The sequence below is a fragment of the Anopheles moucheti genome, chromosome 3, assembly GCF_943734755.1.
Source record: "Anopheles moucheti chromosome 3, idAnoMoucSN_F20_07, whole genome shotgun sequence".
Taxonomy (NCBI): Eukaryota; Metazoa; Arthropoda; class Insecta; order Diptera; family Culicidae; genus Anopheles; species Anopheles moucheti.
Genome location: NC_069141.1, coordinates 55987503 through 56130122, shown reverse-complemented (window position 1 = coordinate 56130122; position 142620 = coordinate 55987503). Strand labels below are relative to the sequence as shown.

At 44.2% G+C, this 142620-nt stretch overlaps 11 protein-coding genes across 18 annotated transcripts; 6 read left to right on the top strand and 5 right to left on the bottom strand.

Annotated features, from left to right (window-relative positions):
* The first annotated feature begins 63886 nt into the window (after nucleotides 1-63886).
* Nucleotides 63887-81011, top strand: LOC128301008 (uncharacterized). Its single transcript, XM_053037294.1, has 7 exons — nucleotides 63887-64487; nucleotides 73018-73213; nucleotides 77287-77431; nucleotides 77505-77618; nucleotides 77702-78153; nucleotides 78230-78402; nucleotides 78727-81011. The coding sequence occupies exons 1-7, from the start codon at nucleotides 64353-64355 to the stop codon at nucleotides 80536-80538; spliced, it is 3027 nt and encodes a 1008-aa protein (XP_052893254.1). The 5' UTR covers nucleotides 63887-64352; the 3' UTR covers nucleotides 80539-81011.
* Nucleotides 81012-81090: 79 nt separating this feature from the next.
* On the bottom strand, nucleotides 81091-86230 carry LOC128305763 (dosage compensation regulator). 2 transcript variants are annotated; one of them, XM_053043358.1, is made up of 5 exons: nucleotides 85564-86230; nucleotides 84822-84995; nucleotides 83224-84755; nucleotides 82663-83159; nucleotides 81091-82595 (listed from the first exon to the last, which is right to left on the bottom strand). In XM_053043358.1, exons 1-5 carry the CDS (start codon nucleotides 86142-86144, stop codon nucleotides 81492-81494), a joined length of 3888 nt encoding a protein of 1295 aa, XP_052899318.1. In that variant the 5' UTR covers nucleotides 86145-86230; the 3' UTR covers nucleotides 81091-81491. The 2 variants fall into 2 exon arrangements, with proteins under 2 accessions (XP_052899318.1, XP_052899319.1); XM_053043359.1 differs by lacking the exon at nucleotides 85564-86230 and adding an exon at nucleotides 85114-85122.
* Nucleotides 86231-86758: 528 nt separating this feature from the next.
* LOC128304553 (uncharacterized protein KIAA1143 homolog) lies at nucleotides 86759-87433 on the top strand. The gene is made up of 3 exons (XM_053041745.1): nucleotides 86759-86950; nucleotides 87025-87145; nucleotides 87206-87433. The coding sequence occupies exons 1-3, from the start codon at nucleotides 86846-86848 to the stop codon at nucleotides 87385-87387; spliced, it is 408 nt and encodes a 135-aa protein (XP_052897705.1). The 5' UTR covers nucleotides 86759-86845; the 3' UTR covers nucleotides 87388-87433.
* Nucleotides 87434-88394: 961 nt separating this feature from the next.
* Nucleotides 88395-112738, top strand: LOC128300795 (uncharacterized). 6 transcript variants are annotated; one of them, XM_053036987.1, is made up of 9 exons: nucleotides 88395-88514; nucleotides 90550-90635; nucleotides 105944-109124; nucleotides 109192-109734; nucleotides 110396-110455; nucleotides 110990-111271; nucleotides 111349-111528; nucleotides 111620-112004; nucleotides 112170-112738. In XM_053036987.1, the coding sequence occupies exons 3-9, from the start codon at nucleotides 106083-106085 to the stop codon at nucleotides 112172-112174; spliced, it is 4497 nt and encodes a 1498-aa protein (XP_052892947.1). In that variant the 5' UTR covers nucleotides 88395-88514; nucleotides 90550-90635; nucleotides 105944-106082; the 3' UTR covers nucleotides 112175-112738. The 6 variants fall into 6 exon arrangements, with proteins under 6 accessions (XP_052892947.1, XP_052892948.1, XP_052892950.1 ...); XM_053036988.1 differs by having other exon boundaries at nucleotides 90521-90635; XM_053036990.1 differs by having other exon boundaries at nucleotides 88423-88514; nucleotides 90516-90635; nucleotides 109192-109656.
* Nucleotides 112739-114699: 1961 nt separating this feature from the next.
* Nucleotides 114700-115796, bottom strand: LOC128304294 (uncharacterized). Its single transcript, XM_053041457.1, has 3 exons — nucleotides 115434-115796; nucleotides 115253-115342; nucleotides 114700-115174 (listed from the first exon to the last, which is right to left on the bottom strand). The coding sequence occupies exons 1-3, from the start codon at nucleotides 115670-115672 to the stop codon at nucleotides 114754-114756; spliced, it is 750 nt and encodes a 249-aa protein (XP_052897417.1). The 5' UTR covers nucleotides 115673-115796; the 3' UTR covers nucleotides 114700-114753.
* A 1228-nt stretch (nucleotides 115797-117024) lies between these two features.
* Nucleotides 117025-117720, top strand: LOC128304517 (uncharacterized). The gene is made up of 2 exons (XM_053041710.1): nucleotides 117025-117060; nucleotides 117130-117720. Exons 1-2 carry the CDS (start codon nucleotides 117031-117033, stop codon nucleotides 117718-117720), a joined length of 621 nt encoding a protein of 206 aa, XP_052897670.1. The 5' UTR covers nucleotides 117025-117030.
* A 63-nt stretch (nucleotides 117721-117783) lies between these two features.
* LOC128300195 (U6 snRNA-associated Sm-like protein LSm5) lies at nucleotides 117784-118848 on the bottom strand. The gene is made up of 3 exons (XM_053036178.1): nucleotides 118318-118848; nucleotides 118024-118220; nucleotides 117784-117927 (listed from the first exon to the last, which is right to left on the bottom strand). Exons 1-3 carry the CDS (start codon nucleotides 118361-118363, stop codon nucleotides 117886-117888), a joined length of 285 nt encoding a protein of 94 aa, XP_052892138.1. The 5' UTR covers nucleotides 118364-118848; the 3' UTR covers nucleotides 117784-117885.
* A 5-nt stretch (nucleotides 118849-118853) lies between these two features.
* LOC128300193 (uncharacterized) lies at nucleotides 118854-129281 on the top strand. The gene is made up of 6 exons (XM_053036176.1): nucleotides 118854-119292; nucleotides 119466-120279; nucleotides 125282-125632; nucleotides 125716-126024; nucleotides 126089-126748; nucleotides 127100-129281. The coding sequence occupies exons 2-6, from the start codon at nucleotides 120202-120204 to the stop codon at nucleotides 128054-128056; spliced, it is 2355 nt and encodes a 784-aa protein (XP_052892136.1). The 5' UTR covers nucleotides 118854-119292; nucleotides 119466-120201; the 3' UTR covers nucleotides 128057-129281.
* Nucleotides 129282-129858: 577 nt separating this feature from the next.
* On the bottom strand, nucleotides 129859-132298 carry LOC128300194 (uncharacterized). The gene is made up of 2 exons (XM_053036177.1): nucleotides 132003-132298; nucleotides 129859-131807 (listed from the first exon to the last, which is right to left on the bottom strand). Exon 2 carries the CDS (start codon nucleotides 131498-131500, stop codon nucleotides 130460-130462), a length of 1041 nt encoding a protein of 346 aa, XP_052892137.1. The 5' UTR covers nucleotides 131501-131807; nucleotides 132003-132298; the 3' UTR covers nucleotides 129859-130459.
* Nucleotides 132299-134310: 2012 nt separating this feature from the next.
* On the bottom strand, nucleotides 134311-135831 carry LOC128301893 (eukaryotic translation initiation factor 3 subunit I). The gene is made up of 3 exons (XM_053038561.1): nucleotides 135695-135831; nucleotides 135273-135499; nucleotides 134311-135203 (listed from the first exon to the last, which is right to left on the bottom strand). Exons 1-3 carry the CDS (start codon nucleotides 135695-135697, stop codon nucleotides 134450-134452), a joined length of 984 nt encoding a protein of 327 aa, XP_052894521.1. The 5' UTR covers nucleotides 135698-135831; the 3' UTR covers nucleotides 134311-134449.
* A 401-nt stretch (nucleotides 135832-136232) lies between these two features.
* Nucleotides 136233-142341, top strand: LOC128300848 (ankyrin-3). Of its 2 annotated transcripts, XM_053037067.1 has the most exons (9): nucleotides 136233-137553; nucleotides 138315-138478; nucleotides 138553-138668; nucleotides 138738-139100; nucleotides 139179-139332; nucleotides 140270-140448; nucleotides 140520-140623; nucleotides 140696-141079; nucleotides 141305-142341. In XM_053037067.1, the coding sequence occupies exons 1-9, from the start codon at nucleotides 137377-137379 to the stop codon at nucleotides 141689-141691; spliced, it is 2028 nt and encodes a 675-aa protein (XP_052893027.1). In that variant the 5' UTR covers nucleotides 136233-137376; the 3' UTR covers nucleotides 141692-142341. The 2 variants fall into 2 exon arrangements, with proteins under 2 accessions (XP_052893027.1, XP_052893026.1); XM_053037066.1 differs by having other exon boundaries at nucleotides 140696-142341.
* The last annotated feature ends 279 nt before the right edge of the window (nucleotides 142342-142620 follow it).

Here is a 142620-nt window from a genome sequence, read left to right as displayed (position 1 = left end):
CGTTCTTCCCTTTTGTGTTGCGGGGAAAAATGTCAAACCATCAAAAGCCGCCTGTCACACGGCACCCGGCGCTAGGTTTTGTGCGAAAACTTATTGCACCATTGTTTTGCCGAATGCAGGCGAAATTAAGCATCCCTGGGGATGGGGTTTTTTCGTGCACCACCGTCAGAAATCTCAGACCCTTCGGTCCCGAACTTCCCATCGACAGCCGCCCAACGGAAAGTGGGTTAATGGTGGCTGAGCTTTGGAATTCCATCCTCTGCTCCAGACGCTTTTCTTCGGCGACCATTGGAAGGTTAACCACTTTGCCAACTGCCGCCAACAATTAACCACCGCCGCGTTCGTGCGCATGGCCGATAAATCAACCGACCTTGCCCTGTTCTGTTGGGTAGTTTGTTTTTTTAAGAAAAAGTGCCCCCTTTAAAGCGTCAACTCACTCGATTGCTACCGACTGATAGCGTGCGCCGTGGTCGCGCATGGTCTACATGATCGAGAAGACGAGAGCACCACGAACACATTTTCTTCACCTTCTCCAACCACCAGAACCGAGTCCACCGAAAAACCAAACAACGAAAAAATGGAAAGGATAGACCCGGTGCTTTTAGATGGCAATAGCATCGCCACCTGTCCACGCGATAAAATCGATTATCTTTCAATGTCATTTCGAGCCAGAGGGACGGAAAAGTTCACACCGCATAAAGGGCTTAACCTTTCGCTTTCGGTTCACTATTGTCACCACCCAGCTTTGCCGTCTTCTAGTGTGCGAACATGTGTGTGTGTGGTTTCAAAAACCTGCTTCGGTTCCTAAGACGCGTTCAGCTCTTTTGATTTTGCACCGCCTTTAAATTACCCCTTAAGCGCACTGACGCACTGAACCTTATCGAATTGCTGGACCCCAAATGCAGTGGAACGGCGGAACAATTAATCAAAGAACTAAAGCGCCGAATAGCCTTAGCACATGCAGAACTGGCGTTGACATTCACGCGGTGTATGCGGCCCGCGGGAAGATTTGCATATAAATGATTGCTTTTGTGCTTAACTGCGCGGGTTCGTCTCTTGCCGTCCCTCCCCCCGTTGTAAATTCCGGCGCGACCGAACAAAGGTGTTAATGGGCAAAATGAGCTGCACGTTTTGATGCTCCACGCCGTAATCACCTACCAGTTAACTCCACCACGTAAATATTGTCCCTAAAGGTCGTTTATTCGCCAATCCGCCTGATCCGCACGGCACAGATGACGAATAAAAACGACACATTTTGTTTGCATAATGTATGCTCCCGAGCACGCTTGTTCTGGACGAGACGCGTAAAACCCACTTGTTTCATTCACAGTTCTTTTTGCCTTCTACCATCAGAAACCACAACCAGTTGGTGGATGAGGATGACAGTTTTTTTTATTACCATCAATTTGTCTGTCACTTCCGTGCCATAGTGAAAGGTTACTCCGGGTGATGCCACCTCCCTCCCCTCAGGGAAACTCTTAACCACCTCAAACGCACATCTGAAGGAGCACCCGTGGCGCGTACCGAAATACATCCATTTGCATCGAATCGAATGCTCGGCTCGGCCGTGTTGCACCTTATTAACATACTCATTACTCTCCGCGGGGCCGCGATGTGATTAGACGCAATAACTTATGAATGATGCAGTCTCGGTTGCACTTTGCATGCAGAAAGTTGCAGTTCAGTGCAGTTGCTGTGCACGTGTCACTCCCCGGGCCAAGCCATCCGTCCAAGCCACATCTATTGGTCCGATATGCAAATCACCTTTCTTGGCATGATCAATCGGTGACTTCGTTTGAGGTGGAAATAGTGTAATAATAGGTCGTGCCGACAAGTGGAAATCCCCCAGCGATGGAGTGGCGCCTTAAATTATTGAGCGGCGGGACGCTCTGTGCTGTGTCACCAAAGGGCTACATTGGACGTGCGTCATAATTGACGAGGTGCTTTGTAAACGACAAATATGGTGCAAATCATATGAAGTCCAAAGTTCAATAACGTTTTTGAAGATTTTTATCTTAAAAGAAGTAGATTTCTCTAACATTTCATGGCCTTTTATCTGGAACTTGTCTATTAACTATTCCTATTGATCTATAGATTGAAGATTACAGCATATCCCGCAATTATTTGACAGCTTCCTATCAATTTTTGAATCCGTTCCCAGGTTTTTTTATTGGGGCGGTCTGGTGATGTATAGGTATCGGCGCATTATTTATTAATTAATTTATCAATTCAATCAATTTATTTAAAGTAGCATTCTATTTGGGAAACCGTCAAAAAACCTCGGAACGAATTCAAAAATATATGGGAAACCGTCAAAAAACCTCGAGACGAATTCAAAAATATGTGGGACGCAGTCAAAAAATCTCGGGACGGATTCATAAATTGATGGGACGCTGTCAAAAAATCTCTGGACGAATAAAAAAATACCTGGGACGCAATTAAAGAACCTTGAGAAACTGTCAAAAAATTGTGGAATAACCTGTATACAACATTCATATATTGTAGCTTTTAGCATTCGGATCAACTCAATCAATCCAATTTCCAAAAAATAAATCGGTCACAATCTCAAAACCTATTCAAAATAACAAAAAAAAACTCGTAAAAACAAATTGTACTCCCAAAATTAACTTTACCGTTTAAAAGTCACTCGTTGCCCTCGGCGAAGAAAAAAAATGAGGGAAACCTATCAACCGACATGTCACGTCTAGTGTACGGAAGGCAAGATGAAAAGCAAAACGTAATCGTCCCTTCCGGATGATTTTTCATGGTAAGCTGGCGGGCATATTGCTTTGCTGATGCTGCCGCCGTACGCACTTCACGCCGAATTAGACATGCAGTGGGCGTATGACTCATATTTTCTCTGCCAGGACATTTTTATCGTGGCGGGGTTTGCGTTTTCGGGGAGGAGAACCAGAACCAGTATACCATTTCCCTACCGGTTTATTTCGTCAATCTGGGGCACATGAACGCCTTCATAACCGATTTAAAAGGGAAACGGTGTACTTGTAGGAAATCATGCCTAGAACATATTAAAGACTTCTGGCACTTTGCGCGTATTCTTGATATTGTATCGATTTTTACTGAGTTGTGCTTACGCTATGCTTCGCCTAAACAGAAATTTAAGAAATATTAAATATTACAACACTTTGCTCAGTTACCAAGCCATTCTCACAGTAATTCAACAAATTATTCAACATTGAAGCGCCCTAATGTTTCAACCATCCAAATCTGTCCATCTACATCCGGAACGTGGTCGGTGTGTTTGTCACTCGGTACGTACCGCTTATTTTATGGCCGATAATTGAATAATAAACAATTCCATTCTGGCTAGTTGACTAATTGCAAACGGCTATACCATGCTCTGCCACCTTCCAAGGAAGAATAAATTTGGTACCAAAGCGGTGGCTTTGCATATTAACGAGCAACCGAATCTTGTAACCAAACATGCTTCCTTCTACTGCGGAATGGTATAATGCAATCATCCCCACAAGGAGAACATCGATAAAGACGGCATGTCACACAGTAGTATGCTAATTCACACCTCGTGTCGCTAAGCTACCCTTAATCGGCGCATTCATTCATGAATCATCATCAAAGTCAGATTGGTCGTTTTCAGCCCAACAACATATTGTACATTGTGTCGAGTTAGGTTTGGGACTCCTCATCATCCACTAACACACCGATCCGATCTGATCCATTATGTATCTCGTTCCGAAAGCATAATTGCATTATCTTCTTCCTGTGTTCACGCACTTCCATCGAGGCTCCACGGTTATGCAGCTTTATCCATTTGCACAATTCGCAATTGTTGACGTCTAATGTGTAACCGTTCGCCATTGAATAACCGTGTGTGGCATTAAATGGATCGGACTGCTCCAGTTCTCATACGCCCGAGCGTGCACATTACAAACGTTAGCTGAGCATGCATGAAAAGTTAAGCCGTAAACACACAACTCTTTTTCCGCAAGAAACAACCACAAGAATACGCCGAATAGTGAATGCCGTTTTCCACTCGATCGGACGGTACACGTTTTCGTTCCATCTGTGAAAGGGGGTTCAGCTTAAAGCACCCTTACAACCCCGGAACCATGCAGTTCACCACGCAGTGAGAGTGAGATATGCTAATGAGAAAAGTATATCACTTCACATTTTCCTTCCTCGAGACGTACCATCGGCACAATAGCGCCCCGTTGGGGAGATTATTCTATTGAGATGCATTCCCTGCCATTCTCCAAAAAAGGCGCGTATGTAGAGCGGAAAACTTTGCATCTTAGCCCTGCGGGGACACGGGGTTTCCGCTCCCAATTTGCTTGATTGTTAGCTGCGGGTGAAGCGAAAAAAAACGACCACCAGAATGTTAGCGTTCAAGTCGATTTCTGGCTTATGAATGGTGCAGTGTGACAAACAGTAAGGTGAGAAAGTAGAGCAATAGCATGCATATTTATGCCACAGTCTGCAGGTCGAAACCTTTCGCGATGGGAGGATACTTTGAAATTAAGCAGCAAAAAAGTTTCTTTGCATCCGAATCGAATGGAACTGGATCAGTCATGAATTTTAAAATTGATTTTTTTTATCGGGTTGGGATTCACGAATCTCAATTATTCTTTAAACTAAATGAATGAATCTGCACTTACACTCTAAACATTCATGGTAGATTCCCTTACAGATGCAAGAAGCTCCCCGATGCATCATTTTAAGATCATATTTTGATGTCTTTTTTAGACATTGTTTTATACATATTTAGTTCTTCTGAAATTGTTGTTTGTGCTTCTGAAATAGGATGTTTGACGCTCATGAAATAAGAATGAGTATAAGTATACAGGTTAAATAAGTCAAAATAATTTCATTGAACGGAGCAACTTGAAGAATTGATTTTGTTAACTCAATTTGATTCTCAATAATATTTTTCGTTTTTACTACTTAAATATGTTTAGTGGTTAATGCGTTAACCCGTCAAACTTATCGTTAACATTAGCACTAGCAACAACTACCCAAACAATCTTCATGAACATTATACATTTCACACTTTGTGATCGTGAATAGAAACAAGCTTATTCTTAAACCGGGCTTAGTTTTCGACGATGCACCTAAAATCAACGCTGTTTCTTTGAATTCTGTGTTCGGAGTGTTACAGTATGTTAATTTGTTAATTTTATTTATTCAATGAGCCTTATATGGCCCATTTGAAGCTTGGGTATAAATGTACAAAGTTGTCGTTTCGCGCATTTCATTGAAAGCTTAATATATTCTCTAGATTCTGTAAAATAGTTCTATTATTTAATGTCAACCAATGTTCTAACATGATGCGGGATGTTGTTCACTAGCTCCTATTTGTTTGACACAATGTTTCGAATATAAAATCGTTTATTATCGTGCACTTCGATGACTTGCTTTGTTTACTGTTACGATAGCTTTTTTCATCGAAAAAAGGTAATTGGGGTAATCATTCACATAATGTTATTTTTTTAATAGGGCCATCAAATGATACACGCCGATCTTCTCCGGCAGACCAAGCGAAGGACTGGTTCTCAGTTTTTTGCCTTAGCATTACCGTCCTAGACAATAGAATTTCTACTCGGATGATTCAGAGTATTTGAATTTGACACGCCTGCCAAACCTTCCCGCTAGTTGCTTCTTATCCAATGATTGAGGAGCCTATACAGACGGAAGGGAGCAAAGTTCCAAAAACCATCTGTTCATAAACTTGTCCCAGTTGTTATTCTTTCAACCGTTTTACTTGAATTAATTGATTTCTTGCTACTCTGATTCGGCTTTTTATACAAAATCTTTCAGAAATTATTGGTTCCTTTGATTCTAAACATTTGTGTGCCATAAAATGCTAAGCTACGGTTACTTCAGTTTCTATCATCCAATACGCAACAACAACAACAACGTCAACTGCAATGCAAATTGTCATCTTTAAGTGGAATCTTTAAAGATTTATAATGGGCTCATTTTAAAAATGCCTCCTGGCGAAAGGTTCATATTATTTTTCTCAAATGATTCAGTAAGTAAGGAACATTATTAGTTTCCATAGTCGATTAAACAAGAAAAAACTTATGTAATAGTCTTCGTAAAACATGTTTGATAAAATGTTTTAGCATTCTTCAAATTAATTAATTAAATATTTGCCAATAAATGAGTCAAAGTACATGTTATAGTTTCATGAATTAAAAATCGAAAAACATCAACGCAAAACTCTTCGATCAGGGGTTTATCAACTCATGGGAAAGAATTGCATTTTAAACCCCCATTCGCAAAGCACAACTTTCAATAAGTTATATCTTAAGCCGCTCGCAACCGACGATAACGTTTGCCAATAATTTTCTCCCAGCAAGACATGTTTACGATGATTTTCCTTCCCGTACCACCGCCGCCTAGCGTGCATTATCGCCTGCGTGTACGTTATCCTTCCATCGGTCAGCAAGCCATCGGTACGACCATCGGTGACCTTCTCCATGCCGGCCGACCCGAACCTTACGTTTAGCGAGATTTATCGATCATTCGTTTGGCCAGTTCGGTGCGGCAGCTTCATCTCCGGCTCGCCGACAATAATGCCCCGCACGGGGCATTGCGTCGCTGTGACACGCATCAAAAAAGCATCATGGCGGCAATATTTCAAAAGATAGTGAGAGTCCCACCGCACCGATGGGATAATTGCGCCAGGCGCGAACCCCGCACCATTCGAGCGCTTCGTGCGATGAAAGAAAATCTCGCTCGCGCGGAAGAAAAGCCTCGCATCGCAAGCGGTTGCGCACATTTCGCGTCTCCTAAAGCCTATGATGATCAAGCAGAAGAAGCGCAAGACTCGCGGCTGTATGCGGTTGCGCACAGACACGAATCCATTCCACTTTCTTTCCCGTTTTAGTTTTCTTCCTCACCGACGCCTCACGTAATTGGTAAGAAAACATTGCATTTTATGTCTCAACCCCGGTGCGTCAGCATGAGAAACTGTCATCCGTAGTATGTTTTCTACCATTTTCCATTGCTTCGTGTCGTCCCCTATTTCGCATTTGCGGCCACATCACGCATCCACAGTGCATTGATGTGCAGTTCTGCAGCCTTTTACCGACTGCACCGTTTCGTTATCGCGACGCACAACCCGGGAATCTCCCTTTTCTTCCCTTCAGCGGGTTTAGTTCGCTCGGCTGACAACTTGCGGCTTGCTGGCGGAAAAGTCATGACTATCATAAAAGTCTCCCTCACTTATCACTCCCATTTACACCGTGGAGCCACCGTCTTACCGCAGGCGAACCTGGGACGAATTCATTTGGGGTCGGTTTGCAAAAAAACATGGCTCGCGTGGTAATTTGTTGACTGTCCTGGCCATGCACCAGAACGCATTTGCCTGCAGAAGCTCGCGGCTCCCAAGTGTCGTTGACTTGGTTTCGCCTCAGATGCGGAAGAAATTGCTCCATGTTCCGGCTGGAGCCTATAATACTGACTACCATCATCTCGTCCAATAGCCTCCAATAACTCAAGATTCTCCCGAATGCTTTTAGCGTGCATTTTATTTAATCAACCCACCCACAAACACCACACCAGAGAGATAACACACACCCACGAAACGTTTTTACCGAAAAACAAACCGCCCCGGGAAGCCATTTGTATTATGAAATTAATTGACTGGCCAGCTTGTACACAATTTTCTCCCCCATTTACCGCGAGCCAATAAATTTAAGACCTTTTTCCACTTGTCACTTTCTATTTGCTAATGATGGCGACGCACTTAGTCATCGGGACCTCCCACCGAAACCGGTAAGGGGCGGCCCCACAGATAAAACTAAACCGGAAAATTTCGATACCTTTTATTGGGTCTTATTAGCGCGGAGGCGCTTCGCCTTTATACGGTGTCTGCTTAAAACTGCGCTTTTCTTACCTTCCGCTTCAAAACACGGTAACGCCGGCCGCGCGTTGCACAGGTGCACAACCCTTTTTAAGGAAGGTGGTGGTGGTGGTGGTGAAAGCATTTGCTCAGCTCCCAACGCGATGAACCCACCGTAAATCTTGAAGCGCACGCACAACCCGCCACCCGAAAATACAAATGAGACGGAGCGCGTTGCTTTTGGGAGAAGATTTATCGCGTGCCGCTTTTACGCTGGGTGGCCTTCCCCGGGTAATGCGCCAAATTGGGAACGGAAGTTGTTTGGAAAAAGATTTTTTGGTTCTGCGGTTCGGTTTGCGGGGATTGGGATAACGATCTGTGTGCTTAAGCAATCACCACTTACCCACTGGCGGCTCGAGTATCACACACGCCGTAAGACAATTGTCCGTACGATCTGTTTGCATAATAATGAGCAAACGCGTAGGACGAGGGTTTACCGGATCTCTGCTCCAATTGAACCAATTGATCATGATCATACCTTGGGATCACCATGAACCGATTATTACACTCCCGAAAATATAAACCTCGGGTTACGAGCTGTCGTTCACCGTCACTCATCGTGCCTTCATTGCTCTGCCCAAACGCTCCAAAAGCCACAAAAATGAGGTTACAAAAATGACAGAGTTTCGAAATAAGTTTTTAATCCTATAGTTCACGCTTTGTGAAGGTTCCTTTTTGCCTTCTACAGAACACCGTCAACCAGAAACGCATGACAAAATACAATGTCAGCGTGTGTGTGTGTGTTCGATCGTGCAAAATTAACGCACATCAACCAATCCCTCCCTGCGTCAACGTTGTACCATTGTTTTGCTACCGAAAAAGTGGCCTCTATGCTGTCCGTTGCTACAACACTTCGTAAGACCTTGCTATCTGCGAGCGGTCACACAAGCACACACGTTACCATAATCATAAGCGAGCGCACCCAATCGGTCGATTGAAAGCCGTTTGGAGTGAAGTTTACGTTCAATCACGCTCTTGAAGTCTGAGCCTAAAAACCATGGCGTCGATTTACCTTAAAGCCGGCTCTGTCACTCACTGCTGTGGCCAGGGAAACCGAATGCAAGCGTAGATCATACGTATTAAGATGAAGTTATTTGTTCAATAACCCGTTAGTTGTCTAACGAGATACGATGCGAAATAAACCGTCTCTTTATATTTGTTGTGAAATCTTGTTCACAAAGAATTGAATGGTATATAGAATGGTTCCATGAATGGTGAAAGAGCTTGACAGTATTTTTGAAGGTAATTCAATGGTCGTATTTCTTCATTTTCATTTTTTTATCTCCAAACTTTGAGCCAATTGAAACGTTCAGTGTGGAAGAATAAATGAGGTTGATTTATGTATTATTTATTATTGTTTATGTAATTTCTGCTCTAATATTCTCCCGAATATTAAATTTATTAAATCTAGATGATTAGACCGGGAATAAATAGACTAGTCTGCTCACCAGACATTATAGATGCATACGATCAAATGATTTGAAGACAGCTAATCAAACTATTTATCTTTATCCTATTATGTCTCTGTTTTGTTTCTAAAAAACTGGATCCAGTATTCGTAGTATTAAGTAGCAACTTAACTTCATCTGAAATGATACACAAGGCTGAAGACTGTACCGTGATCTTGTACCTCGGCGTTCGATTCGTGAGTCGTGTACTCGTGGAGCCAGAAGGTCATATAACGCGTATTCGATTCTAATTCAGACCCTTTCGCTGTATTAAACTATTTACTATCCAACAATATCAATTACTTTTTCTTCTTGTTTGCGACACTCTTGGCCAGATATTAAGGGATTTTCCTGAATATAGTTTTTCTTTGCAGCTCGGATGAGATTTAGATTTACACAACATCTTCAAATAGATGATTTGTCTAAGAAAAGAAGAATATGGTCGCTTTTGCGTACAGAATTAGTCACTCCAAACTACCGTAAGCATTGAACCACCACAATAGTTTCGAGAACTCAACCAGAATTCTTCTGATTGTTAAAAATTTGTAGAAATAATAGAATCTCAGAATTTCCTAAACAATTCACCTTTGGATCTCGTTAGTTACAGGATATCCCACAATTTGTTGACAGTCTTCTAAGGTTTTTCGATTGCGTCCCAGGTATTTTTAAATCCGTCCCACAATTTTTTAACTGACTTGACTTTTTTTACGGTTTCCAATATATTTTTGAATTCTACTTAAAATAAATCGTCTTTCGCTTAACCACAGTAACCTGCATTTGTATTGAACCACAGATAAGGGAGAGAAGGTCACAGGTTCAGATGCATTCATGGAAAACCGTTGGCCTCCGTATGTCATCTTTGAGGCGAAAAAAGCTTAATGAAAATCGACCGCTGCGGATGAGCTGCTAAGTTAGCGTGCTAATAATCCGCAGAGATTTTACCGTCAAGTTCATCACCAATGCTTGATTCACCTTCAACATCTTTCTTTCTTATGTATCGGCACAACAACCTCAAGAGGCCTAGGCCTGTCATTTCTGGCTTTCTTTGTCTCTATTCTTCCGTAGCCGGATAGTCTGTCCTGTGTACAGAAAATTGATCTGGATAGGATTTTGGACTGGTCCTGTCGAGTGAAGACCGGCGCCAATACCTTTACATCTCCAAAAAACCTCGGAACAAATTCAAAAATATATGGGAAACCTTCCAAAAACCTCAGAACGAATTCAAAAATTGATGGGACGCAGTCAAAAAGTTGTGGGACGGATTCAAAAATATATGAGACGCAGTCAAAAAATCTCGGGACAGATTCAAAAATTGATTGGAAACTGTCAAAGAATTGCGGGATACCCTGTAAATCCGAAGTTAAAGTTACTACATCGATCGATTTCAACTAATACTCAGGTCTGCCACTATCAGATCCTCCACCTAACCGCTACTCCGTCTTCGTCGTATTGTTCCCTAAATCCATTCCTCGAAGCAGCATGGGTACTTTGTCACAGATTTTTCATATTAAATCATTATACCAGCATCGATTATTCGATTATTGAAGACCTTGTCACTTACATGTAAACATGCATAACTAATTAACCCTTGCGTTTCCTTTGACAAAAATGACACCATCATCTTTTTTTCTACACAAACTTCAATACAACTGGAAAGATTCGTCAAACTTTTCTCCATCGACAAACGAATCACGATGGTGAATGTTTGGTGCCTCCGGACACACTCGATCCCACGTTTGATCGAATCTATCCTAACTTTCATCACAATCGCCACGATTATCCCGCACCAAATCCTTTTACTTCGCGCTTGCCAAACACGTCACCTTGATTGCAAACCAACGACCGGGACACCCTTCTCGATAATTAATTGTATTAAGCCCGCCAATGAAAGGGAAACGCGCAACCCATCCTTCCCGACAGGTGATTAGCGGTGGAATCTCACATTTCTCCCATTCAACACGTTGCATAACAAAACCCTTTTGCTTTCAACCATCTCCGATCCGGTGGCACGTTTGCGTTGTTTGCGAAATTTCTTAATTTTGCTCCAACTTTCGATTAGTGTGCAAAATCGACGGCAGCGCCCGTAAAGCCTTAATCGGTCCAGGCTCGGTTCGGAACAGGGCGCCGCCTTAATAAACCGTGCGCTCACCCGTAACGCCGCCGAGTTCCGTGCGGCATCTTTTTGCGTCACATCACTTCATCTTCGACACTACTGCCAAACAAAGTTGCCACCGTGAATCTTCGCCATTGCACAACCCACCCTCTCCCGCGTGGTGGGTTGGAGCTGTTTGTGCGTGTCCCAGCTAAGTGGTTTTAGATTTATTGCCCACCGAAACAAAACACAAACCTGCCAGACAACAACGGCCGACCCCGCCCACACCTGTTCCGACCGGGTCGACCTTTTCTCTTCACTTTCCACCACGCAGTTTTGTCACGCGTCGCCCTTTTCCCGCGATGCTCCACACATGGTGCGCGCATGTGCGCACGGCTACTGCAAAACGCCTGTCCGCGCACGGGCACGCTGGGTTAAAGCCCAGATCAAGTTGCGCTCTTGGAAGTGGAATGCATTTACGTTCACATTCCGTACGGCTTACATTTTGGAGCATTTTCGAGCACTTGCCAGCCCGGCTTCGGGTAGGATGGCACCGGGGCGGTAAAGTGCACTTACCCAACCCAATCACCGACTGACCCCCGACGGACGGTTCCGTAGTGCCGGTGTCGAGTTTTTCCTTTCGCCGGTCACATCTTCAGCCCAAGCACGCCATTCGAATCGTTTTACCTCCACCTCCAACGGTCCAACCGCTCCCCGCCACGTTCGCCCTCTCCTGCAGCTACCTTCTCTTTTCGATTCGCCAACCCTCCAGCGGGCGGCGGGTTAAATTGTAGCATCACAATTCCATAATGCTCGTGGCATGGGACGGAATCGGAGACGGAAGACACCACCAACCACCAACACCACAACAACAAACGAACGCCCGGTGACGACGGTGACGCGTTGTGAAGAAAGCTGGGAAGAAAGCTGTAAATCGATCATAATCTTCCTCATAATCATCATTACGAAAGCAGCGAGATCTTTGCGTGTTTGTCGGCGAGTGGGCCTTCCACGGGGGCCTTCGGATTTTTCCTCCTTTCGCTCCAGATCGCGTCCCTCGCGTCCCTCTTTGCTTCCTATGACCAACATACCGTGCCGGGACTGAGAACAATCGCAACCAAACTGGCGAATCTCACGGGGTGCTTGAGCTTTGCAACGAGGGATGATAGAAAAAGTATGAAGTAGATAGACTCCACTTTCGGTATCTTTTGTACGGGGTGGTTTCTTAGCTGATGAGCATGTGTGCTATGAATATGCTGTTGATTGTGGCATGTTTTTTGCTAACCAAACCTATCCGAACATTTGCAATTCGTTATGGCACATTTGTGGGTTTTTTTTGTGGCAGTACTGTGAGGTATATCAAAAAGTTTCTGGCCTTAATATTGTAAAGATTGGTAACTGCGATTAATAACGCTCATCTATCGTTAACACGTATGGCGCAACAGAGGAATTCATGTCATGATTGATTATCACTAATACAAGTCTCTGGCACTAACAGCCACAATAAATTCCGAAGAATAATAAACATTCTTAACTTCGCAATATTTGAAATACTTAACGAAAAGTATGTAATACTTAAATAGTACAGAGTAAATAGTTTAAAAAGGGGGAAAAATATTAATCAATAAATTTTTTTTAAAAAACGACCAAAAACACCACAGATGAATAGAAGAGATAATTCATAAATTATGCGACCAAAACGTCAAACATTGTTATTTTTTGTTTGGAATACAATGCTTTCCTATACTATTTTAAACATACTGTTTTGTTGTATCATTCTTAATTCACAAAACAGAGCTAGTTCTATTAATTCTGTAACAAAAATGCAAAAGAAATTTGTATTCGAACTGCACAACTGCGTCACCCATATTTTGGGTGACGCGAATCCCTGGAAGCATTCTACATCCTCCAAATTTGGGTGACGTGGTACGAAACAATTTCAATATATCTATATTTCATATATCAATCTATAGATCTATATATTTATAAATTAATATTTCATTTCAAAGGCACTACCATCCCACCCTCAACATTGTGAAAATTCCATCAATTTTTATCCAATAAATCGTTTGAACCACCTGACTGAAGAATGGTTAGGCCTCTTATTAGTTCTTATTTCTGTTTTTTCTAGTTCGCTACTCTTGTTCTCACAGCTTCAAAGCTCGCGGTAATCAATATTCATCAGCCAATCATTCAGATCCTTAAGTGAACCATAAATACGCAGTTTTTGCTGGCTTTTAAATCTACCGAGCAAACCAACGAATCACGCTGCTTCACTAACTCGTCTGAGGAAATCACCAAACGAGCTAACTGGCAAACAAAAACACTCATCATCTGTGGGGAGCTTTTTTTCCACTTGCCCATTTCTCCGCGGTTTTGCTGCTGTACGCGATCAATCGATCTTTCCGGAGTGTGCAGGAAGGTTAAAAAAAACACACTCGCGCGCACAGCACGTAACAGCACGATGAGCGCCGATTTGAATTGCTTGATGAGCCGATTCGATTACGCACCGTAATGTACGCATCGTACTGCTGCGTAGAGATATCGCTACCACCATACGAGCAGGTATGCCCATTTTCGAAGACGGTTTTATTACACGGCACCCATATGTGTGTTGTGATTTTTTAGCCACAAATTGTGCTACCCAACCGACCGGTGGGTAGCTGTGGTGAAATTGTAATGAAATTGGGATTTTTAACGGGTACCAGCCTAGGGGATGTCCAACCAAAATCACAAACCTGATGAGGATATCGGGTAGTACATGATTGGAGGCGGTACTAATTTAGACATCAGTTTTTGCGTGGCAGTGAAATTTCGCTTAGCTCGAAACCACCCAAATTGGACGGCCTTTCATCGCGGGTCTCGATTTGTCCAAAACCATTTCCGCCTTTGATCGATGCTTAATCCAGCCAGAGTGGGTGATTTTATTGCATCGTTCGATTTTTTATAAGCCTTTGCTAATCTCTCGACCTCGATCAATTCTCCACACCAGAAACTTCTTTTTGCGTGCGAAAAATTGTGTGCGCGAATTTGTTCCGGTACAAGCGTTTCCCAAATATAGAGCGTCCTTGTGCAGGTGATTGCATCTCCAGGCTGCGTTACATTTGCATACGCTGATCCCATTGGCCCAAGCCCACGCGTTCTTTGCACACTTCGAAAAGGTGGCAATTTAATAAATTCGATCGACCTTTACCCGGGCACGATCGCACTTTTAGAGTGTAAATTTATACACACGCTGCGGAGTGGTGCGTTTACTCAGCACGAACTGCGAGCTTATTCCACCATTACCTCAGCTAAGGGGATTATAATTGATCTTTAATTAGATTTCACAGCTTTTCCCGCCTTTCTTCGGGCGGCGGCACGGTACGCCATTCGATGCAGGTTCCCTGGTTCTCCAAACCTGGCCTGGTGACGGTGTGTGAAAGGTGTGAGTGGAAACCCAAAACATTGAACGCGTACGCTGCGCTAGCCTCGAACTAAATGCAAGCAAAACGGAGGGAAAAGAAGAATAAGATCGCTTCCTGTCACGCCATGACGAACGCGTAGTAATTTTGGGGCGATTCAGGTCGTCGTGCTGCTCCATTGACCCTCTTATTAGCTGCACTTAATATTGCTTAAGCAGGATGGTTACTATTAATTTTAAATAATCCGGCTAAACAGATGGCCTTGCGGCATATTTTTCTTTCTTGCGACACAAGACAACGCACGACAAGAAAGAGAATGGGGCATCTTTACATTTTAAGATTCTTCTATACGCGGCCGAACTGATGATCGCGATCATTGAAAATCTTCTTTTTAAAAACAGTGCAACACATCTTTTTTAGGAGCTTTTACACAAAAACCTGCGAAAGATGCTATAAAACTTGTGTTTTTTTTATAGCAAAACACTTTTCAAGGAGTGTTAGGCGAGTGCCTACGTAGACTTCTCTTTCACAAGGGCAAATCTAATAAAATTTATTAAATTAATGAATTTCGTACCGATGCTTCCTGGATTGCAGCAGTAGAAAGCAGTTTTCCGCGCTCAACTTTACCCTTTTTCGCTCGAATGTCAAAAATAATAATCGCCTTTCTTTGGCTGTTTTTTTTCTTTCGCTGACCCACTCCGACTAATGTCGCCATGTTAAACAAATCGTCTTATTATACGAAAAATTCAATTTTCCCACACCGTTTCCCATTGGGGCAATGTTGCATGGGTCCGACCCACAAGCTCGGGGTGCCTAATGCCCGTTGCGCGGGCGCGTTCTTTCAATTGAATATTATTCAAAGCTCAAAGACTACACCAAAATTGATATCACGACTGGTGCGCCCGGCCACAACAACCTTCCTTTAACGTCGATTGAAGTTCCCGATCATCTGCCCGATCTTCCCACCTTGTGGGATGCGCTTGTTTTGTTGACCCCAGCCGCTTAAGGTTTAAACCGCTGGAAAAACGCCAATTCTGTCGCACGCTCAAAGTAAAACCCCCCGTTTTCTATCCCCCGAGGCCAGCAAACTTCGGGCAAGGTTTGCACCGCACCGCGTACACCGGGAACGAAAAGGAAAAGGGGAAAAACCACCCGAACATGACGATATGTTACCACCTGGAGTTCGCAAACACTTCCGAGTTTTCTTGCCGGTCGCGTCGTGAGACGGGCCTGACAGGCGGGCCTTACCGTTTCGGGTCGACCGTGTCATATTTCGATATGCCCTCGGGGCGCACTGAAGCAGCGCCTTCTGCCTGTCATCAAGAAAATGGCTTAAGCACGGACCGTGGAAGCCCGATAGCGCTTAGATGGTTGTTTGCTGATTGCACAAACTGTGGCGAAAACATGACCATATCTAGCCTGTCATCATCTATCACTGTGATCTTTGGGATCTTTCTCATGCTCTCCGCTGAATGCGGAATGAGATAAATCGTTCCAGAAACTAGTTAAAATTCAAATAAAACACTAATGCTCTACCATAAAAGAAACCCTAGCCATAACTGAGCTTGAGGAGCTTCAAACTCTTAGGAGACACCGTCGTCCAAATTCACATTCGTGCTCATCTCCGAGCTGTACGAAATTTGTATTATTATTACACACACTCACTCCCGCTCATGTGTATGCAATTTATGAGTTCGCAAACATGACATGAGTGACATTTTTTTACAAAACATAAGCCCTCATCATGACTCAACACGCATCGCGCAGTGCTAATAATCATCATCATCGTGTTCGGTGCAGGCCCCATTTCAGACCAATTTCTGTTGCGTGCCTTCAAAGACCGACCTGCTCGGTAACTGCTGCCAATAGCATCAACGCCCGTGAGTCACGTGCTTCAATCACGCCAGGAACTCCCATCGCAAGTCATCGGTTCACCGGTTTGCAATGTCCGTCAATTGAGCGTAGAAAGTAACGCATCGAAGGTGGTCGACCCATCATCTCCATACGCGCATCTGCGCCGTCCCTGTGCCAAGACACAGTCGGATGATGTCTTCGGCTGCGGCTTCTGTAGCGATCGTACAAACGAACTAGCTGGCGCGTAAATTGCTCAAGTCCCAAGATCGCCATCGCCGCCACCCCCAAACCCAGGGACGGTAGCGACTCGTCGTAATGGTACTTGATTCCGCGTGGCCTTATTGGGGGACTCCGAAGCAAACAACGAGACGATCCAGAAGACACACACCCGGACATGGGAGGAACCCGCTAAGATCCAGCTCCGACCAGGGGGCCAGGGGGGTTCGGCTACCTTATGCTGCTCAGCACCCAGGTACCTAACGAAAAAAAGAAACATCCACACGGTGCTTACTGCCGACGGCACAGCGTGAAAGACTTTCCACGTTCAATCGTATGGACAATTTCACCTTCGGACATTGGACACTCGAGAGGATCATATATACCAGCGCACAAGCGGGGGCAAAAAAGTCGCGGCGTTTGCGTTTCTTCACGTGAGTGCCGCGGGGCAAAGTAATCGCGTGGCCAACTTCCTGCAGTCGTTTGTTTTTAATGGCCCTGTTTTCGGTCGTTGAATACTCACCCAAAGCAAAGGGAGGCGCATTATCTTCAACAAGAAATCATTGTTGTCCACAAATCGCCCTTCTAAGTGCCGGTATTGTCTAAGTACCATTTGCCTAGCCCTGGTGTTTTAATGTTGTACAGTCAATCCAGTGCCTAAATATCGTGTCCCTATTTGAGTTTACCACACTGTTCTCAATTACCCTTGTTGCAGATCAATGTAGAGCGAAGATCCTAAGCACCGGCAACAGTTTGCTTAATATTCCACATCTATTCGAACGAGATCGGTTTGCTGGCGGTGCACATTTCTATCGAACCATCTTGTTCGATCTTGGTTCACTCATTGGCTGCACGAGTCGTGCGACATTCCTTACGAAATTATGGCGCACTCACCGCATTTCTCCGTGCTGGTCACGATATGCGCCCGGTGAAGGCGCATAATTAAATCATGTACGAATATTAAACCGTCGAATTTATTGATCTCACTAGCGGTGGTACAAAACAGGCGCTCTTTGATAGCCTCTGGGTGTAAGTTGCCAGGGCAAACATGAGTGTTCCGTAATGAATTTTAAACTGACAGACAAACGGTACCACTGAAACTCCCCACTCCCAGTCCATCGGACCTTTCTGGAAAGCGTAAGGATCGGTTACAACCGCTCCAAGGAACCAGCCCCGAGAAGCGGCTTTTCCGATACTCACAAATGTAGGGAAAAAGGGCCATTACCCTGCACACACAATAAACCACAATGCGGTGATACACCTCCCCCAAGCGTGTGTCCCGTACGCTGGTTCACGATCGTCACCGGAACTATTTTTGGGACGGACCCTGCAATAAGAGGACACCCCTCGAGCATGTCACGCTACGCTTTCGAGCTGGGCGCCCTCTTCGCCTTAACTGTGGCCGCGTCTGTCACACACAAACACACACACGTTTATATATTGGTAACTCTTTCTTTTCCATAGAAGGATCGATTCGATTTCGCCCCGCCGAACGGTGCAAAGTCGTGACAACTTTGTTTATCGGTAATCGAACGAAGTGATGTGCGATGGGCGCAGGGTGCAGAATGGGATGAAATTACAATTTTCATCGCGGCTGGTCCATTCCGAAAGTACCACCCCCAATCGTAGGACATTTAGAAACTCGAACCACTCTTGTTTCAGTGCCATTTTTTTTTTCTTGCGCCATTTTCCCTCTACCGAAGATGAATCGCGATGGTAGACATTTGTTGAACGCATTGAACGCGCAGCTTTTACCGACAAACACGCACTACGGGAATAGTACGGTCCCTTTTTTTTATTTTCTCTTTTTGGTCTAATTTCTTCTGTTCAACTTTTTGTGCGAATTCCCACCTTCCTTTCTAGCGCGGCGAAGACACACACCAACACGCATTGCTTTCCAATAAAAGTTTGAAGTTTTCATTAATCTAAGGTACCCGTGTGCGCATCGAATTCTGGACAACCGGAACCTAATGCGGCAGTACCGTTTGGGGACGAGAACGACTGCTGCTACCAGCAACCTCATGGACATCCGTAGAGCTGTTGTTGGCCAGCTTTTCGTTTGGATGGGTGAATTAATTTAAAAACAGATCTCATGTTTTGCTACGGTCACGGTACGATGAGATGGCGTATAATGGCGAAACATGTAGATTCACGATCATACCGTTGGGTGTTAAAAGGATTTTTTAGCACACTTTACAATACCGCAACAAATAAACAATCGTACGTCGCTCATGAATGGATGTAGCTTTTTTACTTCATGTAATTACTTTAACAAATAAAATCTGCATTAAATCAGATTAGATTTCAAGCTCAAACACACCATTTCTTTGTGAAAACCCCATTTCTTCGGTATGCCTGACATTGATACGTATACATAGTCGCCTTGTCTTTCTAAACTGTCTTTAAAGTTTACAGATTCGATAATTTATTTAAATCTAAAACTCTACATCCTAACATTCTATTAGTGTTGGAACACCCTCTGAAAAATACTTAAATATATAACACATCACATTACATTAACACTAGTACTATCGGATCAGTTATTTGAACGGAATGGTTCATTTTAATTATATTAATTTTATGAGGTCAAATAATTATTCAGTAGTTAATTCTTGATATTTACAAATCTATTCTGTCGAAAGAACAAAAAAAAATAAATATTAAGGTATAGTTTAATGTTTTTTTGTTAATAAAATTATAATTAAAAATAGTTTAATAAATCTAAATTCTAAATTCTAAATTCTAAAGGACTAGGCAAATCTAAATATTACAAGTTAAGCTAAAGTTTTATAATGTTTAACAATACTATGTTTCCAAAACATACATGCTCTTCTCGACAACCGTAAATGTTTCCTAATTTAGTAACGACTTTATATAAGCCAACAACTTTAGTCACTGAGAAAATCACAATAGACCGGTTACGACTAGTTTTATCAAAACAATCATTTAACTAAAACGTAACAAACAAACCCTAAACAGTATCGCTGAAAGCTATAATTCGCCACTTTCCTAATACTCTCAGCTACACCAAAAGTACCCGTCCACCTTTCTAATACGCCCTCTGTAACCGCTACGTTGACGTTTCGCCTTCGGTGCTACATTTCGCTTCCGCTAACGAGACCCACCGTGATCTGGATGCTAACCTAATATCGATTGTGGGAGTAATCAACAAGGTGGTTAATGATCATACTTATCGCCCACCCGGGAACGGCAACTGAGACATCGCTGACGCAAGGCTTCCAGAAAATTGTGGACCTCCGGTAGCGATCACTGGCAGTGTACCTTCGTCGTCAATCCCTGCGCGATAGTGAGCCAAGCCAGGGGAAAGAAAACGGGACCCTTTCCTGGAACGATCGTACCAAACCAATATTATCTCGATTTAGCATAGCTTTATTAGTGAACCGCGCTGCATGAGGGATGCAATTTCGGTCCATATTCTTAACCTGTCACTATATTTATTTGAACACTTTGTCGTGCTTATCGCGGAAATTGGGCAACCATTACCAGCCCTCCATAAAGCGAAAGCCCACTTATCGCTCGTAACTCGGAGCACCCTTGGCGTGAGTTTATAACCTGCATCGGCAATCCCCCAAAACAAAGCCCCCTTGCTTTTTGGAAGCTGTCTCCCACTGGGACGTGAACCGCGAAGCGGCTGAAAAGACTACCTCATCTGTATCACTATAATTTTCCCTTCCCGTCGTGCTTGTAGAAGGGCTTTCCATTGGACCTGCCAACATCCCACGTGTACCGTCGGCTCGGTACTGCGAAAGAAATGAGATGAAAGTGAAGGTTTTCGGTATCGTTTTTCCCCATCGCCCGGCTATGCCACTTCATCCCATTTTTCCCAACGTACCATAATTTCCACGCACCGAGCGGGCATCACACCCACGGTCAGTTCTTTAGAGAACTTCCACTTCCACCTCGGTAATTTCGCTTGTTTGATCCGCACGTCCGTAAATGAATTAATCAGTAAATGTGATTTTGGAAGTGTTTACATCACATCGCGAGACAAACCGTTTCACAAGCGCGGACCGCTCCACACGCACACGCTTCACCGCAGGCCAGGCAAAAGTAAAAGAAGACATAAAAAAAGTTTATTGTTTCCTATTGTTTTCTTCCATTTTCGGTTGCTTTTTCCACACGCACAAAGGGTATCTCCACCATGTATGTGTACGGTTGTTGGCCATTGCTGTAACTGTTCTTTGGGTTCAGTAGTTGCTTTACTACCGGGAGCTTCCCGGGTGCAACTTACCCGATTTACAACGGAACCCATTTTGCGTGACACCATGTTCGCAGCAGTTTCGCTAAATTGTTTCGCTTTCATTCATGCGTTCTCTTGTGTTTGTTGTTGCTATGGTATTTGACATTTTGTTTCGTAATAAAATTGTATGATATTTGTTTTCGTTTGCTACCGACATCTTGTTTATTCACATTTGTTTTAAGTGATTTGTTTTTAACTTTTTTATTCCCTTTCTGTTGATTTTGTAATGAAATCTAATTTTTCCTTCGTATTTATTTGTTTTGCAGGAGGAAACACTTGAAAGATCATCATAAATAGTTTACAAAACAAACGACACAATTGCTGCAATAGATCGTTTAAGGTAAGATAAATTTGATTTAGTTAGTTATGATTTCATCACAGTATTATTTATATTTATTTAGCATTCTTTACTGTAAATATAAACTGCGATTACAAACAATTTAAATTAAACTTTTAATAATCATAATAATTTTTTAACGAAAAGTATTTCTTGCTGATTTCAATTCAATTATTTATTCTTACAAATTAATTAATACTAAAGCTAGAGATGAAGAGATCGAGATCAAACGTTACACTAGCTTTGAAGTCTTCTATAGTCCCGATCTGCATTTTAAACATAAAGTCTTATAATGATAACATTTTGCGATATTGTAATTAATTAATTATGCAAATACCTGTGGAATATTTTTTGTCAGTTCAATTTTATTGTAATTAATCTCACACTAGAAGCGTTAACGCTGAAATCACGAGGCCATCCATCAGCCAGTCCCAACGTGCGTCAATCGGACCAAATGTTAGACGGACCTTAATGTGTCACACTCGAAGATCCGACTACCCTCCCATACAAACCCTCGCGTGTTATTTCTCGTTACGCCATCTAACGCATTGAATTTCCAGCGTGCCAGTATCGGATTGCATACGTAGTGCGCGTACCCGCGAACCAAAAACCGTGAGAGAGCATTCGACTTCAAGAAGTCACGTTTAGAAAACCGATTGCGGCTGCGAATGGCTGTTCGCGGGGCTCGTAATTCTACACCGTAGCCCTTTACTACCGATGGGAAGGTTCGGCTGCGGACGCTGGTGCGCTGGGGTGCGTTGGTTAGAAGGCACTGACAGGAGAGAGAAGAAAAAAAACTTCACGGGTGACTCCAATCCGATTCCAATGGTGCGCAGGACGGAGGAAGGAGATAGAGACCGCGGGATAAAATACCCCACAGCCGGATGTAACGATATCTCAATCTTGGTTCAATCTTGCCAAACCGCACACACAAACGCAAAGCGATCGAGATGAAGAAAAAAAAACTCAGTCGGCACCGATCGATCCGACATTCTGGGACAGCTGGGCGGGAAGTAATTTGTCATGCAATCAATTAATCGTTCGTTTGGGTCATTGGGGGGGCCTTCCACATTTTTTTTCTCCGTTTCCCCGATTTTCACCATAGACGACGACGATCGCTCCAAAGAAGCTAAATTTTCCACTAATCGTCTGAACGTATTGGACGTAGCGTTGTCTTCCTCGCCTTTTCCGCCGGTGTCAAGCTCCTCCGGCGCCGGAAATGCAAACGAACGCTAACGAACAAAGCCGCCCGCTGAACAACGGTGCAGCCCACAGGAAGGAAGAAGATTCACGCAAGATTAGCGAACGCCGATACCCAAATCGAGCGAAACCCACCCGGGCTAAACTGGCGCTCAAAATGAGGGCCCATCATCACCGAACGAACGGACGGAAGTGAGCGAAGGATGTTTTTTCTTCTCTTCCATTTTAATTTTTCCCCAACCACCTTCGGACCCACGGCCTGCCAGACGAACGCCCTGTTCAGCCCACGAAATTATCACAAAGCGAAAACAAGCCCGATCAACAGTTCGATACCACCTCCCCCCCTTGATCGTTCCGAAAAAGGGTTCCCGCTCGGTAGGCAAGCTGCAATTCGAATAAAATTGTACCAATCAATCGAGTTCGAGCCGCCTGGCGCTCGGGCACGATTGCGATCGGGGCTTATGCAACGATCTTCCGGGCCCTTTTTGGAAGATTCCACCAATCGATACATTAATCAGAACCGATAAAATTTGATGCCAATCGTTAGGAAGATGGACCCGGGATCGGTGTCCAAAAATTATACAACCGCGATGAAGAAGCAGCGATGGAGGAAACGGAGAAACAGATCCGCCGAACAGATTGGTTTGCTAGTTGTGTACACGAGTGTTTAGATCATGTTGTGATTTCCCAATTTTTGACGCTCGTTGTTTTCTCGCTCTTCAATGAGCGACCATGATTGATGAATAACTGACTAGCGTCTGAGCTGTTCGTCCAACCCGCGCTTGTACCGGATGGATTGGAGTGATTTTTGACTCATTGTTTCGGATCTAAATCGATCACATGGAGTGGCATTGTTTTTAGTCCATGTTGTGTAACATACAAATGATGGCAAGTTTTAAACTCTAACAAATGTATAAACAAATAAGATATTATATTTTATTAAGATCAATTGGACAAAATTAACTCGGCACAAAATGTTACTATCATTTGCAAGAAGTGCACAATAGAAACAAATTTATTTATTAAATTCAGGTGCACCCTGTAAGCCTGTGGTAGAGCGCATAATTATATATCGAAAATTTTTCATTTACTGATTGGGACAATGATTTTGAATGTATTTGCAATGTTCTAAAAAATATCAACATTTCCAAGAAACGATTACAAAAGATCGTTAAAAATCCCAGAAAAATAAATTAAGTACACATGACCGTCACCCATATTTGGGGTGACGCGAGCCACTGAGAACTTTCTCGTCATCCGTTTTTGGGTGCACCTGCGCGGTGCATAATGTGTCAAAAGAGATGTAGTAAAATTAGAAAAAATCATTTATAAATTTCCTACTTTTTCCGATTGATCTGTACTTTGGAATTCAATAATGTTGGCATTTATCTGTACTGATACACACGTTTTACACTTACCCAACCTTATTGGAACATTTTGAGCAATTTGTTGCACGGGCTGAAAAATCTGTACGGACCGCAATCTTGTAGGGACATCTTGTATATTGTACAGGAAACGCTATCAACACCAGCACAGCTCATTCATGTTTTGACACGCCAACTACAACGAAGGCAAGCGAAAAACCGCACCGTAAAGGAAATCGATGCGTGTTTCGTATGGCGCGCGTTAACGAAACGCTCTCGTTCCCTTCTCGAACGGAAAGTTCACGCACCCCGAAGGAAATGATGATCGACCCGAGATCGATCCGGTGGGCCCATCCATCTCCGTGCCATAACTTTCGATTTTGTTTCATTCAACCATAAACCCTCAAATCACCTCATCTCCCATATTGCTGGCCCTACGCGCGGTGTCGCCACATTGTGGTGTGGCCGCATCATAAAACGACACCGAGTGCGTTTGGTGGCGCATGCTTAATTACGTCCGTCCGCCCGTTATGCTACACCCCGTGCCGGTGCCGTTTTGGGTGTTTGGTCTCGGAAGTTTGGCCTGCGTGGTCTGAACCCTTCGGCCCGACAGTACCGAAAATAAACACGGGGCACGGGGAACTCTCACTTTCACGAAACCTGCCAGCGAAATGGGAGACCCTTAGGGAACAAATAGGAAGTAACAAACGCACGGCGGGTGGGACAGCGGTGCAGAATGTAGCGAGAGAAAAAGAGTGAGAAAATTGAAAACACAAACCCGTGCAAGATCGTGATATCGGTTTTTCGGTGAGGCTTCCCCCGTTGATCTTGTGGGCCCGTGCCGACCCGTGCCGATGATGGCCAGTGTTAACGTGTCCACGAGCGATCCAGCTGGAGGTGCTCGTTTGTGCTAAACACAAATCGTATAATTTATGATCTTACTGCCAGTTGGTCGAATAGTTTTGATAGCGAACGAAAGGCTTCCCGCAAACCGATACTAAAATCAAAGGCCAAAACACACCATAACACCAGCAAACGCTGGACGAAGGTACGGTTCGGATTGGATCGGTAACTCCTGCAGGCGAACTTTCTCAATAGTATCATGGAGCTGTAAACTTCATCTCGAAGAAGTGAGACTTTATTTGATAATATGGGCTGGATGTTTTTGGTATCAGCTCTTCCAGCCTTTCCAAACTTGTTGTAATGGAGCGCGCAAATGCGACCTGAAACCGATATCAGACTTCATGCACACTGACATCTGACAAATCTTGCGGTATTTTTTTTTTATAAAATAGTGATGAATTACATAAACCTTGGCGAGTAATTAATTTTCAAATATTTCAACACTCATGACAACCCGGACAGACAACTTCACGAAATTCACCCCTACATGGTATCGAGTATCATTTTGAATCAACTCAAAATTTGAGTGTTCGAGTTCCCCGTCGGAAATTGCTCTTGAACTTTAAGGTTATCAAAATAAACTCATTTTCCTTTTTTTTCCACCGGAGGTTGGCTATTTTTATCGTTTGGAATGTTTTTTTCTGCCTCCCCCTACATAGTTTGATTGTTTGTGTCGCGAACATGTGTCGTGCTCGATGCATCTTACAATCCATTAGGAATGTCCCCTTCTTCTAAAATTACCATTCTCTCACAGCTCTAAGACTCAACGGAAAGTTCATCTTCCTGGTGGTTTGTGTTTGGTTATTCGAAATAAATGAATTTCCAAACAACAATTGCTTCCATCGCACTGTGTGTGTGTGGTACAGCAAACAGAACACACTCGAGAACGGTTGATGAATCATAAATTTGGCCCCAGGCTGCCGAGAGACTCTGCTACCCACCCTAGCTGAAAGGGAACGGAAATAAGTTGAGGAAAAAAATGTGCAGTTGCACAAATGTCTCGCCGAAGTAACGCTCGGGCTGAAGCAACAGACGATGATGCTCATGTCGCAGAGGATTCCTTTCCAGAATGAAGCAATGGCGGGAAGAATGCATCTATCTTCCGGGCAACGATAGGCACCGTGTTTGCGTCAGCAATTTATGGGTGCATGCTTGAAGCGAATGCAAACAAGAATCGAGCAACGCCGTCCAGCTTAGCGACGTTCCATTTCGAATGCCTTTTCTCAACGTTCTGATGTACACTCGAGTTCTTCTGAGCGATTGCGAGACAATGATGAGAGCGAGTTCTAAATGCTTCAGTCAATATTTTAGACGATTTTACCTGCAATCATTATGGCATAAAGATCATATTGCATTATATTGTTGGCAGAGTGAAATTAAAAATCACAATCATGTAATATTCTAATTTATATTTTATCTATATTATATTTATATTTTACTATATCATGTATTTTAGCGTGTATAGCGATCTCCCAGATGAATTATCCATTATTTTTGGAAAGAAATTGTTTTCCTTTTTTTAAACAATTGGAAAAATGTAATTGTTACAATTAATTTTGAACATTACGATTCATAATACTTTTTGATTTAGATTTTTTAGAATGTTGCTACAGCGGCAACCGACTCTTGTCTCTTCCATATCCTTCCATACTCTTCCATATCCTTCCATACTCTTCCATATCGTCTATATTATCCCCGTCATCACTCTCTTCATAAATTGCATCAACCTCAGTTACAAGATTGTTACTGATTCCGCATTAAAAGGACTCGACGATAATCGCTTCGCTGACACCTCTCCAAGCAGCAAGGACTCATTGTCATATGTCATATGTGTTTTTTTTTTGTTATTCCAAAAGGAATCAGATTCTAATCAGCCCCTTGTATGCACTTACTCCATTCTTCTCTTATCAAACCCTGCAGCTGACTGATAAGACCTGCATAAATGACTTCCAGAAAGTTCTTGCTTTGAGCAGCAAATTATTTAACTTCTGCTAGCAGATGACCTCTAAATGCATGCAATACAAGTATTGCTATTTTTTACATAAGAACTCCAGGTCTCTTGATCTAAACATTTTGAAACCACAGGTTCATCCCAGCCTTATCCATCCATCCCTTTTCTTGAACATAACGACCATTAATTCATTAAACTAGAACGGAAAAGCTACTACCCGTGTATAACGACCCCCTTAATTTGACTCTGGTCATTTTTGACCTGAAAAGGGGTCGTTATACACGCTAAAATATGGTACTTTTTATTACATCCCCTGGCATTAATGTCAATTTACATAATATTGCTTTTTTGATTTCATGAGAATAGAACGGAAAATCTGTGATAATTTCTTTAAGGCATATCTAACATGCAAATAACATACTTGCTATTCGATCGTCTTTCCATTACTCACATGTCCAAGAATATACAAATCCCAAGCATTAGGTCAAGAAACAATTCAGACACATGCAGATGCAGGTTTCAATGTGCCTTGAGCAGTTCTTTGTTTTAACGACCACCAATGAGTCACAATTCTTCCGTTCTTCAGTCATGTCGGTGAGGCACATGTGTGCCTATGCTATTTATAAACCAAGTAAACAGACTTTAAGCTCATCCTACTCAGCATGCAGGTGTCCGCCAAACAATCATTACCATATAGATGAGTTTCTTGCAAGCAATTGCCGACAATCTTCAAGAGTCTGAAACACGAAACTGTCGCCATCCGCTGCTCCGACCATCTAACCAGAAATCCAACGCACTTCGCCACAGAAATGATATTTGCATAGCTCTTGTCCAACTCGTGAGAGGTCTAGTCGCACATAGCTTTGACGGTGCGGATCAGTCACACGTGTGATATTCGCGCTCCAAGGGACGGCAACAATTTGCAACTTGCGCACAAACAAACAATGCCCTTTCCAATCCGACCACACTGAAGGCCGGCGGCGGAAACGGCAAAAGTTCTTCGTCACGCCACGATCACTTCGCGCGACGGAAGCCCCAGCCCAGTTCGGTGGTGATGATCTTTTGGGAGACTGGCGGTAAAAATCGCTTTCCTTCCCGGGTTTCCGTTTCAAGCCCTAGCGGCCCTTCGTTCACTCCATCCCTGCAGTTCGGGGAACGCGAAAGAGTTATGATTCGATGCGAGTGGCTTTATCGCGCATATGCTTCCGTCGTTCGAGCAGGGCCCACGGTGGGGAAAACGAGACTCGGATGTGTAAAAGTAAAAGGATGGTACGGAACAACGGAAGGGTGTGGCTGGTCGGAAAACGGTCAAATGTAAATTAGCTACACATGTGTGTGTGTGTGTCTGTGAAAAGATGCGTGTATTCGTGCGGCTTTTCCTCCTCTGTTTGCGATTCATGCTAAAAAAAGCCCGCCCCAAGATACTCTGACCTAAAGAAGACGAAGGAAAGCGACTAACCCCAGGCATGGGAGTTCGCAACAAACAACAACAGAAAGGAAGACACACACTATTTCAGGCCTTATGTTCCGCACGGCTCAAATGCATCCGCGGGTCGGTCGAACGCTATCGAGAAAATTGGGTTAGAGTGTCAGTGGATCAATTTTCTGTTTTGTCGCGCGATTTGCATTTAACGCATTCACAGCGCGAACGATGACGAAAATGGCAACAACGAAAACAGATGTCATCCGGTTCGATTTTAACGGGTGCTTACCTTTTTTTTTTTGGGTGGTAATCTGAATGAACAACTTTCAAAAATTGTGGTGCTTTTTTGGCTTATCTTATTAATGCCTTCTGTCATATCTCAGCTCGGCGAAAAGCTACACTCGCGCTCGTAGACGAAGATATGAAATGAAAATTAATTTACTGTTCAGCTCTACTTTTTCGGTTATTTTTATAACAAAAACGTGATCATAACGGTGTACATTAATTTAGCATTGCCACGAAGGTTTGCGTAACTTGTTGCGATTTTTAAGCGATTATTTAACGCTGCATATCACGCTAAACTGGATCGACAGCTTCGTAAATTTCAATGTACCTTTTTGAGGGTGTATATTTTGATATCACACTTTCTTATTAACACATGTTTGACGAACGAAATCGAGCACTATTACAGAAAACAACAATAACATATGTAACTCGAATCAACTCCGTATCGTGAATCGTTGCGGAGTTCCCACTCTGTTGCTGCATAATCGATCCATGCAACCCGAACCTTGTTCAGAATCCGAACCACCAGCCAGTAAATAATACGCACCGTTTCGGCGATCACCACCGATCACCCAATCATTTACCCAGCTGCTGCAGTATATCGTCCGATCGACCCAGTGCTGTCAGCTGTCAGCTCTTACGGCTAAGATCTTTCAAGATTTTATCGTCCTCGAGTGCTCCCCGAGCGTGAACCTAATCGTGCACCAATACTTCACGCACTCAGGAGGATTCTGCTGCTGCACGCGATCCCGATTACACAACACGATCCTGCCATGTGTAGTTGCACTGCGGACATACCCGACCCGGGCGAATCGTTGATTGGAACGTAAACCCCCCGCATGGAGTTGAGTGCGTCGGGAGCACGAACAGGGCTTGCATATCGTTCGATCGCCACGACCATGACACCACCCGGTCGGCGCTGAATGTCGTCGAGTAGCCTCCGTCGGTGTGAACTTTCGTCGCAACGCAAAAACAACCGTTGCGTTAATCTGGAACCCGAAGCGGAACAGGGGCACCTAATCCCCGTCAGGCTGGAAGTGATTTATTGTCTCCAACAGGCGTGTAAACTACACTCAATTAATCTTGCTTCCCCTAAAATAAAACGGTACCTGATCGCCCGCCGTATCCTTGGAGTGTTGTTGATGCTGCGAGTCCCTCTACAATCAATATCTGTAAACAGCGAGAATTGGAGCAGAACAAGTCAGAAAGGTTGACGTATTGCTTCTCCAATAGCGGTAAGCTAAGCCGCGCGGTTTTATTTCTAGATGTCTCGATCGAGAATTCGCTGTAACTTTATGCTAATAGCCATCGTCCTTTCATGGCTATCGTGGAATTCACTTCCTCGTGTGCCATTTTATTACCGCTGTCCCTCTAGCAAATACAATCGTCATTTGATTTTTGAAAGTTTGTGAATCACGCCACTAGACATGATGAATTGAAGCAACATGAAGTTGCCGAAAGCCTTGCCCCGATAGCAAAGTGGCCTCCGATGTCGGAGGCATCTCCATCCCTAATGAAGATAAATAGTCTACCACCAGCGTCTACCTAGCGCGATTGTTGTCCGCCAGCACTTTTACACCCATAAATCATCGAGTCCAACAACGGTGGTATCGCTCGCGCGCTCGATTTCTTTTCTCCGCCGGTGGTTATACTTTTTGCATACAATTCCTCATTGCAGGTTGGTGAATTTTATCTGAAATTGAATCGCTTGTTGCGAAACAAAAAAAAACACCACGGCAGGAAGATTCAGCAATAGTGGTTTGACTTTCTCCGTCACTTCCTTGAGCGGGCTTAACCACTTCAAACGCTCCAGCAGGACGTTCATTCAGGCGGGTTCAGGCGATCCTTTAATGTGGTAATTAAGTTAAGTTCCCGACACTACACCGTGGCGCCGCGATAAAGATCCCACCCCATTCATTGTTGGCACACACACACAACCGATTTTGTGCACTCGCGGGCAATAAATCTTTCAGGTGATCTTCCGCAGTCAAACGCGATCCGACACTCGGCCAAAGAACCCGTAAATTATACGCGCGCGCGCGCGTTCCCGCACGCGCAATAGGCTCCTAGAGCATCCATCCTCTCATTAGGCCAACTTCGGTGTTAATTCCCATTGACCCCGGCAGCAGCCAGAAGATGCATGCCTTTCACCCCGGGCCAAACCCCGGGAGCCGCCAAAAACGCCGACATCAAACATCCCAGGGGGGGAGGTCAAATGCTGGATCATCTCGGGCACCTCCAAAACGATGGCGATGGCCAATAGTGCCGGCAATCGATATCCCGGCCCGTCATCAAAACCCCAATCCAAACCTCCGCAAACGGTGATGGGCGCATCTGCCCACCGGAATGGAGCAACCCGTTCGGTTTCGAAAGTGAGATCGTGTATGTTTGATGAAATCGAAACCACCTCGCGGTTGTCGCCTGGAAAGGTGGCCCCGTCTTCCGTGTAGCAGCAGACGAAACGCTGCCCTAATCAATTGGGTAAACACTCGTTCCAAGGGTCGACTGGGACGACTGCACCGGATTGTGTTGGTGCTCTCTCATCAAGGTGCATGCGCGGGTGCCGATGGAGTACACCGTACCACAAGTAAGAAGTACCATCTGCATAACAATCGCATGTACCGAAACATTTCCCCCGGGCCAACGGGATGCTCTGCCGTTGTTGTCGAGGTTGTTTAATTGAAAGCAATGCTAATGAGTGGTTTGCCACGGTTTGCCGGCGTCCCCGTGGGACCTTAAGGCCACCCTTCGGTATGCCACCACCGAAGCGAAGGCACATTCCCTTTTTATGCCCACGGTACATCAAGCCCAGTCCAGTTGGCACGATCACGAGCCGGCTTGTTTGACCTCCGGGCTAGCTAAAATACCTGGCGGGCGACTCACACGAGTGTTTGCGGATCGTGTTTTCACGAGCAGTGTTGTCGATCCGATATGCTGATCGTATGCTGATGCGGATGCCTTTTACCACCGTTGCTCACCGGATTACGGAACAGATGAGCCGTGACCGACCGGTAAGGCATGGGATTTGTACAATGTATGATCTGCTTTTAATGTCTGCTGCCGAATCCAAAACGAACCATTAACGAGCTAATATGCTGCAACGTAATTAAATCATAACGGAATAGGGGTGGAAAATTTGAATATTATAGTTTCGATGAAACTACAAAAAAAACAGGATACAAATCATTATTCCATGAAGGGTATTAAATTGTACTTATTTTATAATTGCAAAAAAAAACGAACCAAAACAGATTAGATTAAAGAAAAAATAAAGCAACCATTTTTGGATAAGGAATTTCTAATGCTGAATTAATTACGTATTTCATCAACATTTACTAGCTTTTGATTGAATTTGAAATTTATGCTATAAACTTTTATCTTCTACGAATTGTACGAATACGGCATGGTTAATATCTCTATAAATTTCCAAAAAGGCCTCAAAATTATTAACCAACTCATCAAATGGCTCTACATTGTTTGATTAGCTGTTAATGATAGTTACGCACTCCCAAAAATCCACATCCCTATGCTGGTCGTTTTCCAAAAGATGCCATTTAAAATTTCAAACTTTGAAGTCAACTTCGTTAGTTTGTTGGCTTTACCCGCCGACGGATCGTGGGATGCGCTTGATGAGCTATAAAAACCCCCTAAACTGGATACCCCCCGATGGGTTTTGTGCTATCGTCTTCATCTTCTGGTAAGGAATCTCTGCCCCAAAAAGCAATCAAATCAAACTCCCAATGATTAACGTTTATCGGGTCATCATTTTTTCGGTTCGAACAGTAAACCAAATAGAAGCGCTTCTCGGGGTGCTTCTGGGTCAAACATAAACTATCCTGCACCTACCGAAAAAAGTGACCGTTTAAAATGGCAACTTAATTTATTGTGACAGTGCCGACTGTTTATTAGAGAGCAGGGTAGTAAATGTTCGTTAGTGCTGGCGTGCTAGGGAAATTAAACATTTAAACAAATTAAGCAAGATTGAATGCTTTGTCAAGTGAGTTTGGTGTTTAACCTACACACCGGAGCCATTTCTCTACGGCTCCGGTGCACACGTAGTAGAACGATTCCCAACTCATTAGTCTCCCGTCTGTTACATCCCACCAACCCAAAACAACGGATGCTAAGAGCCAGTATTCCGTTAAACTCTGGCGTTTACTTGAGATGTTATGCGTATGTGCCCTCATTCCCGGGTTTCCCCCGGTACACATCCCATCGATCACCGCGTCAACGATCCCACGGGCGCTGAATGGAATGAAAGTTACGCAACGGCAGTATTCCTTCATCGTGACCGACGGCAGATGGCGTTGTGTACCAATTTCGGGAAAAAGGGTCATTGGCACAGGCCCCGCAAAGATTGTTCTCCGTTTAATTCGGCATCGACCGACAGACCGTGTCTCGTACGTGTAATAATCTGTCAGAATGCGAAAAGCGCAAGCGACTGACCCAATGCTCCACGGGGGGGGGGGGGCGCATGGAAACTTTTATCAACGCTGAAACCGGGCCACGGCTACACCTGGCAGCAGAAACAGTTATTTTTACTTTTTTTATTCCACTCTGCCGGCCGACCCGCTCCCCGGCGGACGTTCCCAGCTCGGTGGCTTAACCATTAGTTCCGGAAATATTTAGGTGCGCTGGCACCCCAGGGAACGGCTGGCAAGATTGACGTCAACAGACGTACAAATTCACCTACATGGGCCAAGTCGGAATACAGTTTTGGTTTTTTTTGTTCTCCCTCGTTTAGTACATTAAAATAATTATTATTCTTTTATATTGCCGGTGCCCTTTTTCTCCTTAATTCTAAGCGCTTTCTCTCATGGAGGCCGTGGAGAAAAAAAACGTTGACATACTTATTTTTATTATTCTAGTTTTATCAGAGCACTTACAGATTTCGCATGCCGCAATTATTTAGCCAGCAAGGTGGCGAGTGCATCTGCAATAGATCAACCTTTTATCGCATGTGTCAGACCGCCACCGTATGACAAAAACGGAAGACGTGTCCTCATTAGAAGATGGATGGCTGCAGCCACCGATACGGTGAGCGGTGATCTTCACCGCACGACGTTTTCAATTAACAAATCCATCATCCTCCACATTTTTGTTGCATTTTTTTATTCACTCCAAGCTCGGCAACAATTCTTCGCAGCTGTACTAACCTTTCTTTTTTGTTTGCAATTTTTCACCACAAAATCCCTTTGCCCGATTGCTCCATCCGTCGGCGGAAACCCACCCAACCGAAACGCATCTCCACGTGGGAATGAGAACTTTTAATCAAAACAAAAGCATTTAATCGTTCCACGAAAGCGTCGTGTTCCGCAGCTGGAACACCTCTGATGTCTCGAGACCAGGCACCAAGATGGGACACGCATGTCATCGTTTTCTTGCGCTCGGTGCTACGATGGGAGTTTTACCTTTTTCGCCTGCCGCTTCCGCGGTTCGGTACGCGCGATCAACGCGCCAGAACTCACCGGAAGAGAAGCATGACACGCCACGCCACGAACTCTGAGCTGCTGTTGCCGCGCATGGTGATGATGATGCGTTACGGTTGTCGCGCCCTTTTCTGCCCATTTTTGCACTGCAGCCCAGGATGCGATTACGTACGAAATCATACGTTGTGTGGCGTTGCGGCTGGCGATGGGGAATTATGAGCTAAATTAGAGGGTTTCGGCAACGGCAGCCGAGCGTTCCGTGCCTGAGCGGACGGAGCACAACAAAATAATAACGGAAATCGACATGTGCTCACGGATCGACCGCACGACCGCACGTGAGTGTGACAACCATTTTTGGGATGGTCATTTGTTTGCTGTGTCAACGGTGGACAACGATTCTTTGCGCTTTGATTCGTTTCTGTTGGCATTATCGTGACAGTCGTGGCGTGTCGCTGGGGCGAGAAAATTGAGCTTTTGGGGCAGCATGATTGATGATTTCATTAGCCGCGTTGTGCCGTGGATAAATCGTTTCTCGAAAATGTCCATTATTATTGACGCAATCGGACGTGTGCGATGGGAAACATGTTGGATGGTAATTTAATCCAACCAACCGCAAACTTACCCCGCCGAACTGGACGCGTATCATCGGATCGGCAAAACACATAATGCGAAATTTGGACAACTTTATTTAATCCGACATCTAAACTGACGGACACCCTGTGTTTATGTTATGTGTGCGTTGCGTAGAGCTTTGCTGGGACGTAGAAGAGTTACGACGTTTCTCGTTCAATAAATTTTTTATCCAAATTTGCTTCAAACTGAAATATACATTTCAAAATAAATCAAGATATGTCTCAAAAGCATCTTAGGAATACAACAATTAATTTCCTAGTCTCAACAAGAAAATTTGATTGTCAGAGTTAGATATTATTGAACAATTTTAATAAGTTTCAAGCATTTGTTCCCACATTTTTTAGTGTTGCGACAAGCAACAGCGTTCTTTCAATAACGTAAAACACTAATGCACAAACATAATAAAAACGCACAAACAGGACTTTCTTTAGTACACTTTATTTGTGGAGCTAAAAAATCACGTCCTCGTTCACCGGGTTAGCTTTATATATTGCCTTCTCCAGGTCGTTGATCCTGTCAGTTCGGGCGTGCTCGGCTCGATGCGGTTGCGATCGTTGTGGTGACCTCTACAGCCAAACGGTTGAAACCAGCTGTCGCATTCTAATCGACCGTTGAATAATATTCAACACTTAGTTTTAAGAATTTATTTAATAACTATTTATTAAAACTTATTACAAAGCTTTCATAAATCGATTTTTTTAAAGTAACTTTGCCAAGTTAAATAAAGATCCAAGTTTTGAACACCACACCAAAACAAAACCAAGCTCCAGACAATTTTTTATTCCCCCGACTAAAAAAGAACTATCTTGGTAAGAGTATTCGCATTCGACAGAGCATCGATTGAAACAATTGATACTCAAATGGTCCCATGTCTGAGCTATAAGACATCAGAGGTTGATTTTCCTATTCCCTGTTCGCCAAATAGTTTTTAATTGAGGCAAAATCATGTAAAGACTCCTTAACAAACCTGAATGAATCCTTGAGGATTCATGAGTTTCCAAGGATTTACGAATCTCTGAGGAATGTTTGAGGATTCATCAATCTCTGAGGATATTCAAATATTATTCCTATTTAGCGACATTACAATCACAAGATGCTACAGTCTCTCAATTATGTCTTTCTTTGCTTTATTTGCCCGTAGCTGGATGGTAGTAGATCCCTGCATACGAGGAATTGGTCTTGTTGGGATTTAGTCCTGTCCGATGTGACCGGCATAGTCGAAATATAAAACACATCTAAAAGTAAAATAAATAGTTACACAAAAAATAATGTTGTTAACATCATTCCATTTCCAAAACAGTTTCCAAGCAAAGCCCCAACAAAATAAACCGGATAAAAACACGATATGTGTTCATGTTGGAACAAATTTTCATTATGCTTTGACTACAGTATCATTTCACAAAATTGGCCTAAAAAACAACCACACTACTAGCTACAATTAGATCTGCCTCTCAGTGCACTTGTACGCGAATGCATTAACTGCAACCGATACGGCACACGTGCTGCAAATGCGCTGCAGCATCAGCAACAAAAACCCCCCAACATCATTTTCCTGTCGTGTTTTTCTCCCTCTCGGTTCCACTCCCTGCTATTCCCACTTTCTGCAACTCTCCCACAACCGACCGAGAGCAGTATCGTGAACGCGATCTTAATAGGATCATTATTTTATTAGCTAACGTTTTTAGCATAAAAACGGACCCGTGCCAAAAAAACCGCATACACCACGGCAGTGACGGTCACTATGCTGGTGCTGCGGCTGTCCGGTGCGAGATGTTACATCATTACTCACTCACAGCCGGTCCCGCAGAGAACTGTCGGCGGACCGGGCCAGTATGTGCATTGTGCCGCCGGAGCAGTGCTGTTGCAAGTGTAGCTCGCCTCCCGGGTGCTGATGAATGGATCCGTAAAGATCGGTCGGATAACGGGGCCCCGTGTGGGAGCATGCAAAAACAAATTCTACAACGCGCACCACATTACCGCCGCGATGCCCGAAGTGTGTGTGTGTTTATTTCATTTGATTTTAAATTTGCTTAGTTTGCCGAAAAACGGCTCGCTTATCCGGCGGGAAAATTTTAACCCCCGCCCCCATGTATTTCCCATTCTTCGCAATTGTGGTAACGTAATAAATAGGAAAACATAGATCGCATCGAGCTGTTAGTTTTTTTACCCTCCAGACACGGGGTGCTGGATGCTAATTCAACCAAATTTGACCCCATACCGGCGCGTTACATTACGCGACCGAGTGCTCGGAAAGCATCAGCCATCTGGACAAGGCTCTTCGTTGCATGCCAACGTGCTTAGACGTAGCATCTTAACCGTCCATATCTCAATCAGTGTGTTATGATGCGGCAGGCTTTTCCACCATAACACGAGATGCATGCTGTGGCTTAAATTGTTGTTCTGCTGATGTGGTCATACTCGTGGATTTGGTGAAAAAAAAAAATCAAGACAAATTGTATTCTCTTTGTTTTGTTCCGTCGGGTGCTGGTGCACTTTTCTCACCATCCTGAACAATGGTTCTTCGTATTATTTCCATTTGTCGCGCTAACGGTGACCTGCAGCTACAAAATTCGATTGAGCTTTCGTTCACTTCGCTTATGGGGTAGGTTTTGGAAACGAAAAGCACGTAATGACGGGATCCGTTAACGGCAAGAATGAAAAATAACTTCGTTTTAATAGACATGTTTAATAGGCGGAGGCCTTCGGCAATTGTTTCGTTGACGTTATTTTTTATGCTGTCTCCACTGTTCAAAACAAACATCGATCTAAGTTATGTTACTGTGTGTTTTGATAAAGGTACAGCGAAGAGACGGAGCAGAGTTGTCAAAATGTGTGTCCACTAATTAGTACACAGATTTGTGTGCGAGCCAGAACGATCACATCAATTATTAACACTTTGCTCTGTGTATCTTTTTTGGGGAAAAACAACATAAACTTATTAAATTTGTGTGAAGAATTTTCCAGTCTTTTGACAATTTTAGTTGTTCAATTTGGATCTTTAGTTGCTTAAGACGTTTCAGTTGTCGAGCTTGGTTTAGTTCGTTGAGTTTAGTTTAGGATTTTTCCTTCAAATATAAAATGTTTCTATTAAATAATTTAACGATGGTGCAGGATTTTACAATAACTATTTTTAAAAATTTATTATAACTATTTCACAGTACAATAATCCGCGATTGCAGTAGGATTAAAATTTGAATAAAATTTCTTAAAAAATTAAGATTGACAAAAATAAATTTTAAATTGAATTAACTTAATGAATAAGAAAAATGTTTCAATTCCCGATAATAATTGGCAAGCGAAAATAATTCATAAATTGACACTGTTTGATAGTATGAATTAAATGATAATGGAATCTTTATTCCATCTTTTATCTTTTATCTTTTATCTTTTATCTTTTATCGTTTATCTTTTTAAACATATCTTAATGTTTATGTGTCATTTCTTAATGATATTGTAACATATCTTATCCTTAGATATTATCCTTTTAAACGTGTTTTTTTTTAATGTATTATTATTTAATATTATTATTGTTATTATTATTATTATTATTATTATTATTATTATTATTATTATTATTATTATTATTATTATCATGTACTTTTACATTAAAAAATGCACATACTTCTTTTCCCATCAACTTAATAACAGTTTCTTTTCGTTTCATTTACAGACCAACACAACTTTGGATGTAAGTACAGAACCATGTGTGATGATTATAGCAACCATACCGGTGTGCCAATTTTAACGATTTTTTCGTTACAAGAAACAATGAGATGCTTTTTTATAATATAAATCATCTTTCCATCTTACTCATTAACTCCACCTCTGTTGACCTCAACACGCCGGGTGGACTTAATTTGCATCTGTTGACGTATGTCTAGGTCCCCCAAATTAGAGTCAATAAAAAGTAGCACCCCAGTTATTGTCGATGGCACGCTGATTAACATTGATATTTCCAACAGTGTGCAAGATAATGCTGACGACAGCGTGTATAGTGTTGTACGACATCACTCTATACACAAAAAAAATCCAGCTCAAAACCATTCATTAAAACCTCTTTTTTTCATCAAACACCACTTCAATCCTACTGCACGGAGCGATAACATCACCTCCCGCATCATACACAGCAGTGCATCAATTCGTCTCACATCGATTATCGTTCGTCTGCGAACGGCAAAAAAACAGCCCCGGTCTTTAATGAACTCACGCACATCGTACCACCCCATCGCACATCGATTGAAAAGATCAAACTTAACCAAACGCCGTACCGTGATCTTCGCCTTCACGCAAAATTATGCAACTTGTGCCACACAGCCCCGATATCGAGGATGCCACAGCTTCGAAACGTAAATTGTTTAACACGAACGCATCCAATCAACTGCCCGCGCTGCGGGAGAGTCGCGTGTGATGGCTGTTTCTTTCTCAAATTCATGCTTCGATGGTTTAGGCCCTTTCGGAGGATGGGTTTTCTCACCGATTCGGCAAGAACTTTGGTGCCGCCTCGGGTCTAAAATGTCAAACCGAAGCCCAAATGACACTCTTTACCGGTGGAGAAGGTTAAACTTGCTGGAAGATGGTAATTTCGCGTACGTATCTTTGGCAACCATATCCTCAGTGTCCATTTGTCTGAGATCTTTTTCTTTTGCTGCCGCCAACGAACGGTTGGCTTCCCCGCACATTATGGTAATTGTCTTTGCGTGTTTTTTGTTGGTAAATGAGAGAATCCAAAGAGCTACAATAAGACGATCCTGTTTGATGCTAAGATATTCGCGCACTATGGAACAATTGCTATGAAGCAAATGTTCTATCAGAAATTTATGATCAAAACAATCAAAATTCCGTTTAATTATTAGCTTTAATTTTTCAATTTCGTCGTTGTTTAAATTTGGTTACCCACCTAATTCCACCCGAGAAGGAGGTTCGCTCAACCAATACCAAACCTAATCCCATAGTGTCTGCAACACGCCCTTTTATCGCATCACTCATCAGTTTTACGACACCGGCGCGGTTGCCACTTTGATGTGAGCAATAAAATTAACACCCTTCGCAGCTTGGATGAGCCGGCACTGCGAAATCACCTCCAAAAAAGCCGGATAAGCGACGAACGGTGCTGCCCGATCATTGACACCCGATGAACCTTTACAAGTTTCCCAACCGTTTTGCACCGATCGAACGCAGATCGAAGAGAGGACGGTTACAACAACGGCACACAATGTCCATTGTGCAGTGACGGCCGTATATCCGTTTCGTGGAAATCGGACATTGGTTCGGTCACGATTTGCTGCCCCGGTATCGGTGGTGGAAAATCTTTCAACCAGCAAAAGGGGTACCCCTTTTTCAGGGTATGCACATATCTACCTCCATTCCATCCAAGGTTGTGCTTAAAAAGGCTGGCTGAGGCGCAATAATGCAATCAGCATCACTTAAAACACGCCAAAACTAGGTTCTCGCCATGGAAGCAAATTAAATATTGCACTTAAAACATGAAATATTCACTACCATATTTCCATTTCCACGGCTCTGCCGGCTAAAAGTGTTGAAAGCGACACGTGCAGCAGCTAGTTCCTGCGGCGAACCTGGACTAGACACGCTAATTATAAACGCTGATCAGTTGATTAAAATTTATGTCAGCCGGGTGTTGAAAATGGGCATCAGGATGCAGGTCGTACCGACCGGGTGCACGAACTGCATCTCGCTGTCCGGCGGGAGATTAAATTCTGGTCGGATTCTCTAACCAGCTCGGCGTTTCAGGGACTTCCTTCGGTTTGTCTTCCTCATTGGTGTTTGATTGCAGCTTTCCATGATCAAGCTGTACCGTTGTTACTTTCATTTGTGAGCCGCCTATTTTATACCTTAAGCTTCCGATGTTTGCAAGAAAAAAAGGAAAAACGAGGCCAACAACACAGAAAAACACTTCCAGCTGATCTCTGCACCGAGATTGCATGTCCAAGCGACGAACCCCGAACAAGCGCAGTGTGGCTACTGCTCAAGTGGCGCTCTTTCAATCCGGCTCCTAAACCGCCAAACTTCCTCACAGCTCATGTCCACACCTTCCACACCCGAGCGCCACGAAAGAAGCGAAAAAACTGATTTATTTTTATGATTTATTTAAACACACCATCGGAGCATTATTTATTGTTTGACAACTGCGCAACGAGCTTCCGACGCGGGAATGGCGAGGATGCGAACATTCGTAGGGGTGAAGCTAACGATAAAGCTCACCATGGACAGCTTTGTGCAGTCCGAGGTGCAGTTGCATAGAGGTGAAAAATGTCCGACACGTGCAATCAGAGGGTATTGTGGCAAGTGAGATTAAGCGACGAACCCACACCCCCTTCACACAGTGGACGGATAGATCTTGTCTGCCGCATGATAGGATAAAGCGAACGAAAGCGATCTTCGCAGCGATGTCCGCATCTTCGGGAAAGAAAGTGAAATAAATTGCGATTGTCAAAAGATGTCACTCGAGTCATAAATCGCAAGCATGATAGCAAAATAATTCCTGGTGGCGTGTGAGAATTTTCTCGCATTCTTTCAACGTACAGATGGCGGAAAAAAATACAACGCATCTCCCTGACTGCTATCCAATTAACGAAATGAAACACGAAATCAAAAGGTTAAAGATCTCATTGCTCAGTTCTTGTGGTGGTTGTGGGCTTCTCACAATTAGCTTATCTATCATTTTATTTTCCACCAGGATAATGATCTTCTTTAACGTACGAGGTGAATTAAATCATCGTACCACTTATTCCACCCAGCCCAGCTTCTCGGGGTTTTGCCCATTACGCTCTTGAAGATCTCGAAACATGTATGTCAATTACTCGCCATAACAGCACAGCAGTTCAGCAGTTCAGCGGGTGCTTTGTTTAGCGACCAACCAACCGACCATTTAAATGCTCATTAAACATACCTTGAGCCGGAATTGTTCTTCACTCCTACGATCAGTTTGGTCTCCCCCGGTTCAATGCCAGCCTCCCCAGCGCTCGGGTGCTGTCATCCCGATTGCATTTCCCGCGCTTAATGTACCGTGAAATTGCATAACTGCATATCTTCTTATGACGTTGCGAGTTGCGCACCACAACCTGTCATAAATCATACGCTCAATTTAACCAACTCCGCCGCGTCCATGAGTGAGAACGTTCGGTGACAGACGATCGAGTGTATGCCAAATGGAAAACTGAAAAAGAGCGAAGCAAATCTACCTAACCTGCACATCACCTGTGTGGCGAGCGAGGTCGGGCGACATTAAAGAAAATTAACTTCCAGCTCACTTACGGCGGCATTTCATTGCTGAGAAAAACAACAGGACAGTTCAACAGCACACCGTCACACGGCAAACAGCCACCGCAATGGGGACCCACGTTGAACGATACCGAGCGTAACCTACTTTACTTCTTCACCTGCGCGGATCCTTCGCCTGTCAGCGCTTACAGAAAAAAAACAGGGAACCCTTCACGTATTCATCCGAAAACGCAACCCACTCAGCGTTGCGCTGAGAGCCCGTGTCGTGGTGAGTTATGATTGCAAATTCCACACACTGTGGCCCCCCCCCCCCAAGTCACAAGGGGGACCAAGTGGACAGAAGGGGTCGGTAAAAAAATACATATTTGTTCGATTGTCAGATCACAAACTGGCTCGTTTCCCACGTACGCCACGTAACACCGGTGTCTGAGTGTGCAGGTGGTGGAATTATTTCGATCAATAGAAGATACCGTAAAAAAAATGGATCGCAATTTGCATACCGACGACAGTTCACAAGCCCTCGGAATAGTTTCCTCGCATGAAGCGTACAATTTAATTTTTAAATATTTCATGTGTCATTTAAGAAATTGCAGCATTCCACACAAACCGCAAAGTGCCGACAGCGAGAGAGAGCGAAGAACTTGTACATATCAAACGACCGCTACCGTAGCTACCCTTAATGATGGATGATGAATGGTCGACCGGGTCTCCGATAGCCGGTGTGAAAACAGTTCGCTCTCTAGGTCACGTCTGGTTCGGGGCCCATTCGAGTGACTAACGCACAATGCCTATCATTTTGATTGCATCGAGGACAGCCACCGAACAAATGGTTGAGCAAGATTGTGTCTACTTTTTATCAATGCATTAAAAATCGCGCTGAAAGTCAGTTGCGATACCAATTGTCCTCCTTAACTACAGGGAAAATAATGAAAGCTTTCCTGATGAAATTTCCTAAATTAAGTCACCTTATTTGCTAACCATAGTTTGCGTGGAAACTGATTACTCGGAAGCTTCCATTTGTGGGACATTGATGTGTGGAAATATACCCCTCGAAAGTGTACATTCAAATGGTAACCGATCCATTATATATTTTCTTAGCCCTTTTAAAGCTTTAGCTCACTAAAGTAAATCCAAAATTGGTTTGCATGGCTTCACATGATTCTGTACCCGCAAAACAGCCATTACAGGTGACATAAAATTCGGAATACTCCACCCTGAAAATCTGTGCCCACCAGTCTTGTCATTTTGGCCGCTGTGCTCAATTTATTATGCTTGCTTGCGCCCTACACGCTCACCCACGGGTTGAGCATAATCTCCCGGGCGACCTTCTGATACCTACCGAAGTTAAATAAATCTATCTCCACCAAACGAGAGCAAATATCTTAAATCTTCTACCCTGCCCCCCCAAAAATAATAAAAAAAAACCTGTAACGAACCTCCTCTAAACACGAAAGACTTCTACGCCCGAGCAAGCGAGAAACCCGAGAAGTTGGTGTACAGCTTGCTGGACGAACGGTCCCCATTTTTCTGGACCACTTTTTGCACTCTCCATCACGGTTTGCGATCGTTCTTACCGTTCTGTCCCATCGATCTGTCCCACCTGCTACGATTGGGACAGCCGCGGCGCTGGTTGTGCAAGAATTTCGCATTCCTTATGCGAATTTACCGAACCGGTGGCCTTTACCGTCCCGGTGACATGTATCCCACATATTAAACGATGCCCAAAAACATTTGCACTCCGCCGATCGATCGATCGATCGGCAAGTGGCAGCAACGATCAGTCTGTGATCCCGAGGTAGGGATCAATAATTCGAATGTTTGGTGCATGTTACCAGGGGGATGGCGTTAACAGCTTCGTTCCACGCAATGTGCACCTACGTGTCACGGTAGTGGACCACCTCTATGCGATACTTACAGCGGCGCACAGGGTAGGGCTGGGTTGCAAAATAAGTTGCTCCGATGTGTGTAATTGAGTTGAAACATATTCGACTTCGCAGTTCACATTTCAATAGACTTTTATTTAACCGTTGCACAGCGGGAGCGCTAATGGGCATGACCTGTTTCTGAGATGTAATGCATTTATCTCAAATTTTGCTCACAAATTGCTAATGTACGTCATTAAACATTCATAGATGAAGGTGTGAAAGATGCAATTAAAATTTTAGTTATATTGTAATTAATTATCATCATTAAAGCATACGAGCTAACCTTCCAATTTCGACACGAATCTGATCAATCAGTAAAAACAATTATAATGTTTTAACTAAGATATTCCATCACAGATAATTAGAGCCCTATTTATAATAAAGGTATAACTAACAATTCAAAGATATTCAATCCACGATTCATGATTAGAAGCACTTTATTAACGCTATTGAGTATTAATCGGCAAAACGATTATTTGCCTTTCTTCCCTTATCGACTTCGACTGGTAATTTGAACGTGTTTTCTTTAACCAACCGACTCAACACACAGCAATTGAACGCCAATCTATCCCAAAACGGTGTAAAGTTAATGGTTTAGCGTACGGCAAGCAACAATCACATCAATCATCGATCGATCGGCGCACCAACCAACCATCTTCGCACGTGTGCAAATCTCATTCCGAAACGCCGTATCGTTTCGATTAGCATTTGGATTCGCCTCTGTTTCGCCCGGCTTTCCTTCCACCCAGCCCCGTAAAGACCACCTGCTTGGAATGGTATCAAATTTGCAGTTTCCTTTTCCATCCGCCCCGACACGATGGCGCCTTCCCACTGCTCACCCGTCATCCCGTTTTTGGCATGATTGTAGCTGCTTGATGCATTTTCCCATGCATCAAACACACATACACAGTTTCAACCATCGGAAGCGAAACGTTTGTCATGCATGCAATGTCGCACATGAAGCTGCAGGAGATGTGCAACGTGCACGCGGAAACGTGAGCGATTACAAAACAGGCACGGACCACGTAGCCGCCCGTTCTTTGAGCCGAAGCTTTGTCGATTCAATGGTGAAGCTTCTGTTGCACACCGGGTTGGAAGCATATGTGTGTTTTCCTGCTGATTGACAGCGACAAGCCGCCCGGATGATGGGCGTACCGTGTGCGTGTTTGTGATGTGTGCGAGCTCGCGCCCTTCAGCGCGATGCACAGGTGATGCGGAAAATGTAGGTTTCGCTGCATCACCCGATGCCTAATATAAACGGCACAAGGTTAGTGTGAATTGGAAACGGAAATTACTCACACGTTGGATTTTCGTTTATGGGAAAGGTATGGGAAGTGAATGGATAAGGATGATCGGAATTAGTAAACTTACGCAATATTTACTAATGACTTTTTTGTCGTTTCCCAAGCGCCTAACAATGAGTCGGAATTCTCCCAACTCACGCCCATCCGCAGCGAATGTATTATGCATTTACAATTTAACTAACAAGGTACACTTAGCGAATATTTTCCTAAGCAGCTCTAGTTCAATAACACCAACACTCAAATTGCAAATAGTGTATTTTGTTAAATTAACTGCCACGAAACTAGTTTGAACTAGAAACACCCAAAAGAATAAAAAAAAACCAGCATCAATTTATTATCCCATCCTCTATTTACTTCTATTCAATGGCTCATTCTTCGTGCCGCTTTTTGCATCAACTTTAGTTGCATTCTACGCTTCTTCTATCTTCTTCTAGCTGCTCTACTACCCTTTCAGGTGAAAAACATTCCATCCTCATAGAAGGTCCCGTCCCGCCAATAAGCCCTTTAGTACCCTTGTGTTAAGGTATCGAATAAAACCACAAATTACCCACAGCTTTTAGCACGAACACTCCAACCAACCAACCAACCACCAGCTAGGGCACTAGGTCAACTCCAACGGCGTCGGGCAACAGTCAACTACCATCAGCTTTCCGACAAACAAAACTGTAGCCACCATAGTGCTGCTCAAGCGTTATCAGTGCTGGCAGACCGCAACCACGGATGCTTTACTAAAGGGAACTGTGTCTGTGTGTGCTTTTCTTCTCGAACGATTCATAAATTATTATGTTTATTGCACCACGATCGAAGCTGCTACATTGGAAGGGTTAAGTAAAAGCGCTAATCATAACCTAGATAAAGTGATCCCGGCTAAATTGTTGCTTCTTGTATGGCTTTGTTTTAACATTCAGAATTTAGACTCGGCCAACGTCCCACGGTGTGTTTGTATTATTATTTTAAAGCTTTATTTCAATATTTTGTTTTTACGTTCTATTTTTTTAATATGCGTTTTACATCTTTTTTTGATCTCAAAAATGAGTTTGCTCTTTACTTTTTTTAGCTTCTTGCTTATCATAATGATTTTTACGTACAGAAAAAAATTACTTCTGACCGAAGGCTTTTAGAGAAGAAAGAGATCATCTTGTTTATTTCCAAAAAAAACCACGCTTATGGGATTGTAAATATATTAAACACTTATTTTTTAAGTTTGTCTTCAGAGCGCTATAATAAAAGTTTAACTGACCGGCGTTACGGAATCTTTTAAAGATTTTTCCAAAAATGGTGGACATTTTAAGAGGCAAAAGCCATTTTGAACGAAATTTCGCAATAGTTTGACTATAAGACATGCAGAGATCAATCAGTACTTATCGGATATTTAAAAAAAGTGTTTATAATCATTGACGAATATGTCAAGTCTTACGGTTCACAGGTTCGAGAAATCCTGTGGGCTATACCAGTGGTCGGTAAAGTACGGCTCATATGCCCCTCTTTCTTTAATTATTGCTCTTCGTCGAGGATGATCCAATGGTTGTCAAAATTTTACCACAAATTGTAGAGGCATTGAAACCACATTAGAGATTAATGGAACATCCAAATTAATTCTCGATATTGTCGTTCTGGATCGTCGTAAGTTTCGTCACAATGGAATAAATAATAATCTAGTTATTCCTACTCAATGCTTAGAAAGATGATAGCAGAAGCTTACAATGATTTAATATTGGTAGCCTTAGAGTGCAAACTATAAGAAAATAGTAACTATAACGCATCAACTCTGTTCCGATGCTACTACCAATAGCAAATTGTTGAATTGGAATTGAAACATTTAAAAAAGACTTGATCATATGTTTTCCTACAAAGGGTAGTAAATAACAGTACACAACACACTTACTGCCATCCCTTACAGGTAAAATAGTAATAAATTGTGTCTGCAATAAAACTTCAATCCCTTTTTTGGTCGGCTGCAATGAAATTCACTCTTCATGCGCTTTCATTTCATACATGCATGCTTGCGCATAATTTCTTCCTCCGTCCGGCGTATCCAGTTTGATCTTCCCGCGTTGACGATCGCGTTGGGTCCAGTCGCTTTGCCTGACACGTTACTAACGGAGCAAACACACACACAGGAATGCATTCGTGCCCGGGAATAGCGTTGGGAGACAGCAAATACCCTCGGGGGTGCATTTGCTAACGCAGCACGGCCACACATGCTTCTCACGAACTGGATGCGCATAATCGTGTGAAACGCAACTTGTATGTTGTTCACTCTCGCTACGCCGTTGTGATGGCGCGCCAGCAATACCAACAGGAATCCCGGAAAGTCACCCCCTAAACGAGCACCATCGTATTATCGCTGCTTCATCTGTCTTCGTTTGTGGATGATGGGTCGCGATTTATTTTAAGCTAAGCCCTCCGGCCGCCGTGGATCGATAAAGACCACAGGCAATCACGATGCGGCTTCCAGCGTGTTTGAGCGTATCGTTGCATGATTTATTCATAGTTTATGGTTTTAATTGCGTAAATTCTTAATTAATACACTAAAGCATAGCTTCTAGGTACACCCCAAGTCCAAAAAGTAATTCCACTCATGTTCATACCCCTTGTATTCATTCCCCTTTTGTCGCATAACCTAACCTTGTTTAAATCCTTTACAAATCTCCATAAACGAAGCAATCAATGGAATCTAACAAATTTACGTAAAAACGATCTGATTGCATCGGGAAAGCCCGCTCGTCAACGCCCGATTATCGTGCCGAGGCCACCCAGCAAAATGATACGCGTTTATTACAACGGCGAGAGAAGAAAAGCGACATCACAACAACAACAGCAATACAACACCGGCACAACAACACTTTCTAACAGAATCGACCAGGGCAAGGCCGCTAAGTACAATTCAATCACAAAAGCGTTCACTACATTTTCGGTACCTACGTAAAAGGGATCGAAGTTACAACGGGGAGGGGACATAACATAATTCCGCGTCATCATTTGCTCGTTGTGCAACCGAACGATGAACCGGCATGATTGGAACACCGCCAAGGTGAGGCTCCAAAAAGAAGTGTGAGTGTATCGTAAATGTCTATTCGGGATAAAGAAAGTTCCCAACATTTGTCACACCTTCATCATAGTGCGCTGCCGCGTTCGGTGCGGGCAACAGCTGTGAGCAGTAAATCAACGCACTGATCGAACACCACGTAGCCGAGGGTCACATTAATCTATTTTCTTCGAAGCGATGCAAACGAAGCAGAAGCCGACCGGGAAAAAAGGTACCACAAATAAACACCAACCAGTACCACCACTGTCGGCTGCGGGTCAGCGTTATGCCGTGTCGTCAGAAAAAAAAACCTTGGCGACGGAAGTGGGCTGCCAAATCAAAACTTAACTACGACACACACCAAACACAAGCGGGCCCGGAAAGAAGGCGGAAAAACATCGCGTTGACGGCCCCCACAATGTGGTCGCGTTTAAATTTGAATACAAAACAAATTATAAACGAATTATGTGTGCCCACTACGCGACATGAGGGGGACATGTTTGGGGGCTGTTTGCTGTTGCTCCCTGTATTTACCCTCTGGCGGTATAACGATGGTGGACCGCTTTCGCTCGGTGCTTCGAGTGACTTTATTTATGATCCATCATTTTCACATGTGCCAGGCTCGTGTGTGGAACACGGATTTCGCGGATGTCTTTGGAGTTTTTGTGTCCATTCGCAGGCGGAGACGGATTTGGATGGCCGGAAGCTGCGCCAAGATCGTTCAACCAGATTGGCCATTTTGAGAACGGATTCAATGGGATTCGTAATCTGAAATGTCTTCTGCATGTGTTTTTTTAAATTAACGATTTGCTTTCGTAATGAGAAGGAGTCCTTTTTGGTAGTCGGTGGCACCGCATCTGGAGGGATGGAATTAATGTTTTCTTAATTTAATATCACAGGAAACAAGATCTCCCTGCACGTTAACGAGCTTTTAAGCTACGAAAGGAAATTACGTGTGAACATATTCTTGGAACAACTGCTTCAGCACAATCCATTAAAAATGCCCATGGAATATGTTTTTCTTCACTATGACATATCACAATTTGATATGACTTTGAATTTAAAATTTCGTAAGATACTTTAATGCACCAACATGTAATGTAATTACAATCCAAAAGGTAAAGTCATCCTATTCATGTCAAAAACCCGATTTATTAAAAATTCATATATGTTTCCCTCCAAATAACAATAGGCACATCGGTACCCAGACTTTGTCGAACACTAATTAGTCAACTCACTTGAAATTATTATGATGTATTCTAGTACTTATGGTAAAATACTAATACAGTTTTTCTTCCCGAGTTATGCGTGCCAGAGCAATTCGCGTAATCCGAATTTTCGCGTAACTCGAATTCCTTTAGTATTCATTATGATTAGTATTCACAGATCGATTTCTGCTTTTTCCGGTACAAAGCGCATTAATTATTGATATTTTTACGTTTATTTAGACAATTAGTATAAATTGTTACCAAAATTTATGTTTGAAATATAAAAATGTAACGTAGTTTTGGAAAAAAAAATTACGTCTAACATTTAAAAAATTCAATTCCACATACCAAATTACACGAACTGTCAAAATTTTGAAATTCGCGTGTCTCGTAACTCGAGTGTCGCGTAACTCGGGAAATGGGTGCGGCGGCCATTTTTTTTATTCAAGTAGAACAGCCTGTCTCATTTTGGGCCGTATTGCCTAAAACTAAAGGTAACTTTATCTAGTATACAATTCACTTTAGTTTGAAGACATTTCCTTCTTCAAGCACTGAAAAGTCCCCTTACCTCGGGTGTACTTGGTTATTCCGCCATTTTGTCATGAATTGAAAATGCCGAAACCACGCTTGTATTATATTTAAGTAAGTACTTTCAGAGTACTTTCGTAGTTTTAAATTCTAATGGTTTTTAAAGACCTTTATTTGGAGGATCGGTTTTTTTATGGTACTCAGATCAGAATCTAAAGCAAACAGTATATTTTGTATCTTGGAAAATTGCATTTTTCCCTTCAAAGTTAGAACTTTTAAGCTTTTTTTAATGGTGATTACTTTATAAACAATTTATTAGAGCTGGATTAGGTTATAATACTTATTTGAGTTGATACTATACAATAGATATACAAAACTCACCCTTTATAAATGCAATTTTCTTAAAAAGTCATGTAAAAAGAATATTACACATCAAACAAAAATAATGGTTCAACAGTTTTTGCTACTTCAGCAAAGAATTTGTGTACAATCTGATTAAACTCGACGCGAGATCTACACGACTTAGAACCTGACACTCCGACGAGGATTTTACAGCTCTTTCCCAATCAAATTTATGGCTTGTTGCAAAACGTTTTATCCCTCTCCCATACCATTTCCAATATACTTGTCTGGCAAAAAATGTGAACAAAAAAAAACCCATCACTAACAAACTTTCCATTCACGGCTAATTTATCCTAAAGCAAAACATACTCCCCACAACGAACGCTTTCCAATACAGCTAGCAAACGATTAATGCTATCTATCTGTGATGATTGTGCAAAATAAAGAGAAAAAAAAAGGCACAATCCCAAAATAATTCCGATCCTCCTCACGAAGCAATCAGTCAAACGGGTCGTTTGGGAAAAGCGAGAAGAATCGATATTGGAAAATTACCTCTCATTTACTTTGTTTTTTTTTCCTTCTACTTTTTCCTGTCTCTTCTTTTGTTTGGTGTTCGATTCTCCACCAGCGCATCTTGCCATTTAAATGATTTGCTAATTATAAGATGCTCGGCACAGTTGAAACATTTTGCGATATGAAACAAACCGAAATAACTAAGTTAGTGTCAGTTCACAAATGTTCACCATCTTCGCACCACACACACTACTCGTATTACTCCCTGAAAGGGCAACCAATGATCCTAGGGAAGTATTTAACAACGATAACCGCTTCCATTTTGTTGCAAACAAGTGGCGCGATGGAAAAAAAGATCATCAAGCGGTGTTTTAAAAATGAATTGCTCCACCGAATTGCAATCCAAACTGCAACAATTTCAACCAACGGCAAGGGCACCACCAAAACAAAACAATGCGAATGTACCAGGGGACTCCTGGTACAACTCGGTTACCGATTGCCTTATGGGGTCTGACATTTTGCGCGATCCAATTAATCACTGTAATCCGGGCCCGCGTGGTGCAGCTTTCCCAGGCCAGCGCAAAACAATACGAAAATGCACGAAAGAGAGTGTAAAATGAGATTTTACAAGGCTAGGAAATGGGGAACAGCACGCTATAAACATCCCAATGTTTGCCCACTTCCCCCACATTTCACCGAAGGTTCTTTAAACACCGATCCAAAAAACAATACAGATACGGATGGAGCGGTTGGAGAAGCGACAACAAAAAAACAAAACCAACCAACCCACCCACCCACACTTTTCAAACTCAACCTTCCTACTGCTGCTTCTCATCTTACATACCATTTGAACCATTACCCCCGAAAACACTTTCGTTCATAATCAACAAAATTATATAATTGCTAGCCACCAATGCCCGAACCCCCGTTCGCAACACAAAAACTCAAATGCCCGGTAAACTTGCCCAAAAACTCATAAACGAATTATGCGCTCACTCGCTTTGCGGTAAGCCTTCTGCCAATCGTGGTAGCCCCACGTGCGTTTAAATACTCGCGCCACTCCATTGTTTCCGAACGTGTTTAATGGAGGCGGATTTTTTGTTCTTTTTTGGGAGGCTCAAGTACTCGCAAGCAAGGAAAGCATGCAGAGGAAATGGAAAATCACCAATCTCCACTCTCTTACGTGATGCAGGTCCACATAAGTTACTATCAAGAGCCACCCGCACGAGGAATTCGATCGAGTTGTCCGACTTTGTCTACTTAGGCCATCGGACACGATCGGAAGTCGCGGTAAAGTAACACAATAAACTACCGCACTTTCATCACAAAGTGACCCTATTACGGTGATACTATCGCTGAAACTGAAATAACCATACTAACCATACCCAAACATCGAAGATCGAGTTTCCTCGGCACACTGTGGGCGACCACCAGCGAAGCCGCTTCAATCATCGGAACACACGAGCAATGATAATGGGCGGGTTAATAATGTTGATTGAATTGATCGTAAACATTTGATAAAGCGATAATTTCCAATCCAACCCCCCAAATCGAACGAGAGTGAATGTTAAATAAGATGCCCTTTCGGTGTGCATTAGGGCATCGCCAGTGAGTTGAGCATTTGTTTGTGAGGTCCGCTAATGGATTAGCGTTGAGCGCGACGAATAAATCCGTTTTCTTAAATACCATTCTGTTGTTCGGTGTGCTTTGCATATGCTTTTTTATTCCAACAAAAGAACGCGTTATTATATTCGTACATAAATTATGGCTATCAACTATCTAATCTTGTATTTTTGGAGTGCCTGTTTGCTTTTGCTGCTAGTGAAAGGGTTTTTAAAAATTAAAAACAAATAACGTACACAATGAGAAATTGTGATGCCTAAATCCTTTTGGAACAATTTTAAACTTTTCATAAGCATCCATATACCGTTCGTTGGCCGGTGTATAATTAAATGATTCGATAATGAGCAAATGAATTGTGCTTCCCCTTTAACGCGTGCGTCATGCAATCCCGCCCCAAGACTCTTGCGCGATCGAACGATTTTAATTGAATAAAAGTGCAAACGTTATCAGGCACCTTTGTTGCATTGGAGGTTAGCACGAAAACACGGTGCTTGCGGTGAAACAACCTTGTGGCCTACATTTGGCGGATTTTTCCGAACCCGGAGCAATCGAGACGGGGAGACGGGGAATTCTGATTTGTGGCGATTTAATTAGGCTTCCAGCCTTCGTTCCGTTGTGTCGCGATCGATGCAGGCGCGTTGCAGTTTCCCAAGCAATGCAGGCTGTGAAATGCACCGAAGGCAGGCAAACCTTTCGCACGCTGATGGAGCGAGGCCAATTAATGTCGGGCTCAATTAAACTTCGACGAAATATTGGGTGGGCTTAGCATGTCGTTAGCGGCACCGGTGTGTGTAATGCAATGGTAGTTTATTTCGTGAATATATCGCCGTGTTGTTATGGTCATTCACGAAATTGTAAAAAAAGCATAAACATTCATTAATCGTCTATGCTGATGTGTTTTTTTTTTCAAATCGTTTTATCAATTTATTAATTATTGCTACTTTGTTAAACTAATGTGAATATTACCCGTTATTACTAACGCAACTAAAATAAACTCATTATTAAGATGATATGATGGTAATTATAAGAATGCAAGATAACAATGACAATTAATAAAGGAGCAGAAACTGAACCAATTTATAATTGATGGAAATTAATTGAAGTAGATTCTTTTGGATAACAATTGAATTTCAAAATTAAAAAAAACCTCACGCAAGAGTCCTAAAAACAACAGCTGCCATAAACACATCAATCATTTTTAATTTGCTACTTGAAAATGGTTAAATACTTTAATGAACAATCATAAAACAGCAACAATTTGGTTTCAACCGAAAGATTCAATAGATATCAAATCCACCTCAATAATTTCTCACAATCACCCCAGTTAGCCTGTTCCCACCCAAAGGTGTTGAACGTTTAGTGAGGTAAATAAAAAATAATAATCAAACTCAATCACCTTCTAATCGGCGGCATAATCAAACGAAGACAAAATAAAAATCAAGCAACCAAAACACCAAAGAACGAAAACACCATCCGTCCCAACGCCGGGAGGGAAACCCCTCGGGTGACAGACGAGCGATCGAAATCGATCACCGATGGGTGTTTCCCAATGAATTAATCGCCAGAGACGCGAAAGCAACTTCCAAAAACCAAACCCACCCCAAATGAATGGCCTGCCAGCAATGGCGTTGCGTTAAGAAGGTGTGAACGCTCATTAAAAGCCATCCCTTCGCACCTGGAACCTCTGGATGATCGCATTCACTTTCCTTCATCGACTTCCAAATAAAAACGTAACGTTTTCCCGGCACGAAACACCATGCAAGTAAAAGGGCCGACCTGACGAAAGGTTTTTCTCACCCAATCGAAAGCGTTCAATGTATGTTCGGAAGCTTTTCCAGCGATCGCAATACTTCGGTGCGGTTTATTGCCGTCTTCCTGACTATCCAGGCCGGGGTTGATCGTGATTAGTTCACAGCTCACGTTAGTGACCTTTCGATTAATTTCATCATACACCGCCGAAAGTTGTTACACAGCACACCCAGAAATGAAATCCAAAACCAAAACCATTTTGAGTACCAAAGTGACGCTGTATATTGCAATGATCATGATCTTCCATTCTCGAGAAAGTCTCACCCGAAGGATGGTGTGTGATCTTCACGATGTGGCGATCGCTTGTAATGAAACCTACGCATACGTCCGCGATGACGTCTTCACACCCAGTACAATGACCCTTCAGCCGAACGACGAAGGGATCCTTTTGGTCCAGAATTTGCAAACCGGAAATTCCACTCCAACACACCGATACACCGGACACATTACGGCGGGACGGCGTGCATGGTTTAATTTGTACAGCATTATTTTTGTCCATGTAAAGGAAGGTGGAGAATAACATTATTAAAAAGCCCTGCTCCCTATCTCACTCGCTCGGCTCATCTCGATATCGATACCTTGACCCTCTGTATCGATGGCGCACTACTCCCTCCCTGGTGTTGGGACCATCCGCACTACACAATCCGTGGGTGTTCCCAGCTTCCCAGTTGCATCTTCTACCGTCTCCAACGAGAGGCGCACTGTCTTGCGCGAAGTATCATAAACCAATCCCGCGATGCCCAACATGACAACAAGCAGAACCATGGCGTATGGGGAGGCAGAGAATTTCGCCATAAACTAACCATACCACAAACAGCCGGCCCGTGTACCGGAAAGGGGACAACGAATACATTAACCAGAACCTGTTATGTCTTGACCGCTCTCCCAGTGGATGTGTCATGCCTTGCAGAACTTCAATAAAGCTGACGCTTCTTCTGCAATTCATCGACCCATCTTTTGCTGCACAATCGTTTTCCCAAAAAACAGCTTCGGTCCGGGATCTTCGGCCCAAAAAACTCGCGATCGAAAAAGATCCTCCAAAATTAACGTACAACAGGTCTGCGGGACTTGTGTGCCTTATTTTAAGTACCTCCTCCACACTCGTACCCAGTGCAGTTCCCCGGCACGGCTAGGGGTTTCTTTGGCACAAAAAAAAAAGCGGTCGGCTGTCATTTCGGTGCACCTTGCACCTACACGGCGTGCCGTTCCGAGCGGTAGTAAATTATGACTCTGTCAGGCTACTTGCTGTGTGTTTGCGCACATGGCGAACGCCAGAACGACGACGACACCTACGAAAACGTGCTGTATGTCGGTGTCTTGCACACCTTCCGGTTTCCAGCGTGAAACGAGTAAACCCGCAGCTAGTTGAGTTCGTACGCTCGTATGTCTCGTACGTCTTCAGCTGTTGTTTTCTTCACTGTTTAATTTCGCCCTTTTGAAACGAAGGCGGTAATTACGGTGGCGCGCACACAGTGTCTCGGCGGAACTGCCAACTACGCCTGCCGTAGGACGGCGAGTTGGTTTCGACTGGTGTGTTTGCGTTTGCGACATCCTGTTTCGTGCCGATCGAGCGAAATCTGCTGCACGGGCGAAGGGCTAAAGCGGTTTTTTTCTTCGTCATTGTTGTTGTTTTTCGTCGCTCTCTCTGTGTTTTGTGTGTGGAGGAAGTACACCAGGTACACTTTGCTAAATAATTATCTCAAATAGACCACTTGTTGCAGAATGGTTAGTTTTACCGAAAACACCTTCCATTCACTGGTGGAAAAAGGCATTAATTAAGTTAATTAACTATTCGAAAGTGGATTACGCATTCTATAGACTCATTCTTTAAGTTGCTTTGAACTTTAAGTTGAGGTTCTGTGCAGGTTCTTTTGTATAAATTAATACTTTCATACAAACGTAAAAGTTTAATCATATTTGACGTAAATATGCTTCTCTTATTAAATAAAACCAGCTTCATGTAGCTTATTTCCGTTAAATTTTTTACTTAACTCAATCAAATGACGTAAAGTTTCAGTAACTTATAGTAAAAACCTTTTAATAGATTAAACCAAATCAATAGTTGTTTCCCATAGTTCGTTACATGTATCACTAATGTGTATCTTAGCAATTTCCTGTAAAACTTATTTTAAAGATTTATTATTAGAATTCATTATATAATTTATAGGTTTAATTTGCAAAAAATTCATCTACTATTTTTATTTCAATGCCAACTAACTTCAACGTATTAATTAAAGCTCCGACTACAATATTTCGGTCTGAGAATTCCATTAGACAATTCACTGTATTCAGTGACTTTTATGTCTGTTGTTTCTTTTACAAGAGTAAAATAAAACCAAACAAAACGCCAAAAAGAGGTTTATCTTTAATGTATAAAAGCTTATGTTAAAACATGATATGCATGATAACGATGAAATGTTCGATCGATACAATTTAAGCGCCAGCTACACATTTTATGCAGCAAAACAGAAAACATATTATCAAAATAAATTGAAAATGAATACCTTTTTCTATTAAGCAAATAAAATATTTGTTGATTTATGTATAATCCAAATAAATAAAAGCTACATGAGCTTTACCATACTTGACTCCCTTATATTATAGGTCACTGGCGCATGTGGCCCAATGTTCGTAAGCTTAACCATTTCCCACGTGTATAGATGGTCAATATTTTTGTTTACTTCTCCTCGCTTTACTTGTCCAGTGATTGACCCGAATGAATTTTCCGCTTCGTAAAACTGTTCCTCATAGAACAACTTTATGCTCTCTCTCTCTCTCTCTGTGGAAAATGCGTACAAAAACACACACATTGCTGCCTCGCAGTAAGTGGAAACTCAGCGAATGCGTTGCGTTGAGAGCAAAATATAATTTCCTCCATTCGCCATTACACAACCCAAGGTGCAAGGTTTCGGATGCAATACCGGCAAATAAATAACTAAAACGAAACAAAACCACATCTCTCCGAGACCGCATCAAACTGTCTCGTCCCCGCGGTCGGCGGGAATCGTTACGCCAGAAAACACAACACGGGGATTTAATTTGAGACGCAAACGGCTGAACAGGTCGCGCTTTTTTTGTTTGTCCTCCTTCGTTATGCGATCGGTTCGTGGTGGTTTTAATATTCGTACCCGATTACAAGGTGTTAATTTTATCCGATACGTGAATAATTCACACGAACAATTGGCGACATGTCGGGATGGGAAAGCGAATGCGAGGCGTAAGGGTGACTGTTTCCCGGATTGTTGGATATGAAACGGAACGAAAGGTGTCAATTGAAGAAAATGCTCATTATGTAGATTTGTCACCGACTCAGGGCATATTAGCATTTTATGGACCGGTTTTTTTTTTTCATTTTCCCTTTTATCTAACATCGATACAAACAATTAAAGCATCCCGAAAATCGTTGACCCAATCATAAAACCATAACACAAAACACCCGGCCGTCTTCCTTCTTTCCATCCTTTACATCACCTAATGCCAAATGGTAAACCAAAAGACAACAAATTAAATGAAGCACAAAAAAAAAACAGGCAATCAGATCATCAACCAACCAACTACGAGCGAAAGTAAATCAAGCATTCCTTTGGGGTTTTGCCGTCAAAGCTCGTGAAAAAACACCCTTTTCGGTTCGGCTAAAAGTTTTTATTACCAAAAAAAGCATAACAATCGCGATTCTCACAAAAAATATAATACATTTTTGCACCAAATTCCATGCAACCATCCTGCCGAACCGAACATCGTTCCGGCTGACGTATTCTGGTGCCGGTGGAGCTCCGGATGATCTTTAAGTTTTCCATTGCGTATTTTTTCTCCCATTGCTCGAATGAACCCCGAACCGAGTGGTGATGCGTTTTTTTTTGTCGGCCGAATTTTCTTTTCACTTTCGTTACATGTACGGTAGTGTCGTTTTATTTTTTGGTTTATTTTACCCATATAACTGTACCACCGAACGAAGGGACACACGAATGTTTTGATGAATTGGTTACCCGGTCTCAATGCACCGGGGTGCAGTTCCATCAATCATACCGTAGCCCATAACGTCACACGGCGTTCTCTTTCGACCTGTACACCGTCAACAGCACACAAAAAAGCCAATGTTTTGTTTTGTGTTTTCATTTTCCCCTAGTTTGGTGCTTGTTTTTCCGTGTGCATTACCAATCTCGCTGTCTCTCTCGTTCTCTTTCTCTCCCTTCCTTTTTTGTTTCCTTTCCACAACACCGAACAGTGCCGCCTTCAGGTGTGAGACGAATAAGTTGTTGTGTGAAATGGTGAAATAAACTAATAATTTGGAAAGTATTTATCGACCTTCCGCTCAAACAAGAGGAAGAAATATGAATGCGAACACATAATAGAAGGCGTGATGAGAAGGAGGGACGGATCGCTGGTGGGAGCTCGGGGAAACGGATGGAAAACTTCTCCAAAGTCATTATCCTATAATGAGCGCGGATGGTGCGCCAAAATTACGCAACCACACCGTGCCAATCAACGTTCCCAAAAAAGGGGAATCAAAGCACTGTGCTGTGCCCAGTGTGGCGAACAATCGGATTTTTTTCTTGTGTGGTTATGTTTCTCTACAATGCCCTTTTTTCAAATTCCACGCTTGATTAGGTGAAAAGCAAAAATTGTCATGCTAAAGCTAACGATATGTGTTACGAGGTATTCCAAACAAATATTGTCCCATTTGTAGCTTGGAAAAAATAAGTTCAAAATCATACGGCCTGATATAAACATATTTCAGTCCGTAACACAACTATAAGAGCACTACTTTATTAAGGAATAACTGAAAATATTAAGCGATAGTTAAATTGATGTGTTAAACTGGAAAACCTAAAACCAAAATTGAACTTTTCATAATTTTTGCGCATTTTTATGGAGAGTGTTACATATATTTCCACAAGGTGCAATTTGATACATGTAACATCAATACAGTGCGTAACATAACTATAAAACGATTTAGAATATTATATAAAAAACAAAGATATTTATTAGAGAAAAATTGAGTTCTACAAAGTTATATCGACTAAAAATATATTTTTCGGTGGAGCTTGCATATGCTGGCATAAATCTTCCTGTTCCATTATGACGGCCATAAGCATTTATGGTCAAGGGAGTTTGGCGAAATTAAACAACACTGGGCGTTATATTTTATTTATATTTTTTATTTTCATTATTTACTATTATGGGAATATTTTTTCATCAGGCCGAAATTTGCTTTTTATTGCTTTTAAGTTTAATGTTTTTGATGCGTATAATCATTTCTACAAATCGTTCAAAATAATAATACTTTAAATCACCTCAAACCCCCGCTAAAAGATGCTCTACTAGCACATTTTTTTTTTTTGGTACGGACTGTATAAGACTCAGGATAAAAAAGTATCGCATTGTTAATGAAAGAAGAAAGTTACCAGAAATGAAAAATTTTAGGAGCAAATTTGATTAATAGAAAAAAATATATTTTGATGCAATTAATTTCATACTTTTTGTACATGATTGTTATTTGTTAACATTTAAATTATTATTCTAACACACACTTCAAGTACTCACCCAGCAGTTATGCTGTCGGGAAGCAAATATGAATTAATTTAATTTAAGTAAAAAGCATTAAATAAAATCGAACTCAATTGAATCATTCTTTCACCTGCCCAGGGAAAACCCCTGAACGAACCTTCTCTTCTGTTCGGCTTCCTGGATAAAACACCGTTTTTTTTCTCTCTCGAATCCTAAGTGCCCACACGCCTGCTGGAAGGCTCGATTGCAACCCAAATCGCCGCATCATTACATAAATCGGTTCCTACGGGGGCACACCGTTTAGCTGGCCACTATCCATTATAGGGGAAGCCTAAATGTGCTACTCGCTACGAAAAAACAACCTACCAAACGGATTCCCTTTGAATCGTATCCATTCAGGTTGGAGGCGATACTTGAACTAGATCTCGTCACTCAAACTGTTTTGCTGGATACTTTTTTCTTATGTTTTTACCTTACCGGTTCCGTTCGTTTCCCAACCTCTCCATCGTGCGCAGTACAGACCGGCCGATCAGATGGCGATGATCGTAGCAGATTACTTCCGGACGTAATTATTTGCTAACCGAGCGACGGCTAACACCGCTTGGCCGTACACAATCCGATCGGTCCCGATTTGTCGGGCAACGTGAACCGTTTGCGCAGAGGGAGAAGAAGAAAAAACAACCTAAACCCGATCGTGATCATGTCTTGAAGCCCATCAGGCGATCGCGAACCGACAGTGCGGTGATGCTGCAAACGATGATGTGTAATTCTCGACTTCCTTGCCAAGCCTTGCGATGAAAAATGTGAAGTTAAATACGTTTGCTTTTTTTCATTTTCTACGTTTTCTTCAGTTCCATAACAAGCGGTAGACCGTTTTGAGACCACCTGTCTGTACGGAATTGTCCAGCGTACGTCCAGCCGGCCAACCGATCCGATACCGATATTCCTAGGCCGGTGACACTCCACTCTGTGGCCTTTTCGGAGTGCCCAATACGGCATACGAACGGATCAGTTATCGCGCGTGGCATTCGCAATCTGCCACACACACCTTACTGGCTAAGTTGTCCACCTGATTGACTTCCCTTTTCGTGCACGGAACTCACACCGGTCTCTTCTCCATACGTTGCGCCGCGAGTGTGTGGAGTCGCATCCTCCAAACGAAGCATATACACAAATCGTGCAACCCGCAAGGTCAAACACAAATCGAGTGTATCAGTCCACCAGCGAACAGGCACCCCAAACGCACCACCCGCGGGTGGGGGATGACAGATTTTCTCAGCAATAGAACACACCGGTCCCTAGCGATCACAAGGCAAATGGACCATTTATGGTACTTTGACCATCTGTAGCAGGCCATGCACACGAGGGGTGCAGGGTCGGCGCCAGATATAGAACACTGTTCCGCATTGGAAAGCGACGGGGTGTAATGGCCACCCTGAGCAAGGCCCTGGATGGATGCTGTGTGCACGAAATTAATTTAAATTTCAAAGCACACCCTCGAAGCCGAACCGAGCCGATCTCGCAATGTTAAAATTGGTTCCTGTTGGCACTAGAATTTATAGCTTGTATGATACATTCTTTACCACACGTAATGGGTAACAGCCGAACTATTTCACACCTCACCCGGCAGGACCGTGGAGTCCTCCTAATTGCTTCACCAAACACCAAACAACCAAATATATTCTAATAGTGGTCCTTTCCCAAGCAACTCAACCCCTTGGCTAGGGCCAATCAAACATGCGACTTCTAGGTGTCGCACACGGCACAGCGGGGGAAAAAAACACGTTCATTACGTTCACTGAACTGCCCTTTTCTGGACGGTGATCGGTGATCGCAAACTCGATCGACGTCTGACGCCATCACGGAGTATCTCCAACCATCACCCAGACCCGACCAGACATTCATAATTAATTCATAACCTAGTGCGGCTGTGAACCTCCGGACCGGCATCTGCAGGCCATACAACAGCTTCGGCGAGAACATTGTACCGACAAGTTCCTTTCCCGTACCAACGGACAAGTGCACAAGTGAGTGCAAATTGTACAAACGATGGCTTTGTACTGTGAACGAAAGATGGCAGCAACACAACTCACGATTTCACTAATGATGAGAGGATGTTGCCACAAGTCGGTAAATACGAGTACACTCCTCTAAACCATCGGCAAGCTCCAGCTATCTTTGGAGGTCATCTGAAGGTCACCAAACAGCTCGTTCCCAACCCTGCACCGCATGATTTGGCATTATTGCACAAGTGCTTGATTGAGTCGAGAATTTGCTGCCTCTGCTCTTATGTCAAGCAGCCGAACAGAACCCCCGAAAATGTTTAGCAACATGTGATCTTCTACAATAAAACTAATAATACATTTGGTGTTTAAAAACAACAAACATCGTTGTCCGTCTTGTTGTTGGAAGATCCAAAGTGTTTCCAATAAACGCATTATCATCCTACACACGATCCCACCGGCCAGAGCTTTGTTGGCTTGGCCCAACAAGCATCCTTCAGCACCGGGGCTAAAAGGTCACACTGAGTCAGCCGAAAAGTTCGTGCCTTGTTCGTGTGTTGACATTGCCCTGGCGGCCTTCAAGTGGTACGCCGTGTACAAATGAACTAATCAAACAGTACGCAAACACTGTTTGCCAATACCGTGTGCTGATGAAAATAACACACCCGCTGCAATGCCTCATTTTATCATCCACGATCGGGTTCTATCGCGTGGCGGTCGGTTTCATAACAGCCGAAAAATAAATAAAAATGCACGAGGTCTCGTGCGAAAACTAGCACCCACCACCAAGGCACCGTTTTGCTGTACGGTTTGAAACGTTATGAAGGCACAGTTTTGATCACAAGACTACGCACTGCAGGCGGTGTGTGTAAACAGCAGTTTAATAATCGCCTTACATGGATGGCATTTGCTCATTTGCAACAATGTAAAACCTGGACGAATGACACTTGATGTCAGCGCAGTTTTTAACGTTTCGAATGATCAGCCTTAAAAAAAAGACAGCACAGCAATCAGCAACGCGTTCGGGTCGCAAAATCGCCCGTGAGCCGCTAAGAAATGGAAACAGAAAAGCTTCTGCGAACGAAAGCACCGTGCAGAAATAAGTGGCTGCGAAAAGGAAAAATTAATATTCATGACTCTCTTGTTTATTTTCGGTTTTCTTTTTTTTTTGTACGATCATTCCGACCAACCTGTGCGAACTGTGCGAACGTTCAGCAGGCAGAAATGAGAAGCCACCGACACACATAGCGCGATCGATTTTATACACCGATACACCGGCGTGAGACGGCGTGCGCGACGGAGACTGCGATGATGCTGCGGCAGAATGGTGGGTCTGGCAAATATTTAATATTTACCCAAAACCGAACGGGCACGTTAAGCTCGACAACAGGTTACCGCTAGCATACGGAACACAGCAGCATGCCGTATGCAAAAAAGCAAAACCTGAAATGGGCATCCCAAAAATTCACCCTATCGGCTTGGAGCGCGGGGTTCGTCGCTTTTGTTTGGCCGGCATTGCGGTCTTTCGTTTCTTTCCCTTCTTAACGTCTATCAGCGTTTGTTTGTTCGGAATGTTCGTTACAAATTACGTCACCGACAACGATGCTAAAGGATCGATAGATTGATTCTGCCTCGTGTGCCATCGGTGAGGGCATTGCTGCTGCTTGCCTTTGGTCGTGAAGGTCTTTTTTGTCGCTCCTTCACACTGTTATCCATCTTTTGGTAGGATGGTGCTAGAAATATGCTGTAGGTTCCCGCACAAATTTGCCACCGTGCAACTCTCAGTTTTTGGCGACGCGTGAGCGTGATCGGTTGTACCAACAGGTAATGATTTTCGAGTGAAGAATTGCTTCGCGATCGTGCATCATCGTGCGAGGTTCTTCTAGAAAGTGGACAGGTGGTTCACCGATCAAATTGTGCGATAAGAATTTTGCCGCGATTTAATGAGCAAACGTTGTGCCACCAACGATGTAGGTCAATCGGGTACCGCGATATGGGGCCATTGGCCTCCTTCCAGTCGGTCTCTACAAAACAAAGAAACGTCCTACAACTATCCCATCGCATTTCACGCGCAAAAGGTATTCATTTTGTTTAACGTTTTGATTGCCTCTCTGTCCCATTTCAGAACCAATCCCGGTCGTCCCGGTCCCGGCTGCAATTGACTCGATCGCGATCGCGTCCAGGAACTCGATCCTTACCGTAGCCGATCCATCTGCCCCAGCCCTGCCCTTAAGGTCCGTGTGCTGATATTGCGTACGATCCAGTGATCCAGTAGGGGGGGCCAGGTGGGTTGAGTGTGGGTCTGTGTGCTCTAATGATACGCTATCAAGCATCGGAACGCGACCACCGCCGAGGGATCACCGTGCTGATAGCAGCAAAAACGGAGAAGCATTAATCATCCGGAACTCGAGCTCCCAACCCAGTGTCTCTAGGCCGGAGGGAGTAAAAGCGACGAACCTTTGCTGAGGAGCTTTTTTTGTGCTGAACACGGACACGGATAGGGGAGGATACGAACTTCCCACCGGCTGGCTTTCCGCTCTCCCTTCCTGCGCGTATCGTCTAACCCGGAACAAATTTAGAACGGGCGCAACGGAGCAACCAGATATATGCCGATCGACGCCGATCGCCTCCAGGATGAGCACGAACTCGCCCGGAACGCCGAAGAAGTGTCGGCTGATACTGCAACAATGTCTTGCGATACAGCTGACCAAACCGGGCAACCCGCCCGAAGACTTCTGGATGTACGACAGCGGCTACACGATCTTCCAGGTAAGCGTCCCTAAGCGGGTTGGGTGAGAAGATGGTTGGTAAATTATGTTGCAGGGCTTTTATTGCTGCCCGCGCAAATGATTTGTGTGATTATTGGATACGCGGTGCGATTGGTGCGATTGGATACGATCGTATGAGTGGAATGTGCACAGTGCTCGATCGATCGCCGAATGCAGTGATCGTGTTTACGTTAAATCATTATTTTTAGTTACGATCGCGCGCGTGTTGTGATCGGAGAAAGAAGTTGCGAGCATATTCGATCTAAAAAGGAAATGAAATTCAAAAGTGACACTTTAAACATACCGAGTTGCACACAATCTGAGATAAACAGAAACAATTGAGTTTCTACTCATTCGTTAAAATTTACAGTGTTCATTTTAGGGACGAATGGAACACAATCCACTGTACATTTCAGTTTCAATGCATATTTTTTCGATCAATTTTTAATGCTATTACGAAAGTTATTGTTGAACGTGATATTTTAGTGTCAGTAATGTGATGCAATTTGAGAACAAAATTTCAAATATTCTTTAGACACTTTCAAAACCATAAAAAGCGATACCAAAGGTTTTATAGCTCTCTTTGTACACTTCCACATCTTGACTTTTTAAAATCAGGATTGTGGAGCGACGCGAAAAAACATATTTTAAACATTGATTACGAAAGCGGAGACACGGTAGTGTATTTAATAACGGAAGATGACCTAGTAGGTCATTAAGCTAAGATGAAGTAGGATAGATAGTAGGATAACAATAGAATCGAAACAATTTTTTTAATACTTGGAGCAGACCTTAAAAATGATCTTTTACATTCTTACATCCTTATTACACTCTTCAAAAATGAGGAATTACATGGTAGTCTCTTGTCGGGACATGGTCTTAGCTTCCAAAAATAAACATATTCATTTTATGATGCAGTCTCTTTTCTCTTAGACTTCCTCATTCTTAAAAGCGAGTGATAAGTTGCTAGGTTAAGGGGATTTCATATATTTTAGACGAGATTGTCGAAAACAAAGCCCTAGTAGTCTAGTAACTCTGGCTGACTCTCTATAGTCTAGCCACGATCTAAACTGATCCCAATTTTACAACTACAAAAATTTGTTTGCATGAATGGTCTATGCTCTAATCTTCCTATTTATTCTGTCTACTTCATTGAAAGCAATCGATGCTATAAACCCCCATCCAAATAAGCAAAGCTGGCTTAACTTTCCTGATCAGATCAGGGGTCTTCAAACTACGATTCTCATGAGTATCTAGTGAAGCCGTTTTTGCGAATTTTAGTTTCTTATGAAACCGTACAACTAAAAAACACATTGCCGTATTTTCTAACCGATAAAAAATTCATTATTGTTATGGTTAATAAGATTCAAACACATAAATTACTGAATTTATATCTCAAGCGCAATATCGTGTTAATGGTCCACAAGTTACCCTGCAAGTGGCCGTAAGCTACGATGCGAGTTGAAAGGTTTGAACACCCTAGATGTAGATTGACATGTTGATATGGGATTGAATTCATTGCATTTAATGGAGATGTGTGTTTACTGTGTTAATATCATTTCTAATTTTACAACAATAATTGGCAAAAGATTGTTAGGAAGCCAATAATGATGACTTGGTTTTGACCGATACATTATGCATCATCATCAGGCTTCCTCTTCAATCTAGATCTCTATTCCAAAGATTCATGAATCCTCAGAGATTGATGATTCCTCAAAGATCTTCATACTTATTTACGTATCAGGCCCTGTAATCGACGCAACAATGAATCTCAAAGGGTTCAAAACTCTTTTAAGAGTCGATTCCTAATTTGAATGACTGCTCACTAATTATTCACATGAATAACTTTTCACAAAAGATTCATTAAGCACAATACTACAGATCCCTGCTCGACTGGGATGTACACTGTGCTTTTTGTTGTATTACTCTTGGAGCGCTAATGTATTTACGTACAATTTCTCTTTATGCGACAACTAATTATCTCTGCAATCGCACACATTCATCCTTTCCAGCTAACCTACCGTCAATTCTCACTTTCTCCTTTTTGAAGCTAAAACCACACATAGATCCTACCTGCCGCATTGCAAACGAACAAGTTTCCCGAAGGCCAACCGATATTAGCGCATTGCCAAGCAAGCTTATCAAGAATGCAAATCGCTCAGCGCGTTGCAACACCGCAACCAACATATCCTGCACCATCGTAGGGAAAGTGATCGTCGACCGTCGTCGTTCACCGTACCTAAAGTGACAGAATAAATTATGCAATCCGGTCCATATCCACCGGCCAACACCATGCTGTGCCCCTATTTTCATCAGGTTCTTCAGCACATAAACAAACATAAAAACAGACACATCCGGATGGAACGGAGCGCGAGGCAAGATGCTAGCGAACCCCTTTTTCCATATCCGATCATTAGCTAACAGTGCAAAAACATCAAGATAAGGGCGGCATTGTTATCAATGACAACAACGAAAAAAAAAAACGCTCCCGAAGCCCTATCGGCACGCAATAATCACTCGTTGTCGCTTTGGCCGTTTTTCCGGTGATGGTGAGCTGACGACAGATGGAAACGGAAACTCGAATCCGCGATCCTTTGCAACAAGGTCCGCTTGGCTCACAGAGCGAAAGAAAGAGACACAGAACCATTGCCATCGCTCCACCGGCTGATCTTTATTTACACTCCTTTACATGCAATTTACTGCACACGCGCTGATTGCACCAGGCCGATCGGGATGCATTTCAATCCGTCGGTGGGTTTACTATTGCCGCCGGTTTGGTTTTTCCGTTGTGTGCTTTTTCTTTTCACACCACACCGCGGCAACGATGTGTTTGCCTTTTTTTTGTCACTAATTGCAGTTCGTTGCTTGATGTGCTCGTTTTTAAGTAGGAAATCTTTCACGGTCCCTAATGGTGTGGTATATTTTCTCACCACTTTGGCATGTCTTTCTGTCACGATGGAAAATAATGCGAAGTTTTTCATTCAACTAGTGCTGTGAATTAGATTAATATTTAATTTAACAATCCTTCCACAGTGTACAGTTCTCGTTGCGCATGAATTTTCCTGTGTGACCCTCGCACACTGATCTTCCGTTTTCTTCGGCTTCGACCAGCACAACAACAAAAAACAAATAAAATGTAAACATCCGCCAACAGTGGGTTCGGTTTCCGATTTGTATCAAGTTATGCACAACTCTTCCGTGCCGAAGGTACAGACGAACAATTACCGCAAGCATAACACATTAATCGTTAAAGGGAAAATGCCCAACCTCTTCATCGCGGCCGTAACCGGTCTTTAGGTCATTATTTGTTCGCACATGCACAGACATACACGCTGGCGCATTAAACCCTGAAATTATCTCACTTTCCACCAGTCGGCATTGACGGACGGGAAATAAATCGCTGTTTGTTTGCCGAGCTGACCATTTCCCAACGATCTTCTGATCTGCCGATTGAAAGGCTTAAAGCGCATCTAATATCTGATCCCACTATGGGGGTTTTTTTCTCTCTAAAAGAAACAAAGCAGGCCGTAAGAGCATGTAATTTCCTATCATTTTTGTTGCACAAAAGAATTGTGCTGCTTCGCATTAAACATGTTACTAAGAACAGTTCTACTAAAGATGGTGTTTCATCGCCCTGTTCCGGCAATACGGTAGCTTCATGTATTATTTTCCCTTCTCATTTCACCCCATTTCCATCCACCTGGCCCGTTCCGCAATGTCATGGCCAGTTTGCACGGCCATCACCTTTCCCGCTTTCCACGGTGGGCGTAGAAATTAAACCAATTGCTAAATAACAGTTCATTATTGATCTCACTTTAAGCCTCGGGTCCCGGGCTGTGCGCCTTTTTATCTGCTTTTATTTGCACTAATTTGATTAATTGCTTCACGCTTACGGTTCGGAACAGGCGAACGGTTGATGGGCCGCGACTTAGCTGTCATTTCGAAGCCATTCGGTACGGTTGTTTTAAAATCAACACGATTCGATCGTGGCATGGTGATGCAACCAAGCCGTTAAATGTTTATCACAAAATGAAGTAATGCTGTAGGAAATCAACGTAAAGGTACAACAGAAGATTATCCATTTATGGAAGAAATGGAACTAATTGTAATTTCTTTTCTCTTTTGTGAGAATAACAGAAATTTTGGAATATTTAGCATTTGGTGCCATGACCAGGATCTTTCTACTGAAGTGAATTTAAATTTCTTTTTCGGACTTACTATTACTGTTTGTTGATGTCTTCACTCTACATTCAGTGTTTAGACATGACTGATCAGCTATAAATTGAGAAACGGTCTAGGGATCACTTTATTAATTTTGAACTTTGTTTGTTCGATGTGTGTTCGCACCGATTCGCATCAAAATATTACCTTTTGGGTATTTAAGACGAAAACGCTATTTATTTATTTATTTATTTATTTATCTATTTATTTCTTTATTTCTTTCTTTCTTTATTTATTTATAAATTTATTTCTTTGGTTATTTATTTATTTATTTATTTATTTATTTATTTATTTACTTTTTTAATTATTTATTTATTTATTTATTTCTTTATTTATTATTTTATTTATTTATTTATTTATTTATTATTTATGTTTGCATTGAATTCCCATATTAGTATTTTCAACTTTTGCAATAAAGCATATCCTTTCCAGAAAAAAAAAACATAAATTAATAATGCTTATTGCTCAATCACCATAAAACCGTGACCGTGGTTCATATTTCTTCCATATTTCTCTCCCTCAATTGTAAAAACAATAAGTTTCTTTAAGCTAACAATATTTCGGCGTGCCCAAAACGATACAATCACATAAAACTCATATGACATCACCTGAGGGCTATTGGAACAAAGTGTCTCAACAAGTTCTTCGCCAAACAAGCAAACAGCAGCGAAATGCATTTGTTTGCCCCTTTTGCTAATTCTCTAACATTTTGGGTTTTCTCGTTGCTTTCCTCGATATGTGGGGTATGTACTGGGATGCCCTCGAGACACCATAAAGAACGTCCGCTGTGGTGGAATAAACGACTGAGAAATAACTGTTACTTAGCTATGCTTGTGTTGCTGTTCGGTTTTACTGCCGCAATGGGCTCAGCTGTGAACGACCTGTAGAACAAACAAACCAAACACAACATGTCTTGTATGGGAATCGAAATGTACCCATAACATTAACAACCTTCCAAGATAGTCAGATAAAATAGGGCGAAAACCGGAGTAGGGACGAACAGTTCGTCAGAAGTTTTTGCCAGCCCAACAACCGCTCTCGAGTGGTTAGCAAACAAAATAGTACTAAGTCAATAAACACACAAGCAACCCCCCTGGTCAACGCTTTTGGGAGAACCGTTCATGTACAACGCTGTTCAACCGGAAATTGAACCAACTATAAACTGCGAAAACCCAAAAACCACTCAATTCGCTAAATACCGTCGTCCGGAAAATGGCGAGTTGCAAAATTTATTGATTTTCAGTGTACACGTTCCCAGCCACACGGGATACTGTCCCTGTCTCCCTGTCGAGCAGGGACGATTACTTCGTTCAGGGGTACGCACACACACACATACAAGAACTGAGCGGAAAATTCGGGCAGCCGTTCGGGATACGGAATTGGCAAAGAACGTGGCCCAAGCACAACTTATCGCGGTGAAACTTCTGCTATTCATCTGCTTTCTTCAGCATAATCCGATTTCAACCCTCTTGTGCACCTTCAAAACAGTTCCGAAAGGAAGATTGCTGCTTCATTGTGTTCGTTCCTGCCGTACCTTACAGATGTGTCTGATTCCTGCCGCTTCTTCCGATGGTCATTCCATGTCGAATTGCAACGACAAAAACCGTATCGAAGGCATTTTCCCTTACAAACACTGTCAAACGGTGCCAGATCGCAGGGAAAAGACAAGAGAAAACCAACCCCTCGATTGGTGTTTGCGTTTAACGAATGTCCTGATTTGTTCGAAACAGAACGCATTACGACGTTCTGTAAGCGGTGAAACCGGGTTCCGGGTGTAAATGGTACATTCGCTTTAATAAGAGTCGAATTAAATCACACGCGCACAGCAGCAACATCGTGAGCGAAGGGAAGGAAATTGTACTGTAGATGTTGACGATGATAACGGCCAATGATGATGGTGATGATAAAGGAAAAGGAAGGACTTCATGTGAAAGAAGTGATTGATTACGTTTAATGTTAGTGTTGACAGGTTGGACTGTTTTCGTTGTAGCACTATCGCATTTTGGTGCATCAATTCTTCAAACAATGGCTGAGAAATGTTGTTCTCAAAACGTGATCTTCATACATCCTTGTTAATTTATTACTAATATCCACTGTGTGTAAGATTATCAAGCTTACAGGATTAACAACTTCACGTGGCTACCCCGTTTTGCATAAACTCTTACCCTTTTGCACCCATTTTATTCGTTAACTGGTTCAATTAACGGATAACCTTACTTCCCTTATGTTCATAACACCAACTGTTACAAGTCATAAATTAACTTGATTAAACTTGAGGGTACGCTCTGCTCTAGATTCGACCTCCGGGGATCTGGGCAGTTTGCAATTTTCGTAAAACATTTCAGTACGGTTTTGATTACCATCACGAGAGCTCGACAAAAAAAAACTTGACAATCCTAGCTTGGTTTCATGCTTTCTGTTAGCATCGACCGGAAATTAGGGAGTGACGGGAACTGGTGTGATGATTAATTCCATTCGCAGACATCCGCATCCTGCCAACTTCTGTTCGGGCACAGACCGCAGACAATAACTGTGGCTGCAGAACTGTGGTGCGGAATAAATCCTTCCGCGTGGTCGATTCGTGTGTGTGAACTGTTTCCCGTTCAGTAGAAGGGCATATGTTGATATTTGCCACACGAGCATGTAGTGAGTGACGTTACAGGTTTCATCCAAAAGGCAATCGCTGCCTTACAACTACGTTAAGTGAAATCATTGCTCTTAAAAGCGTATATCTTAATTGAGAAATTACTATTTTTTCATTCATGATGAACGGCCAGGCCGTTTTGCTTAATTACTATCGATCTTAAATCTAAAGTGTAACTTATTTATTTATTTATTTTATTTATTTGCGGAAAATAATTTGTCCGCCCATAAGGCTTAACAAAAGTAATCTTATAGTTTAATCTTAAAGCTAATAACGCGTCAGAGAAGGAGGAGGAAACAAACTTACATTAGTTTAGAGAAATTTCCTTCTCTGAACAGTGGAAGGGCCCCTTATGCTGGGTATACAGAAGTTATTGTTAAATTTCTAAACAAATACACAATTATTCTTCTACTTCTTTACCACAACAACCTCAATAGGGCTAGGCCTTTAATATCTGACTTTTTTACTTTATTTACTTCTTGGTGGATAGTAAGTCCTGCGTCCTGGGGATTGGTTCGGATGGGATTTTGGACCAGTCCTGTCGTGTGAAGAAAGGCAACATAAACCAACCATAAACAACACCACCTTCGACAAATCTGTAATAATACTCTAAATTAGAAGAAACATAGACTCAGAACCTTAGAAAAAGGGTAATTATCTAGATTAAAACACAGAAAGTTTAGGGTTTTCAAGATCTCAGCTGAATATCTTATGAAAAAACTCAAACCTGTTCTTCGAGAAATTGTGAGAAGGTGAAAAAATACGTTTTCAATATTAAACATATGCGGTTTTGTCGAAGACTTCACTCTTTGGAACATAACTTCGTTAGTTATCTGTACATTGATCTGACTCTGTTACCTAAATCCCTTAAACTTTTATACCATACTGACTGCCTGTCTCCTCTCAAAACAGCTGGTATGATTTTGTACGATCTTCACTCTAACTCTAAAACCTCAAAAGCATTTCACTTCATACAAATTGATTGTTTTGACTGTCATACATTGCTGACTGTTTAGATGGTGGGTGAAATGAACTCAACCACTTGTTTTTTTTGCTCCCGCGTTACACACATCGCCCGGTCTCTGACCACCAGACCAGACTGCCGCCGCTACGATTATGAATTCAAATCACACCCCATTCTAACGTTACATCATCTTCATTTCCTGGGCCCGGCCGGGTGTTTCCCTAGCTTCCCGATAGCACCCGTGTGTGCCTCCTCAAGACAACCGCAGCCGGTGATATTTGTGGAATGATTGAAGCATGAGCAAAGCCAGCGGGTATCGGGACGGCGGCACACTGTTGAATTAGAGTCGTTTTTGTTTCTCGTGATACTGTTTCCTGCCATGGGTTTGAGGTGGGACCGCAGGAGATCGCCCTTTAAGGTCCACCCGTAGTGGTAATGGTTTAATGTCTTCATGTCAGCATGCTATCGTAGCGCATTATTATGATATTTGTTTTGTGAGCTATGGAAGAAAACCCTTGCCCAACATGGGTTGAAAGTATTGCACGAATTGAAGAATTCCCGAGGTTCGTCGCTTATATAAAACAGTCACTATTATTTCTTTCGTTATTATAAACTCTTTTTCCTAGTGATATACTTAACATTTTTAAATCAATAAATCCCTCATGCTTCTAAATTCTTTCCCATTTTTTTATTCTTTTGCAGAATTTTCTATCAGCTAACCTTCAATGCTGGTGGAACGCACCGTTGGCGGCGGCCACGAAGGTACTCAAATATCTTGGACACATTTCGCCCGGCATGCTGCTGATAACGGCCGAACCATGCGCGCTGGAAATCATCCGCAGTGCCTACGCCCGCAGCGTCCTCAAACCACCGGCCACCTATCTGATCAACTCCGTCGGTAAGTGCAGATTGTGCTGACCGAAAGCGAAAAAAAAAACAAAAGGGACAAAACAAAGCTCGATCCCCCACTCCCAGAACATGTGCCTGGGATGAACGATTTTGAACGGACAAATTTATTGCTTCAACGTTTTGATAAGAATCCAAACCACAACGTGTCCCGGCCGTGTCCATTCGACACGTCCAATATGGGCATGGAATTTTCGGCAAACACACGTACCTCCACGAATGGCCCACTGCGGAAAAATCGCCTCGCTTAACTCAATAGCGTTGGATGCTCCAGCATGATGATTATGGACTGCTTTGGAACAGCCGTGTGTTCCGTGTGCGTGAAGGTAGACGTTTACGATCTCCCTGCAACACAATCGACATTTATGCGTTTATAATCCTATCCCCAGCAGTTGGCATATCTGTATCCGTAAAAGACAAACATATTAGCATACATTACACGCTTCTCCCTCGTCCAAAACCACCGGAACGGAAGATGTACCAAAATGGGGTGTTCTCATTCCCCGCTCAAGGATAGTGGGCGATTTCTACATCGCAAACATTACCCGATAATAGATATGAACAAACACGCCACAAACACGTTAGTTTTGTTCACTTTGTGAAGAATTTATGCCACATTTTCAATGACCTTTTGGGGGATAGAAAAGCCTCACCTCTTGCCCAACGCGGCGTGACATCATCATGCGAGAAGAAAGAACCGCCTGTTAACAGCATTCGGATATGATGCGAGGAGTTTATTAACGATAAATATTTATCACCTACCCCGGGTGGATTAGGTAAATTGAGTCGACAACTAATGGGTCAATATTTGTGTGCTCGCCGACACGGAAGCCTTCGGACAGCTTCCGATCAATAAACCGATCGGTTATACGATACGATGATGGAGGCTGTAGCATACATTCTTACTGCGACCCGCAACCGATCTTCGTTACTTAATTGGGAATGCATTCATTCACTTTCCCGCCCTTCAAAGGTTAACCTCCAAAAACTGAACATCCCAAGGCTATGTGATATTTGTTAAACTGCTGTCAATCAAAGCGGCTGGCAGAGAGAGGTTCGGGCGGCTGATAAAAACTTTCCATTTCATAGCCGTGACACAGAGGGTTCAATAGCTGGGACAGCTGGCCCGATAACGGTATGCTCGCACACGACAGGAACTTACACCTGATGTCTAATAGACGACATTCCCACTGGATATAAACTGCTAAACTACGCACCGACCTCAAGCGGTGTCTGTCACGCAGCATCCAGCAACTAACATCCTAACCCCTCCCTCTAGGCACCTTCCCAAAACACCAAAGGGCTACTACACCCCCCTGGGGGCAGGAGGGTGAATGAGAGGGAGAAATTTCCCTTTCGCTCACGAACTGACAGGAACGATTGACGCCTTTCGCTACTGTCACTCTCGCTTAATTTCAGCTCCCTTGTACCACGTGCGCTCACGATCACGGGTGAAATTAAGTTGTCGCCAGACTGACCCAACCCCGGGACCCCTGCAGGGGCAACGTGTATCGTGTATCGCTAACGAAACGGGCAAAAAGGGAGTGTAAAATTAAAACAAATAAAACACCACCGCGCATGCAAACTGACCGCCCGATGAAACTGTTGTTCCCTTCCGGGGGTCAAGTGGTATTACTTTCGGGATTCTGCTATCTTATCTAACCGACATCGAACACCGGCCCTGTTCGCGGTCTTCACTTCCCGCGAGTGGTGTGCTGGTTGATCGTAGGGCCGTTTTTACTCCCGTTTGAAAATAGCTTCCAAACGACGCTTAACGAGGCAGTCTCAATCTAGCACGGGCAGCTGATGCTATGAAGATAATCCGATTAGCTGCTGGCTTGCTACCTGGTACATCGCCGAGATTACACCATGGTCAATCGGGAAGGCGTGTAACCGGAAACTGATGTCCAGTAAGACGTTGACTCGTGGGGTTTCTTGAGAGTTGAGTTAGTAATTGGTTCCTTTTGTTAAAAAAAAACTAGACAATGCTTGGATTCCCGATGGCCATAACCAACTTCCTCTTCTTAAAGACCTCCTTTGACCTCCAGAAGCATTTAATCATCAGGCTTTGTCGTAACGATCATTCTAACTCGCGATCGTACTTGACACTAAGCAACGATCTAGTCAGCTTTGGCTATTCTCCAGGGAAACAAATAAAGCTAACCAGAAATGTGACAAAACACTATCGATCTTCCCTGTCCGCTTGTAGTGGAACGGTCGCCGTGCGCCGTAGTCACGATCGCATCCAGCCAAAGCATCGCTACCACGATCACCCGCTGCAAGCGACACTTATGTGACTAATCCGGACAGACGGCACGCAGTGCACAGCCCTGCCTTCCTTTCTTTGCATTTTTGGGGGAAAGTTACCGTACGGAGCAAAACGCCGAAAATTTTCCCCCCTAATGTACAATTCCTTCCGCGCAAGCTAAACTAAGCGCAGTAAATCAACAAATTTGTTTATGACCGTCACCGCGACTACCGAAAACACACCGCCGCTGATGGCTGATGAAGTTGTTACCAGATGATGGATGCGTACCGTACCGCACCGATGATGGATGGGAATGGTTGGTGAGCCAGCCGTGCGGACACGGAAAGCCGGCCGAATGAAAGTGAGAAGGACCAGGCCGGGCCAGGCCAGGCCAGGCGTCAATTTTTCGTTGCAGTAATTCGAAAGCTACGACGCGTAGTGCGTTGATGACCGCAGAAGAAAAACGGTCTCCAAACATGGCGCGTGTTAATTTCACAGGCTAGTGGCGGGTTCATTTCATGGTTGCAATAATTGGTGCTGTGGTACGTAGCAAAACAAATGTGACGTTAATTATTCGTGCAAGGTTTTGCTGACCACTTTACGTATATCTCCATGCTCGCAGTTAACGAACGAACGTCCTTGCGGTGTCTACTACTACTATCAGTGTAGATCAGATGTTTGGATGGTTTGTTTTGGATTAACTTTAACTCTCTTTTCAGGGTCAGATGTCTATCCTAATTCTGATAGCATTCCTGGGGATAATCGTGAATCCTGATGGGAAAACTCTGGAACTGAAGATTTTCTAATTCAATTTTTATCAAGAGATCTGGAAGAAGCCATTCGAGATTCTAAATCTGGAAGTTGATTAATGTTTCTTTTTAACGATCACCTATTGAACCTGATTAAGTGATCAGATGTTTGGTCTCATTGAACATTTGTCATCGGAATTCTCTGATCCACTTCGTCTTAAAGCTCTGTACCATAACATAGTCCACGACCTCCTTCAACGATCCCAGCACATCACACTTGCTTTAGCTCAAACGATCCTTTTCTTGTGTGTTGTTGACTTGACATCTCTCTGTCTGCACTGTCTGATCCCGACTTTCGTCTTCTGCTATCTTGTTTTCCATTTTCTATTTCCTCTCTACTTTAATTACTTACTTAAGTGGCGCTATAACCGCTTTACGGTCTTGGCCTTCTGCAGGAGTCCTTTACACCGCTCACGGGCAAAAGGCATCGTCAACCAATTAATAAACTCCATCATAATCTGCATCTCAATTTGAGCCTTCCAAGCGACTTACGGGCTGGGTCGTCCAGTGTCATTCTCATGAAGTGACCAGCCCACCGAAGCCTGGCGAGTCTAATCCGCTGTACGACAGTGAGTTCGTCGTATAGCGTATGGTGACTTCTCATTTGTCCTCCGACACATTCGTGGCCAAAAATCCTTCTGAGTATCTTCCTCTAGAACGCGGTTAACAGGGTTTGGACGATGTCCATGGCTCAGTGGTGTCTTTGAATTTTAGAACTATACAAGTTCGATGGTCGCGACAGGTGTTTAGAGTAGAGAATTTTCCTCAGACTGTAGATGGACCATTTGAAAGCGTATTTCAACAAAAATGTTGTCATACTGCTGACTTGAAAAATACGATCCCCTTCATGAATTTCCCGTAGTTTCTATGATAGACAACATATTGATTTAGTGTCGATCAAACAATTTATTATTCAATAATAAGTGTAGTCCCGACGGGAGTTCTTTTCGTTAAGATTTGCACTATCCACCGCTTATGAATCTTAATTGTTTCTCTTTTGGCGACCAGGTGACATCGATGATTGTATTGTGACGCCTATCGTTCAGACACAGTTTACTCCACTCACGGAAGCGCTCTGCGACGTGATCATGGAACTCACATCCCAAGGACAGTCCGCCACCATCGAGAACATACGCAACCGATTGCGTTCTAGGTAAGTCGCGAGTCACCTTTCAGGCCCACTCATTGTTCAAGGAAAATGTTTATTCCCAATTCCAAACAAACAGGTTCACCCATATGCAGCAACCATCGGTAGAAGTCATCTACGATACGCTTGTGCAGCTAATGCAAGAAATCAAAATCTACCAAACATCCAAAGGATACTTTATCGTCACGCCAGAGTAAGTACATTGAGCGGGATCTCTTTCTTCAGCGCACTAAGATCATCATTCCCTTACGTTGTCCTTATTCCTTCGTCCAACAGGAAACGACGGAACAAAACGAACGCTTCGCTCGAGTACGGATTCTCTGGTGTCGAGCTGGACAGTGCAGCACCGACGAAAGAGTCCAAAACGTTGCTGATGAGCAGCCACGAAGCACTCAGCAGTCTGTACGGTGAGATTTCGACCGTGCGGGACGGCGACCAGACGCACCAATGCATCCAGACCAACCTGGCCGACGTGATCTGTGGTGGGAATCCGAACGACAAGATACTCTATCCGCGTTCGGCCAGCAAGCAACGCAGCGCCTCGTTCCCGAGCAATGGCAAAACCCTCGAACGACGCCATAGTTTACGCTTCTTTGGTTCGTCCAAGCGACTCCAGCGGTCTGCCTCTACGAGAAGCCTCTCCAAGAACTATGCGCAAACGATCACCAAGGATGGTACGATGGCACCGTTGGCAACACCCGAGCTGCCAGCAGCCACACTGGATCCGAGTAAGTGTATTCAGAAACATTTTCCCTCTAATGGCGGAACATTTATTGGAGAACTCTCTATTTTACACCCTGCCAGAAAAACAAGCCTCTTCTCAATCACTACTATCGCGCATCTTCCGACGAAGCACACGCTCAAAGAGCAAATCGAAGCAGATTGAAACGTACTCGGCCCAGTTTCCGCCACCGGAATGGTTCAATTCGAAGACCACCCATCTACACAGTGTAGGCACGCAGACGACGGACTATTTGGTAAGATCACACAAACTTGAAGAACTAAAGATTCAAACAGTGGAGAATAAAGAGCTGGATGAATACGATTCAGATTCATGAATCTGAAAGAATAAATCTGAATCTCTCATGAGTTTTCTAAGATTCATGAATTCTCCAGGATTCCAATATGGGCCCAGCTAATATTCCGCTTAAGGCGTCCAAGGAGAATGCTCTGAGGATTCATGAATCTTGTGAGAATCGTATCCTGATTTAACTCAGTAGAAATTCCTATGAATAACTCTTGTCGAACAATTCATTAAACACAACACTATTCTAATACACCCTCTCTTGTCTTTCCCACAGGACTTTCCCATCAAGTCGCGCCTGTTAAACTCCACCTTCTACGATAGTTCGGACGTAAGTCAACGGTCCCTATCGCTCCCGAGACGACGGCACCACCGACGCAACCTTTCCAGTGAGTCAACGTTCTTCATCTCGTCCCGCGACTGTTCGCCGGTGCGCCGCGGCAAGAGCCCCGGGTCGTACTACTGTGGCAGTTTGCCCCGCTCGATACACTCCACACCGGCCAGCTCCGGGTACTATAAGGTGTCGCGCAGCAAACAGCTCTCCTCCGCCGACAAGCTGCACAGCGGCGACAGTCAGGGAAAGATGGAACACAAAACTAGTCGCAGCCTTGGCATTGCCAGCGGTCCATCCAGCATCGACAGTGGCAAGATGACGTACGTCACGTCCGGACCGTCGAGCTTCGACAGCGAGAAGCTGTCCTCCACGCGTACCAGCACCCATTCCAGCCTGGAATCGCACGTATCTTCCTCCACCATTACAACAGCCATTCAGCAGCAGCAGCAACAGCAACAGCAGCAGTCGGGCAATTCTAGTTTGTTCAGCATCAGCAACGACACGAAACCACCTCCCGTCTCAGGCAGCCCGCAGTCGGGTAGTCCTAGCCGAGGAGCACCAAATGGTACCGCGAAGCCGTCGCCATCTGCACCGGGAACTGTTACAACGGTCATGACGGCGGTGGCATCGACGACCAAAGCCAACAACAGTTACAAGTGCTTCGAGACCACGTTCGGCTATACGAGCACCAATACCGGCGGTGGCATAAAGGGCAACACACCGACAGCGCTTGCCGGCAGAACGTCTAAAAGTCCGGCACTCGGTGGCATCAGTCTCACCAAACCGATCGATCACCTGACAGCGCTCAGTGAATCTTTGCTGCAGTTCCGCCTAAGCGGTGACTCAACGTCGAACTCGGGAGGTTCATCCGGATCGTCGCCACCCGGCTCGACGACCCACACGATACCGGTGCAGCAGAACGGAACGCCAGAACTTAACAAGTACAACAAAAACAGCACCATGAACAATAGCAAACCGTTCCAACCGATGACGACCGCACCCGTCCAACCGCCGGCCAATTTCTTCTACAAAAATGTCCTCAAAAACATACAGCACGACAGCAAGAACATCTGCGGCGATCTCGCAGTGGAGAAGACATCGCCCACCAGGACCTACGATGAGGGGACCGGTCGGATCGGGCTGCAGAGCAATCTGCGCCGTTCAAACTCCGAGATCAAGAAGCTTAACGCGAACCCGGCACGCGAAGGGAAGCTAGCGGAAGCTGACGATCCGAAGGGTTGCGGCCAGACAGTCCCACCCGCTCAACCGCTCAGCGGATTGATCGTGATGAAAAAGAGCCTATCGGTGTCGAGCGAACCGAACCTGCTGGCGAACGGTGATAGCAAGGCGGCACAGATCACGATACTGGTGCAGGAGAACGGTACGAACGGTACCGAGCGGGACAGCGGTGGTGATGCCGACGGTCGCAAACGCTACTCGCACTACGATGAGCTGGATCGGCGGTTTAGCTACCAGAATGGGGCCCGCGATGAACCGCTCGTGCTGGAGGAGATGTACGAGTTCCCGAGTCTGTCCGATCTGAGCTTCAACTTTACGTCGCTGGCAGCGCAGAAGATCCTGCAGGGCGATGCCAGCCTGAACAGCATCGATACGCTCGTCGAGCTGAACATTAATCAGGAGAAGCAGCAGACACTGATGCGGCTCAAGAACGATGCGCGTCTGTTGGCCCAAACGGTTACCCCACCCGCCGAACCGGATGCGACCAAGGTGATGACGGACTTTGGGATGGTTTGAGCACACATCGGTACACACACTCACACCCTCCGACCGCACACAACATACACTCTCCCCTTCACAAACACACATATAAAAAGTGCCAATATCTTAGGAGCTTATTAGTAGCAACATTAGTTGGGCGGTTAAGTGTAATAGGAGCAGATTGTACGACGAAATGGCGTATCAATCAGCCGAGCTTTACCCGCGCTGGGAGACTATACCGGTGTTGGGCTGGGGTTTGGCTAATCGTCGCCCAACATTGCGGCACCTTACCCTCCCAGCAGTGGACGCAAACACCCGAGCATATGTAATCGTGTAACAATCGTTTTTTTAAGAACACACTAAGGAAGGCGCGAGAAGAGTTTTATCTAACCTGTTGTACAGAAAGCAATTAAAAAAAAAGACGTTACAAACAATAACAGCATTACTCATACGAACGACTCGAGCCTGACAACCAATGTATAAGCGGATAATAAAGAACGAAACCTATTATAGCAATAAACAGCCACAAAGCGGGCATTCCTTTGCATGAAACTTAGTATCACATTTATTCGACTCAATTGTCTTTACAAATGCATCTTTGCTTGTTTGGGATACGGCGGTTTTTCCACCGTGTTTAAGATGTGGCTGGCTCTTGATTATTGGGTGTAATAATGTGGGAATTTTTTGTTTGTAAGATTTAAGATACTTATTCGTCATTCGAAACACAAAATTCATGACCAACCTCTACGCCGAATAGTCCAAAATGCCCTAGAAATGCCTGCCTTTGGAATGCCAAATTTCTACAAAATCGTGCATCTCATACACGGAAAAAGTGCGATTATTCATGTTGATGTTTTTTATAAATTGTGTTTCTGAGCTACACTGGGTACGTATGATAGAATGCATATAATTAATAGTGCGTTTAAACTGCGGGAGTTACAACTCCGGATCGACTACTTAGCAAGGATGTCCTTTCCCTCTGGTTATATCTACCATCCACCTCGTCCGCGCTGGAAATTTCTTCCACCTCCACCATAACCACCGCGGTTACCACCAAAATATCCGCCCTGGTAATTGGAACCTCTGCCGTACGAACCCGCATTATCTCCTGCTCCCGTGTATCGATCGTTGGAATTTCCCATCGAATTGTTAAAGTACCGGAAGTTTGATCGATTATTACCATACCCCCCATTATTATTACCATTTCCCGATACGTAACCCCGATGGCCGTCATGTTGGAAGTTACCCGTGTTTCCTCCTGGTGTGTGGGTGCTTCCTGCATCACCATCACCACTAGTGCCACCAATATACCCTACCCTAACACTACTGCCCGCCTGTGCGCCACTGCTCTCACCATCGTATCGCGGCATCTTCGGTGGATGCGATTGTATCCCCTGCCCAAACGAGCTTCTCACTGGACGCTCAATATCATAATCACCCGCACTGAACGCACACAGCTCCTTTACCACCTTCAGCATATTCGCGTGCTTCGGTGCGAGGGAGCTTACGCTGTCCGGGTTTTCGGAGATTTGTACCAACAGATCCTGCAGGCAGGGTCGCAACGCCAGTATCATGGCGGCATCGTACGGATCCATGTTCAGGTTGAGCCAATTATCGATCCGTACCAAGCCGTTGGACCATTCGACCTTCTTACAGCCGAACAGCAGCAGATGGATCGGTGTAACCATGGACATCTGCTTGCAGGATACGGCCCGGGTGCGTATCTTTTCGCCAAACACAAAAAATGGATACGGGAAGGTGGTCGGCGTATTGCTACAGTTCACCGACGTCTTATGGATGAGGGCAGCTTTCGATTCTGTCGTCAGGACGCGCCGTTTTTCCTTGTGGAAGCACACGTTCGGGTACAGCCCGATACACAGCAGTGCCATCGCCATTTCCAGATCCGGATCGGGGTTTTCCGGGTCGAATCGGAACGGCATCATTGTATCCTGTGGAAATCCTGCCAGCGAAAGGTTCTCCATAAGCTGCTTCTTTGCCTCGGAAATCGTACGTAGCGTAGGCATTTGGAGTCCTTTCCAGTCACAGAATCGAATTTCCGCTTCTTCACCTATGGCGCGTTTTTTGCTCCACATCTGCGACGATTACAAATAACACAAAGTTAGAAAAATTACCTACAGAGCACAATTCCTGATCGTGTACCTCAAAAGCCGTGTGCATCGCCACGTAATCCGAGTGGGTTTGACCGCCAAGTGCCCTCTGATGGTTCATTAGACGACGCTGGCCCAACTCTAGCAGGAATACCTCGGAAAACGTTCCCGAGTACGCGGCCATCGTCGTGATTGTGTCGCACAGCCCAAACAACGTGCTCAGCACCATCATTTTGCCGAGGCGCGGTTCAATCGGCAAACGGGCCAAAATTCTTCCGAACGGTGTTAGTTGCTCTGCCGCGTCCAAGCATCGCATCTCCTTTAGCAGCACTTCCGCCTCGATGACAGCGTCGAGCGGTGGTGGTTCGATCGCTTTCGACAGAAACTTACCGATCGCACCCAACCGAAGCAGCTTGATGCTGAGGGCCAGCTCGTGCAACGGCGTACGGAACATTTCGGGTGTGAGATTTTCCTCTAACTTTGCGAAACGGGCTCGCGAGCAGAGCGTAAAGCACATACCAGGACGGACACGACCAGCACGTCCCTTGCCTGTAACGAATAAATAAAGGTTGGTTAACTGCTTTTCTCAAAAATTGCTCCACCAATCACTTACGCTGCTCGAGGTTTGTCCGTGCAGCCCATACCGTCGCATAGTTGGTCATATTGTTGTGTGAAGTGAACAGCTTCATACGCGCCTTGCATGTATCGATCACATACACAATGTCATCGATCGTAATCGACGTCTCGGCGATGTTTGTAGCCAAGATTACCTTACGCCGCTGCCCGTAGTGATTGAACACCTTCCGCTGATCCTCGCGCGGAAGCTGAGAGTGTAGCGGCAACACGACCAAATTTGGTCGCGTCTGCAACTGTCGCATCAGGGCAAATATCATGTTCCATCCAGCAAGAAACACAAGCACGGCGCCCTGTCTACCTTTTTGATCCACATAATCCACCAGCGCAGTGATCAGCTCGAACGGTGTATCGGACTCCACCATCATACTCATCGCCTGCTTGGTTTGTGGTGAATATACTGTTTCATCGATCACCTCATTTAGGTTGCCAGTTTCCTGCATATCCGGATCACACTCTGCACCTCCATCTCTTCCCTCTTCTTCACCGTCCTTGCCACGCTTCCGCTTTGCGGCGGCACCTTCCGGTGGGGAAGGCTTAAAATTCAGCATCTCAATGCAATCCTCCAGAAACATCTGCTCAACCGCGAACGTACGGCCCGGCACCTCCAGCACAGGACAATCGCCAAAGTAGTGCGAAAAAAGTGACGTATCAATGGTGGCCGACATGAGTATTACGCGCAGATCCGGATACGTGTGAACCATATCGCGCAGCACGACCAATATGAAATCGCTGTTCACATCGCGCTCGTGAATTTCGTCCACGATAACGTGCGAAACGCCCCGAAGTCCTCCTTCCAGCTTGCGCAACAGTACCCCGATTGTGCAGAACAGTATGGAACCGTACGGGCGCGGCAGTACGGAATCGAACCGTACGGAGTAGCCCACCGCACATCCCAAATTTTCGCACCGCTCATTAGCTACGCGCTCCGAAACACTGATCGCACTGATACGTCTTGGCTGCGTAACGCACACATTACAGTACGCACCCTGGCCCGAGTTGATGTAATCCTCCAGGATGAACTGTGCGATCTGTGTCGTTTTACCACAGCCCGTGCTGCCGCGAATCAGCACCACCGGATGTTCGTTAATCGCTTCCATGATCGGTCGGCGCATCGCTGAAATGGGAAGCTTTTCGCGCGTCAACATACTCGACTGCAGTTCTTGATTGTCTCGCACCAGATTGCGGCTATCGCGCAACAAATCCTCACTCAACTGCTCGAGAGTTGCCGTTGCTAGGTAACCTTCGTCAATGTTACAACCCAGCCATGGGTTCCAGTTCGGTTGGGGCGGTGACCATGAGATAACCGAAGCCGGTTGCTGTAAATTAGTCGATTGGGGCTTGAAATGTACATCGTCCGAGGCGTGCATCAGGCTGACGGTGTCCTTCCCAGTTGCTTGCGATGCATTCACCTTCACCGGTTGAATTTGCAGCTCCATCAAACATTCGTGCACACGTTTAGCAAGCTGGTGAGAAATTTTCACCGGATAGGCCGCTATCTGTTCCGATGTGCTGCAAAACCGGCAAGCGTTAGAAGAATTTGTACCGTTTCGTAAAATAAGGGACATTTGTACTTACGTTGCACTCTTGAGCGATCCCGAAAAAGCCTCTATAACACCCAAATGATACAGCTGTCGTACAAGCGACAAAGCGCAAGATTTGCTGGCCGAATGTTTGTTCGAACCGGATTCGCGACCCGTAATCGAACGGTTCAGTTGCTGCACGTAAACGGTCATCTCGGATATAAAGCTCCTGCAGCGAAACGTACGCGTGTTTGGTTAGAAAGATGAAAAAGATACCTATTCACGTTAGCGCACAATCTAGTACGCTGATTGTCAATGGTAGCCTGCTTGGCGTACAATTTACGTACCGTTGGTAGGTTCAGTTCCATTGCATGCCTGTAGGGTATGTTTTCAAATCATCTCGCAATGCAGCACCAATGGCGTGGCTCTTTCTTTGTACGTACTCTGCGAGAGTACCGATCGCGAACAGAAAAAAGGGAAATGGCAGGTTGATAGATAATACCAATAAATGCGTTACACTCTTGAAGTGATTATTTGCAAAATCTATCCAATGGCACCTATACAGGATCTATTTTGCAAATGATAACTTCTCCATGTTGATTGCCTTTCCTCTACCTTGCTTGGGATATGTTGGCGATGATTCGAAACTATACCCTCGGGCCTGCTCGGTTACAGTACACATCATGGAACGCACTCGGAAGCTCATTTCTACCAACTTGCTAATTGGTTGAAACTGGTAGAAATGAGTTTCGGGGTTTTTTGTTTTGTAAATCAATGCCTAAAACTAACATACTCACTTGGCATGATCCGGTCCAATAGAGGTATACTTAAACTCTCCTTTTATTTTGTGATGCTGCATCCATTGGTTAAGCTTCGATTTAGCATTCTCAATCGTCCAATTGCCATGAATCGATGCGTTCACATCGAGCGATTCGGCTGATTCCAAGTTATCCTGTTCCCGCTTGATATCTTCCTTCGATGGAACGTACGGCCGGTAGGCATGGCCTAAATCCTGAGGAACGAACCCTTTCATGAATATATTCCCCTGTCCGTATGGTGCCCTGGATGTCGATGGGCCAGCCTGTACGTTAGCCGTATCCGGTTTATCATTCGCTGAGGGTGCAGCGGAAGTGTCCAACGGTACCGCATCTTCCGCTATTCTACCAATCCGAACCAAATAGCTAACGAAATCTTGCGATGCATTCTTTTCAGAATCCTTCTTGTTGGTAGAATTGCCAACACCGATGTACTGGATACCGGCGATCCGCACCTCACACAGAAAACGTTGCCGATGCTTTGGCCCCGTCGGCCGTACCGCGTACACGGGCTCGCACGCATTCTTCTGGCACCAGCTTATCAAAAACGACTTCTTGTCCATGTTGCCGGCTAGTAGGATGTGAAGTACGAATTTGTTTTGCGAAAATATGGCACAACTTCACACTGCCTACACTTATGTTACGATTTCCTACAACTGCAACGATGTAGAAAAAGGATTCGATGCTTCCTTTTGGAATAGAATTTTCACGTTTTTCGCATAAGCGTGAATTGTTTACAAGCGAAAAATTTTTACTCACCCTCAACCAGCAGTAATGAGTGCATGTAGTATAAACGCAAAACAGGTCGGACATTTTTGCTATCATTTTTAGCAACTTGCTGAGTGATTTTAAAAAATATTGCTTGGTAAGTACGTAGTTTTTTATGCTGAAACTGTTTTACTTACGAGGCATTTAACTAACTTATTCTTATTGGGATTGAAGCAGTTGAAAATATTTGTATAACAGTTTTTGATGTATTTTATAACAACTTTCCATCTTTATTCTCCAATTTTTTTATTTAATTAAGTATTCAAATAATTTTGTTACCTCATTCAGATGCAAATAAATATTGGGTATAATTTTGTTACATAAAGTTTTCATTAAAAAACGTCCATCGTGATGTGACTGCGTGCTGTCAAGGGTTTGTTGTGGTTGCTTCATTCGTAAACAACCCAGGTGAATCGACGTACAAAGCAGAGCGCAGAAAAGAAAGCATTATTTCTCCGTTTATTTCAACTTTGCGATAACAACCAGCGAAGCAGACATGTCTAAGCGCAATGTAGCTTTCATCAAACCAGAAGAGCCAGATTTTCTAAAAAGAATGAAGGCACAAATCGGTTATCGAGAGGGACCATCGATAGACGACAAGGTAAGCATCGTATTGAATTATCAGCTTTAGCACTGTCTATCTGGCTAAATGCTATCATTTTTGTTCTTCGGTAGCGTGAAGCAATAGAAAACTACGACGACACAGATGATGAGGAACATGAGGACGAAAAACCCCAAGTGGTCGTAATAAAAGAAGGCGATTTAACAGAAGCGGAAGCTGAGCAGGCATTCAAAGGTTTGTTAAAATGCTACTACCTGAGAGATTGCACTTCATGCTTCTGTTCTATTCTTTTAGAGGAAAGCGAAAAACCGGCCGATCTCAATCAAAAAGTTGTCTTTAAATCAAGAAAGCCAAAATCCGAGAAAAGTGAAGAAAACCCTAAGCCAAGGAAGGAAGATAAAAAAAGTAAAAAGGCAAAACAAAAGCAAGAAAAGAGTAAATTGTCCTTCAACGACGAGGACGAGGAAGAGTACTAGCAGTAATTGTTTTAGTTGCGAGTGGTTGCTCTTATCAAAATAAATTGTGGCTGTTCGATTTTTTGCGAATCTATCAATGAAAGACCCAGCCTCATCGGACCCGTCTACCTTGCAAATGGGAAAGAATCTTTCGTCTGGATGTTAACATTGTGCGAAATTATACACTGAAAGATTTATCAAAACCAGATTTTAACCGATGTTTCAGCTTTTTGTATTAACATTTGCAAATGCATGCATGCTTCTCAATTGAGCAAATGTTTTCGCTACACAATTCTTTTCATCGCATGTAATATCTGGCGCAGATTTTAATTTCCAAAAACAACACTGAATTGACGAACACGTTGAATGAAAATTGGTTCAAAAACACAAACGAAGCCTTGCTTATCCCAAAATGATTCTTGAACCAGTGAACGCCACGATTGTTTCAGCAGTTTTGTTAATGTTTAGAACACTGCACTAAACGCACAAAACTTCAACCTGTCGCTATAAACGAACGGGAGGAAAAACTCCAGCCAGCCCCCAAGTAGCAATTTTTCATTTACGGGCTCGCTTGCCGGATTAGTGTGCCTGTAGAAGGGTTAACAGGTAAGGAAGGAGGAAGAGGCCGCGCGGGTGCTTGGTACTCATTCTCCCAATGTTCATTCTCTCGCACAACGAGATTACGCTTTCGTCACAGTTTTTTTCTGATGTGATTCTAATCGCACCGTGTTATTTGTTTGTATGTTATTTAATGCACATTTTCAAGTGCATCGATTGAAATTTTATTCTATTTGACATAAGCACATAATTGAAAACGAATGCAGCATAAACACACACATTAAACACTGCTGTTTTAAGCGGCACCGCTTTCCGGAAAGCGCGCCAACACTCAATACTGTTCATGCTGAGCGAGAAGGCACGAAAAGCAGTGCAACGTACGACAGGGATGGGAATGATATTTCAGTGAGCGGTGAGCGAGTTTGTGGGTTCCACACATTGGACAAATACCGCAGCCTTTCAATTCGACAGGAACCGACCGTCAGAGCGGGTGCGTTTGTGACGTTCCTTCCCTGCGTGTACTCATATTGGTTCAACATTGAGAAAGAAAAAACCGTGTGTCGATAACGTCGCTGAAGCAGCAAAGCTGTGTAAGTAGTGAATGCGGCTTTAGCTTAGCGTGGAACCATTCACTTAATAGAGCGTGGAAATGTCATAAGCGCTCTTAATACGCCGGTTTCTAGTGGCCTCTTGTTCGCAAATAAGGAAGAAATGGTTGCCCCGTGCTGTATGCGCTGCATTCGGTTGCAAGGAGTCGTTTTTGGATCGTTTCTTTTAACTAATTGTGAAAGAAAGCGTGTGTTCCCGTGCACGTGTGTGTATGTGTGTGCATGAGTCGCCAAAAAAAGTTGTAGGAACAGAATGCCTCCCTTGCTCGTTTGCCGTTGCTGACCCGTTGGCAAAACTCCCCTTTACACTGTATCCCCCCTTCCCCTAAAGTGGGTTAGTTCGTTCCACTAAAGCCAATCTGTAATGTGGAAAAGAAAACCCAACGCAATGTAGGAATGGCGGCAGTGTGTGCGTGTTTTGTGTGTGTGAACGGTGTGTGCACCAAACCATTTCAACAAGGGAATGAGGTAGTTCGGAAAAAAGTGTGTGAGCAGGACGGTAAACACCAAACGTCACGCTTTCTATCGTGGAGCGAAAGAGCCACCCAATCGCCGATGTGCATGTGGTGTGTGTGTGTGAGCCAATGGTGCGTTTGTGTGTGGTGTCTAATGAGATGTTGAATGCGGTATACAGTGAAGCTCTTGTGCAGAAGGGAAAACGCGCTAGATCGGGGCATGCGTTTGTGTTTGTGTAACCAAAGCCAGCCAACGCCGCATGCAGGTGTGCGTGAGTTTGACGGCTCGGAGTTTGTTTTTTTATCTGTGTATTATTTTCCCCATTGCTTTTGCCTTGGCTCTATGGTTCCGTTTAGTGGGTTTAGTGTGAAGGGGCAAGCAACGGGGGTAGAGTCGTACGGTGAAAATTGTGTGTGCAAGGAAAAGAAGGGAGGAAACGAAGAGCGCAAATATTTTCCGACCAAATCCAACATGGCGTCCGTGTACGGTTGCAAAGAGGATCATCTTGAGTAGGGAAGGAGCAGCACGAAACGGGGGGACGGAGGTGATGCAGGAAAATAAACTCGTTTCCGGAAAAATAGATACAATTCCATCGTTTGATGCCGGTTGATTTTGGTGTTTGAAGATATTCTGCACACAACTGCATATGTGCGACAGATGAGCACATGTGGTACAGTGTTGGTATATTATCCTGCAAGAGTTCAGAAACGAAGGCATAGTAGTGTGGAGTAGTACAATTATTTTGAAAAATAAACAGCTGCAATACAGCACGCTCGCTCGCAGATCAAAAGTGTACGGCAGCTTTGAAAACAAATGAAACCTTGTGTGCGTTAGACCGGTTTGCCGCGATTAGTGACAGCATCGCGGCGCGCGCGTTCGTGTCAGTGCATTGTTGGCAAAAATCGGAATCGAGAGAGTGAGCACTGTAGAGCGTGCCTGCCTTAAAAACAAACACCATCAAAGGAGGCGAGTTAAGCAATACACACAAACACACACACACCCACGAACGCAGCGTAATAGTAGGCGCGCGTACAGTTTGTTTACGAGCGATATCTTCCATCAACAAGAGTGTTTTATTTTGTGTGTAGTGGTCGATCGCATACAAACCGCACCATCGTGTGCGTACAGTCGCGTGTCAGCAAGCGGTCAACAGCGAAAAAACACGCGAAGAGAGTTTTCATTCAAATGTGTCCTTCCCGTTCACACTCATTCCGGCACGCGTGCCTCCATCTCATCGGGCGCGGTGTGCACAACGACCCCTTTTGACTGTGGGCAAGCGGGAGTTGAATGACGTTTCTTCGGTTTGCTAAGCACGGAAGTGATGATCCCAGTCAGCTGGGAAATAGCTTCAGCTGGTACTGTGGATTGTGAAGTGAACCCTCTATGCTCAGCTCAAAGCAACTGTTCAAACTGTTCGTCCTGTGTTTCACACTGGACCATGTAACCACGTAGATTTACGGTACCACGAATGAAACTCGTTCATTCATAGATTATTTTGTTTTCTCTTATTTTTTCGGCCATACTCAGCGCAGTTTCAAACAATATCTTCTGCATCTTTTAGCATAAACGCTGCATCCGGCGCCAACGTTGTGATTATTGATAAACGGAGCAAGAAGAAACGAAGCCGCAAACAGCCCGATCAACCAAGTAAGAATAAGATTATTAAATTTATGTAGAATCATCGAATTTAGGTAATATAATTCTTTTTCTTTTTGACGCAAAAAACTAATTGGTCATATCTGACATAACAGATTTACTAGACTTAATTCTTATTCTATTCTGTTCTTATTAAGTACTTATCTTATCTTTGCCTCTATGTTAGTCTTTAAATAAGGCGCTTAGTTATAAGTTATGTTTGTGAAGCTTATACGGACAAACTAAAATAAATAACAATAAAAATAATAATTAATTTCACCAAGTAGGAGGATAGTCAATCCTTGGTACGGGACAGCGATGCGGATAGCAAGTGCTATCGAAAGAAGTGTGATGTGCTCTATGAAGTTTGGAAAAATGTAGAAAAACACGACACGCATTCGAAGGCTCCAACTGTCGATCAAGTCACGCTTCTTGGCGTAACGACCTACTAGGTCATGCCTGCAATTTCTCTCTTACTAGACTTATTTTACCACGTAGTCGGATTAACAGGATCAATAACCTCAATAAGGTTGAGTCCGGAATTTCGACTGCTGACTTCGTCAACCATGTTAGACTACAGCGTTTGTCAAACTTCATCCCGTATTGATGTAATATTTTTCTTTGTAAATTTCGATGTCGTGGGCATTTCCAGTCCATCCATCGATCAATAAGCAAATAAGCATGTAAGTCTCCAGGCGACGCTGTCCTAAGACACGTGATATGAATGACACCGGACGACCCATGCTGCTTGCAAAAACTGCAAAACTCCGTAGTTGGATAGACAGTCCTACGGTCAGGGGATTGACCCTGATGGGATTTTGAACCAGTTCTGTTGTGTAAAGATCGATGTCGCTACTAAATACTTACTAAATACGCTACTTTCGTGCCGCCTCAAAATAATTTGTGCAGCTCTTTTAAATAATATGTTATGTTATGAGCAACTCCATGCCCATTAGCTTGTCTATTGACCATGTGATTGCAGTACCACCATTGATAAGATCATCTAGATACGAACGGTTTATAGACAGTAGGTAGACACCTAGAGAGGGATTTGTATCTTTTCTGTTAACTCCTAGCACAGAAGAATGTATTAGTCTGTACTCTACAGCGCATCTGAATGCAAGTGATGAAAAGTTTCCAATGACTCACTCCACCTCAAGTCCCTTCGAGCGTGGGAAGAAACACTTGTATATGGATGAATTTCGCTCATTAATCGATTGAAGGTGACGTTTACAGGCAGTGTTCGTTTTACACACGGATGCATAATTTCCCAACTCAACTGTTTCCCTTTTACATGTTAAAAGCAAAAGGATTTCCCAAAATATGGTGAAAGCGGAAAAAAATAGCCAGATTTTTGGCAGGAAAAGCTTTTGTCTGCTTTGTGTACTGCCTTCCCTTAGTGGATCTACGCCATCCACCCACCACATGCCACCATGCCCGTTTCCCTTGTTACGTGCGGCGACATTCACCACCGCGCCCAAGATCTCCGCCGTCGCACAGCCACCTGTACCGCTTCCATTCCCCCCCCCCCCCCCACGTCCCTTGTTAGCGGACTTGCCATCGACCTCGGTTCCCTTTTTCTTCTCCTTGCTACTGCCATCGACCATTCCATTCCCCCCCTCCCATCCTTGCCTTGCGTTCCCACCCGACAGTGGTCCATCTTCGATATGTTTTGCGATCGCTACGTCATCTTTTCTCGCTCATTCTATTGGTTGCTCTGTGTCCCTTCTTCCACCAACCCCCACATTCCCATTTGCCGCGTGCGTTTCCGTGCGTTTGCTATCACACACCAACCCCTGGGTCCCCCTTTCCTGCCGTTAGTACCCGCTCGTCTTCTCTGTACTGCCGAGTGTTTTCTTCGTTTTTCTGTGACGATTCAATCACACATACACGCAAACTGGCACACGCGGGTTCTGCGCACACACCAACAGCAGCGGACAACAGTGTTAGACGGCAGTAAAGGCACAAGTCCGTGTATTTTCTAACCGTGTAGTTCAACATGACTTACAGAGTAGCGAGAATAAAAACGCAACTACAACACGAGGGCCTGGGTTTTTGAAACGTAGACGCACTAGGACCGGTAGGTTAGCCTAGGTTTGCTTTCAGTGCGAAAGGAGTGCCATAAGGTACACACATGTGGGCCAGACGGCACGAAGGGGATAGGGATGAAGATGGAGGAATCAAAATTACAGCCAATCCACACGCACACACACAAAGGTCGCGCAAACATAGCTTTTGGTTGCACACACACACACACACACACAGACATACACACCACACTCCTCCCCCCTTCTCCCAGTGCGTCTCGCTCGTTTAAATCGTGCAATGTTTCGCAGTGCCTCACAGTTGGTAGTCTATTTGGTACGGTTGCTTACTTTTGAGGTAGTGTGTGTTAAGTGTGAACATGTGTGCGTATTAATGTTAGGAAAAAAAAACACATCTCCCCACAATTTTCCTTGGATTCATTCAACGGGGACGGAGTCTCCGTTTTTAATCCCTAACGTTAAAATATACACAAAACCGCTCTACCTGAGGGGCTTTACCGGCAACGAGCAAGTTTTTGAAAACAACACAACACCCAAAAGATCAATGCATTCTGATCAAAGATGTTTTGCTATCAGTCAATACCAAGAAAAGATTATGATAATTATCGCGCAATAACATCCCCCTTTGGGCCGATTGGGAATCAACATTGTACAGAGAGACCTACTAGGATATGATAATGTTAACAAAAATGAGGACGCCAACATCACCTGACGCTGCAGACCTTAACCGGGAGTGCTTCTTTTTATCCTTTTTTCCCCCATCTAAAGTCTTCTTCTGCCTGGAAGAATAGTCATCCATGGCCTGCTCTAATGTGACGATGACGACGGCTGCGTCGCCATGATGGTGGCGATGATGATGATGGATCGAAGCACATTGTGCGTTTATATCTCTATGTTGGGATGCTGATATCTTCAGCCTAATGTTGCGGAGGGTGCTTTTACAGAATGGGCATTTCTTATTTGAAGTAATGTATGTGTAGTAATGTATATAATGTGTTTATACTTACTTCACCACCTCTGCTGTGCTGTGTTGATAGTCTTTGAAGGTCAATTTCCCTTGGATTAGAAAACTTTTAGGTGCTGCTCCTATCTGGAGCAGGCATGTATTGTGTGTGAGAGAAACTGCAACCATGACCTTTCTAAATACTGCGACGCGTATGCAATAGTGATTGTACCTTGAAGTTGCCCAATACCCAAAAGCTGCAAAATAGAATGTGTTGTTTTGATTATATTAGCAACCAATGTTGTTGGCCTCTATCATTTTTATCCTTCTCCACTCCTTTTTACACTCCCTGTCATCTCCTGATCCTTTTCCTCCCCCTCTCGGAACGGACAACGTAACCCCAGCCTCCACCAGTTGTTGGAGCGCAGCTTCTTCTGCCCGGGATTGATTGTGTGTGCCTTTCCTTCTCTTCCTCAAGACATCCTCATCCCCCCAAATCTTCACATTTTTGCCCAATCGTTGCGTTATTTTTTTTGGTCTTACTTTCTTCTTCCACTTGCAGCTCCAATGAACGAAGCTCCTCTTAAATCGACTCCTCACAAGATACTGCACATTTCCACCTGCCCCCCTCCGTATAAACCCACGGTTGTTTGTGGCACGCACCGCGCGCGCCATTTTTTCTTAGCACACGGTTCCTGCGTGTCCCTCCCCTCTCCCTTCTCCCCACACGATCACCACCATCACCTTCCCTTGGTCCTGCAGGTACTACCTTGTCCTGCACGCGTCTATCCCTCCATCAACCAACCCTCTCGTTGGTCAACTACTACCCTACGTCCCCACCTCCGCTACTTCACCCACCCTCCCGCGTATTCTTGTGCCGTGTCTCCATGGCAGTATCCCAAAAAAGTTCCTGAGCTGTGAGAGAGAGAGAGAGAGTGCGCGAGAGCTGCTCGTTCTCTGTCTCCTCTCGTCCTCCTGGCATCCCTTCACCCTTCATCCCTCCGGTACTTGGTTGTTGGCCCATCGTAAGGTCTATTTTTTTTGTTCTCCTTTTTTCCCCATCTCACTCCGGCACGATTAGTGTGAACCAATTTTCCTCTCATCATTGGCAGTTCCCTGTCTCTGTCACTTTGCCGGTAGTGCTTCTCTCTGCAGCATGCTGGACTCTCTTTTCCACTCTCTCGCTCTCTCTCTCTCTCGTACCAGGCGAGTTGCGTTGTTTCCTATCCTTTTTGGTATACCTTCGTCATTCTCTTATTTCACCCTGTTTCCATTTCCAACCCTCCAGTCCCTCTCTCCCTTACCCTTAGCCCACCCTTGTTCCTCTTCACACGATTCGCATCGACCATACCGCCGCGCTTCTATCCGCTATTCCGTACCGCGCGCACGCGGTTTCTTCTCAACCGTCTCTGCCCACCGCGCTTTCGCTTCCCTTTGGCCGCGCCTCTCCCGCCACTCTGATCCTCATTTCCATCGATCCTCTAACCCGGGCTTCCCCGCCCTTCGTTGGCATTCCCACACGACGTTCCCCTCTGTCCCATTGCCTACTGTTTTCGTTTCGGTTGGGAAAGAAGTTTGCACACACACACACACACACACACACACCACCGTCCTCCGAGAGTACTGTCTTCTTCTTTATCATGCATTTCGCTCCACCAAACGGTGGCAGGGGTTGTATCCGGTTGTATGCCATGCGCTCTGTACTTGCACACGTACATCGAGGCACACATACATACGCCCAACCTAAATTTGGTTATATTTTCGATCGTGGTTGTGTAGTTGTGCACGCTATTCGCACAATGTTATTTTTTTCGTGATTCTCGCTTATTATTATTATCGTAATTCATCTCTTTGTAGTGTTGTTTTCTTTTGTAGTGTTTGATATGTTTTTTTTCTTTTCAACAATTCTATGTATGTATTTGTGTTCATGGCAGTTCTTTCGGAAGGGAACATTTCAGTGGTGGGGCGAGTAGGGAAGACCGCGGAGTGGCGACAGTCCACAGTATCACGATTATGTTGAGTGTCCAAAAATTAAGCGAATCTTGGATGAGGGAGACTATTTTCCATCCAAGACACTGGCACAAATGCATCTGTGGAGCAGCCAATGGAAGTGGAAAGCAGGGGTTGGTAATGAATGTTCCAGTGTTGAGCTGCTGTACTTCAGCTTCAACTGTTTTTTACCTTCAATTACTCCCAGTAGTTCTGTCTTTCATTTCGTATCGTGACTTAAGGGACCCCCTACAATGTTTTGGGATTATGTGATCATCCAATAAGAGCTTAATTTTATTTATATTTTATGCGTATCTAGCAATAAATGTATGCACTTCCATCTGTATCCTTTAATGATAAGTTTTAGAAGGGATCCCGTCTCTCTTCGTAATGGCCATTTGTTCCTCATTATTGCGAACGAACTGTGAGATGTGGAACACACTGAATGTATTTTATGCTGGTCCCCCCGGCACGCATGTGATCCCCATTACATCACGGTGATAACAAGATCGTTAAATTTTTGGTGAACACAGCAGGCCTCGACTACGTCTCTGCACAAAGTCACCATACAGTGGCGCCACCTAGCGGAAGTGCCGAAACATTAATTGATTGCATCTGGTCTGTGCAGGGAGAAGAAGTTAAAACAACACAATTCCTAGTTGGACAGAAAGATGTAAAAGTAAAAGCAAAATTGCAATCTGGTGCATCTTTTTCGGTCGAGAGAAGTGTAACGGCAGCATCAAGAACGAAAAGATGGTGGCGCAAAGCAATGCAGTGGGGCGGAGGTAGGTAGAAACCCTTGTTTCTCGTTCCCACCGGTTGCCCCCGGGGCCCCCCGGTTCGGTCATACACAATGAAAACCGAACCCGAACAAACCACCATACCACCACGACGACGGGGTGTTGCGTCACCGTACACGCGGGGCCGCATGGTTGGTGGTAACGGCGGCCATATTGGTTTTTTCCCCTTGCTTTAGACACACGCACAAGAGAGACGGGAGTTGTCATTCCCGAGAGGAGGGAAACATGTATTTGTTACTACTACAAGAAAATGGAAAAGTTTATAAACTGTTGTAAAATTTAATAAACGCAGCATAAGATGTTCCCGTTTCGACCGATACTAATGAGGATCATGTTCGTTCGTTTGATCGTCGGTGACGCAAGCATTCAGATCTTTCGCTAATAAACACTGATAAGTAAAGATCACGCTGTGCACCGAAAATTCCAAATCACATTATGTCCTAAAGAGGGAAGCTCTAAGGCACTCACAATATAGACACCAAAAGAAACAATTTCTGGTGCATAAATGCATTGGCGGCTACACTTGAGAGTGAAAGGCTTTAAAAGGAAAGCCAGGCCCCCCGCTAATAGCGCTTTGTGGTAGACACGGACAGATAATTGCAAATTTTCCCTTATACTCACGCTTTCACTCCCTTCTTTCCATGCTGCATGTATGAAGAACCAGCAGCAAGGAGGTCACAATCGGCAGAAGGTGTTAATCAACCGACAAAATCATCAATTGCAATTATTGCACCGTATGCGATAGGGACGGACGGACTCTCTTTGTGTTCTAAAGAAAAGCATGGTGAGAGAAGCGATAGGGGATGATGATGCCACCACCACCCCTCCCACCCACCCCCATCCCGTTAATGTACGGTGGGTTTTTGGGGGGTTTGGTATAAGGTAAAGAGTGGATTGGGGAACAGAGGATGAGGGGGGATAATGAAATAGGGTTAGTATACTGTTATAATACCACCCAACATATCGTCACTGTGTACATATATGTGTGTGTGTGCTTACTTTGCGCATTTACGCCAAACGTTTTATTGTGTGCGTATCGCGTGTGTGTGTGTCTCCACACACATTGCCCGAGGGCAATAGTTTTCCGAGGCACCCCCAACGGCACTTAGGACATGGTGAAGAATGGGTGGGGTTTTGAAAAGAGGCCCTTTTACCCCCTTTCTGCTCCACTTTTCCTCTCTTCCTTGTTAGTAGTGCGTGGTCGGAAAAATCATATAATTAATGAGGAAAATGCGGGAGTAATGAGAGAAAGAGAGAGAGAGGAGGTGTGTGTGTGTGTGTAAGAAAGGAAAGGGGTAGAATTTATTATTCGTGAATGCGCCCAACCACACATACGGTACAAACAAACACATATGCTGCAGTTGATGGTAGGTAAACGTATGTGTAACAATTTCTATTTTACCTAGCCATGCATTAATGTGTTAATGTTTCTTCCCTGTGTGACAGTTTTTGCACCTCGTCCACTTGTTCGGAATTGTTTATATTTATTCATAATTGTTAAAGTAGTTTGTGGGTTGGATAAGCAATCCTACAAGGATTAATTTTCTATCACTCCATGTCAATTTGGGCCTACCACGCCTGCTGTATTCATGTGAACGACCTAAAAGCACTTTAGAGACTGGGTCGTCCGGTATCATTCACATGACTTGACCAGCCCACCGGAGCCTACCGAGTCTAGTACACTGTACGACAGTAAATTGGCCATACAGTTCATAAAGCTCGTCATTGTAGCGACTCCTCCATTGTCCTTCCACACATACTTCCTTCCAAAAATCCTTCAGAGCATTTTCCTCTCGAACGCGGCTAAGAGGGTTTTTTTCTCTTTTGGACAAAGTCTATGTCTCACAGGCGTATGTGAGTACTGGAACAATACAAGTTGTATACAATCCCAGCTTCGTTCGTCACGACAGGTGTTTCGAGAGGCAGCCATCTATCTGTACGTCACACCTGCGTACGTTAGGATTTGTGAGGGCCTGCTACCACTGGTGGTGTCACCTCCAACCCGAGGTTTTCTGCGGCCTGTTAAATCCGTTACGTGGGATAGTCGTTGGTCAATGATGTCTATGTCATCAGCGTATGCCAGGTTTTGAATTGACTACAAGTCGCGGATTACCCTCTCTAGCGCTAGGTTGACTAGTAGACAAGCTAGCCCATGGCACAACAGACCCTTGGTGTTAGCAAAGAGTCCCGAGAGTTTCACATCCACATTCTCAAGAAATTCTCAACGATGTTCAAAAGGATATGATAGGGAAACTAGAACCGAATGTGTATCTTAAGGATCTGTAAGGATCTTTGGGAATATTTATAGTTATCAAGAACACGTATCCCTTCTCTTTCCAATGCTGATTGAATTAAGGTCATCTACAGAAGGCTAAAATGTTACTAAAAACCATTGCACTCGTCGCCGAGTCGTGTGTGATCGTCCACCAACTCGAAGACAAAATGGCGCAGCCTTCGTATGAGCCGTTACAGTTATCGTATTTGTTTTTGCGTGATAGGAAGAATTGACGTGCAAGAACGTGCTTCTCGCAAGAAGTCCCCGTCGGAGGAGACAGTTCAAGTTTATAGTTCTAACCATCCAAAGACCAAACCTATTGTACCAGGTGTGTTAAGTAAACGATTTAGATCTACCATTGGTAAGAACAAATTTTGACGCTTTATCGTCCCTTTATGATGGAAAATGGCACCTTACCAAGCACTGGATGGATGAGCGCGGCGAGCATAATGTTGGGCTGCGAGATACGATGTGTTCCTTCTAGAGCACGTGTGGAAAACATGTTCTATTCCTTCTTGTTGCCTGCATTAGCCTGTTTTCATTACAAGTTCATTTGGCCGGAGTACCACGGTCAGTCAGATCGTTTTCGTCTTCAATGCACCTGTTTCGCGTGCAAGATTCCAAAACGCTTCCGCCAAATGCATTAATCGAGTGTTTTGTTTTGATGTTGGAAGACGGCCAAAGATCGTCTTAGGTTAGGTACTGTTACACGGTTGAGGGTTTTATTATTGCATTTTCAGTAAACTTTTGCTTACACAGGCCTATGCCCCCCACAGTACCATCAGAGCATAAATATTTCTGCGAGACCAGTCTGTTGACAAATTGTGGTGTAAATAGTTGGGAATTTAATGACAATTGCGAAAATGAATTAGAATTGAAGTAAATAGAAACCTCCTTAATATCAGAACCGACCTTTTGTGTGTTTATCTCACACTGGCGGTTGATGCTCTGTACGTAACCTAGCGTACTCTTTTCAGAGTTGCATTCAGTTCCAGTTGTGATTTCAGCTACTCTGCCTTTTTTGTTGCTCCAAAATAATAAAGACAAATTAAAATTAAACTTTAGTATCCACAATTAATACCGAAACTGTTTATATATCGGTCAAAGCTCAATGTTTGAAACTCTCTCGAAATTAAATTATAATTCCCTGGTTTTGTTCGTGGTATAATTGTTGAAAGTGGCAATACACGGATCAAAAATGGTGTTATTCAGCTTAAATAACATGTACTGAGCTAATTGCGATCAAATGTCGCAGGTCTTTTGCAACATTGCAAAAGTTTGAATTTTTCGGAACATGCAACATTTTGGAGCAATTTCACCACCAATACAATGCAATGTACAGCCATCATTATTGTAATTTTAGCTATCTTAAATTCTAAAGTTTATTTTCTAAGATTTTCCCATTTTCCCGTCCCATTTTCCTTTTCTTCTTACCGAAATTAAATTACGAAATAGGGAGATGCTCGATCGATTGAGAATATCGTGTGTATCGTTCGTGTGTTGTACGTGTGCCGCCACCCATCCTTCCAGTTGTGATACCTGTGCACTAGTCCACCTTTCACCCTTCATTTGGGGGCTGGTGAATTGTCGAACCACTTTCCTCTCTGATCCCTCCGATCGTACGAAGATGAGATTAGGAAGAAACCGCCACCACCACCGCCGCCGCCAACCTGCTCACGAATCACAATCGGATTGTTGGGGATGAAGTAGCAGTAGTCACGGGCTTCACGGATAGATACGGTCACGGTGCCGGTGAAGGGTGTAGTACAGGGGGAGGGGGGGGGCAAGACAGTGGAAGGGCCATTCTGCAACACACCAACACACCAGCAACGGAACCTGTGCACAGAACAAGCCCGCATACACACACACATACGCAACGCTTCAAAATCAATTCAGCCAACCCGTCGCTGCCTCTTTTTCCTCCCCTCCCCCGGGACACTTCCACACTTCACTTTCAACCCCTCGGCGACGACAACAGTAAGCAGCAAAGGGAAAAGGGGGTCCATCCAAACCTACCCTCTCGTCCACCCCCTGCCTTTTCTGCCCTGACAGCCCCCCCCCTCCTGCCTACCGGAGGTCCGTGCACACTAACAGCCCCACTTCACCCTTGCCTCCCACACCCAACCCCATTGTGTATGTGTGCTTCGTCAACATTTTACTTCTTCGTTCTTTCGTACTCTCCCCCCAACGCGTGCACTCGCGCTCTCTCTCTCTCTCGCATTGTCTCTCGCTCTCCCGTAAAGTGTTTTAGTCTCTCGATAACAGACTCCCGGCTCGCCCTCTCTCTCCCCGTCTTCCGTACCGCTGGCCTGGCTTGGCGTGACTTGGTACTTCTGTGCTTCTAGTTCCTGCGCCATCGTCTTCGGTTTGTTCCTGACCACCACGCTCTCCCCTCTTTTCCCGTGTTCCGACCGGTGTGTCCACCCATTCCCGGGCACTCCAGGCTCGGGAGCATTTATATTGGTTCTGGCAGATCCACCAAAAACAAGGCCCATTTTGCGGTATTTTTTTTTATTTGCGCGAGGTTTATGCTGTGTGCGGCCCAAGGGGATCGAGCGCGGGGTCTATCGTCTGGGTAAAGGGCACGGTGTATTGTAGGAGGACGGTGACACGACTCGGATTGACGTATTTCTGTGCCTGTATATGTGCCTGTGTGTTCGTGTACATGTGTATGGCGTACATTCGAATCCGAACCAGGCCGGGTGGACGGGGTGGGTTGATCGAGGCAAGAAGGTAAGAGGCGCGCAAGGAGGGACGGCTGTGTCTTCTGTGCGTGTGAATATCTCGCATCATGCATATGTCCCTGTGTGTGTGTAGGATGATGTTTTTGGTAGATTTTGAATTTTCTAGAAGGAAACTAGAGAGAGAGAGAGAGAGAAGATCCTTCCAAAGCTGAACAAGGCAGAGTGTGAAGGGTGAAGGGTTTTGCTCAGCAAAAAAGGACACGGCCTGTGAGGATTACCAGAAGCAATGATTCTATTTTGCAATAATTAATAATAGAAAAGCAACATTCTGGTTGAATTTTCCCAATACTACATCCTTATTGATCGAATGGAGTAAGCATGATGATAATTTTAAAATTCTTATTGATCATAGAGCTCTGGGTAATTCTAGCAATTATATAATACATCTTGCAACGTTTTAACGATTAAAGTAGCCCAATGAATCGAAAGATATGTTGATCTCTTTGCATCCAATCAGTGATCCATCCTGTAATTCCTGTAATGCCTTCTCTTCAGCTCCGTCCAATTTTTTTGGTTACAATATGCTCAAAATAATGCGTTCGGAAGGATATTGATCATCTCATGCTGTTAGTCTTGCGAACAGGAATTAAATTGCACATCGCCACAGGTGATCTTCAAATTATCCTTTTCATCAATTCTACTGCACTTTTTCCCTATTTTCCCGAAAAACACCCTCGCCTAATATATCGCCCAATAAGTAAAATATAAGTACACGCACACTACCTCACACTACCACACCACCGAGAGTGGTCCCGAGCGAAGAAACTGTACATGAGAAAGACTACACAAAATGGCGGTGCCAGATTTTTCCTACCACAAAGACCGTTGTTGCGGACGGAGGGAGAGAGGGGAATGGAGGTAGGTCGGAACGATGAGCCGAGGGTGGCCTACATCTCCACCATCACTCGGGTGTGCTTTCTCTCGTTCACGCTCCTACCCGGACCCTTACATATGCTTGCTTCCTCGTTATTAATCAAGGTAGTTCGCTAGGGGACCGACCGGGAAGAGGGGCTTTGTTTTGCGGGCCAGTTTTTCCCAAAAGCCTTAACCTACCTCTATCACAGGCGGCCCCATCTGTGCTCTTTGGGCTGTGGGCTTCCGGTGGATGCGTGTGCATCAGTAGAGCCTCCCTCCAGCTGCATTGCAGAATTGCGAAAAGGATTTACGGAAGAAGATAGAGATATGGATGCTGGAGATATTGGTATTGAAGTGGTATTGAGGACATACACACACACGCAGAGATCGTTGTGTGAACATTCGTATTACGAAATGTTTAATTTTCCCTTTACATGTGCCATGGTACATCTCCAGAAAATATTACTATCATTTTCATTTATCTCATTTGGAATGCTTTTCTTCATCACCCCGTGCCAGTCCAATTCTTGATCGCCCTTTTTCCACTCTCCCTTGTCCCTTGTGCTTGCTTGGCTCTTTTTGATTTGGTGGAAAACAAGTAGCGAAAAAGATTTCATGTAGAAACTGGCAGCATGAGTCTTGAGTAATATTTCCTCGAGGAAAGTACGGAGTCATACGGCACCTCCTTCTTCCCGACACTTCCTCTGTAGATCTTTTCTGAGCTGCTGCTGCTGCTTGTGTCAAAATCGGAAAGCCGGCAGATGAGTGTTGTGCTGTGTGGCATCAATGTGGCCGGCAGGGCGCTATGGGCTTGTTGAAGAGTGTTCGTAAGCGACCGGGGGAAGCGGGTATGCTACGGATTGACGACGACGACGACGACGTAGTTGTTGCTAAGAGAGAGATCCCCTTTCGGTTTTTGGTTGGGCTGTTGCTGCTGCTGCTGTTATTGCCTTTCGGAAATGGGATGCCAATCCCGGATTGGCAAGGAAAGGACGGGAATGTGCATGCAATATTAGAAGAAGAAAAGGCTACCGGTGCTGCCATCTGGTGGTAGATTCGTAGCAACACCCCCGGTTGCTACACCGAAAGTGGGTGCGATAGAGGCAGGGCGGGTAAGACAGAGACGGAGATAATAAATGGTGGCGGGTCTTTTCTGGTGGCCACGCTGGCCTGTTCCTCGTGTTTCAGTGTATGGGGGTGACTAAGCGCGCGCGCGTTTGTGTGTGTGTGTGTAACATTTGAGCCCCTGTTTGTATGACGCTCTCGATTTCCCACCGCATTGTTCCTCCATTGGCACTACAGTACCTTATCCTAATGTATAGCTCAGGCAAAATCCATCCAAAAATCGCTATACCATTAGGCAAAATTACTAGAATTTTGTGTTAAACGAAACTTAAATTAGCTCTGTATGTAATATAACCGCTAATATGACATTTTCTAATCGATCTTCTTCAAGAACGAAGGTTTACGATGAAGGAAAGTAATGATATTCAAGAAGTCTTATCTACTAAATAGCGCTAAACCTACTAAATTTGCTGTTCACATCATTTTCCACAACTTAAGCATAACCATTTACAAAACAAATAATGTTTTACCACCGTGTGGGAACGTATGGCTGCTTCACCAGCAGAGAAAAACGTTCATCGATTGATCTGCAACATCGCATGGTTCATGGCCTACGATGGCATTATAGATTCCGGAAAATATATCCGAAACCGTGCGCGTCCTTAAATTGATCGTAGTGTGCCGATATTATTACTGCACAACCCATGTCGGCGAACAGGTAGACAACGGACGCCGGTTCGCAAAAATTGTTGACGCTGGGCCACCATTTTGTGTGTGCCTGCGTTCGGGATCTTCCCCGCACATTGATCCAAGGGGGTAGCGGGGAAGGGGTGCGATTGCCAGCAACGCGGAGGCGCACGCTGTAAGCGAACGATAGACATAGACGGTAAATGTGGTGAATGCGTTAAAGCGAGAAGCGGTGTGAGCGAGTGAGCGAGAGCGAACGAGCGAGCGACAAAGTGTAGAGAATGGGTGTGTGCGGGAAGGGAAGAACGGGAAGAACGGGGTCAGCGGGGTGAAGAAGGTGGTGCAGGGAAGTGCGGGGTAGGTGGTTGTTGGTGGCGGCGACGCGCAGTGAAGAGAAGTCATCGCCGGTTGCGGGGCACATTTTTGAGAGAAAGAGAACCCCGCTGACGCAGCCAGCAACTGCAACAACAGTGGCAGCACCACCAACAACAACAACAACCAAGTTGTTAAGGCGCACAGTAGGCTAGAGAAATAGAAGAGAGGCAAGGGTGTGTGTGTGTGTGTGTATGCCGATGGTTAAAGGGGTGGGGGGAGGTCGGTGGGGTTGCCAAGGGGAAGAGGGAAAGAGAGCGACTGCACGAAAAAGAGAGTAAGAGAACGTGGGAGCGGATCGTTGGCCACGGGGTAGCGGTGGCGGTGGCGGCAGTGTGGTGGGTTTGAGGTTTTTGGATCGGATTGCTCGCGCGGGGGTGATGAAAAGAGGGTGAACGGGAGGACGGGATGGAGCAAACTGTCAGACACGTGGCTTGTCGGTGGGGGGAATGGCAACGGCAGGAGATGTGATGAAGCGCAGGAATAACCAAAGAACCAAAGATGCAGGAGGAAAGGCAGGCAAGGAAGGAAGAGGAAAGGGATGGATTTTGTTTGTATGTGTGTGTGTGTGTGTGTGCGTGCGCGCGTGTGTGTGTGTGTGAGAAGATGAGGGAAAGGGAATGGCTGGGCAAGGGATGACGTTTTGCAACACCAGAACATACCAGGGGCCGGCTTTTGATGGTGGTTCTGCTTCTGATTGCCTTCTCCGGCGCTGAGTGTGTTGAGAGGGGGAACGTATGTGGGTTAGCTGGGTAGGGAAGCGAGTGGAAGGGAAAAGGACATGGGTTCCATAGGAGGTCCATTCTATCCACATCCTGGTCGAAGTGGTCCCCGGATCTAACGCGTGTTTGGTAGCAACGGGTCAACGGGGGGACGTCTAGGCCCGGGATGTTGAAGGTGTGCGTGTTGAGGAGGGGTGTTTTTTATCGATTAGTTCTCCCAAGCTGTGGGATAGCATAACCGGTGGCAACGGGTACGGTATGCTGTTGTTGGGGGGAGTGCCAGGTGGAGATCATGTGTTTTTTTACACGGTTTGTGTGCGCTGTTTGTGTCCGTGTCCGTAAGTCTTTTGTCTGTGTGTGTGTGTGTGTCAGTTCACTACACTCACACTCAGGTTTGGGTTTTGTATGTGTGTCGAGATTTGGTGTGCCATACTCTCGACATTTGGTGCGCTGCCTTGGCCAATTTTCCAAACGCCCCTTGTGGAAAGTTCCTTTTCTTCTGGCAAAATACAACAGCCCACAAATACCAGTGTGCTCCGGAGCACGTCAGAGGTCGATATTTTGGACGATACACACGAAGAACCAAGACACGACGCAGGGCAGGGTAGGGTAGGAAGGCAATGGAAGGACAAGCGAAAGATTAAGATGATTTTAAGGAACTTCTTCCACTAAAATAGTATATCTCGCATCAAGAATGGTTGGACCGTCTTGAATGATGATCTTTGGTAAAAGATATGCAAACCTTTATTGCTTATAGAGAGATGCATTGAGTTATTATGCTTTGAATCTAATTGTATTCGCATTCTTTTTGTTCTAATTTTAGCTCATTTATCATCATCAACGCACCATAAGGATACATTAGATTGTGAGGCGACTACAACGGAGCATAGAATATCCCTGGGAAAGGATTCGAAGCAGTTGTACAGCACGCCGTCAAAGTGGCGTCTGACGACGGTGAGGAAATGGGCGAGGTAGGAGCAAATGCAACGGAAACGACTGCACCAACAGCCGACAGTAACAAAGAGCCAAAGGAAAATGGTGAAGTGAACGGGACGAACAAGAAAGTCGCCTTGGAAGAAGATGCAATCGCCGTCAAAGAGGAGCAAACGGAGGAAAAAGATGATAAATCAGATGAGGAAGAAGAAGAAGAAGAAGCAAATGGGACAAATAGTGAAGGTGATTCCAGCGTAGAAAAAAAAGCAACTGTATCCGGTAAGGATTGTGCGATCGCAGTGAAAATTGAGGAATCAAAGTCCCCCCAGGGTGCGGAAACCGAACCAGAGACGAAAGAGAAGAAGCGGAACAATAGTAATAGCGATAATGCTGCAGCAGCGCCATCTGCGATGCAAAAGTTGCAGCTCAAAACCGAAGACAACAACGAGGAAACGTCAAAGAGTAATGATGCCAAGGGAAAGTCTGATCTAAGTAGCCGGGATAGCAGGGAACGCGAAGCCAGCAAAGCAGAACAGTCAAAGTCCTCACGAGAAGTGTCACAGCAGAACGAATCCGAACCAGAGGAAACAATGGATGTGGATGAAGAAGGTGATGTTGTTCCGGTTGAACCCGAACAGGGCACAGAGAACGGTGGTAAGGATAGTGTAAAAGCTGTAAGCAAAGAACAGTCCAAAACAGTCACCGGTAAGCAGGTTGCAGAAACCGACGAAGATGAGCCGATGGAAGTTGATGGGCTAGGGGCAACGGTTGCCACCAATGGCCACAAGGAAGCGAACATTGAAGAAGGTTCGGTTGGGCGGCCAGAAAAACCGAACCGTGATAAAACTTCAACCGAGCAGCAGAAGGAGAAGACGAGTGATAGGATCACGGCTAATGAGGATTCGTTGGAGAACGATGAAGACGACAAACCTGTCAGTATTAATTCCGACTCCGAGAGTGAGGAAGATCAAGAGCTTGGGGAGGAGTCGCAGCAAGTACGTGACAACGTGGATCCGGTAGATGCACCAACGGTGGCGGCTGCAGCTGCAACTAAACCGGCAAAGGCAACCAATGTTATTCTGGTGGATGAGGGTGGTTTGGCAAAACTCAGCGCAACCGGCACGAAGGTGATAGCGGGAGAAGCGACGGATGCGAAGAGTACCGCCAGTGACAGTGTACCTAGCAACGGTGTTGTTAATATTGCCACTAGCAACCAGAACGGTGACTGTGATGGGGATTTAACGATCCTGAGCGACAAGGAAGATGACTGTGTGGTGATTGAAGACGATGACGGAGAATCGGACATTTCCATGCCGTCCGCTAATAATTCCCACAATAGTTCCCGAAGAAGCATTAGTATGAAGCCGGAGGCACCAAATTCGCTTGTGGCGGGTGGTTCCGTAAATCGTATGACAATCGGCGCCATGCAACAGGGCCAGGGTATGTCATCGTCCATGGACGATGAGGACGATGATGATGATATCGAGGAAATCATTGACGACCCGCTTTCGTTAAACACCGCCAGAAATCTATCCATGAGCGGACGCTCCCCGATCGGTGGCTTCCAAGGAGGGGCTGCGACCAACTTTAAACCCCAGGGTCAAAAGTCTCTTCTAATGAACACCTCCGCAACCGGTGTTGGGGCTGGTAAAGAACCAACACTGGTGTTAATCGATACCAATACGATGATGAACAATGGAGGCTCTCAGCGCACTTCGTCCAATTTGGGCGTGACATCGTCACCGAACGTAAATAGTAGTGCCGCGAATCTGCTAGCAAAGGCCAGTAATGCCGGAATTCTTGCAAACGCTAACGTCAGCCCCGGCGGACAGTTTAATTCGCGCAGTCTACTCAATTCTTCCGGCGTGGCCAACACGACTGCCGGTGTGGGAATAGTTAACCAAGGGGGTATGATGGGAGGAAAAGCGGGTGCTGCGGGGTTAGGTCCTGTGACGCCGCTTCTGCCAGCGCTGACGGATGATATGTTTGTGCTGGAAGCACCTTCGTTCATCGTGCCGTACATATACGAGAAACCGCCAGTGGACAACCTGCGCGACATAGTAGACGAGCTAGAGGAGAACATAAAGGAACTGCGCAAAAAGCTGGAAGAGTCCGGTGTGGTACCTCCGTCAGTAAAATTGGCTAACCAAGGTGGAGGTGCTGCAACTCCCGACCAGAGTAAGGACGATGAGGGTGAAAAGAAAGACGCGCTAGCAAACATATACGGTGGCGGGGACAAAGAATCGGACAAGAATAAATACAACAAAAAGCGGAAACGAAATAACGATGACGACGATGATTGGGACGAGCTGGAAACGTCCACCGACGACGAAGCGTCGGACGAGGAGCAGAAGACAAAGGTACTGATTAAGGAGGCAAAAGCCGATATCGAGGCGATCAAGGAGCAATTCATTTCGCCGGTTGACAAGGATGACCTCAGCACCGGTGGCGGCGGTTCGAACGATCCGAAAAAGTCAGAAAACTATTTTGAAAATCCACTCGGCAAGTTCTTCATGAACATCGGCATCAATCTGGTGCAGGAGTTTGTGCAGACGGATCTGTTGCGGCAGCAGAAGCGAAAGCGGGACCGGGAAGGTAAACCATCGCCGAGCACGCAGCTCGCCATAAATTCGCTGATGAAGAATCTCGAACAGAGCAAGGAAAACAACAAACCGTACAAGTTCGAGATGAAACGATGCGAGTACTGCCCGTTCAAGTCGGAATCGGCGCTCGTGATGGCCCATCACTACGAAACACCGCACATGCGCAACTTTATCTTCAAGTGCAACTTCTGCGCGTACGAAACGAGACCACCGCACGACATTCTGTACCACATGGAGGCGGTGCACAACATTAAGGGCCGGATGGAGAAGGCGCTGTCGTACCATCACTGTCCGAACTGTCCGTTCGAGGACAATGGGAAGTCGAAGCTGGCCCGGCATGCAGTGGCCTGTGCGAAGAAGTTCCGACCCGAGCTTAACCTCAACCCGCCAATCGACTGGGAACCACCGGCAAAGATCCCGCGCATCAAACCGAAGCACGGACTTGTCGGAACCGCTACGGCTTATCAGGTAAATGGAGGTTGATCGCGTACCCAACACCAGAGAACGCTTAGCTTAACGTGTATTTTACTTTTAGGCTATGACGGCTCAGCAGCAGAAGAATATCGCTCTTGCCAATCAGCAGCGCATCAATCAGCAGCAGGTCGTTACAACGCCGGTACACCTACAGCAGCAACACATGGCACACAATCAGATCCAACAGCAGCAGCTTGCCGGCGTTGGTCAGCAGCATCTTGGGTTGGCCGGAACGAATGCGGCCACCGCAGCTGCCGCACTGAACAATGCCGCATTGGCTAACCTTTCTCCGGCGGCGCAGGCCGTTGCAATACGGGCCCGTGCGGCTGGTATTGGCGGTGGTGTTGGTGGTACCGGTAATGTCGGTGGTGGCCGAGCACCGGCCATCATCCCGTCGCCCACCGGCATTACCGGTGCGGGTGGAGTGCGAACGGCTGGTACTGGTGGTGTCGCCGGGGGCATGAATGCGAATGCGCTCGCTGCGTCGGCCGCCGCCATTCGGAACACACTCGCCGGAGCAGGAATGGTAATACCCACTAACCTTCAACTTTCGGCATCGGCATTAGCCGCTGCTGCTGCTGGAGGATTTAGTAAATATCTGCCGGTAAATTGCCATCCCGTTTTTTTTTCTTTTCTTTATTACATTTAATTAACAATGAGTTTGTTTGGAGATTAATTTTGAATTGGTTTTTAGTAAAACTAACTGACCACACACCACACACTAATTATGATTGAATATTTAGCAGATTAACACAATCAAAATGAGTACGACAGTTGCTACGTATGTACAATTGTAGCACCAGACACCAGGCATTGTGAACAAACTTGACCGAACTCCATATCCATTATATGGACATAAGGTTTATTTTCTTATGGTGTAAAATGGTAAAAGGTTGTAGCATAGAGAAATTAAATTGTGTAAAGAACTCAATTATACAACGGTTTCGTCACCACTAAAAAGGGATTGCCTTTTCCGGTGGGGGAGACAATACATGTAACTAGAATTCATTTTATCTAGAGCATATTTTAACGCAGTTTGATTATTATTTTGCACTATTGCGCATAACTAATTTTAACTAATTTCAATCCTTTCTTTTTTCTATTCTCATTTATGATCCTCAACTCTTCCTCTCGCTCTCATGCTAAACACCCTGAAACCGTCTATTAAATATTACTTCTGCGCGCACCTGAACAAATGTTTTCTGCACGCATAAACAAATGAAAACACACACAACCTTCAAACAATGAACACACAATCCGAATAGAAATCAACCAACGCCGGACGATCTCTTCTAACCAATACCAATGCCTCCATCACAATTCAGGTTGGTTTTAGTTATTCATTTCTTTTATAGTTTTGTTCGTTTGTATCGTTTTTTGATTTGATATTATGGTTATTTTAGTTTAGTACTTGTTGGAAATACAATAGTTTTCAGTTAAAGAATTCGATCCATTCATAAAAACGTAAAGGAATGTTTTAGGAAAAATAAAATTTATAATCAAGTAACCATAGGGCCAAGGAAGAGCAGGAGAAGCAGTTTTGTAACCAGATCCAGAGAGGAGAACACATAGAACAGTGATTGAATTGAAGTTGAATATCAGTTTGATGTTGATAGTAAGTTAAAAATAAAAGGCAGGTTATCAAGAAGAAATACACAACGTAGGGTAACTCACGCCAACAGTACTCGTTTTTAGTTAATTGTTTCCAAACCCTACCGCTTTAACTCCACCAAATGCTATCACCTATCACCTAAATTAGTGGGAACTGGAGTAAATGTAGTTTTGTCACAAAAAAAACACTCTTAATAAATAATGTTTATCCACCTTTTTCTGCTTTCCCATGATACTAAATCGTGTAGAACGCCTCGAGTATGAAAACGACAAAGACCGCACAGGCACCAAGCATCTCGATTACGCCACTACCACGGCAGTCTGCTTCGAACAGCAACAATTCTGTCGCCAACATGTCCAACATTGCCGGTGCCCTGTCGAAACTGCAGTCCCAAGGTACGTCCGCGGTAAAGCCGGGACAAAATCCGAGCGGTGGCAAGATGTCGTTCGTGGTGTGTGAGATCTGTGATGGATACATCAAGGATCTGGACCAGCTGCGCAATCACATGCAGTGGATACACAAAGTGAAGGTACCTATTGCTTGACTGGTTTGTTGGGAGTTTTTGTCTAATTGCTAACTGTTATCTCTCACTTTTTGTGTTTCCAGATTCATCCCAAGATGATCTACAACCGGCCGCCACTCAATTGCCAAAAGTGTCAGTTCCGGTTTTTCACCGACCAAGGCCTCGAAAGGCATCTGTTGGGTTCGCACGGTTTGGTGACAAGCTCCATGCAGGAAGCCGCCAACAAGGGCAAGGATGCTGGTCGTTGTCCAGTGTGTGGCCGGGTAAGTTTCTGAGGACACTGTTTACGTTACTGGGATATCTTCTGCATGGTAGTAATGTATATTATTTTTTCTTATCAATAATAAAAAATAGGTTTATCAATGGAAGCTGCTAAACCATGTATCTCGCGATCACAACATGACCCTGAAACCTGCCCATCTTTCGTACAAATGTACCGTCTGCACGGCCACGTTTGGGATGTACAAACAGTTTGAAAGCCACGTCTATTCCGCGCATAGTACGGTGGCGAAAAAGACGGCCGACGGCAAGGGCAACAAGGGTATGGGTGGAGGCCAGCAACAGACTTCATCCGGCATGGGTGGCGGGTCGTCGTCGTCCAGTGTCGGGCTAAGAAATCCATTCGGTGGTGGCGATTCACTGCTGAAACCGCTAAAAATTAATGACGAAATTACGATCATCCCGCAGCCGACATCCAACAAGATGGCGAAAACGATCGAACTGGAAAGTCATGTTATAGGTAACTGAAAACATTGTATTGGACGATGTATTTCAAGAGCAAACTCACACACTATTGGAAGTTTTTGGATATGTTTGTTGCTGTGAATTTGCTTTAAAACGTCCATTGAAATGTATATCGACTTTTGATTTTTATCTTAACACCTTTTCCACTATTTCGTTTTAGATTAAACCTGTGAACTAGAAAAGGAAACAAGGTCTTTTTTCAAATCACAACTCCTATAACCGATGGCTTTGGATATTCACAACGGGATGATGAGGATCGAGGGCCGAGATAGGCGGAGGGATCACACATCTTTTCTTTCTTCAAATCTAGCTGCTGATCCTCGGCCTAGAAAGAGATTGTATGTTTCCAGTACAGAACTACCCAATCCTGCATAATAGCGGTTTTTTCGCGATCGAATTGTGCAAACTTATCGTGAGTGAAGCGTACGCATCTCTGCCGTTTCGCGATCATTATACGCCGCGACACGTGTGACACGTGTGTTGCCGTGCACCACCGAGTGTGTGCATGCGAACACCGTGTAATGTAACCAACGGTCGGATGAATTGTGCTGTCCATTACTTTTTTTTTCATTACGTTTCATTAGGTAATTTAATATAACGAATTTTAGACACGTATCCTTTCTGTGTAAAATTGTTAAGGAAAGGAAAGGTAAAGCAAATGAAAACCCATGTAACATATTTGAAATTAAATTGTGTTTAATGTAATAATAACTACTCCTGTAACTTTTATTCTAGTTTTGTCATTAATTTTTCCTACCCTTGTGTAATGAGCTCGTGGCGCGGTACGGCGATGATGTGTACGCTATGTGTTTAGAATATTTAATTTACTGTTCATACTTTTTCCGTTGCACCTTCGAATGATAGTGAGACGATGTGGAAAGATCAGTTGCTTTGAATAACGCCTTTGAGTGCTATCGCTCGTGTGCGCGTGTTTCGTCGACGATGGCAAAGCAATTTAAACAAGTTCCTAGATTTATATCGGGAAATGTCGTCGTTATTATTCGATTGATTGCAATTTTATCTCAGTCTTTGGAGTGTGTATAATGGACAAGAGGAGAAACTATGCCGTACAACGAGACCATGTGTGTCAGTTAATAAACAAAAGCAACAAACAATAGTACGAAAATGACTGTAGCGGTTCACTATTAGATCCCCTGTCCTTCTAACCTAGCGTTCGGGCGGCTCATCCGATCAGCAAAGGGCAGACAGATTTATCGCAAAGCAAACCCGATTCTCTTATCCTAACACACAAACATGGCTAGCGTGTCCGAAATAAAAATCCGCAAACTAGCACATGGCGTAAACTTTAGTGTATAATAAGGAAATAGCTTAAAACACGTCTCACAGAGTATGGAAACGATAACGAAATACAGAGCACGCACGGAAAGCATATAACACAGGTTTGGTGATGTAGAAACAAACGAAAATGGGGAGAGGAAAGAAGCGCAAACCTCACAGATAGCAAGCTTATTTCAAGACACCTGTACGCTGGAGGAATTGAGGAGAAAAAATGTATAAAAGGAATGGTAAAGTGAAAAAAATATAAGACTCATTAATCCTGTTAGTAGAACGAGAGAGGCAGAGAGACATGCAGAAAAGTAAATACCCGGTGGTGTAAAAAAAAGGTTGGCACCATTAAAAAAACAAAAAAATAATTTACCATACGATACGTACGCTAGGGCGGAAGAAAAGATTCTTTATAATCCAAATAAACAGTGCAGATAACTGAATTGTTCGTCACATACTCTAATATGAATACTTCCTTTTCCGAATTTTAGATTCCCGGATGGAAACCGCGCATTGTTTGCCCTACCCTGTGTTCGCAAAGCTGGGTAATATTCCACGCCCTAAAGCCATCGTCACCATCCGTTGTCATACGGCGTGATGATCGGCCTGTCTGTCGATTGTTGACCGTCTACTGCTTGGAAGTGCTAATCATTGACGTGATCGAGCGCTGATCAAAACAGCTTAACGGATGAATGAAGTAAACCGGGGGGGTACATTATTAATGATAATGTTTACTGGCCCCACGGACGAGTTCCCTGACGCGGTTTGTTTTGTAAGGCGGCAAACATTCCCTGGGGGGGCGGTGGTACAGGTAACCGGAACCGTTTGACTAGAGGGACGGTATAATTAAGAACTTCCTGGTGCGGAAACAAATAGCGACATTGAATGAATTGGCAACAAATCGCCACGGTGTCATCATAGGATCAGTTCCGAATTGTCCGAACGAGACGGCAAAGGAAAGGGCACGTGGATTACTTCACATTTTGAGCTTTAATTTTTAAGAATTCAAAATCAAACAGTAGTGATATTCACTTAAAGCACAAAATCACGTAGCGGTGGACATCATTTAAATTCCATAGAAAAAACACGATTTGAATAAGGTTTAAGCTCTTAATGTGTATTTGAGTTTTATGTAATTAGTGGAAGTAAACCTTAAAGGAAACTTGAAAAGAAATTCTTGCATCCCTGTCCTTTCCATTCCATTGGTTTTATGGACGACATAATTAGGAAGGTCTTCCATATTTGAACCACTTTTTTACACTTTTTTTATATACCTACATAACCTCCCCTAATACTGGTTAGTAGGTTCTTTCTCTCAACATCTGAGAATGCAGGGAATTGGCTTTCCAAAGAATGAACAAACGAATACAAATCAGTAAAAGTATATTTTATAACGTCTCTCCCATTCAATGTAAACATAAACTTATGCGCTAAAACCTGACACATCATCGCTCCCTCTACTCATGCTTTTTTTCCCCACCGTCCGCACTACCGGACGATTGTTTCGTTTTAGTCGTCAGTCCAATGACCGTCTCATCGACGCTGGCCGGCACCAGTGGCTGACTGACCGAGGTTCCGAATGGTAAACTATTCAGTCCCTGCTTGCTATTCAACAGGACGGCCGCATCACTAATGTTGTGTTTGTGCACCTCCACGTACGAGCTGTTCGTTTGTGAAATGTTTACCACCGTACCGGCGATCGGTAGGGCGGAGAGCAGATCACTCAGCTGGGTCGGTACCGTACCGACGTGAACCGGTGCAATGCCGGTAAAAACTTGCCCCTGTACGCTGGTTTGAATCGGTACCGGGATGTCACCAAGGTTGAGATGCGTATCGTTACCACCGTGGCTGAAGAACGACAGATCGACCTGCTGGTGACTGCAGTGGGAGAAGGAATGCGAAACGAAGTATTAGCACAGGGTTTAACAGGATTTGTAAGAGGATGTTCCGACTTACGTGATGGGTTCATCTCCTTCCTCGAGTGTTTCATTCTCAGGAACATCGGCAAGTATTCCAATTTCATAGACAATCGCCTTGATCACGTACCTGTTGCAAGTCAGACAAAGAGCAAGAGTCATTTTAGTTATTCCATGGATGATTTGATGGAGTGTTAAAAGCCTGTTTCCTGTCCACTTACAGTTCCTTGGTAGTATTGGAGGAGCTGTTCGTTCCCATGAGTGCAGTCTCATCACTTCCAACGGTCATTCCATATTCAACCGGACTGTACAGAGAGTTGAGTGGATGGCCTTGATCTTCCTCGGACGCAGAGGAACTATCTATTGGATGTTCCTCCGGCAGTGGTCCTGCTTTCACGCACAATACACAGCACATTAGGGCCACCGTAACCGCCCAGAAACAGGTGCTTTTCGTAGCCATTTGTTTTCTGTTCTGCACCGACACGTGATTATGGCTTAGCTAAGCGAGTGCCGTAGAGGATCGAACGCGCACAGCTCTTCGTTCCGGACGTTCACATGCGAATGACACCGTTCTCCGGTGTGTCCTATCGGGTCTATATATATATCTCTCTCTGTGTATTTCTTGCGGGCCACACCAATTTTAGCACACGGATGTTAGCTGGCACTATGACACTCTCGTCGATATATCGCTACAATGGCCACAATTAGGCAAACCGTCATCAAGCGAAACTCGACTTCACGGTATTCCATATGCTGGACGATCGATCGATCCCTACACACACCGGCACACAGAATCGGATCACTAATTATCAGGTCGAGAAGATTCACACCAGAAGAATAGCAAATCCAACCTTATTCCTCCCCCCCCACCCCAAAGGAAGATCTCGTGTTGGGTAGGGAATTGATGAATTCATCGTGTTGACGGAGAAGTATGATACGTGTGCAGCTTTATCTTCGGTTGTGTTTCAAAATGAAGCCACGGACGCAATCTGATAATTCTTGACCATGGCTAGCATTTCACAGCTGTTTCTTGATTGATGAATCATTTTATTTACGTTCCGTGCTCTTCAACGCAACGATTTATTCCAACAACCCAAAACGCGCATAAAAGTGATGAGGGCTTTGAATGCCTATAATGGCGATTGGACGCGAAAAAGTTAAAAGCTTTTGAATTAGAAATTTAACCGAACCATGAAACGTGATCCAATTCCACACTAATGGAAGACATTAGAAATTCATTAGCATCTTGTCAGAATCTTACATTCTAATGCAATCCACTGGATGTAGGACTTTTAGAAGATCAAAGCATCGCGCAGGCTTTAAGTTCCGGTGGCGTTCAAATGAATTTTGCCTCAAAGCAACACCCAAACCACCAGTGAAACATCTTTTTTCGCCATAATTGCAATGAATCATTTATCGTTCTTCAACATCATCGTCGTCGATAAAAGTGCACCCGTGAAAAAAAGAACTCAAATATAACAGTAAGCAACAAGAAAACTGCAAAAAAAAAGCCAGGCGCAATACTGACGTAGCACTAAATTAGTCCTTCACGACCCCGCATGTGACGAAGGAAGATGCTAATTTTCACGACAAATCAGTAACGCCATGCGTTGTCGTCGTTGTCGTCGTCGTCGTCGTCGTAGAGAGGCTGTGAGGAGGAATGAACGCGATTTTTTCCTCTCGCTCTTTACTGAGTACACTACCTATTATCGTCCTGCTTGGTCAGATAAAACGGGCATAGGAACGGTCCGCGCCACACCAAAGCCTGCGTTTAGTAACGACAGAAACTTAGTACAATTCTAACGCTCGAGAACGACGATGATGATGCCAGTGGTGTCTTCTTTTGTGGTGCGTTGGTGTTCTTGCGTGAGATTAGTGTTGCGTAGATGGAAATTAAGAGTGTTTTCCTTATTACAGCTGTGTGCCTTCCTGTGTGCCACGACCAGCGGTGTACCGGTGGCATCGAACGCAACCGGACTTGGGGCGGCTCTAACCAACATTGCCAACAGCTTCGTGGTGGTTAGCGAGGAACAGCAGCAGACAGTGAGCAGTCGCATTGACACGGAAGCGCCTACCGTACCACATCTGGAATCTGCCAATGTCCTTCCTGCGCTCATGCACATTGCTCTCACCCCGGAAGAGCATCACATTAAGGCGCATACGGAAGAGTTGGTTTATACAAACAAAACCGATGCGCAGGGTGTGGTGAAGATCACTATCGTTGAGAAAAATTCGTCTGAAGAATTAACGACAGATGAAGCTGCTACGGAAGAATATAACGACGATGATGATGATACGACTACAGATGAAATCACCACAGAGACAGAAGATGGTCTAACAACTGTTGTTCCGAGCACTACCGGTTCACCCACGTTGCGATCCACTACGCCAACTGCCATTCTTACCGTGCTCGGAAATGATCAAGTGGACAAGGAAAAGGAGGAAGAAATCAAGCAAAACATTAAAGAGGTGGAAGCGATGCCGGTGATACTGACTGTCGGCGTCTAGCAAACGTTCCCCTCCCTCCATCGCTCTTACATTGATATAATAAAATTACTACCTTTGCGTTCCTTTTACATTTCCATTTAGTTCGCTTATTTTTTTCTTTAGTAATTATATTAATTCACACCCATCTCACAAAATCCATCCGCGCACAGCACAGTTTTAACTGGCTTAGGATGCATCTGGAAGGTCACCGCTGGAACCGGGTACGAGCTGCAAGCAAGGTAAGAATAAACAACAGCAATCATTAGTACCTGCGGTTCACAAATTATACCATTCCACCTAATTCCGGTGTGTGATGTCACCTACCATCGTGATGTTGTTACCGTTCAGCAAGATCTGGTCCAGCTTAGTTATCCGCCGTCCTTCCGGTGTGTTCTCGTACTCCGTCACGTCCTCGAGCAGCATGTTGACAAAGTCATCGAATCCGAGCAAGGTTCCAACGATCTCCTTATCGTTTTTCATGATAATGTGTATCCGCGAGCCGATACATTTATCCACCAGCTCTGTGTGTAGTGTGCGAAAAGGAAAAATAGCGCCAGTGATTAGTAGTTTCCCTTTAGGCCTGCAGTGCTAACTTTGATGTCGTTTCGAGATACATACCAAGAGGAAGCAATGTCGATTGATTCGCTACGGCTGTCTGTGCCATTATGCAACGGTTCTTCGATGGATGTTTTATTGATCCACACAAATTATATACGAAAAAATTACACTAAATAGCCAGTAAAAATGAGCGTGCCTTTTATCGCGCGACGCCGGTTGATTGTTTTGTTTACATCTGGTTGTGACGTTTATCACCGTTGACATCTCTAGTGTCACTTCCGTGTTCTAAAGTGGAGTGTACACGAGAGCATGGTTCATTTTCTTTGCGAATGGAATTATTCGAACTGTGCCGAATTTGTTTTGCATAATCAGAGCAACAGTTTTGTAAACACGACCTTATTTGTTGTAAAATGAAAGCAACACATAACTACGTTAGCGCTCCAAAGTTAAGCAATTCAAAATGCAGTCCTTTGATGCCGGTTGCGGTTTGATACAGCGGTGTTTTAACAATGAAAACTCGATGCAATTTTCAGCACATGCGTCTTGCTACACTGGCCGTTGTTGAAGAAAACACAGCATCGTGAAAGTGCGTTCGGTGCTGTCATGTTTAGTCGAACGTTAGCCACTAGCACTCGCGGGAGGTCGTTCACTAGTTGTGCACCCAGCTCGTTTACAGCAGCTCCGTACGGAGCATAACGTACGGGTGCTGCGGGTGGTCGACGGTTATCCTTCCGTTCTTCCAACTTCGCACCGTGTCCGGCATACTCCTGTGAGTGGGCTTCGTGGAGGCGGTGGCTGCCTACCAAGATATCCGGTCTTCTGCTTCTGTGTACCATCGTTGTTGTTTTCTTTCTTTCTTTCGTCGCTAGTACATTTAACCTATTACCCGCTCGTGTACTGTCGCGGAAGAATTTCTTTGTGATTTAAGAGTTTGTGGGGGAAAAAGAAGTAAAAATTGAAAAACATGGCGACCGCTTTGTTCCTTCGAATCCTTGAAGTGCGTGATACTAAAGAAAATGTTCCTGCAAGCATCTGGTAATTTGTGTGCTTCGTACTCGCTTCACATCGTAGCAGGCGCTTTGTCTGCCCCCAACCACAACGGCGAGCTGTGAAAAGCTTGTTTGGGCGTTTTGCTTCCGTATATCAAAGAGTCACTCCTTATTTTATCGAGCTTTCTTTAATTGTGATGCTATCGTGCGTGTTTTTAGCAAATTTAGTGCAAAACAAACGGCATAAAGTGTAGTCTAAGTGAGGTGCCCCACATTGTTTTCTATCCCACCTCCGCTTTGCTCTCCTTTACTCGGTCGCATGCAAATAACAAAAAAAAAGAACAACATGTCCTTCACAGCACGCCTTGTTACAATAATCCAGGACATGTGTGCCAACCATCTCGCATGTCACCTGTGCACCGTCGTCGCATCGAAGCAGGTGGCGCGTGCTTCACGGGGGATAAAGGCAAAAATCGATGGCAGAAAACTGTCCAGAAAGTGGGAAGTTTAAATTACGCAAAAAAAGGGGGCAAAAATCGATTCTTCCTGCTAACCGCTTCAAACGTGGCAACTGAACGAGAGAGACAGAGAGAAAGAAGTGGTTGGCTAAAAAAAAAATTAGCAAGGGATCAAACATATCCTACCCGTGGCTAGTGGGTGCGAATGTATAGTGTATGGATGTGTGTGTTTGTGTGTGCATTTAAATCATCGTACAAAGGAGAATCCTTGTACATCTGCGAAACAAGTGCCAAATGTTGATGGAACTGTTTTTAAACGTAATCAGCGAAAGATCAACCACCTCCTCCTCAACGAGGCTGCCATTAAAGTGTGATGCTAATGATTAAAACATTAGTTGCAATCGATTTTAAGAGCGTCCCAGCATCGAACGGATCCATCTGCCGTAGTGTACAGGCCGCCTAGTGCTGAGTGCAGTGCGGAATCTGCAAGCATCAAGATGAACCCTGACCGGAACAGCCGGAAGTATCGCTCCGGAAACAATCTGTACAGCGACGATGAGCTGGAATTATCGTCGGTAAGTTTAATGCAGGAAGCGAGTAGGAACAGTAGTGAAATATGTCAATACAGAGTGACGGAAGAAACAATTTGCACCCACCCACTGTTTGTACCCCGACACGGGGGAAGAAAGGTAGCAAGAGGAACGAAACGGCACACGAAAACAATAATCATCCCCACCGCGGGAAATCATTCCGTTTCCGACTGTCTCTCTATGCTGATGTCATGCCGCTTTTTAGTACTCATCGCTACGGGACCCCGATTAGTATGCGTTGGGTGTGTGTTTCCAATGGAGACAAGAAAAAACGTGCTGCTAAGAAAATTGTAATTAACATTCTCATTTAGACTGGCTTGCTTGAGGTGGGAATGCTTGATTTCTTGGCCGTGTACTTTCGTTCGATATATGGTGGCGATAAATGACACGACACCGCGAGAACGCGAACCGTTTCGGGACTAATATCTTCACCAATGATGGTGCCTTCAATGGGTTCAAAATGGTTTAATAAATTATTTTTAAGAAGAAATTGTAGTGCAATTCCAACTTAAGAAACATTTTGGGTGTCTACCTTTTTGTAAACTTTAGCCAAACTAATCGAACCTAACCGAATTAACTAATTAAACCCAATTTCTCAACTTTGGCGGACATTACAACTTAAACAAGCTTTAGCCGGTTTGAACTAAGTTGCGTAACTTTTACATAATTCTAATTTTGTACCAGAAAACGAGAACGGAATTCCTACATGGCCAAATATTTATCGGAGATTAAGACAATAATGTCGATTTTGTTCTAGCAGCTATGGCACCGTGTATGGTCGAATGAGTTACTTAATGCTGGGTTGGAATACGTCAAAATAAACCTCTGTACTACTTCTTTAACATTTATTTATAGATGTCTTAACGAAAATTCTTACAAATTACCTATTTCGTACCATTCGGGAGTACTATTCCCTTAGTGAAATGCAAACTAAACACGACACTGTTGTCGAGTGCATCTGATTCAGATTCATGCAACTGAATGTATTTACGAACTGAATGAATGGATCTGAATCTATACTCCAAAGATTCATGAATCCTCAGAAATGTTCCTACTTAGGATCCAAGATTTGGGAGTTTGTTTTTTTTTGTATATGAAATAAGTTTCTTCTACAGATGAAATAAATAATAAAGCTTTCATTAAACAGAACATTTTGAAAATATTGATTACTTACGATTTATGGATTTTTAATTCTGCAGGATTCGTGAATCTTATAGAATAATGATTAATAAATCTCTCGAGAGTCAACTTCTTACGTGAATGACTCCTCGCTGAAGATTTATATGACGGACTCTTCTCAAAGGATTCAACATTTTTGAACGCTCAAAGATTGATAAATACTTATAGAGTCGCAAATCTTCATAAATTCATGTATCCTCAAAGATTCATGAATAGTCATAGAATCAACATTTAACGTAGTTTCAATGATTTTAGACATACTGGTCTGGGAAATTCTATACAAGTGAAATATCCCAAGTACATTGGTTTTTTCGGTTGCATTGCGAAGACCTGATGATAAATCTATGAGAATTCGTTAATTCTACTATATTTATTTTTCCTTGTTGCTGCGTGATTTACTTCTTTGCTAGGAGCCCAAATGCAGAAGGGATTCGATACAGAACTTGTGGTGTATTAGACCAATGATTAACATATTATTTCATGCATATATTCAAATAACCTGCGAATATGTAGCTAAAAGAAGATAAAGAATATAGAATTTATCACAAGACTACAACACTAAAGTCTTATAAGCGTATTTGAGATGTCTTTAATTCTGCATTATCTAGTAAAATTCTGTAAAAAAAATATGCCACACTTTCGTAGTACTACAAACTGGGTACTAAAACGGAGTGTATGTGCTAAACAAAAAGGTCCCACATGGGAATTAGAAAGATTGGTTCACTTAATACATCCTCTCTCAAATAATCCGAAGAAGAATAGTGCGTTTGTTTATTACCATTCGCAAAGAAGTACACTACTAAAAGATTAAAAATGGCGTCTACTTTATTTCTTCTTTTCCTCGCCCATGTGGATTTATTTTGTCACCGCAAGCGGAAAAAACCTTCGTTTGCATGCATTACACACCGACCCTGGCAACCCTGGTGTGTGAGGAGATATTTCCAGATTAAAATGATGAAATGTTCAATTCCGACACCTTCTGTCGCTTTTTCCGCAAAATCCGCCTGTTCCCGATGATGATCTCTTTTAATAACTGTAACATTGCACCGCATCCGGGACCACACACTTCCCTTGTGCCGGTTCCATCTTTTTATGCTGCTTATCTATGCCTACTTTCTTCAAGATGATGAATTGAAGATGTTCACCCTCGGGTTCATACTACTCGCCGCACCGCTTTTTGCCAAGCGCCACATCCATCAAAGTAGTCTCGAAAGTCTTCAACGTGGCTGAATACCGTTTCTGCGTTTGTTTGTACGCCTTGCCTCGCCCATCTCGCTATATCCCTTCTACACAACTTCATTCTGTGCCTTTACAGACAGACGGAGCAAAACCTCAGTGACCCGATAGATAGCAAACCCTAGCCGCTGCAGGTCCTTTTAGCAGTGATGCGGTTTTTTTTCGGAAGCATTCTCTATTTACAAAGACGCTTGTTAGTTCCGGTTATTCCTGCCGGCGCGATTCTTCCCACACTTCGTAGCTGTGTCTCGACCAGTTTTCATCGTGCGACTCTCCATTATCAACGAGCAGTGGAAATGACGCGCCGGTTCACGTGACATGCGACCGCCAACAGCACCGACGACAAATTTCTCCACACTTGACGCTCACGTGGCCTCTGGAACCATTACTGTTGATTCCGTGTAGCGTTCGCCTCAAGACCCATTCAGTGTGTGTGTTTGGTGCCGTGTGTCACCGTAAGCCGGCAGAGCATAGCAGCAGCAGCAGTATGATTTACATTGTTGTGGTTGCCGCCAACGGTCGCGAGGGCGCGAGCCCGGTCTTGAACAAACCCACAACGGAACGGAAGGGAGTAAAAGAAATCGATAGCTTACGAAATGCTTATCCCCCACGCCCTCCTATTGGGTGGCATTGCTTCCGGGCTGAAATGGAATAGGTGCAAAGTGTAGGACTCCGATGGTGACACGATTCTTGGAAAAGCAATGGTGTCCTTCTGGTGCGGTGGCGACTAGGAAACCCGGGGCAAACATTCACTTCAGACCAACGCTTTACAATTGGTCCGAGTGGAAAAATGGCCTCGAAAAAGAACGACCTAAAGCAGCCACCCTACTCCACCGCTACTCCACCATCATCCCACCAGGCACTGGTCGTCTAGGTCGAAACACAACAGCCACTTCACTTAAGCAGGCGAACCACCGGGATGGGAGACAACATCCGTGGTGTAATCAAAACCGGGCACCACTTATCCTTTTTACCCCGTTGGGGCCCTTTTCTTCGGCTCATACAACCAAACGAAAACATCACCCATTTAGTAGGGGTATCTTCATCGGGAAACAAAGACCATGCGGCGCAGCACGATGCACTTCTTCACTGCAGATGAGAGCGTGTTGTGATGATCTTTTTTTAATGGATGTTCCATGAGATAGCATACATAAAAGTCGTGCCCGCACTCATGCGAGCAGGGGGGTTTTCTTTTCTTTGGACGCTTATAATACGACACCTGTAGGAACTGGGCAAACGAGTGCATTCCACCACCAAGCATTAGTTGATTGAAAGTGTACCGGCAAGGAAAAGAACACGCAATCACGTGCCACGTTTAAGCTTTTGTTACTTACTATAGGGCTATACAGTCCCTGACATGTTCTTTTCTTTGGGATAAATTATTATTAACTAACTATTATTATTATTACTAACTAATTATTACTAGCATTAACTAAAGCACAACAGTTAAAAAGAGTCCCTAAAACCAATTTCCCTTATCAATAAGATAATGTGGTTAGTTTGTTATGCAAATTGCATACTTTGGGGAGTTTTGTGTGAAAGTTAGATAATGCGGTCAGGCAAAGTCTACAAAGACAGGTCGGGTGAATGATGCGTTAAATCGTAAAAGTATTTAAGCGAGCTGTGAAGCAGGTGAACGGCATATAACCCAGCTTATACGGAATGAAACGTAGATGTTTAGCAATGTTTTACACAAACCTAATAGTGACGGATGTTTTAAGTAAAATGTCCCGTACTGACAGAGCCCAGCACTTACCGTCGATGCAATCTTTTGTGAGATCTAGAATCTTTGAAAGAAAAGCATAGGAATGCTGAGTTTGTTGCCGATTTAAGGTACAGTGGACTCTCTTGGATTTGGACTTGAATATGAAATCCTTACATCAAGAATAAGTAATAGCACATTCCTAATTGTTAATAAGGCTCAATAACACACCTTACGGGGAGTACTCTATGCTAGAAGAGGGTTTGTGTGTAAAAGTTTCAACAATATCGTCTAGCACTTTGAATTCGAACACTCTTCAGCAATTCTTTTGGGAAAGTTTTCGCCTTATAACATGTTAATTTAAGGCTTCGCCCATAATAATAATATACAACTAATCGGAGAGTTACTGGACACCGATTTACAATTAAAGCGATTTATTTTCAAAGCGTTTGGGTTTTAACGTTTGTCGGTGTATTGATTAGTATTTTTTACAAGATATACGCGAGATGTTAATCTTAACATGTTGAATAGATATCCTTAGCCTTTAAACTATCTAATCCATAGTCGTAGGTCGATGCATTGATAAACACTGAGTGCACGATCCCACGTGAGCCCAGTCAGCCTTGCAGCACGTGTTCTGTGTTGAATCGCCTATGAACTGTGTACTAAAACTCAAATCACCAGAAGTGAAGTGTATTGCATACATTTAGGCTGATTTGTACTCACCATACACCATAGGGTTTCACCACTTGTTTGGTGAATAGGATAGATTTGTACGATAGATAGGACGAAAACCCTCTATTAAAATAGATAAACAATGGCTCTACTTCATGAAATCAATTCCTAATATGTTTCCCCTTCTGCTTACAGTCACAGGTACTGGAAAAGGTAAAGCCGGATCGCGTCACTTCCACCAAACCGGACGAAGATCGCCGTCGTCGCACGATCATCGTCGAGAAGAAGAATGGTTCGTACGGTTTTACGTTACAAAGTTACGGCATTCACTACAAAAAGGAACAGGAGGTCGAGGTGATAACGTACGTGGATTACGTCGAGTACGATGGTCCGGCGTATCGGGCCGGGATGCGCGAGGGCGACGTCATCCTCTCGATCAACGGTTACGATATGGAGAAGGCCGAACACAAGGATCTGGTCAACTTTATCAAAAACTGTGATAATAGAATGCGCATGGTGGTGCTGTTCGAGGACTGCTGCCGGAAGGTACGATTAGCAAATCAGCAATACCGGTTAGGTATTTACTCTAAATTCTAACCACACACTCTTCTCCCTGCTTTCATGCACAGGTGGAGCTACACTTGAAGTACATCCAGCTGCAGGATCTGCTCAAAAGCAAGATGTCCGATTTGGAAAGGATTTGCTTGCGGGAGCGCGAACTGTTGGAGGGCAAGTGGAAAACGCACAGCTTACCGGCGAGAAAGAAGGCGAACGCTGCGACCGGGGATGATATCGATCCCGGTTCGACGACGGACGTGGAATCAAGCTCTGGGCCATCGTTTTGCCGTCCGGCAGCCTCGACCGAGGACGTGAAGAAGTTGCTCCGACAGAAAACGTACATTGTACCACCACCGGCACAATTTATGCTCGCTTATCATGTAAGTTGGAGGTTGAGTGTGTTAAAATGCTCAGTAAAACATGTGTATTCTGCTTCGTCCACAGTGCCTGGATAGTAACTATCGTTACGTAATCCATCCCTCCTCCCAAGCTGCTGGTACGTGCGAAAGTGCCAGCGGTACCGAATACACATCCTGTGCTCAACCGAACAACCCAACAGCGGCCAAACTTTGCAAGGACCATCAGCATATGATGCGCGGCTCCTCGCTAGACAGTAGCTCACTCGGTGCGGGTGTTGGCTGCAAGCAGCAGCAGCAATCCTCCGCCTCGCCAACGAAAAGTCTTCACAATTACGACACCAAAGCAACCAAATCGTCGTCATCCGGTACGTCCCGGCGCAGTGGTCACCTGCACGGGCACTCGTGCAACCCTTGCATGGGACACTTTCTGCGCAGCAGCAGCAGTAGCAGCGACAAGAACCGTTCCGGTGAGAAGGATAACACCAGCCTGGATGCGTACGATCTGGCGAGCCCGTGCTGTGATCCACAGTGTGTTCCGTCGCGTCGCAAATCGAAACATCATAAAGATCACCACCACAAGCACAAACACCGTGACAGGGAGGGAAAGGAACACGGTGGGAAGGATCGTATACCGAGGCCAAAGTCACAACCGCATATTTCACCACAGCAGCAGCAGCAGCAGCAGCACCAACAGCAGCCCCATCACTCACAGTCAAGCTATCTCTACCGTCACAAAGATAAGCACGTAAGTTTCGATGGGTTGGTGTCAGCGGCGTAGCCGCGATGAAGGCGTCACTAGAGGCTGCAGTTCTGTCGTGCGTTCTGCAGGTCGATCGTGCGAATGTTAAACGAAAAAGAGGTTGCTTTTAGTTACGTGCCCTCGTTAACTCCTCTGTTTTGCCTTATTCTGATCGTACTATTTCGTAGTCCTTACCATCTTGATTGAAACATGATGTACGTTGTAGAGACTGTATGTTGTAGAGTGCGCTAGAAATAGTAAGATTCTTCATGCTCTGGTACCTTTTCTCGCTTTCTATCTTACCCGTCCCCGCCCCCTCATCCAAAACCCCACTTCCCGCGCCATTTGCCATTGCAGGATCATCACCATTCGAAAGTGTATGACCTAAACGCTAGTCTCGCGAGCCATTGTAGTCTGCACTCGTGCACCTCGAGCGAGTTTAACCCTGCGGCGGAGAACTCGCCCGCATCCTATAGCACATCCATCAGCACCGACACGCTCTACTGGGAGCCGCACAGCGAATCGACCACGGTGTCCGCTTCCGGTTCGATCCACAAGAAGCCACCGGCCGGCGGTAGTACCACCAGCGCCACCACTACCAGTGGCGCACTCGTCCCGATCGGTGCCCGACCACCGCACACACATCAGCACCATTACTACATACAGAAGTACATCCATCCGCAACATCATCCCGGAGCCGGGCAGCAGCAGGGACAGCAACAGCAGCAGCAGCAGCAACTTGCCATCTTTCCACCACCACCAGCATTGCCTGCCGTCCACAAGCCCAAATCTTGGGACAATCTCGCGATGAAGGGTTACGGTGGGTACGGGTACGGGTACGGATATCTCGAGGTCGGTGGCGGTGCTGTCGGCGCGGCCCTAACGAAAACGAACCTACCGACGGCGACACGCACCCAAACGACCATCACCATCCAGCACCGGAACTCGATACCGAAGAAGAACGGCTACGAACGGTACTCGGCGTTTGTCGACGTGGAAAACTATGCGCCACCACCGACACAGTTCCTGCAGGAGACCACCACCACAACCACGACGATCACTACGAAATCGACCGAGAATCTGCTCGGTCCGTACAACCGTTCCGATTCCAGTCTGTCCTGCGAGTGTCTCGAGACGGCACCGTTGACCGGTGGTGGTGGTGGTGGTGCGGCGGGAACATCCGGTAGCATGGTGGAACACGTGCACGACAAATCCGGCTACTATTCCAGCCTTGGTGGTGCGCCGAGTTCGGGTGGCAGCGGTGGTGCCGGTAAGAAATCAAACCCCAACTTAACCGAAATAGCTCGCCTTTAAGGTGTGGTGCAGTCGCTGCATAGAGTGTAGTAGCGAGTTTTGTTCGCGTGCTTGGTACACATTCCAAAAATTACAGTCGGTAGGACAAACTAAGGACATTCAGGCTGAGGGTAGATGTTGTAACGTTTTGTAACGTTTAATTACGGCCAGCAAGCAAACAAAAGACAGATCCGCTTTCAAGTGATACATTATTAGTTAAAGAGCGTGCGCTATCATTTAATTATTTGCATATTCTACTATCACGAACAGGCTTCCGATTAACGCATGGAAAACATGCTTGTGTACACTCTATCGTTTATCCATTTCAAAGTTCCGTATGCGCTAGCTAATCCGGAAGGCAAGGTTCCCATTTCCGTGATGTTCGCTATTAGTCGGCTACGGTTTGGGCTAACGCGGGAATGAAGCTGTTTGAAGCGCTATTAGAAGATGGTGTTGTAGTGAACACTTTAAACCATAGTAGAACCAGTTTTGCTCAGTACTTTTCCGTAGGTTAGAACAGTGGAAGATGGTAAGGATCCTAATTGTGGGGAGTGATCGCTAGAATCGTCAAAAACCTCAGGAAAAGAGGACCGTTGGAAATGGGAAACGGCGTGTGTGCACTGCACACAGACTGCAGAAGAGAGCCTAGTAAAAAAAGGACCGAATGATAACGATAATATCGGAGCGCAGGTAAGACGTACGAGGGTGAATTATTATTATAGATAATACATAAATCTTGCAGAGCTAACGATTTCATCAAAACTTCAACGAACATGTTTCCTTACCGTGCGTGTGTGAATATCATTCAAACTCCGAAACCGGATCCAATACGGAATGCAATACGAGGGTTTTGTTTATTAACAGAAGTACTTTAACGAGATTACCTTGTTGTTGTTGGCTGGCGATAAATTACTATTTCGATTGGTACTACGCGCCGTTCTAGATCAGTTCTAGTAGATCGTCCGGTAAATAGTCCTTTCGTACGAAATATATAAACACTATAACGCGCGAACTGACGACCGACAATGGCGACGGTTTGCCTTTTCTTGATCATGCGGCCGCGTATGGCGATCGTTTATCGTTGTTTAATAGTTTTGTATAGCTAACAAGAATATACTTCCGCGTAAGGCTAGTTGTTTTAGTGTAAGATAATTGCTTTCAATTACTGGAAAAAACATCCATCTCTTTACCTTAGAACGGCTTCGATTGCTCTTGTTCTTTTCTTTTAACGAACTTTTTTACTATTTTTTGGAAGCGCGCGAGGGAAGCGAATAAAATTCTTTAACTAAGTTTTGTTTATATAATATGTATTGGAGTTTTCGTTTCGTTTGTATTAATTCGTTAGTAGATAAATGGTGAAAAACTTGGTGTTTTTTTTTTAGGAGTTACCGTTCCACAAATTTTGTATGGTAGATTAATTTCAATCGCAAGGCAAGAGAGAATGGGAGATTCGAATTCTTCGTTTGTTTTGTTCCTACACTACGTTCTATAAACTACTACCGCGCACCGTAGCCTAAACGACTAACACTCTATCGTTGAAGGTAATAAATTAACGAGTGAATCAAATGCGATACTAATCCGATTTAGTAATACATCCCTACTATTCTACCTTCATTTATCTTACGCTAGAACGCTTATTCACCTGCGTGCGTGGCCTCACTCGAATCTACCGTTGGAAGCGAACGATGCACGAGCGAATATGTTCGTGTGGCGTTGTTATTGGTCCAGTTATAGAATTGGTGTTTTTTTTACGAATAATTTACGAGCAATGTAACAACTCCCCTAATAATGGGATGATCCTTGTTTGATCGCTTTTTTCATTTTGTCGAAACAATCGCACGAGTATTATTAAACTTCTACGTGTACTCATATTTTAGACCGATCTCGTCGTCATCCCAGCAATCACATCTTCCTATTAAGGCTTGTTTCTCTGGAGAATGTAAATCCATTGCTTACTACGATGTAACGTACGATTCGCCTTCAATTCTTGTAGAGGGCATAGGGTACCGATCACAGATGACGAACGTAATACGCGGTACAGACTTCTGTACCTTTTTTTCTTATCTCCGAAGAATATCACCTGATCACCTGAACTGGTAGCATATTGTAAGAAAAACGCCAACATTATACTATTGTAATTTCCATCTGGTCACCATCACCGCTAGAGCTCGCGGCAAGAAATGATTGCACAGCCAGGTTGATACCGCCATTGGGTTTATCGCCGTTCTGAGACTGTGAACGGATTTGTTACAATATATACGCATGCAGGCACACGGCACACGTAAACCGTAATAAATAAATGAGCTGTGTGGGTAAAAACAAATGCAAACTTCGAACGATTTCGCCCACTGTGGTTCACACACAGCAAAACAGTAACCCACACAGATACTCGATGACGCACGAGAACGGCGAACCGTACCTTCGTCATTCGAAGTGAATCCGGTTCCAGCGTTCCTGGTTGTGCAGGAAGCGTGTCGAGTCGCGACCGTTACCATCGTCGAGGAAATTGTTTGGCGTGCTGGTAACGATCTTGCAGTGATACTTCTTGGAAAACTTCGACAGCACGTACTTGCGGAAGTTCAGCTTTGGCTTAATGGAGCGCAGATTGAACCGCTTCCGTTGGAACTTTGGTTTGCGCACCGAGGAGATAGATTCGTTGCTCGGCGAGGGTGAGCAGCTACCGGCAATTAGGTTGCAGAGCGATGGTGAACCAGCACTAGCCCCATCACCGGACGATAGACCACGATCGTCACCGAAATGTAGCTCTCGACGGACGGATTGGTTGGTGAGGTTGCGCCGCGGCGCTTGAGAATTATCGAATCCGAAGCTGGACCAGGCCGACGTACCGGACGCATCGATACCACCACCGGTGATACCGCCATTTGTCTGTGCGGCCGTAATACGATTCACGTTTCGAAGGGCCGTTTTCAGCAAGGGCGAAGGTTTGGTTAGCTGGATGATGTTTTTGCTCCCGGCATTAGGAGGACCACCCGCAGCATACTGTCGGCTGCTGCCCGTGGTAAGCTCGTCGAAAAAATCGCTCAACCCGGGTGAACACGGCACGCACTGAATGCTCGGATCGTTGGCCAGCTTTCGCACCAGACTGTTCTCCTGTTCGATCGCTTGCCACTTCATTAGGCACTCCCGGCTGTGGCTGTTCATGATATGCTTCGGCAGGGCGGAGATGTAGTAGAACAGTGCACCGCAGTACGGGCAGATGTTGCTCTCGCAAAAGCGTATGCTTGCGTCCGGTGAGCGGACAATCTTCTCCAGGTCGCGTTCGTGGTTTTTCAGCAGATGATGTTTCAGCGTAAACTCGAACAGGTACTCGTCGGCACAAAACGGGCAGTGCAGGTACTTCGAGGTGGTGAGCAGAATCTTTACAATATTCTTCACCAATAGATTCAGATCGCTTTTGTGGCAGCTGCTGTTGCTGCCGCTGATGCCACCGTTGCCAGAATCCATTGTTTTTGTTGGGCGCCGTTCAGTTATCCCCACGCGTTTCCAGCTGTTTCGACCGACTGACCGACCGATTCACAGCACCGCTGCACGCTGTTGGTCCACTTCCGTTGCACTGCTTCTTCCTATCCCGCTGTTACGCATGGAACCCGCGCGTGTAGGGGGGGAGGGCCAAGGCAAACGATAAATATCGGTCAACTTCGTGCTCCTACTTTACGCCCGGACGAATAGAAAGTGGTGTAACGAAAGCAACTCTCACGACCTCACACATTTGTCCGTTTGCTGTCGATCGATCAACGTATTGTGTGATGCGCTGCGGTGGTGCCCGAATGCAGGTAACCGAAGTGCAACGGCATGGAACGGGCGCACGGTAGCGCGAGAGCAGGATGGAACGATAGAGAGAAAAGAAAAGCGCCAAAAGCGGTTATAACCGTGGATGTGCGGGAATTACATAAAACGTGTGTCCTTTGCAAAACATTTCTTCCACACTCAATAACAGGAGGCTTACCATCTAGCGAAAACCCCAGCGTAGAATCACGGTTTTGCGGAAAACATAAACGAAATTGTACAAAATCGCCACCAAAAGCTAAAACCACCGAACCACACCGATACTGCTAACGAACTCTTGTGTGTTTGGCGTTTCTCCTTTTACTCCGTAATCCCGACTCGATGGAACAGAAAACTACAACCTCTCCTTTTAAAACTTTCGTTAGGGTGCTAAAATTGAATAAAAGGTGCTCTAAATGTTACGGGTTTCACCTTAAAACACACATTTTTGCAGAGTTTGTGAGATGCTGATACACTTTTTGCACCTCTGCATTTTTTTTGTTTTTTGCTAAACAGCCATATTGATTTCAATCGCTGCTGTCATCGTGCGTTTAAAGCGACGGGATCAGTACTTTCGTTACAGGGTGATTTGAAAGCCGTTGCCGCTCGGCTTGTAAAATTAGATGAAATTCGAATAAATAAAATGCAATTGCGTTATATGTGATCATTTGAAAAGCTCTTGGTTTTTCCTAATCCTAAATTAAAGTGCATAACTCCTACCTGTAGCGTCTTCAAATGACCCTTGTTATAGTGCGATAGTACGGTGCAACTACGCGAAGCGCTATTCAAGGGTGTTGCTCTGATTAACCATGTAGAAAACTACTGCTTAGCAGTGGAGGATCAATCCCCTTGGAGGCCCAGGGCGGAATTTTTAAAGGGGGGCCTATAATTTTGCTACGGCATTATCGGTGCTAGGGAGGTGTACTTCAAACATGATTTAACAACACCAGCAAAGTCTCGAAAAGAAAGCTGCTTTGCGTACACCTCAGAGTTCTGTTGCGTAGCCCTGTAAATAGGCCTAGTAAGCTAGTCTATATATAAACGTTTGTATGCGCTAAGGAGAACCATAACGCCACTACTTGGAGCACATTTTTTACGATTTACGTACATTTACGAATCCTGAGTAGTCCAACGCCTTCTACGATTTTTCGCCCAAGGTACAGTTTCCAATCAGTTTACTTCTTCAGTAACAATCAGAGAAATTTCCTAGAAACCTGTTAAGCTCATGTTGATGACCATGAACAACACAATTGTTTTCAGATTTGCGATACTAGGAAAACATGTTATTCAAGAGGTGACACCTGCAGTGTGGAATAAATTTGCCCAACACTATTGCATTGCATACTATCAAACCCGTGAGAGCGATCGGAGAGCATCCACGGAAGAGGTAGCACCTGGTAATTTTGCCCGCTATATGCAATGTATAAACACTAACACTAAGATATGCAATGTATAAACACTAACTTTCACAGGAGAGCATGTTTTTCAAGAGGTAACACCTAGTACCAGCCGCGCTTCCCGGTAGTTGCAATCCCAAGTTGTTGCATGTAAGATGTTGCATGCCAGATGTTGCGCAACATATGTTGCGCGACATATATTACATGTCAGATGTTGTGCAACATATGTTGCGCAACATGTGTTGTGCAACATTTGTTGTGCAACATCCTAGTACTCGGCTGGTACCAGGTGTTACCTCTTGAAAAACATGCTCTCCTGGTATCGGAAAGCTGAAAACAACTGGTTTGTATGGAAAGTTAGTGTTCATACATTGCATACCTTTAGGCGGGCAAAATTACCAGGTGCTACCTCTTCCGTGCATGCTCTCCTGGTACTATACATTCAGAAACTGGTAGTTTTCGAAGAAATTTTTCTCGACCAACGGGAAAGTTAGTGTTCGGCGATTTTCGAACAAAATTGTTGTACTAGGTGCTACCACTTCCGTGGATGCTCTTCTGGTACTATACCTTCGGAAATCCGACAAAGCCGATATTCTTCTCTGCATTTAATTTATCACATAGAAACAAATGTTTTATATAACCAAGGAAGATATTTTTGATAAATTTTTTACCTTTTAAATTATTTTTTTGGAATAAATTAACTCTGCTGTACAATTTTCAAAAATCGCACAATCGGCATAAATTTTTTGAGGTCCCCAACACGGCGAGGCCCTAGGCGACCGCCTACTCCGCCTACCGTTTGATCCTCCGCTGATGCTTAGTACCGTTTTACATTAAAATAGTGAAGCTAAGTAGCCATTCGAATAAAAAAAAACAAGTTATTGAAGAAAAGAAGGATTTCGCCATGTCAAATACTAAATAAGCATTAATATCAACCCAATACACTAGAAACATACGCAAATTTTCTCTCCCATTCTTCACTCCTGTGTTTATTTCTTTTCTTCAGTAAATCTTCACGCACGGTACCAATGCCCATGGTTCCGCCGACAACGGAGTAAGCTAGATGGAAATTTTTCGCCTATCGGGAGACTCAACACGTTTTCACTTATCACGCTAGGTACACACCGTCTTACGCTTTTTTTTGCTTGATTAATGTTCGTTTTAGTACTTCGTTCAGCACTTTAGTAGCACAACAAAGCCTTCTTTGCTCGATGCACTAGCCGTACTAGGTCTACTCAAACGTATGCTCGTAGTATGAAGAATCAAACACTTGTAAACGCACAAAACCGTCTTCACCGCCTGTCGCGAAACTTTTGCCATCCGGATGGAATGCCATGCTGTTGATTGGACCAAAGTGGCCCTTGACGCGCGCAAACTCCTCTTCGTACACGAGATGGAAGAATCGGGAGTCGAACTTGCCTGCCTGCGTTGATGTCGTGGTTACCTCCATTGCATCCTGTCCACCGCCCAAAGCTACATGTTCGAACAACGGGCTAATGCAGGCCGAATTTACCGGTCGCTCAGTTTTGAACGTTTTCAAGCACATCAGCGAATCCGAATCAAACAGCTTCGCCGAACAATCCTTCGACGACGACACGAACATGGTAGCATCGCTGCACATCTGCATATCCGTGATGCTGGCGGTGTGGTCGTTTACCGAGTTCAGTTCCTTCACCGCGCGCAAATCCCAGATGCGGAGCGAGCCATTCTCGTGCCCCGTAATCACCGTTTCGTCCAGTGCACCCCACAGCATGGAGGTGATCTTGCTTTGCTGCTCGTTCATCGTCAGCTTCAATACTGGATCGGCACTGCTGATGCTAGAGTCGATGTTTCGCACGTCAATCACGAATAGCTCGCAAGGATGATTCATCGCACGATCCGTCGAGTAGGAGGCCTGATTGCCCGAGAAGCTAAAGTTACACGTACGAACGGACGAATTGCACGGAATCTTGCCAAGGGCTGTGCCGGTTTCAACGTCCCACAAGCTAAAATTGCACAATGGTACAAAGTAAGTTCTTCCGTATTGTTACGTTGATTGTTGCAAAGATACCCACAATGTATTCATGTCACCAGCGCCGGTAATCAACCGGGTCGTCGTCCAATCCACGTCGACACACCAGACGGCTCCGATGTGTCCATTGAACGTACCGAGACGTTCGCCGTTCAAAGAGTACCACACGCACGGTTTGCTATCCTTCGCCGAGGAGAATATCAAATCACCTTCACGGTTGTATTTGATCTGCGTGATTGCACGCTGATGTCCTTGTAGCATCAACGGTTTCTGGAAGTAAAACAGAAGAAGACGGTTTTTGATTCACTCTGTTTGTGCACTGTTGCCCTTTTCGCATCGGCTAGCCTGCGGTTTGTGAGGTTAGAATCTCTGCTACCAGATGGAACCATTGTTTTGAGATGATTCCGAACTCAAGTATCTATAGAACTTTGCTTCACACTCATTCGGAAAACGTTTCCAACGTACCATTTTGCTTAGACACGTCCTTTATTCAATGAAAAATGGAATAAATGGAGGACGGCGAGGTGTTCGACAAAATGCGAATAGCTAGAAAGACTTTTGCTGGCACTTCTGCTGTCAAACGCCGAAAGCTGCGTGCTGTCATCAATGTCACCGGGCCGTATGCGGCCCATGCAGCATGAAACGAAATGTATTGTGTGTTCAAGTTAAGTAAATCTACATTATTGACCACATTTGTATGTTTTACTTGGAAAATGATTATTCTTTTTCACCCCCACACAACATTTTTCGAATAGGGAACAATAGCATAAACAGTGACAGTTCGTGACGTCAATAAGCATTGCTGCGTGGGCATCTGCATCGATCGCAATGTTTTGGGACAGGTGGACGTCAAAACATGCAAAGATCTGCAAAAAAACGAAAAAACAGAAGAAAGCAACAATTGCATTAGTGGCGCTTGAAAGACTGTGAGCGTGTGAAGGGCTCTAGTATTATTAACAGTGTACCAAAATCCGGTCCCATTCTTTATTCGATGTTCCGAATCTGCTGGCTGTGTTTTGTATTGCATTGATCGCATCAATACAATATCGTATGGCAGTGTACGCGAGCACTGAATAAAAAAGTGGAATCCGTACCTAGGGTGTATCGATTTTCAGCCAAACAAACATGGTGACAGATTGTGTTGGGACTGTGAAAGCAACATGAGAGGATGCAAACTCCTTGCTCCTGGGCTGTGCTTGTTAATTACGATTAAATCAATCATACTCATTCGATCAGTGCTATCTGCGGAGTAGCCGAAACAAACTTCGAATTCATTCCATCTTTGCATCTGCTGCAAATACGACGCTGTTCAAAAGTGCATTATCAAAACAAATGGTGTGAAAGAATGTTCGAAAAGCTGCTTATTACGACTGTGCAGCGTTCGGCGTTCTTTTCCAGCGTCAAATTGCATAATGCGAACGGCGTAGAAAAGGATAAGTGCGGCCCATAGTTTTAGAGGGAAACCTGTAGAAAACGCAACAACACGCTTCGAGTGGAGAATGCTAAAGGTCAACTTCGCTGCTATGTTCTGCCGTTGTCATTGTTACAGTAATAGTATTAGCTGCACCGCCCGAGACGGTAGTAACAGCAGAGGTTTGTAATACTATCGATAATGCAGCAGTACAATCAGCGGTAATCTTGTGAGATGTGTTTTCGTTTTGCGTCATAAGCTGCGAAGTCGAATAAGTCAAAGCTTCCAGCAGAGAAGAGCTGTTCTGTGCCCTCTCTGGAGGAATCAAATGTAGGCGCGTTCCGGTGTGGTTAAATGCTGCGCGTGAAAGTGTCTGTTGATGTAGTGTGGAATAGTGTTGCTGTAATAGGCTGGATGTGCTGGGTGCAGTACCAAGTAACACTCCACTCAGGAGAGCACAGGACCGGTGTGGCAACAAATGGTCATCGTATATTGTTTCGAACGGGCGAGCTGTAAAACACGTTCCTAGGAAAAAGTCATGTGCAGCACCTTGCCGTGTAATCTGTTTACATTCAGAGCGATACAGTACAAAATCTAGTAGTCTGGCGAAATAGTAAAACTAATTTGCCACATCACGTACAGAAGAATCCCTCAACAACCTCCTGCGGCCTACTTAGGTTCGTTCTTTCATCTATTTTGCTTGGAAGAAGGCACAACTCGCTTTAATTTAAGCAGAATGGGTGGTTCGGTTAGTCAAGTGTTCCGATCCGGCAGCGCACTGCTTTCGAACCGAGATGGTCACAAAGTGTCGGAAACGACGGTGGAAAAGGTGAATACAATCTTCGACGCACTCAGGGCAAATCCAAAGATATCGATTCAGCGATTAGAGCCACTATTGCTGCAAATACCGAAGGTTGGTATGGGTTTATACAAATAAGCCTTTAACGTTTAAGATTTTTTGGACTTCTTTTTCAGAATGGGCATTTAGGTAGAGACGTACTAAGGTGCCATGCTGGTATACTAACTACAAAGTGCCACCATATTATTCGTGAAATAAAACATCGTCAAGAGTTGCTTGTGTTCGCTAAAATTAACAAGGCAGCAGAACTACGATTTGTATACAAATACTGGGCGCTGTGGAACCGAATCCTAGCATCACTAGCAAAATTGAAAAATAGCAAAATAGGCATAGTGCTCCCAAACCCTTCGAACGTGCGTCAATTCCTCGTATCGAAACGATCTTTTGCATCTGTGTTTTTCCTTCTCATTCGCTCCCGGAAGATCCAGTGGAATTGCGGTACACGGTTGCGGTAAATTCCAGTATGACCCTGTGGGCGACTGAGCGGAAAACAACGGGAACGGAACGGAACGGGAGAATTAGTATGACGCACGCATCTATAACTAATTCTCGTGCATTCATTATCAATCGATGAATACGAATCACTTCCGCAGGGAACAGTTCCCTTGGCTGCATATATTTAATTTACAATGAGATAAAACTGGAGCGTGCAGAAACTATTTGTGTGGGCAATAATTAGCATTGGTACAACAATTTAAAGATCTATTACGATCGTACGCTTCTTTTAGTGCATGTATTGTGTGATTTCGATTAAGAAATTAACTTAAACGGTTACTCAAATGGTTTAATTTTCTTTCTTTCTTCTTCTTTCGCAGTACGAAAACATCCTTGCGATACACGATGAAACAGGATACAATTTACTACAGAAAAGCGTAGGACTTAATCATGTAGAATTAGCTAGGTGGCTACTTCAAAGACATCGTCCGGATGTGAACCGAAGCTCGTGTTCATTACCATTACATATAGCCTGTTTGAAAGGGTAAGAGAGCATTGGATAGGATGTACTATTATATGGCTACTTAATTCTCCAATTTGTTTCCCTTTTCCTACTAGTTATGAAGAATGTGTTGAACTGCTGCTTAAACACGGTGCGAGAATAGATACCGAAGCTAGGATGTGTTTTCCCGGTGCACATTCTCACAATTGCGAAGAAAGTGGGAAATACAAAAGTAAGTTGGAGGTGAAACGTGCGTGCCGCTGTATATTACAACTAAATTTCTTTGCTTACTAATTTACAGATCAAGGCGATGATGTAGGTGTTTGTGAGCGGCCCAACACTAAACTACAGAATGCCGTATGTTATGCGATCGATGGTGATCAAATAAACGTACTGAACATTTTGGCACAGAAGATGGAAGAACCATGGATGCCATTCCGGGTGCGAAAGCCACTGTTGCACATTGCCTGCGAACGTGGTGCCTGGAAGTGTGTGCAGCATCTCGTGCAGACACGCTCGGACGAAATCAATCTGATCAAAGACGAATACTATCCTATTCACCAAGCAGTGCTGCACGATGGACGGTTTCTGGAACTGCTCATACAGCACGGTGCCATCACGACAGTGCGTACCTGCACCCAACAAATGACATTGCTACATGTTGGTACGTATGCATAACATCTTCCTTAACTATGTATTGAATTGCTTTTTTTGCGTATAAATAACATTAATACCGTTTTAGTGATATTGGCGGCCAGAAAGTCAGCGGAGGACACCTTAAACACAATCCGCATACTGCTGGAGCGTGGATGCAAAGAACTTATCAATAGTCCCGATTCTTTGGGTAATACACCGTTGCACGCAATCATCGTCCGGTATGCGCTAGAGGAAGCTAGGTAAGTTTAAACGAAAGCGTGTATTCTAAACAATCTGCTTCAATACACAGTGGCGGACAAAACAAGTGGGATGAAAAACATTGGGTCCCATTTTTAATTGAAAAATGATGCGCTTTTTGTACGCTTTAAATCCTTATTTGATCTTTCGTCGATTATCAAAACGATTCCAATGGAATATAGCCTAATTTATATTGAACAAAACAAATGTGTTTATCATACAGCTCGTAGAAATCATCATTGTAGCGACGTTTGCACTGTCCCTCCACACATATGGTACCAAAAATCCTTCTAAGTCCCTGTTAAATCGTCCATTGTATAGGTTATTTAGTAAATAAACCGTTTTAAATGCTTATTTAAATAGCAAAAATATTATTTTTATAAAAAGTAAAAGCAGAATAACTGCAAATTTGCCTGGAAATCAATTAAAATCATCAGTATTGGCTATCGAGATTAGAGTTGCAGACAATTTTGACCAAGAAATGAAAGAAAAAGAAACAAGCGACAAATATTTGTTTTAGATATCATCAATTTTACGTTTATTGTCCAAAAATTTGCCTTTCCATACCATCCTTGGTTCCGTGGTAGAAAATGTAAAGAACATTTTATCCTCTGAAAGTAAAACGTAATAATTTAATGTCCAAGATAAAATAGCCAGGCTAGGGTTACAGAAAAACGGGATTCTAAGGTCAATTTCGCGTTTTTGGGTTTGTTCTTGGGTTTCTTCTGTTCACAGATGAAAATTAGTATCGAGGAACTATTGGGCGAGTAATATAATCATTAAATCACTGAAAGTAACGTTAAGTTGGAAGGAATCGCTTATCGAGGGATGCGCTTTCCTGCTTATTATATAATGATGATATTGATATTGCATTAACTACATTTTTTGTCCGGTACTGTAGATAGCAAATGATTCAATATGTTCCTTCTGTTGTTACAGGTATGGGTACGACAAATGGAACAAATGGGACGTGTTGCACCTGGTGCGTTTTCTGCTTCAGAACGGTGCTAAGAGTTCAATCAATCAAACAGGTAACAGTGCATTAGCCTGCGTCTTTCGGCACATTCGCGACTGGGAGGTATGCTACGAGTTGTTAAATATGCTTATCAAGGAAGGAGGTATGTACAATAATACCCTAAGCCCAGGATATTGCGTTACAGTATTTAACCGTTTGCCTCTTTGATGGTAGGTGATCCTAACATAGTCGGCCGCGATGGCTCCGTTCCTATAATGGTATGCTTGGTACCTCTCATCAACAAGGATCCGTTGCATCATTTCACACATTCAATGAAGGTATGGTGGTATTGTTTGCTAATTTTCTACTAATGAGCTCACCATTTCTTCCTTCTTCTTGTGTTTTGATAGGTTTGCTATTTGAACTGTATTCGAATATTGTTGCAAAACGGTGCCAATCCGAACTGCTCCTACCGTTCCAACTTAACGCCGTTGCATGTGCTCATCTTTACCGTCTCGGAGAATTTCACGCTTAACTGTGATATCCAGAAGCGCGCCAATTTTGATTTCATCAAAAACATTCTTCTGCTGCTGTTGCAGTACGGACTCGACTGCAACATCACCTCCCAGCACATTCTCCAGTCCGTGATCGATATGATTGTCAACGTGCGTACCTGTCCGGATATTTTGTGCGTGTACGAGCTGTTACTGTTGCTGATCCAGTACGGCACCGATCCGAACGTTTCGCTCAGCAACAAACTAATGACGAACGGTGCGAGCAGCAGCAATTCTTCGATTATTTTCGTTAACGATTTCATCAACTTTGGCGGTGGCATTCGGGGTGCACCGACTGGTGCTGACACTTCCGCATCTGGGAGTGCGGGCGGTGGTAGCGGTGCTGGCAACGGTGTTGGTGGCCCTGGAGGTGGAGTTGCTGGCAACGGCGGCGGAGCCAATGCTTCCTCGGTGGCAAACGGACCGGGCGGTCCAGGATCGAGTACTGGCCCATCCAATGGGAACGAAAATCTGCGCAGCTCGTTTCGCAATAATGCGCGTAATTATTTGCTGTTCTATTACATTATGCTGATCACGCGCAAAGAATTTATACTGCTCGATCGTGAACAAACGTACCAGCGCATAATCTATCTGTTCTACTACTCGATGAAGCACGAACCGTTGTTTAACTGTTTGAAAACGTTGCACAACCTGCTTATCGCACAGGTACCGCATCGTTCGATCGACAATCTGCGCCACCTGATCATTACGCTGTACAAAAAGCCACGCAGCCTGAAGCAGCTGTGCCGCGTGTGCATCTACAACAGTTTGGACAAGAAGCTGGCACCGAGCATAAACCGGTTAAATTTGCCCGGTCCGTTAAAGGAGTACGTGATGAACTTCGATAAGTAGAAACCAATAGGTGGGCCGGATAGTAAGTGGAAAGCATGTGCGACCATGATAGTGCGCGCTTTATCTCTCGAGATGATCTCTTTCATATTAGGTGCTGCGATAGTTAGTTGGGGTTTGTTTTTTGTGTTTGTTATGTGCCACCGAGATGATACAGCAGATGCAACGTATTAAATAGTAGCAGCAGTACTATATGATGGTTCACGCTAGTGTAAGAGTATCGAGCACTACATCAGCTGAGCGTTTTCCTTTTGATTTTGTGAAGACTAAACAAGTTAGACACATTATTAAGTGGTTAGAATGGTACGATTAAACTTTCATTCTACTCACGTTCAGTGTAGTATTTTCTCTATCGGTTTGTTTTGCCATTTTACATATTCGAGTAAATTATTTACTCTGTTCAATCTCTGTTTATCTGCTTCCTTACAGTAGCAACAATTCATTTACCTTTCCTATTTTGTAACACGTGCAGTTGGAGAACGTTGTTAATTGATCTGACATTTAAAAGCGAGAAAAAAAAACATCCAATCGAATGTAGTTATGATAAAAACTAATGACACAATGAGGAAGCAAGATATCCCACGTGCGTTAGTGAATGTGTCCTAATAAACCCAGAAACGAACAATCGTACCGTAATAATGTAAAGGGTCGCACTGAGCATTAAATATGTATGTGTTTCTCTGTGTGTGTGTGTGTGTATCAATGTGTGTATAATGTAAATATGTTGTAGCGTTTATTGAACGAACCCCATTTTTATAGGTAGATGAAAGTTAAACCACAGAATGCACTAGCAGAAAGTTGCCACGGCAAAACCCACCACGCTGGTGGTTGTCCGGTGCAAATTCGATGCATTAGATATGAAATACAAATTTATCATCATCATCATGTCCGTGTATCACACGACAGCCACATGCCAGAGAAAGAGAGCGGAC

Bases quoted from the DNA above. Each gene is read 5' to 3' on its own strand.
- LOC128301008 (XM_053037294.1), top strand. From the start codon at position 64,353: ATGAGCACGAACTCGCCCGGAACGCCGAAGAAGTGTCGGCTGATACTG. The intron at 78,154-78,229 runs GTAAGTGTATTC...ACACCCTGCCAG, and splicing joins AGCAGCCACACTGGATCCGA to AAAAACAAGCCTCTTCTCAA. The intron at 78,403-78,726 runs GTAAGATCACAC...TCTTTCCCACAG, and splicing joins CGCAGACGACGGACTATTTG to GACTTTCCCATCAAGTCGCG.
- LOC128305763 (XM_053043358.1), bottom strand. From the start codon at position 86,144: ATGGACAAGAAGTCGTTTTTGATAAGCTGGTGCCAGAAGAATGCGTGC. The intron at 84,756-84,821 runs GTAAGTACAAAT...CCGGTTTTGCAG, and splicing joins GGATCGCTCAAGAGTGCAAC to CACATCGGAACAGATAGCGG. The intron at 82,596-82,662 runs GTACACGATCAG...TAATCGTCGCAG, and splicing joins CGATGCACACGGCTTTTGAG to ATGTGGAGCAAAAAACGCGC.
- LOC128304553 (XM_053041745.1), top strand. From the start codon at position 86,846: ATGTCTAAGCGCAATGTAGCTTTCATCAAACCAGAAGAGCCAGATTTT. The intron at 86,951-87,024 runs GTAAGCATCGTA...GTTCTTCGGTAG, and splicing joins GACCATCGATAGACGACAAG to CGTGAAGCAATAGAAAACTA. The intron at 87,146-87,205 runs GTTTGTTAAAAT...CTATTCTTTTAG, and splicing joins AGCTGAGCAGGCATTCAAAG to AGGAAAGCGAAAAACCGGCC.
- LOC128300795 (XM_053036987.1), top strand. From the start codon at position 106,083: ATGGGCGAGGTAGGAGCAAATGCAACGGAAACGACTGCACCAACAGCC. The intron at 109,735-110,395 runs GTAAATTGCCAT...CAATCCGAATAG, and splicing joins GATTTAGTAAATATCTGCCG to AAATCAACCAACGCCGGACG. The intron at 110,456-110,989 runs GTTGGTTTTAGT...TAAATCGTGTAG, and splicing joins ATGCCTCCATCACAATTCAG to AACGCCTCGAGTATGAAAAC.
- LOC128304294 (XM_053041457.1), bottom strand. From the start codon at position 115,672: ATGGCTACGAAAAGCACCTGTTTCTGGGCGGTTACGGTGGCCCTAATG. The intron at 115,343-115,433 runs GTAAGTGGACAG...GACTTGCAACAG, and splicing joins TCCAATACTACCAAGGAACT to GTACGTGATCAAGGCGATTG. The intron at 115,175-115,252 runs GTAAGTCGGAAC...CTCCCACTGCAG, and splicing joins GAAGGAGATGAACCCATCAC to TCACCAGCAGGTCGATCTGT.
- LOC128304517 (XM_053041710.1), top strand. From the start codon at position 117,031: ATGATGATGCCAGTGGTGTCTTCTTTTGTG. The intron at 117,061-117,129 runs GTGCGTTGGTGT...TCCTTATTACAG, and splicing joins CAGTGGTGTCTTCTTTTGTG to CTGTGTGCCTTCCTGTGTGC.
- LOC128300195 (XM_053036178.1), bottom strand. From the start codon at position 118,363: ATGGCACAGACAGCCGTAGCGAATCAATCGACATTGCTTCCTCTTG. The intron at 118,221-118,317 runs GTATGTATCTCG...CACTACACACAG, and splicing joins ATCGACATTGCTTCCTCTTG to AGCTGGTGGATAAATGTATC. The intron at 117,928-118,023 runs GTAGGTGACATC...CCTTGCTTGCAG, and splicing joins ACGGTAACAACATCACGATG to CTCGTACCCGGTTCCAGCGG.
- LOC128300193 (XM_053036176.1), top strand. From the start codon at position 120,202: ATGAACCCTGACCGGAACAGCCGGAAGTATCGCTCCGGAAACAATCTG. The intron at 126,025-126,088 runs GTAAGTTGGAGG...CTTCGTCCACAG, and splicing joins AATTTATGCTCGCTTATCAT to TGCCTGGATAGTAACTATCG. The intron at 126,749-127,099 runs GTAAGTTTCGAT...TTGCCATTGCAG, and splicing joins ACCGTCACAAAGATAAGCAC to GATCATCACCATTCGAAAGT.
- LOC128300194 (XM_053036177.1), bottom strand. From the start codon at position 131,500: ATGGATTCTGGCAACGGTGGCATCAGCGGCAGCAACAGCAGCTGCCAC.
- LOC128301893 (XM_053038561.1), bottom strand. The intron at 135,204-135,272 runs GTGGGTATCTTT...GTGCAATTTTAG, and splicing joins GCTGGTGACATGAATACATT to CTTGTGGGACGTTGAAACCG.
- LOC128300848 (XM_053037066.1), top strand. From the start codon at position 137,377: ATGGGTGGTTCGGTTAGTCAAGTGTTCCGATCCGGCAGCGCACTGCTT. The intron at 138,479-138,552 runs GTAAGAGAGCAT...TTTTCCTACTAG, and splicing joins CATATAGCCTGTTTGAAAGG to TTATGAAGAATGTGTTGAAC. The intron at 139,101-139,178 runs GTACGTATGCAT...ATACCGTTTTAG, and splicing joins AATGACATTGCTACATGTTG to TGATATTGGCGGCCAGAAAG.